General features: G+C 35.0%; 8 protein-coding genes, 2 long non-coding RNA genes and 1 other non-coding gene across 21 annotated transcripts; 2 read left to right on the top strand and 9 right to left on the bottom strand.

The window, feature by feature from the left end:
* The first annotated feature begins 19484 nt into the window (after positions 1-19484).
* LOC109150493 lies at positions 19485-27431 on the top strand. Its single transcript, XR_002049152.1, has 2 exons — positions 19485-19528; positions 27281-27431. It is a non-coding gene; the product is annotated as an uncharacterized LOC109150493 (long non-coding RNA).
* Positions 24520-45693, bottom strand: LOC109150486 (heavy metal-associated isoprenylated plant protein 39-like). 4 transcript variants are annotated; one of them, XM_019298410.1, is made up of 5 exons: positions 45563-45693; positions 45378-45456; positions 44960-45260; positions 30977-30983; positions 24520-24530 (listed from the first exon to the last, which is right to left on the bottom strand). In XM_019298410.1, exons 1-3 carry the CDS (start codon positions 45569-45571, stop codon positions 44968-44970), a joined length of 381 nt encoding a protein of 126 aa, XP_019153955.1. In that variant the 5' UTR covers positions 45572-45693; the 3' UTR covers positions 24520-24530; positions 30977-30983; positions 44960-44967. The 4 variants fall into 4 exon arrangements, with proteins under 4 accessions (XP_019153955.1, XP_019153954.1, XP_019153953.1 ...); XM_019298409.1 differs by lacking the exons at positions 24520-24530; positions 30977-30983 and adding an exon at positions 44541-44655; XM_019298408.1 differs by lacking the exons at positions 24520-24530; positions 30977-30983 and adding an exon at positions 44679-44901 and having other exon boundaries at positions 44951-45260.
* Positions 25298-31841, bottom strand: LOC109150482 (vacuolar cation/proton exchanger 3-like). Of its 3 annotated transcripts, none has more exons than XM_019298396.1 (12): positions 31613-31841; positions 30420-30680; positions 30256-30323; positions 29919-29947; positions 29123-29319; positions 28796-29008; positions 26850-26984; positions 26547-26663; positions 26420-26473; positions 26183-26299; positions 25905-26001; positions 25298-25672 (listed from the first exon to the last, which is right to left on the bottom strand). In XM_019298396.1, the coding sequence occupies exons 2-12, from the start codon at positions 30678-30680 to the stop codon at positions 25650-25652; spliced, it is 1311 nt and encodes a 436-aa protein (XP_019153941.1). In that variant the 5' UTR covers positions 31613-31841; the 3' UTR covers positions 25298-25649. The 3 variants fall into 3 exon arrangements, with proteins under 3 accessions (XP_019153941.1, XP_019153942.1, XP_019153940.1); XM_019298397.1 differs by lacking the exon at positions 31613-31841 and adding an exon at positions 31534-31548; XM_019298395.1 differs by lacking the exon at positions 31613-31841 and adding an exon at positions 31401-31451.
* On the bottom strand, positions 32678-37626 carry LOC109150483 (ras-related protein RABB1c). 2 transcript variants are annotated; one of them, XM_019298399.1, is made up of 7 exons: positions 37458-37626; positions 37252-37327; positions 35201-35340; positions 34935-35017; positions 33885-34089; positions 33684-33752; positions 32678-33026 (listed from the first exon to the last, which is right to left on the bottom strand). In XM_019298399.1, the coding sequence occupies exons 2-7, from the start codon at positions 37295-37297 to the stop codon at positions 32934-32936; spliced, it is 636 nt and encodes a 211-aa protein (XP_019153944.1). In that variant the 5' UTR covers positions 37298-37327; positions 37458-37626; the 3' UTR covers positions 32678-32933. The 2 variants fall into 2 exon arrangements, with proteins under 2 accessions (XP_019153944.1, XP_019153943.1); XM_019298398.1 differs by lacking the exon at positions 37458-37626 and having other exon boundaries at positions 37252-37388.
* Positions 37707-40802, bottom strand: LOC109150484 (heavy metal-associated isoprenylated plant protein 39-like). Of its 2 annotated transcripts, XM_019298402.1 has the most exons (4): positions 40609-40799; positions 40359-40437; positions 38751-39021; positions 37707-37904 (listed from the first exon to the last, which is right to left on the bottom strand). In XM_019298402.1, exons 1-4 carry the CDS (start codon positions 40615-40617, stop codon positions 37838-37840), a joined length of 426 nt encoding a protein of 141 aa, XP_019153947.1. In that variant the 5' UTR covers positions 40618-40799; the 3' UTR covers positions 37707-37837. The 2 variants fall into 2 exon arrangements, with proteins under 2 accessions (XP_019153947.1, XP_019153945.1); XM_019298400.1 differs by lacking the exon at positions 37707-37904 and having other exon boundaries at positions 38489-39021; positions 40609-40802.
* TRNAS-GCU lies at positions 38575-38655 on the top strand. The gene has a single exon. It is a non-coding gene; the product is annotated as a tRNA-Ser (tRNA).
* LOC109150488 lies at positions 44052-44530 on the bottom strand. Its single transcript, XM_019298411.1, has 2 exons — positions 44321-44530; positions 44052-44237 (listed from the first exon to the last, which is right to left on the bottom strand). Exons 1-2 carry the CDS (start codon positions 44522-44524, stop codon positions 44067-44069), a joined length of 375 nt encoding a protein of 124 aa, XP_019153956.1. The 5' UTR covers positions 44525-44530; the 3' UTR covers positions 44052-44066.
* A 6574-nt stretch (positions 45694-52267) lies between the features above and the next one.
* LOC109150485 (heavy metal-associated isoprenylated plant protein 16-like) lies at positions 52268-79543 on the bottom strand. 4 transcript variants are annotated; one of them, XM_019298405.1, is made up of 4 exons: positions 61576-61705; positions 61392-61470; positions 60982-61273; positions 52268-52279 (listed from the first exon to the last, which is right to left on the bottom strand). In XM_019298405.1, exons 1-3 carry the CDS (start codon positions 61582-61584, stop codon positions 60990-60992), a joined length of 372 nt encoding a protein of 123 aa, XP_019153950.1. In that variant the 5' UTR covers positions 61585-61705; the 3' UTR covers positions 52268-52279; positions 60982-60989. The 4 variants fall into 4 exon arrangements, with proteins under 4 accessions (XP_019153950.1, XP_019153951.1, XP_019153949.1 ...); XM_019298406.1 differs by lacking the exons at positions 52268-52279; positions 61576-61705 and adding an exon at positions 79307-79543 and having other exon boundaries at positions 60819-61273; XM_019298404.1 differs by lacking the exon at positions 52268-52279 and having other exon boundaries at positions 60819-61273.
* Positions 79544-82958: 3415 nt separating this feature from the next.
* LOC109150491 lies at positions 82959-83584 on the bottom strand. Its single transcript, XR_002049150.1, has 2 exons — positions 83526-83584; positions 82959-83418 (listed from the first exon to the last, which is right to left on the bottom strand). It is a non-coding gene; the product is annotated as an uncharacterized LOC109150491 (long non-coding RNA).
* A 21124-nt stretch (positions 83585-104708) lies between these two features.
* Positions 104709-105377, bottom strand: LOC109150441. The gene is made up of 2 exons (XM_019298351.1): positions 105068-105377; positions 104709-104956 (listed from the first exon to the last, which is right to left on the bottom strand). Exons 1-2 carry the CDS (start codon positions 105375-105377, stop codon positions 104709-104711), a joined length of 558 nt encoding a protein of 185 aa, XP_019153896.1.
* A 2444-nt stretch (positions 105378-107821) lies between these two features.
* On the bottom strand, positions 107822-108547 carry LOC109150615 (heavy metal-associated isoprenylated plant protein 39-like). The gene is made up of 3 exons (XM_019298573.1): positions 108449-108547; positions 108248-108326; positions 107822-108132 (listed from the first exon to the last, which is right to left on the bottom strand). Exons 1-3 carry the CDS (start codon positions 108455-108457, stop codon positions 107849-107851), a joined length of 372 nt encoding a protein of 123 aa, XP_019154118.1. The 5' UTR covers positions 108458-108547; the 3' UTR covers positions 107822-107848.
* Between the last annotated feature and the right edge of the window lie 3189 nt (positions 108548-111736).

The raw sequence follows: 111736 nt of genomic DNA on the forward strand, positions 1-111736 counted from the left end.
TTACATTTGTCAATTGTCATTGCAATCAGATTCACATTTCCCTAATATATATATTTTTAAATACTCATGATCCAATAGTAATCGAGATGCAATCACACTTCATGATTGACGTAATTTCCTAATATTTAATTTGCAACAAAAGTAAAATAAATAATATATAGAGAAAATTATATTTTTAATCCTTCAATTCATTATATACAATTAGTATATGCTAGAAAAATAAATTCCATGGAAATGGAATTCCTAATATTTGAGAAAAAGGGTTTTATTTTTTGTTTGGATGATGGAAAAAAAAGTTTTTTAAATGAATTTGAATTCTTGAAATAGGGGGGAAATAATTCATTGTAGGCCATAGCATTTGGGGACAAAAGTTCAACCCTTTGACAAAAAAGCACCGATTAGCACCAATCGTTACGGTGTGGAATCGTATCCATCTTGTAAGGTGGACACGGTTTTATGTTTATAATTACTAAATTATATGTTTATAATTATAAAGCTATATATTCATAATTTTTGAACTTCATATTATAATTATTGAACTCTATAGTCACAATTACAAAACTCTATGTTCATAATTACTGAACTATATGTTCATAATTATAAAGTTATATATTCATAATTTTTAAACTTTATATTCACAATTATTAAATCTCTGTATTCATAATTACAGAACTATATGTTCATAATTATATTCACAACTCTATGTTCATAATTATAGAATTATATGTTTATAATTTTTGAACTATATATTCATAATTATGAATAGTTTTAAAATTATATCTACCATGTAAGGTGGACACTATTCCACAACATAATTTGCCAATTGGCTGGAGCCAGATCATTTAATTTCGACAGTCACCTTATGGTCCTATCCTCTATCTATCTAACCTAACGTCAAATCTTAGGTTGAAATTTTCGCTCGGGCTGCTTTCACCATTGGGACAGGAGTCAGAATTAAATGGTACAGGGCCAATTATGGTTGAAGTATGAAATTAAATACATTAATATTTATTTAATGTATTTCAAAATAATTATTCAAACATAAATTTACTAAAATTTTGAATATTTCACGATAATCGGTTATAAGTGAATAGATACTAAATTACTTGTCAAGCATCTTGTGCTTAGATTGTATGTAAATTTTCCATGTGGAAGGTCATGATTTATTATCTCTAATAGGGTCAGTAGGCATTCAAAAAAAAAAAAAAACTAAATTACTTATTACTTTGAACAATTAAAACCATCAAGCATATTCAAAAGGTTATTCATTGATTGCCAAAACTACATTCCTTGCAAGTTTTTTTTTTTTTTTTTTTTTTTTTTTTTTTTTTTTTTTTTTGAGTCTATTGACTCTATTACATTCCTTACAATGCAAGTTACAACAAAACATAATTACAATTGTTAACCTTTACACTATTTTATTAAATTAAATGCAAAATTCATCACATATCTACAAGCCTACAACATAAATTCACAAAATTAACCAAACTGTTAAAGTAAGAAAAGACAAGTAAGAATCGGAGAAGAAGGAAGACCAGAGAATGGAGAGTGAATGCAGATTTCTTATTCATACTCAGCCATTCTTATGACAATATATATATATATATATATATATATATATATACACACACACACACAAGGTAAGCATAAATATGTACTAAATAGGAATAAGTACATCAGTTACAATATGGCTGTTACAACATGGATAATAATGTCCACAATATGTATATTATTTATAACACTCCCCCTTGGACATTATTTGACCACGATCTTGTCTCGTAAAAAACTTGCTAGGAAAATTCCGTGGGAAAAACCTAAACAAGAAAAGAGTACAAGGTATATGGATAGCATACATTCATGCCTCATTAAAAACTTCACTAGGAAAACCACGTGGGAAAAAACCTAGTTAAAGAAAAGAGTACATGATATATGTAAAAACATATATTGTATTGGTCGCCTCATTAAAAACCTTAACTTAAGAAAACCCCGTGGGAAAAACTTAGTTAAGGGAAAAAGAGTACAACCATAAGCCTTCAGGGCGCAAACTGCATAATCTTCAGGATTTTGGGGTTTGTCCATTTAAGCAATTATTTTGCAACTTTTCCCCATTGTCATTACTATATCATACTCATGCCTCGTTAAAAACCACACTAGAAAACCCAATGGGAGAAAACTAGTGAGGAAAAGAGTACATGATATTTATGTATTTATGTGTTGCAAATAGTGCGCAACTGTTAGTCTTTTATGACTTAATCTTCAGATTTTACGTTCAATCTTCCGGATTGATTCAAGTAAATGTACTTCCCGTTGTATTGCAAATAGTGCGCAACTGTGAGTCTTTTATGACTTAATCTTCAGGATTTTACGTTCAATCTTCCGGATTGATTCGAGTAAATGTACTTCCCGTCCACCCCCCCCCCCCCCCTGAAGATAACAATCTTCAAGTTTTTACATATATTTCAAAATTTGAAGAGATGGATTGGACAAATCTTCTGGATTGTCACTAGAGTAGTGTACAATAATCTTATGGCTCTTCTAGAGCTCATATAACATTTGTGCAACACAAGTGTTATTGTCCTCATTTTGAACATTTAGGGAAATTCATTGTATAACCAGTTTGGACTTGGCATTGCGGGGATCAAACAAAACAGCCAGTACCCAAGTAGCCTATTAAAACCCTATCATGGTTTCTTACATAAATGTCATGTCTTTGTATCTCGAAGATACCGGAGGATATGTTAATCATTATTCAAGTACTTCATATGTAGGAGGAGCACTAAATTTTGCTAGCAATTTCATTGCAAATATGTTGCGATTATAGAACTTCTGGTTCTATAATGGTGCTCCAGCGATAATGAAGTAAGGGACTTCGAGTCCAAAAAGGTTCCTTATCTGCTTCAAGAGATTATTAGGCAACCATTAGTTTGATAAAAACATGACACTTATATGCATATAGACATGTGAAAAAGCATTTTTAGATGTAGGCTGACTGGTGTATATAAAAAAAATCTTCAAAGAAAAACTCGATCTTCAAGTCGAGATAATACTTATAGCTTTCATAAGCTTTTTATTTCAAAAGTCTCAGTCTTTAAACATGAACTGACATTATCAAACTCTTTATATATTTCATTGATGTTTATACCATCAATCTTGACTGAGATAATAAATAATAAATAATAAATAAGTTCATTATCAACCCTTTATCGAGCACACAATGGTACATATTATTCCTTCAATGAGGATATTAACTCCATTTGCAACCCTTTAAAGAGTAAATAATGACACATAATAATATTTAAATAAATCTTCATTTCGAGAATTATGAATCCATCCAGGATTTCTCAAAATAAATTTAACTGCATATCTAAATTTATTATTCTGCCAATTGTATTATGTAACGGAACTTAATACCATTTACTGTGGGAGAGTATATTTGATTAAAATCAATTAAGGATCTCTGCATGGACCCATAGGCTACAAACTCGCTTCATATCACCTTGTTATTTTTACTTCCCTTTCATGTACACACTCATTTGTAACCTTCAGGGTTAACGCTTAACGGTGTATTGTTATAAAGAGAATTTATTCATTTTAGCGAGTCGAGCTATGCCTTAATTGCTCCTTTATACGTTAAATAGTTATAACACTTCCGGTGCCTAATTCTGGATCCATATTATTATATAACAAGCAATTTGTAATGGCAATTGTGTTGTCGACAACTATAACATTTTTATAAATGTCTCCATATTTGTAAAAGTTAATGGCAATTTTTTAAAAATAACCAGATTCTAGACATTTCCCAAAGATATTTTGATATGGTCGTTCCGCATCCCTAGTATTACGTTTGTTTGGTGCACCTATAAATTTTACTAGGGTTTTTCGTCATCTGGACGAACATCTGCATGACATAATTGTTCAATGCTATTTCAAGAGTGAGAATATTTCTTTACTAGATCTAGTATTTGATCCATATCTCTTTCACCGATAGATCTCCTACACTTCTAGTGTCAAGGAGTATCGATAGATATGTTTGGTCCAAGGATATAGGACCTAGTCACTTCTTTTATGATCATTATGATCAATAGATGTATTTGGCATATTATTTGCTAAAATCGCAAATAGATTATCTTTTGAACTTCCAGTTCAATCTAACTAGTACATGGAATTAAATAATGAAGTTGTTTTTATTCTTATGAAATTTCTTGGCATTCCAAAAAGCTACGGAGTAGTATATTATCTCCCCCTAATGCCGAGAAACAATCTTCATTAGGAATGCAGTCAACGTACCCAATTATATGCATTGATCCCCTATCATGGGCTTTCGGTATTTAATCAATAGACGGAGGTTTCTTTGATAGCCCTTTTAGAGGTACGTTGTGGTGATGATGATATAAAATAGACTGCGCAAATAAAATAACGCAGATAGGAAAATAATGTTACTTCTGAAACCACGTACTAGGTGAAAAAGGGGGTATAACAATCCTTGAGGGATTGATTTGTGATATGCATTGAGTTAGACTTGGGTAAAAAGAACTTGACTCGTAGTAACGTCATAGCAATCCTTCAGGGATTGATGGGATAGGTGGACCATTTTTGGTCAAGAATTTATCGTCAAGGTTCATCCTAAAGGGTGACTCATAGAATTAAAGTCCTTAATATACCTTATGGGCAAATAAATATAGAAAAATGAGGGCTATAAACTTAAATATCATATGCCCAAATCTCATGTCAAAGAGTTTCTATAGCAGAGACTAGCACTGTAAACATGTCATAGCCTTTCATTGTTATCACATGCATGCTAAGGTTTAGCAACGACCGGTGCAACCTAACCATATTGAGAATTCATGCTATTTTCCCACTTATAAGTTGGCTGATGAATCTCAATAACTATGGCCTATAGCAAATCATAAATTGCCAACAAGAGAAATAACAAAATCTCTTATATGAACATAATCAAGAGATTATATGCTAAATGATGTCAATTAAAGAGAAGCACATGCAATATGTGATATATTTGTCCCTTATGTCTTGGACACCAAAAATCAATTTAGTCATGCACATCCATTAAATAAAGAGTATCATATTTGATACACACAAGGCATGACATGACAAGAGATATTCTTATTAATTCATAAATTAGAAAAATGAGAGAAGTACCGTTCGCTGAAGAATAATGAGCACATGTTTGCTGCCGGGCCCATTCATTCCTATTTTGGGGAGTCAAAAACAGTATTTTTCCAAGAAAGCTCTCATTTTATCTCATAGTTTCATACAAGCATAAAAACATCACAAAATAGCAAGATATACAAGCTGAAAACGGCAAAAATTTTCAGAATTGTGACCTGGATTTCAGAATTTTCTTGGGGAAAAATGGTAACACATTTTGGCACAAAATTTTATATATATGTAGTTCATCAAGTATAGAACGTACACGAAAATTTTCATGTCAATCCAAGGTCTAAAAGTATTTTTCCCAAAATTTTTTCCAATATTGCTCCAGGCAGAAAAATAATTGACAGCACACTGCCAAAACTTTAATTTTTCTGGAATCACCAAAGCATATTTTTAACAAAATCTTTTTACAGACATCAAATACCACAAGTCTAGGTTCTCTAAAAAAAATTCCATGCCAAAAGGAGTTCAAGAAGTATTTTTCACGAATTTAATTTTCAAACTGCGCCGGTCAGAATTTTCAGGCAGTGATTTACTATGTGAAAAAAAATTATTCATAATTTGTTTGCTTCAGGCAAACGAGCATGATGTGATTCAATTTTGACTTTTGGAGAGTAGCATAGCATTAGAAATAGAAAATGCAAACTTCATTCATGAGCCATTAGGCACCTTAAAGATCAATCACATTTGAGGTCTTCCAGATCAGACCTTATTAAAAAAAATAGCCCAATGACCAAACACTTAGCATAATTTTGTCATGTACTACTACTGGAGTACAATACGACCATTGACAATGAGACATGCATACACCAAATATCCTTGAGGGATTCACTTAAGGTCTATAGATCCTTTTAGATCAAATATCTATAATCGAGGGCTTGAGGCAAGATAACGGGTGACTGAAAAATTAGTGCTCTTGATTTGCCTTCGGGGTAAAACTCTATTAAAAAAATTAAACACTATCATTTTGTTTAAATACTCTGATTTAAGATTTATTCTAATGCCCAAGATTCATGTGATATAATTTCTATAGCAAATTAGCACCATCAATTAACTTTTAAAACAATACAAAGCCAATTTTACATTGGGGAAATTGCCCTAGTGCTGTTATTTTTAATTTGTGCTATGACTTGTTGCCTTCTGGGCAATGCTATGTTTAGAATTTTGGCTATAATCACTTGTTGATCAAGACAATCCTTCAAGGACAGTCATATAATAAGTGCTTCATTTCTAGGCAAAAATTACATTAAGATTTAAGAAAAATCTTATAAACATTAAGAGCATTAACACTAGGGCCAACACCTAGCAACACAACATGCCAACCACTAACAGGTTCATTGAAAGAACATACACTGCCACGAATTGGAACATGGGGCAAGACCAAAGTATTTAAATTATTAAAAGTATTAATTGTGGCATAAGAGTCACGAGGCGCTATGGCCGAACTGACAGCTTGACATGTACCATTATTAGTCACGCAAGTAGGTGTGACCCTAGTCCCCATTACCAACACTAAGTGATTCATTAGCAGTGGTATTCACATTAACCAGGAACAATAGCACTGTCACTAAACAAAGCAAGTACTGGCAGTGTGGTCACACCATATGCTATTACAAGGTGACTCAAATCCACCGTCAATAACAAAAGCACATGCACAGAGCACAGGTCCTATTATATAGTTCTTCAAAAAAACCTTTGGCATCAAACCCATCATATTAACTAAATAAACAAAGGTAGGGTTAGAAGCCTTATAGACCGAAGGCTAAAATCATAGTGAGTAATGGACTCAGTGTGAGCAGCCCATTTGGATAGAACCACAAAATTTTATCCACCCAATTATATTCTTTCTTCATTCTTTATATACTCCATATGTGATCTGCCCATTTTCTTGTTATTATCATTAAAACACATGGTGGATAGCTAACCAATAATAAATGATAATACTCAGAGATACTTATATGATCTGAGCCTCATATAAAATGAAAACAGACACTCTCTGCTGAACATAAAATCATACTAGAAAAAAAAAAACAGAGAAAACGCTCGTCTACTCCTGTAGTTCCATACCTTGCAATTTTTTTTTTTTTTTTATTATTTTTTTTTTAAAAAAAAACCCGTAGATCGCACTCATAATTGGACGCTGAACTCAAAAGTTGATTATGAGTGAACAATTATCAAAGAGACACACATGCATGCATATGGATATCTTAATTAATTCCTATTATATTCTTGCTATGCAGGGAATATATACTCCGTAATTCCTATTCCCGAGAGAACATCCTAGTGCTATAGGCTTAGTTATTCTCATGCATTCTTATTGTCTGGTTCACCATATAAACAAAATCATCCTTATTTAATCAAAACATCGGAGAAGGATCGCAGCAACGAGATAACTCCATCCCTACCATCCGATCTTTGATCAACTGGGGGATCCCCGGGAACTGCTCCGTCGATGAAGACCGCAATGATTTGTGAAGTGTCTCCACCGCGTCAAGCCTCTGTGTTTCTTGACGGCGATCGATCTGGGGTGCAAAGAGAATCAGAGGCGCAGAGAGGAGACAGATCTGTTCACCGGACTGTGAAGTCCGATCGCCGATAGATCCCAGGGCAGAGAGGTCGAGGCGGTTCGGTGAGAAAATCCTAGACGCCGCCTCTCGCCGGAGCGGGCTGGAGTGGTGAAGCAGACCATGTCGCCGGAGGTGAAGCTCGTTACTCACTCCTCGCCTCAACCGTTCGCCGCGATGGAGGTAGCGACGAGCACTCAGGCCGATCGCGATAATCCGGCTGCGAGTGCGGAGCCGACAGGGAAGGCGGGCGATCATCCTTTGAGCGTCGAACAAACACACTGGGATAGTGCATCACCATATCGCGCCAAAGGTGCAATCGGGGCTGGTCGGGAGGTGGTGGTAGAGCAAAGTACTGATAACGTATTGTAAGAATATCAAAATAGACAAAGAGGCGAGAGGGAATATCAAAATAGACAAAGAGGCCAGAGGGAAGATCAGGATCCTTTTCATTCATTTGTCTTGTACAATAGTACAATATATATATATATATATATATATATATATATATATATATGGTACATGATATATATAATCCATACAATAAATTCCAGAAACAGTTTCAGCTGTTACAAGAATAAATACTAATAATGTCCATTAATAATATATATTTGTAACAAATTTGAAAATATCAAAAGTTTTAGTTGACCCTATATATTCATAAACCCGACAACATATATGAGATTTTAGGATTAGGGTCAATAATTTTGAATCTAACTAAAAAAATCGATAAGCCCGAACAAATAAGTTCAATAGTTGGCAATAGGACTAGTTCGAAATTGAACGAATTGACTCGATTGACACACCTACTAGGTAGTTTGAAAAGGTTTAAAAGACTAATTTGAAACTCATAAGAGCAACCCCAACATGACTTTTGGAATAGTAAAATCTCCTTTGCTAAGCTTTTGACAAATGGAAATGGTGAATTTGTGGGTTTTTTTTCTCCTGCAAGAAAGAAAAATTTGGTCAGCTCTATGTCCTTTGTGTGAGTCCTACAAGAAAATAAGAAAGGAGCAAGCTGTGCATGGTAGCACATGTGCTTAGGAAAGCAGCAAGTGTTAGTCCCACGTTGAATTTTGCTGACATTTTTTTTTTTTTAACATCTTTTTCCTATTTTCTCTTTTCTAATCACACCTAATAAAAACTCCTCAAAAATCATATTAAAATCCACACTATTGAGGATACCCTAAGAGAGGACAAGAGAAGTTGAGAAATGAAAAAGCCTTTTAGTTTCATCATGTACAAATGCTAGGTGAGTAGGGGTAGCTAGCTCTATGCATCGGGCAGTTTGACAAATCGGACTTACAACTAACCCACATTTTTAGGTCCATCTATTTTTGTTAGGGGTGGAAATGGGCCGAGCCGAGCCGAGCTTTGAAAATTAGGCCTGGGCCCGTTACGAAAATCTAAGGCCTAGGCCCAGGCCTGAGCCTGTATGTAGGCTTCTTGTTAGGCTCAAGCCTGAGCCTGCAATTAGCCTGGCCTAGCCTGAAGCCTCCTTAAAAGCCTGTTTAATATTTAGGTCATTAAAAATGTTTCAAAGCAAGTCCTACCTTGAGTCTATTAAAGCCTACATGTTAAAACTTTAGTATATTTAAATAATATAAGAAATGTACCTAATACAAAATAATACATAATTAAGTTGTATATCATCACCACAATGCAAACATAATAGCAAATAAATATAAAATAAAACAAAACAAGTCACGACTTCAGCATGCTCGTTAACTTGTTTAGAAATAAATTCAATTGTATTATTGTTTGCTATCCTATATAATATTGTAAATAATTAACAATCTACTCACATAATTAAGTTGTGACATTTCATTAAATATTATGATTGTAAGAACAATTAATAAAAAAAAAATTACACAATAAGAACACTCATAGCAGGATTAACAGCAATGTTTATAGTTGAGTCATAATTTATAATGAAATTTTGGAGGTGCAGGGTTAGGGTTTGGTAATTATATATACTTGGGGTTATATTCTAAATAATATATATTTATATATAGGCCAGGCCTGTAGGCCTGAAGCCCGAGCCTGGTATATATAGGCCTAGCCTGTTTAGTTTAATAGGCTTTGAAATTGGCTCAAGCCTGGCCTTTTTACTAAACGAGCTAGGCCTAACTAGGCTTTAATTAGGCCTGGACATAGGCCCCTACAAGGGGCCTGGCCTATTCCCACCCCTAATTTTTGTGAAGTGCTCAATTTTCACTATGAATTAAATTAAAGTCTAATCAGCCGCACTTATCAATTAAAAGATGGAAGGCCTACCTTTGCTAAGCATCCCCACACTTTGAAGTATTTTAGGTTTGGAGCATAATATTTTCATAGTTCATACGGAGTTTTCTCATACCCTTTATGAGGCATCCTGTTGAGAATGTGGTTAGCTATATGGGCAGCTTCTCCCCACAATGAGGTTGAAGCACCCAAGCTAATCAGAAATGTATTAATCATCTCTTTGAGAGTTCTAACCGTTAACAATATAATAACCAATAATTTATTATACGGAGTAATAGTTAAGCAAACACTAGAAATATTTATTTGTACGTACACTGACAGGGAAATAAGCACAATGTGAAGTGAGAGGGTACGAACATATACACAATTAAGCTTAACTTGCACTACACCAAACATCACATAGAGTACAGATTTTACTTTAATTTATTAATATGGCGTATGGGGAGTTGGGGACTCACTCTTGTACACCATAATAATAAATTATATATAAACCACATAGACGCGCGCATACACACATACATGCATATATATTTAAAAGCCGCCGCGGCCGCCGCTAAATGCGTTCATAACACTTGCTGAATGGGCCGAGTTTGAGACGATACCTCCTATTGTGGATGCACTGCTTGAATCATGTCCTGCTGTGGTGTTCTGGGACCTCTGGGTCTTTCCATCATCGACGTTGTTAGAGTCTCCACAAGCAAAGATGATCATAGGAATTATGATTATGGCAGACATAACAACCGCGCAAAACATCATCATTAAGCCAAAACTACTGCCTGCCGCCGCTGCGGCGGCGGCGGCATGGCTACCATCAGCCCCCACAACATAGTATCTTGCCATCAATCCCTACCTAATCTGTAAGTATGTTCTGATTTTCAGTGTAAGTTAGACACTGAAAATATACTAACCTATATATTATTATATTCTCATTATTGGATCGATGGAGTAGTACGTGCTTCTATTATTTCTTCTCTACTAGTCTACTCAATATCTTCTCCGAAATTACATTTGTCATTGTCATTATGGCTGTCTTTTTCTTTGTTTTGCTCTCAAATCTTATCCTTTTTTGGAAATCAAATCTTATCCTATCGAGGCTTTTCCAAGTTTCTTAAGTGGTCGTCGTCCAAACATTCACATCATCATCATTCATTCACTATCCTTCACTCAATCTCAAAAATCATACTTCCCATTAATTTTAACTTGTTAATTGTTTTTTTTTTTTTTTTTTTTTTTTGAGTTCAATTGCTTATTTGCTCCTTTTTCCAAGTTCATTGACTTATTTGTGGGTTATTTGAGTTAAATGGTTTAATTGTTGTTTTCCAAATAGTTCAGTGGCTTATTTGTATTTTAACATAAGTTTTCTTTCTATTTGTTCAAAAACAACACAGACAGTTTTTTTCAATCACAAATCAAGAAAAAAATACACTATTATGGTTGTCCTAAGTCAAAATAAAATCGGTGAGAGAGACATTGCAATCAAATCTACATTTCCCTATTATATATATTTTTAAATACTCATGATTCAATAGTAGTAACCAATATGCCATTATACTTCATGGTGATTGGCACAATTCCCTATTTAATTTACAACAAAAGTAAAATAAATTATATATAGAAAAAAATTATATTTTTATCCTTTATTATATCCAAGTACATGCTAGAAAATAAGTTCCATGAAAATGGAATTCCTAATATTTGAGAAAAAGTGTTTTATGCTTTGTTTGGATGACGGAAAAAAGTTTTTCAAATGAATTTAAAATCCTCAAATATGAGGAAAATAATTTATTGTAGGCCATAGCATTTGGGGACAAAAGTTCAACCCTTTAAACAAAAAAGCACGGATTAATTAGCACCCTTATATTGACTTTATTAATTACACTATATATACATAGCAATAACCTTAACAATAGGGCTTGACGTACGTGGGAATCTCCACAGGAAAATTAAAGATAATCAATGGATTATGACAGACATAACAACCGCGCAAAACATAACTATAAAACCAAAACTACTGCCTGCGGCGCCACAACATGGATTAGTATCTTGCCATGCATCTCTAATCTAATTAGAATATAATAATGTTCTGATTTTCAGTGTAATTAATTGAGAAAAATAGCTAGGCTCAACTTTAAATTTCATGTTTAATTTATATACTCCGTATATTATTGTAACTGAGTTTGGTCATATTTAATTTCTTCCATGCTCTGCAGCTTCTCCTATCCAGTTCGATCGACACTGTATAGGTAATTACTTGTAATTTGTCCGCATGGACAACTTAACTGGTTATAGAGGTAAAAATTGAAAAGAATGATCAAGGATCGAGTCTCACCAACAGCAGCAGTGTGGGAGCAGCCTCTCAAAGTGAGGATTCCTTCTACACAGTAAGTAAAAGTTCATGTTCAGCTCTATGGGGTGTGTGAGCACTTAGAATTTGGAAATAATTACTTGTAATCTTTATTTGTCTTTGACGTGGTCTGAGCTTGCCTGGAGCCAGATCATTTCGACAGTCACCCCTAGCCTCTATCCATCTAACGTCAAATCTTACGTTTGAAATTCTCATCAGGCTGCTTTCATCATCTATGACGTAGTCAGAATTAAATGGTACAGCTGTGTGAAGGCAACTAGGCAACTATGATTGAAGTATGAAATTAAATATATTAATATTTATTTAATATATTTTAAAATAATTATTACATTATAAATTTATTAAAATTTAAAATGTTTCACGACAATTATTTATAAGTAAATGAGTTAATACCCAAAATCGTCCTCGACTATAGTGGTTTTTCTCAATTTCATTCTAAACGACTTTGGTGACCTAATATCGTCCCAGACTTTTGTGTTTCGCTCAATTTAGTCCCAAATTTTTGTGTTTTTGCTCAATTTAGTCCCTCATTTGTTATTCTGTCCATTTGGTGTTAAATAAATAGACAATTCAGTAATTTTAATATTGGTATCTCTTTACTCATAGACATGTGAACTGCGAAATCCCTTTTTTTTTTTTTTTACGAATTACTCCAGAATTACTCCTAAAACTGCGAATATAAAATTTGATTTGCAGGTCCGGGAGTAAATCTGGGTGTAATTCGTACAAGAAAGAGGAATTTCGCACTTCACAAGTTGAAAGTAAAGAGAGATCAATATTGACATTACTGAACTGTCCCTTAATTTAACACTAATTTGACGGAATAACAAATGGAGGACTAAATTGAGCGAAACACAAAAGTCTGGGACGATATTAGGTCACCAAAGTCGTTTAGGACGAAATTGAGAAAAACCACTATAGTCGAGGACAATTTTGGGTATTAACTCATAAGTAAATAGATACTAAATTATTTTTGTAATTTGTTTTTCTATGTACATTAATAAACAATTAACGTTCGATATCAGTAAGAATGAGAACTGAACAGCGGAGCAGGCATCAAGAACTTGGATTTACTTCTTTATTATTATTATTATTATTATTATTATTATTATTATTATTAAAAAATTATATAGCATTCGGTTCGGTTCAATTCAATTTTTGCCAAACCATTCGGTTTCGGTTCGATTCGGTACTAAACCGTTCTGATTACGAAATCTCGAACCGTTCGATTTTCTATTACTAGTTCGGTTCGGATCGATTCGGATAAACCAAACCGAAGTGCCCCTAATTAAAACCTTCAAGCATATTTAAAAGGTTATTAATTGATTCCCAAAACTACATTCCTTACAACAAAACATAATTACAATTGTTAACCTTTACATTATTTTATTAAATTATTAAATGTAAAATTCACCACATAGCTACAGCCTACAATATAAATTCACAAAATTAACCAAACAAATGCATATATCTTGATATCAATTTAGAATCAAATAGAAGTATTAAAAATAAACAATAGAATAATATAACATATATATGTATGGTTATAGAGAGAAGAACTAGTAGGTAAAGATGTCAATCTTAGTTAGAAATCAATGGGATGATACAATAAGATCGAAAACTTTTAGAATTACGGCCAAAATAATTTAGTTCGATAAAAAAAAAAATCAGTCCAATAAGCTTGGTGGCCCAAATAAGCTAGTCTGATAGCCTGAGTCACTTAAGGCGGCAATTTATATCATACACCACGGCGCGCGTTGCATTGTGCGCCCAGATGCAAAACGACGTTGTTTTAATTTTTATTTTTTCTTTTTGAAATTTCGCTACCCAGCGTGTTTGGCAGTTAATTTTTCTTTAAAAAAAAAAAAATCTCATGTTCAAAAATGTACATAATGTTATACTAGAATACACATAATTGTATACATGAATGTACATAATTATATAACAAAATATACATACTCTTTTTTAAAAGATAATACACATAATCTAACATAATACATAATAAACATAAACTTTAATTTTAACATAATAATTAATACACATCAACTCTTAACATAATACACAAAAATTTCCTGTTTCGGATGTACATAATTGTATCAAAAAGTACATAATTGTATAAAAATATACATAATTGTATAAACAAATATACATAATCATGTCAACTTCCTACCGCGCCTCCAAAAACGACGTTGTTTTGGGAGGCACGGGGCGCACAGTGCACTGTGCACCGTGGTGCAGGGTATAACGATTGACTTAAGGTTATTCTTTGTTACAAAAGTGGTATGGAACAAAATATGACAAATTATTGTATAGACCATGGTCCACAGTCCACACAGTGTTGTATGGATCATAAAAAATGTACATTATTAATATTAATATATTAAAAGTACATTATTTGTGTACCGGATGTACATTATACAAAATCTTGTACTCTCAGTACTCAAATAGTGTACTTTTCTTGAATGCAATGTACATTTTTAATATACTAAAACTATATTATTTATGTAATGAATATACATCAGTTGACAATATACAAAATAATGTACTTTTTATTTATGATCTATACAATAATGACTCACAAAATATACATTGAGTTTATATGTAAGGTTATCTTAGTATTTTAAATTAAAATTTTAATAAATATATTAATTATTTTAAGTTGGAATTTGTAAATAGAAGTTTAAATTAATTAAATAATGTATAAGTTTATATTTAATTATTTATTAGTAAAAAAATACTAGTTTATTAAAATTAAAAGTTTAAAATGTTAATTTGAAAATATCAAAAGCTTTAGTTGAGCCTATCTGGTAAACCCGACAACATGAGGTTTTAGGGTTAGGGTAAAAATTTTGGCAAATTATTGTGTGGACCATGGTCCACACAATGTTGTATGAACCATAACAAAAAGTACATTTTTAATATACTAAATGTACATTATTTTTGTACTTAATGTACATTATTTTACAGTATACAAAATATGGTCCACACAAGTTGTGTGGACCATATTTTGTATATTGTAAAATAATGTACATTCAGTATAAAAATAATGTATATTCAGTACAAAAATAATGTACATTATATTCAGGAGATGTACATTATTTTTGTACTGAGTGTACATTATATTATATATTGTACATACAGTACAAAAATAATGTACATTTAATATATTAAAAATATACTTTTTGTTATGGTCCACGTAACACTGTGTGGACCAATTTGCCCACTTCCCCTATAACATATTAACAAAACCTCATAGCCTCAAAATAATGACAATATTAGCCCCAAAAATTAATATCAGATAATGAAAAGAGTTAATTCCAGCAATGGTCCTCTGACTATATTGATTTTTCAAAATTAGTCCTTGACTTTTAATTTGGACACTTTAGGTCCCTTAACTTTTAATTTCTTTCAATTGAGGTCCTTTCGTTAGAATACAGTTAATTGAATTTTAAATGAAGGGGTAAACTCATCATTTCACCTGCCTATGTATTATTCTTAGTATTTCTCCATTGTATACGCGATATATATGAAGATAATCTTAGTCGAAACCTTAAAATGTTCCTCGTCGTTCCCCATTTGCTGACTACTCGTGTGTGCGTTCCTCTATTATTGAGATGTTTACAAGGTATAACAACGAAATATGAAGGGAGAAATACGAAGAATAATACATAGGTAGGTGAAAGGACGAGTTTACCCCTTCATTTAAAGTAATGAACCGTATTCTAACGAAAGGACCTCAATTAGAAGAAATTGAAAGTCAAGGGACCTAAAGTGTCCAAATTAAAAGTCGAAGGACTAATTTTGAAAAATCACTATAGTCGGAGGATCATTGCTGGAACTCTAATGAAAATAAATGAATTACTGAATTGAAATTTGAAAGAAATATATTTATAGGCATTAGAGCAAAGGAATAACCAGGTCCACCACTCTCACCCCAATGATCAACTATGCAAATCAAAACAAAAAGGAATAAGGATCAAATAGGCCACTGAACTGCACATCAAATTACAATTAGGCCATCAAACTAAAAAAAGATGCAATTAGGTCCCTGAACTACATAAATTTATACAATTAGGTCTAAAATAACCTATTTACCTGCTATGTAGGTTGGGAATTTTAAAAATAATTTTAAACAAAAAATTAAATAATAATAATAATAATAATAATAATAATAATAATAATAATAATAATAAAAAACAGAACGGCCGGAGAAAAAACCTTCGTCTCCCGTCTCCGGCCGTTCTTTTTTTTTTTTTTTTTTTTTTTTAAATTTTTAATTAATTTTTTGTTTAAAATTATTTTAAAAATAATTTTTAAAATCCGCAACCTCCACGTCAGCAGAGTATTGGGTAAACAGGTCATTTTAGACCTAATTGCATGAATTTGTGTAGTTCAGGGACTCAATTGTTGTTTTTTTGAGTTCGATGGCCTAATTGTAACTTGGTGTACAGTTCAGTGGCCTATTTGACCCTTATTCCAAACAAAAAATAAGTTAAGAAATTAAAATTGAATGAATGAAAAGATACAGTAAGAAGGTTATATAAATTATCTTTTTCAAAATTTTCAACTTCATCTGGATTTTTCTCAATTGAAATTGGTTGATTTGCCAACATAATCAAATCTTGTGTACACACAAAAGTTTCAACAATTTTAGGAGCTTCAACATGCACCAATAGGTGTGTGTATTTGTTTTTTTTTTTTGTTTTTGTTTTTTGTTTTTTTTTTTTTTTGTAAGGTCCAAAAAAAATTCATTTATTGCTGCACTTATTTTTTCTTTTCTTTCTTTTCCTTTCTCTTCCCTTTGATCCACACTCTCTCCTCTCCATATAACCAAAAAAATCCATAAAAAAACACTACCACTGATGCTGTCAAAATAGTGCAAGAAAACAACCATTTATCAAATATCATTTTAGCTATGGGTTAAAATTGCTAACTTTTGATTAAAACGCTATTTATAAAAGAAGTTGAATTGTATAAAGCACATTTGTATAAGTAATTGTGAAATCGCCTATGCAAGTGTTTATAACATGAAGTAGATGAATTGAGACTAAATTCATCTGATCAGAGCCATTCTCTAAATATATTCATACATTTTGTATCTTTACAGTATTAGCATATATATGTGTGTGTATATATATATGCTCAACTCAGAAACCAACCCACTAGTTTACTTCAACCTGCAATTTTTTTTTTTTTTTTTTTTTGGAGACAAGCATCCTCCACTATGTTCCGCTGCCTGCATTTTACCAACTATGGCTTCTCATCCTTGTCCTCTGCAAAGTAGATTTCCGGCTTTTCATGTTAAAGTATTAGGTAACATGGTACACCATACATTCTTAGGGTGTGTTTGGTTGGTGGGTTTTGCCCATAGGAATGAGTATGAAAGTGATTGTTATTGTTTGGTTGATAGGTTTTTAGAACACTACTATGAGTTTCAAATACCCAATCAATTGCAAAATTCATACCCAAATAAAATAAGGATTTCATTCTCAAGCATTACTATTAATAACCATTCTCATTCCACCCTACTACCAAACATGTTAAATACTTTTACCAACACTTATTACTATTACTAAGTATTTGATACCCATTCTGATTCCAATTCCCATATGCGAACCAAACACACCTTTAATACATATCGACTGGCAAGCCGCAAGAGTTTAACTCAGTTTTTTTTTTTTTTTTTTTTTTTTTTTTTTTTTTGCGATGGATATAGTATATTGGTAACAACACTGTATAGTCATAATCCGGTTATTAACAAGAATTGATGAGGAAACTCACCTATAGTTTTGGGATCTATATGTACAAAGAAACTAGCAGCGGCTAGGGGTGTTCATTCGGTTAACCGTTCGGTTAACCGAACCGTTTTAACCGAACCGAATTAACCGAACTTTTTTTTGCTTTAACCGTTAACCGAACCGAAATTTACTCTACCGAATTGACCGAACCGAACTTTTTTTCGGTTAATCGGTCGGTTAACCGATTAACCGAAATTTTTAACCCTAAAATTTAAAATCCATAAAATAATTCCTAAAATAATAATTCCAATTAAAATAAAATACATATCATAATAAATTCATATTATTATGTATTCTATTTGACATTTTGACTATTTTTTATTTTAGTAATTATATATTTAATATTTAATATATTATATATTATATATATATATATTCTAAAATTCGGTTAACCGTTCGGTTAATTCGGTTAACCGACACTTTCGAACCGAATTAACCGTTAACCGAATTTTAGGAAAACCTTTAACCATTAACCGAACCGAAATATTTCGGTTCGAAAACGGTTAACCGAATTTCGTCGGTTCGGTCGGTTAACCGAAATTTCTCCAAAATTTGCACACCCCTAGCAGCGGCTATCAGGTAGCAGAGAAGGAGCATGAGCCCCTTGAAGTAATTTGAAGTTCATTCCTGCAGGGGCGATTGGAGATTGTTTCAACCCATATAAAGAGCGCTTAAGACGGAAAACAAGATTAGCTCCTGTCTTAGTCACAAATTCAGGTAGTTGTTCCATATACACTTCCTCATTCAAATCCCCATGTAAGAAGGCATTCTTTATATCCAACTGATACAGTAGCCAGTGATGGTTGGCTGCCATGGAGAGTAAGAGGCGGATAGAAGTGATCTGGCCACCGGTGAGAAGGTATCCGTGTAGTCAATGTCAAAAACCTGTGTGTATCCTTTAGCCACAAGTCGAGTTTTGAGTCTATCAACTTGTCCATCTGGACCAACCTTCACATTATACACCCATCTACAACCAACCACAGGTTTACCATGAGGTAAAGGTACTAACTCCAAGCAGTTCATCAACCTTCACATAATGTAGTGCTTTCATTTCATCAACCATTGCTTGAGTCCACCCTGGATGAGTTAATGCCTCCTTGACATTGTTTGGAACAAAAGCAGTTGACAAACTAGCAATGAAGGCACAGTATGATGGAGACAGACGTTTTTGTGAAAGGAAATTATAGATAGGGTAAGGATTTCGAGTGGATCTTTTACCTACTCGACTGGCAATGGGAGAGTCTGACGTGGTGTTTTGGGCAGCATCATTAGGTAACAATGATGTAGAACATGACTCAACTGGATGTCTATCCTCTTGGGAATCTTGACGATTGCGTCATTGGTAGGTATACAACAACGGTGGAATATGCCCTTCCTCTTGAATGGTTGGAGTTGGTATAGTTCTTTCAGGAATATGTATGGTTCTTTCAGGAACAGTGGGAGATACATGTTCTGAGAAAGTAGGAATATGGAGAATTTCTGTGATTTCAATGGGTTCCCCTAGGAAATTAGACTCAACGAAGGTGGAAGAGAAAAAAGGTGTTGTTTCAAAAAATGTAACATCGTAAGAGGTATAAAATCGGTGTGTTCTAAGACAGTAACACTTAAAGCCTTTTTGGAGGCGAGAATACCCAAGGAAAACACATTTTATTGCCTTAGCATCAAGTTTATCACGCCCTGGAGAAGTATTATGAACAAAGCAAGTACACCCAAAGATTCGCAATGGAAGCTTATGGAGAGGTTCCTGTGGACGTAAGATATGAAGAGGAATTTTTCCTTGCAAAACAGAGGAAGACACCCGATTTATGAAATAGCAAGAGTGAAGTATAGCATGCCCCCAAAAATTCTTAGGTACCTTGTTATGAATAAGCAAAGTACGAGCAGTTTCAACAAGATGACGAATTTTTCGTTCAGCAACTCCATTCTGTTGAGGAGTTCTAGCACATGATGATTCATGAAGTATTCCATTTGAGGAAAAGAAAGAAGTGAAAGACTCAGAAAAATATTCTCTTGCATTATCACTGCGTAAGATTTTGAGAGATGCCTCAAATTGATTCACAATTTCATTGTAGAATTTTTGAAACACATCAAATAATTCAAAACGATTCTTCATTAGAAAGACCCAAGTGCATCGAGAGAAATCATCAATGAAGACAACAAAATATGAGAAACCCAAAGTGGATGAAACTCGACACGGTCCCTCAGAGTGAACTAAAGAAAATGGGGTATTGATCCTCTTATTCACTCTACTAGGATATGAAGCTCTTGAGTGCTTCCCAAGCTGACATGATTCACACTCTATGATTTTTAAATTCGACAATCCAGGAGCCAGTTGTTTTAATTTATTGAGGTCAGGATGTCCTAAACGACAATGGTTAATTAAGGTGGAAAGAATGAAAAAAAAAAAAACTACATAAGCAACATATTAGCCCAACTCTATTAGTTTAGACAACAGATTGAAACATCATCATAGCCAACTTAAATTATTAAGTTAGAGCATCCACATTAGTTGGGGAGAATTGGGGGATAATGTAAGAGTGATTAGGAAAGAGAAGATGGGAGGGGAGAGAAAAAAAGGAAAAAAAAAAAAGAAAATTAAATTTAAAATAAATAATAATAATAAAAATATGACTGTCAGGCGCGCCTGACGGGCGCGTGCATTGCACGCGCGCATTAATTGACTTTTTGTGGTGGGTCCCACCATTTCTGAATTCTCCCCTTCACTTGGAGAATTATTTCTCAAATAACTCTTCCTCACATTAGCTATTATCTTGGGTGGGGAGAATTAATGCTGAAATAACTCCAAATAATCCACAAATGTGGATGCTCTTAGTAAAGATTTAATAATTTAAGAAATACAAATTAAAAACAAACTGAATCACTTAAACATAAATTGAAAGTAAGGGACAGTGATACACAAGATTACTAGATTAGCATTCAAAGCATCAAGGGTTAAGGGCCAAAGACATATACTAATTACTAATACATGTGCAATATATAAGTTTTGAGTTTTTAACTCAAAGGTAGCAACAATTTTTTGTTTACACAAGGTTGCAACAATTAAAAAAGTTGCAACAACATTTAAAAACTTACCAAACCAGTGAGCCACTTTCCTATAACATATTAACAAAGCCTCGTAGCCTCAAAACAATGACAATATTTGTATCAAAAATCAAAATTAGATAATGAAAATAAATGAATTGAATTTTGAAAGAAATAAAGTTATAGGTATTGGAGGAAGGGAATTGAATAACCAGAGCAACTATGCAAATCATAAAATAAGTTAGAAACTATAATTGAATGAATGAAAAGATAAAGTAAGAAGGTTCGTTATAATTTTATTTTATTTTTTCAAATCTTTCAACTTTATCTAGATTTTTCTCCATTGAAATGAGTTGGATTGGCCAACGGTATCCAATCTTGTGCACACACAAGAGCTTCAACATTTTTTGGAGTTAAAAAACTCCTAAAAGCATATGACAATTGACAATGACAAATGTAATTTCCAGGACGCTATTCAGTACAGACGAGTGCTTAAGCGTTTTTAAATTAAAGCATTGCTGATTTGATGGTTTTGAATTGCTTCTTTTAATTCGTTGCTGGTTTTCATTCATTTGAATGACCACATGATGTGCTAATGCTAAATGATTTGGCACTATTAGGCGTTTACATGTGCTGAGATTATTAAATGTTACTGTAAATGGTACGTACATACTACACTTTAATTTTCACATGCAGCACAGTCAGCAAATTTTGTTTTAAGCTGCTTTACAAAGGCACGCTTGCTTCCTCTATCTCCTTAAATTCTTAGCTTCTCCTTACAAAGGCAAAATATTTCTTTCCTACTTACCAATTTCGTATACATATATACATACAGAAGATTAGATAGGGATGACAAGATACTATGTTGTGGGGGATGACGGTAGCCATGCCGCCGCCGCGGCAGGCAGTAGTTTTGGTTTAATGATGATGTTTTGCGCGGTTGTTATGTCTGCCATAATCATAATTCCTATGCTCATCTTTGCTTGTGGAGACGGAGACACTAACGACGTCGTGGACGATGATGGAAAGACCCAGACCCAGAAGTCTCGGAAAAGACCCAGAAGTCCCTGAACACCACAGCAGGACATGATTCAATAGGAGGTATCGTCTCAAACACGGCCTCAACAGCAACTGCTATGAGCACATTTAGCGGCGGCTTTTAAATATATATGTATGTAGGTCTATGTGGTTTACTTGGTGTAGTGCAAGTTAAGCTTAACTGTGTATATGTTTGTACCCTCTCACTTCACATTGTGCTTATTTCCCTGTCAGTGTACGTACAAATGAATATTTCTAGTGTTTGTTTAATTATTATGATAAAGTATTGGTTAATTATTACGGAGTATATTGTTAATTGTTAGTGTATTATTATTGTATCAATTTATGAGGTTTATACAAGATCAGAGCTTCATCAACCTCTCTCTCCTTTAAAATATTTCTCGACCATTCTTCCTTTAATACTTTCCCTTTACCTTCATAAACTCCTTGATATGTTACATCTTACTGCGGTAGACAACTGCAGCAGCCCTAGATGGGTGTCCTATAGATAAGGAAAGAGGGAGGATGGGTGGCAAATGGAAGAAGAAAGAAAGGCAGAAGAGACAGTTGACAGTTGAAAGAAGAAAAAGTCGAGGGACTAGAACGACGCCATTTGATGGGGGCAATTAAGTCGTTGAATAAAAGGGATCCCACGACGTCGTTTGGAAGCAACCGTTGAAGCCGTTGTCCTAGCTATCCGACGACGTCGTTTTAGACGTTTTGGCCAGCGCATCTTTCTGTTATGATCCGATATTGTAGGAGTTGTTTTCCTTTGTTGCTTTCCATTAAATCTGTAGAGTGATAGTGGATGGAGGTTTATGCTAAACAATATACTGAACTTTTCTCTATTCTTCTCCTCTTCTCTTCCCTAAACCCTAATTTCTTCCCCAATTCTATTTTCCAAAACTGTGGAGCACTGCATTTGGTATCAGAGCTCATGGATGAGCGTGTCCGTAGATTGGAAGCGTATGAAAATGAGCTGAATCAGAAGCTCGAGGAGCGATTACATGCCACTTAGACCACTGTGGATGGCCTTTCGACAAAAGTAGATGGACTATCGACTCAGGTGGCCAACCAGATTGGGAGTCTGAGAGAGGAGATCCTGCAGCTTTTCAGACTTAATCGACCAGCTCCTCCTATTGTTGGTCTTTCTCCAGGACAGGCTTCAGTCCAGGGTCAGTATCCCGGATAGTCCAGCTCTGGGGTGGGTGGCAGGCCTGACAAGGCTCCAGTTCCAGAAGACAATGAGGAAGGAATTGGCCAGAGAGTTGACACCCCTATAGTTGTGGAGCCACCTGAAGGGATTGAGTTGGATTGGGGTCCAAGGAGAAGGGCAACCCTGGACAGAAGAACAGGGCAAAACCAAGAGTTTGTGCAAAGGTATAAGAGTGAGTTTCCAACATTTGATTATACACACCCCAGGCAGTGGGCTCTAAGATGTGAAGAATTCTTTATTATCTCCCATGTCCCTAGAAATGAGATCTCTAATTTGCTGTATGTCCATTTAACTGGGAAATCAAGAACGTTCGAACTAGAAGACTCAACACGAGACAAAGGAAAACGGACAGATTTCCCTAGTTGACATGCGCTGCACAAACTAAAATGACAACGAATAGTACTACTAGACCCACTAACCGAACAAAATTGAAGAACACGACTAAGAACACGTTGATGTGGATGACCCAAGCGGTTATGCCAAACTGAGGCAAAGGCACGAGCGGAAAGAAACGCGGAAGGAGACGAACTTGTGACTGGTAATATAGCCCCCCAGAGCTACTGGCCCGTAGAAGAATTTCTTTGGTATTGATATCCTTCCCAACGAAAAAAAGATGGGTGAAACTCAAAAAACCCTTTATTATCTGAAGCAAATTTTTGAACAGACAACAAAGAAGTGGACAATGTAAGAATATGGAGAATATCTGACAATTATTGAAACGGACTAGGATGGGTATTAAAAGAAGCATGACCAACACGACTAATAGATAAACCCGTACCATCACCGACACGCAAAGTGCCACTACCATTGTACTCCTCCGAGGTGGAAAGGGCTGCTATATCAGGAGTAGCATGATTTGTTGCACCTGTGTCTGAAAACCATGTGTGAGTACCCGGAGTAGAGTCCGAGGAAGAGTTCTGATATACCATATGAGCTTGAGGATCTTTAGTATATCGAATATGACACGTAACTGCAGTGTGACCGAGTACCCCACAGAACTGGAATTTAGGCTGCCAGTTACCATCCCTACCGCCACCACGATTCCGGCCACCGCCGCGAGACTGACCGGTCTGACTGTTGTTCTGGTTGGAGTTGTGACCACCTCCTCCACGTGATTGGCCACCCCGACCACGCTGTTGTCCGCCCCGCTGCGCCGTAAAAGCAGCCGACGAACCACCTTCTGCTCTGCCGCCCGAAAGGAACTCCTCCGCGTCTAGGAGGTCAGCAAGCTCCTGGAGCGTCACTAGTTGTCCACGTACATTGAGGGAAGACGCCAGAGAATGAAATTTCGATCGTAAACCCTTAAAAACGTAGAGGTTCCGCTCCTTAAGGGTAATCGGTCGGCCGACGAGGGTGAGGTCTTCCACCAAGACTCGAGCCTTGCTGATGTATGCCGCGATTGAACTGTCTCCTTGGTGAAGAGACAAAAAGTACAATTTTTTCCTTTTTTTTTTTTTCTTTCTCTTCCCTTTTCTCCACACTCTCTCCTCTCCATATAACCAAAAAAAATCCAAAAATAAATAAATAAATAAATAAATAAATGTTTTCAAAAAAAAATAAATAAATAACAATACTGGGGATGCTCTCAAAATAATGCAAGAAAACAACCATTTATCAAATATCATTTTAGCTATGGGTTAAAATCGCTAACTTTTGATTAAAACGCTATTTATAAAAGTTGAATTGTATAAAGCACATTTGTATGAGCAATTGTGCAATCGTCTATTCAAACCAACTGATAAGATAAACTAAACATCAAATGATCAAAAATGCTGATCTGATGCGGCATCGGCTGCCATCTAACAAAATATAATGAAAAATCAGTACATGCAAGTGTTAATAACATGAAGTAGATGAATTGAGACTAAGTTCATCTGATCAGAGGGCCATTCTCTAAATATATTCACCTTTCAAAACACATATATATTCATACATTTTGTATCTTTACAGTATTAGCATATATAGTTTACTTCAACCTGCATTTTTTTTGGAGACTAACATTCTCCACTATGGTGAACTCAGGGACCAAAATGATCTTCGTCAAGAACAAAACAGAGAGAAAGCGAACATCAAATCTTACACGGGGAATTCACCAACATTTCTTCAACACTTTCATCATGTACACAAGATAGGGGTAGCACTCTATAAGAGTCTTCAAATTTTGCAGGTGTGTGCAGTGTGCCATGAATCTGCTGCCTGCATTTTACCAACTATGGCTTCTCATTCTTGTCCTCTGCAAAGTAAATTTTCGACTTTTCATGTTAAAGTATTAGGTAATATGGTACACTGTATACATTCTTAATACATATCGTTAACTGGCAAGAGTTTAACTCAGTTTTTTTTTTTTGTGGTGGATATAGTATATTGGTAACAACACTGTATAGTCATAATCTGGTTATTAACAAGAAAGCTGAAATGGTGAATACTATACATAAATTATGGAAGGGAAGTGCGAGGAAACTCACCTATAGTTTTGGGATCTATATGTACAAAGAAACTAGCAGCGACTATCAGGTAGCAGAGAAGGAGCATGAGCCCCTTGAAGTAATTTGAAGTTCCATCCTGCAGGGGCGATTTGGATTTTGACAACAAAACTAAATTAGAAAAGGGAATGTGTAGAATAATGCTCCCACTAAAACGGGGTGTGAAGGAGCAAAAACGGGAAGAAAGAAAGAAAAAAAATAGTTGGAAAAATGAACGATTTAAAAATTAGAAATCATAGCATTTATAAGAATTGTCATACTTGTAGCATGAATGCTACCACAAGAACACTCATGAAGAGGGTGGCCGTTTCAAAAAGTTGGAAGTCCAAGTTCATTGGTTTCCCCGTTATCCAGCCAACAACCACACAGAACGGAATCTGAAAAGCAAGCCATGGTGACAAAATTGGATCATGGAATAGAACAAAGAGAACAAAGTATGGAGCAAGAAAAATCATCTACAGCAAGGGTTTACATCTAAAACAGGCACTACTACCTACCCCAAACATGGCTATTTGTGTCGAGGATCCTATTGCCACTCCCAAGGAGATGTCCTGCACCAATGTTAAATAGACGAGACAGTTATGCCGCATTTACTTTTGTTATGAAGTGAGCGGGGATACTCACAAGCTTGTCTTTCACTGCAAACATGACAGCACCAGCATGTTCTGCTGCATTTCCGACAATAGGAAGCATGATGACACTTATAAATGCGACGGGAATGCTCATTGCAACAGATGCCCCCTGAAAACTCATTCATGATTATCATAAAGCTGATGCCAAGGTTTATTCCTTTATTTCACATGTATATATGATGTCTACAGCAGTAAGATGTAACATATCAAGGAGTTTATGAAGGTAAAGGGACAGCATTGAAGGAAGAATGCTCGAGAAATATTTTAAAGGAGAGAGAGCTTTGTGTCAAGTTACCTCTATGGCATTAACAAGGTACTCAGATAGCACAGTTATCAATACAGTCAAAACAAAAAGCCATGTGATTGATTCCCACTTGGATATCTCCGGACCTTCTTCGTCATCTGAGTCATCATCAATTTGACTATCTTCCTGAAAGTATGTCAGTATTTCAGATGCTGATAGAAACGTTAGAGTCCAACAAGGTAAACCAAGCATATTTTTAGCATCAAGAGTATCATTTGCCTCCCAAATGATCAAAATGTTCAAGGTGGAGGAAAGGTGTAAAAAGATGGAATCAGATTTGAAGCTCCAAATATTAATTGAAAGTTTGGAAAGGAAAAGAAAGAGTTGCAGAGGTATGCACTAAACAATATCATATTGAAAACAAATGCAGTCGAGAAGAGTTTAAGCTGAATGGCAAATAACTTCAACTGAAAGGTTACTAGGTTAGTGATTGTTATGGAATACATATTTAATATATGGAATCTCTATAGATTAAGGCAGTCTTAGGGATTTAACGTGTTTCTTATTCGAAGTCTTCTAGCATGTATTTATAGGCTTGGTATTCTCTTTTCTATACGACAGCACATTTAGAAACTCTCTCTTTACTTTCGTAACATGGTATCTAAGCCTTTAAAATAAAAAAAAAATTTCGCTCCGTTGTCATCACGTTCTGACTAGCGTGTGAGGCTCCTCCAACGATTGGAAAACGTTTTGGTCAACCTGTTCTTGGGTTGCCTAAGTCTGTTTGTCTTGGTTCTGGACTTAGTTTGGACCATTCTTTTATGCTCTACGGTCAGTTTGTCTCGTACACCTTCAGGCTCCCTTCTTTGTGTGTTTTGTGATCTGTTTGTGATCAATTTTTAGTGGGTATGACTGGGTATAAATGTGCTGCTGTTGCCTCCGGATCTTATGATGAAGAGGGTTATTGGTGAGGGGCTTGCGTCTTGGGGTCTCTATGTTCTTGACCTCTAGAAGGATGGAGTCCATTGCGTGTTTTGGTGCTGTCTCTCCTTTTTTATGCTCGTCCTTTAGAGCGTGCTTCCCTTTTGTTAGTAAAGATGCTTCCCTTTTGTTAGTAAAGATTCTTCCCTTTTGCTAGTAAAGAAATTGTGTCCTCTAGTTTGGAATTTGTCTTCTTTACCTTGTGTGTCCAAGCTTGTTCGGTCCACTATGTGTTCACCCGGAGTTGCAGTATTGGTGGCATCCAAGCTTCCGGTTTAGGGGAGGGTCCAATCCCAAGCTTGTTCGGTCCACTTCGAGTTACCCGGTATTTGTCCGTGGTATTGGTGGCATCCAAGCTTCTGTTGCAGGGGGAGTGTCCAATCTCGAGCTTGTACGGTAGTTCACCCAAATGTCCGTGGTATTGGTGGCACCCAAGCTTTCATTTTAAGGGAATGTCCCAAATGGATTTGAGTTAGCTCGTTAGTTAGTTATTTTGGGTTTGTTATATTTGGGTTATCAGTTATTTGTGTAACAAGTTGGGCATGATTAATATCTATGCTCCAACTGGAGGGGGAATGTTATGGAATACATATTTAGATAGGTAGACATATGGAAACTTGTTTCCTATTCGAAGTCTTCTAGCATGTATTTATAGGGCTTTGTATTCTCTTTTCTATACGACAACACATTTAGAAACCCTCTCTTTACTTTCGTAAAGTGATAATAACAATGATGTGGCCAAGGAAATGTTATATGATAGTTCCATATCTAGGTCAAAAGTAGAGCCAGGGTCAAGGACTTGAGTAAATCATGACCCTCGCCTAGATGCCCTCAATAAAGGAGTCTCCTTCACTAGGTTTGTCATTTCCCATCTATAAGAGCAGAAAGAAGCACCACATATGTTATGGGAACATTTCTGACTTTAACTGGCAATTTCATACATAGGATCAGAGACGAGCAACATTTGATGTAGCGAGAGATACTAAATAATTATATACGGAGTGGCAACCACTGACCTCTGCAATTGGCACGTAGAGACTCCTTTCACTAGTCAACTGAAAAAAGAGATATGCACCATATGCTACAAGCATTATGCAGCTACTAAACCTTGAGAGCGCCAACTCAGATTTCCCAAAATGAACCTCAGTATGCGTAAAATGGAGGACAGCTGGGAACAACAGCCCCATCACAGCCATCAAAAGCAACCCCGAATTCATTATTGCAGTTCCCTAACAGCAGAATATGAAAACATTCAATTATCGTACTATTAATACTTAACCGAAGGAAAGTAAACTAATTTTTCAAAAGCAAACGCAACCAAAATCTACATGATGCTGGAATACCTTGTTGAAAACTTGCTCTTTATGAGAATGAGCAATTCCGCCAGCCAAAAAAGCGCTTCCAAGCACCAGTAACATGTTCGAGAGAATTGAGCCCAATAGTGACTGCTGAATAACACGTATCATGCCTCTGTTAAGTGCATACATTGATATTATTAACTCTGTTGCATTTCCAAAAGTGGCATTTAAAAGGCCTCCAACTGCAAAATTTCAATTCATTATAGAAAAAGAGATATGGTAAGTAATTTGCATGGAGAGTATAAAAATGAACAATGACTAAGCTAACCAGTGCAAAAACCTTTGCTTCAACACAACAATATGGTATCTCCTTCCAAAAGATATTCATATCAAAATTTTCTAAAATCATTAGGGAATAAGTCATTTCTCTATAGTAAATTTAGCACTTATCAGTTCAGATTTCATTTCATATAAAAAGGCACCCTTAGGGCCAGTGACACGATTATAAACAGAAGAGAAAGACAAGTGAGTCCAAAAGCAATGTGCATATACTGTACAAACAGGGACTCACATGTACATATAAAGTAAATACAAAGAGGGGGTAACCCCAAACAAGTTGGCTAAGGATACAAACTTGTAACCACAAGGTCACGAGTTTGAATCGCAACCTTCTTGATTTGAGCCAGTCAGCTATGGGCAACCTAGGCTGGTTTAACTCCTTGTGGTCCTTCGCCGGCTAGGGTCGCAAGGCGGGGTTTACCCAGTGCACACCCTCAGGTAATAATTGCGGGTTTCCCTCGTCACCCCAAAAAAAGTAAATACAAAGAAAATAGGATATAACCTGTAGGACCAGTATAGAAAGCTAGCTGCCTGCATAGAAGTATAAACATATCAGTGAGTTGACAAACAACAATATATGATGCTTAAAAAATGTAAATTGTATAGGTTTCTACAGGGATGGATGACTACGCTCTCTTTCTACATTTCCCAGAGTGGAAATGGAGTTATAAAAGTTTTCAAACGTAATCATAATATCTTTCTTTAACTTGATAAAAACTTGCATCTGAGGCCCCATGATGTGGAGAAATCCTAACTTCTTAATAATGATTATTCAAATCCATGTATTCCTGTCCATATCTTGGTTAAAAGTATAGCAAACAATAGGTATGATGAATTACTCTGTGACCCAACCTAAACGCTCGGCCAGAGGTATGATGCCTAATAAGCTTAGAAAGAAGATCCATTCCTGAAAAAAATAAATAAATAAATAAATAACAAAGCATACAAAATTAAAGGAAAAATATGCATGAATAGTAGGAGAATAAAGAAATCCACAACTCACATGATGATCGGTGAACAGATCAACAATTACAGCTAGAGGTCCGCAAGGTATAAGAAGGTTCAACTTTTTTGATAAAAACACAAGTTTAATGCTGCTTACTGCCCCCTTTAATATACATTTATAACTGAGATCATCCAACCTAGTATAAAAAGAAGATATGCGAGGAGAAGAATCATCTAGAGATAACATCTTCTGGTTAACAGCACTAACAGTGCTCTCATTCTCAAGCTCAAGCACTGCTCTTCCAGCTAATGATACCATCTGTTGGAATGAACGTTCTGTCATTAGAATATATTGTGGTAGGTGCAAAAATTCTCAGGCAACATCCGATATACATGAATTTCGCAATAATGGTTGTTCTTATGTTCACCAACTGGTTCTTTATCCATACTAGCTTTTAATGGTATAAGCTATTCAAGCCAATGCAAATATCTATATATATTGGTCCCATTTAGTAAAGCTTATGATTACAGATTATGATTACGATAAGAGTGCATGATTTATAATCAATTTCAATGATTGTGCATAATCTCTAAGTAATTCCAACTTAATCACAGATTATTGGCCTAAAAGGGATCATATGTGTTGTACAATCAATAAATCAAATCTATGACCAAATAATCAGACTAAATAAGCTTTGCCAAACACCATTAGTGTGTACCTTGAAAATTTTCAATAATTTTTTTAAATTTCATTCATTTCAGTCTTCAGAACAATCAACAATGTGTAAAAGATAGCAGGATCACAAGGAGAAAAACATTGCATTAAGCATAATAATAGAATTGCAGCAATATACACAAAGAAATCATGCTTTCAATGATAAGAGAAGATTCAATTCAAGAAATGAGTTTGGCATTGACAATTGTGAATATTTCTTGTGATTTGCCATCCAATAGTACTAATTGTTTTTCTCTGCTGAAAAAAAAAAAAAAAAGAAAAAAAAAAAGAGGGCAATTCTCAATCTCCAACCGCAGGGATAACCTTATAGCCAAATCCACCACCGAAGTCCCAAAACATCGTAAAATCATACTAAGAAAATCAATGGGAATTTCAAGAGCAAATTAGAAATAGAAAATGGCATTGGAAATTCCAAATCTTGACAAGAAATATTAACTATTAAGGGGATAGAATTACGCCCTTTTCAAGATTGAAACTCAAAGAGTGTGGGGTTTCTAGAAACAATACGTGCGCACCTGTAGGAGAGTCAGAAACTGCTGCTAGAAATCCTTAGCGGATACATTATTCTCAAATTATACTAAAGAAAATTTGCAGAAAAAAAAAGAAAAAAAGATTGTGAGTGTGGGATTTTTGTGTTTGAATTTTTTTATTTTTTATTTTTACATAATTTGTTGTTGGGGCGTAGTTTGCGCTCTAAGATTAGATTGTGAGAGATGTGGGGCAGTTGCCGGTTGGTGAACGCTGAAAGAGTTAGTTATAGTTGAAGGATTATAAAAACACAGCAACTTAAAAAAAAAAAAAAAACTATTGAAATGATATATTAAATATACAAATAAAATTTAAAATTATAAAAATATATTATAGAAAATAAGTGAAAAAATAAATAAATAATATGATAATTAATTACGATTATAAAATATATTACACAAAATAAGTGAAAAAATAATCTGATAAAAATATGATGCATAAAATAATATAAAAAGAATATACTTTATTTCTTTTTGTTATAACACCACAATGTGGTTCCGGGTAGGCACAAAAGCTGACCCAAGAGATTTGTCACACTTGTAAGAATCCAACCCAGGTTATCCTGAAATTCCCGAAAAAGAAAAACAGTAACTACCTCCCTTAAATATAAGGATTGTTGTTTGATTTCCAATGTTTTCTTATACATTGGTTGTATCTAGCTATATTTTTAAAAAAAAAAAAAAAATCACAACTTTACAATTGATTTACATAGTAATAATCGACTGTCCGCCGTGCAATATAACTTAAATAAAGTGTTGTAACATCATAATCATAAGATCACAATAGCAAGATTATTGTGTGATTGTGAAGTCGTAATTGTGCGCTCTTCTATAATTGACTATTAATAGATCCCAGACATAATTTAAGTTGCGAGTTACGACTATGAATGTTAAAGATGGATCTCAGTGTGTAAATGGTCACTATTTTAACTGTTTATGAATTTTGCAAACTGTGACTATAAATGTTAAAGACCGATCTCAGTATGTAAATTGTCATCATTTTAACTGTTAATGAATTTTAAACCACTCACACTGATATATACTTTCAATTAATATGGTTAACCATAATCACCATTTCAAAACAGTCTATGCACATTGATAGTTTTAAGTAATACAGCACTTGTGACAGTAGTGTGGGGAGGAAGAACGAGTTCGTATGTACTGATGCAGTTCATATATCCAGACATCGTAATATAATTTGACACAAACAAACAAACAAACAAATCAGACGTAAGCTCTGAACAATCGAACCAAACAAGTATGACACCACGAATAAACAGTGACCAACCAAACCGACTCCTCCTGGTTTTCAACTGCAGCAACCGCCACCTTGAGCACCACCTCCATCTCTTCCACCTGATGGCCCCGGGATGCCCCCATACCCCACTTTGATTCCATACGACTGCAAAATCGAACCAAACATACAAGGCTTAGATGCTGTAGTTGTATTTTTATTTTCAGAAAGAAATTAATAAATTCAGGACATTGTGTGTGATGCTACATTGCTACTGTTTGGTTATCATCCAGAATCTACAAATTGGTTGAAAATAACGCTCCACTGCACAAGGATTTCTTATGACTTCCAAGAGTTCCTAATGTAGTTTTATCGTTGATTATCATACAAAACGAAGCCCCCTCCCCTTCCTCATAAGTGATAATCTTGTAAGTCATTAAGGTAAGTAGATCATAGATAACTCCAGAAATCTCCCTTTCCTTATTCCTCCCATCACATAATTGCACAAACTATGTTCCGATAACATATTAGGCTTATACTATCATTTAAGAGAAATTCATCAAGAGTTTTTCACCTATTTTTTATTCTCCTCGTTATATATTTTATGATGCAAACGTGTATTACCTCATTTTTGGACAAAGTTCAAATTCATTTGCTAACTCAAATTTAAGAGAAGACATAAACAGTGTTGCAAAAATCGCGCCTAGGCGCTAGGCGGTCCCCAGGCGCCTAGCGATTTTTTCAACATTGGACATAAACCTAATGACTAAAAAAAACAATACAATATATTGAGGTATACATATGTGAATTGCTGGACATGGTTACCTCATTTGAAATGTCAAATACTCCATCCAGTATTTTCTTATATATTGTTGAAGATGTTCTGATAAATGCCTGCAAGAAGACAATAAAAACAAAAGCAATGCATCCAAAATTCAGTTTGGCATGAACATAAACAGTAGCATAAATGAATCATAGTGATAAGTTCAAAAAACTATCGGTGGCTGTGTAAAAGACTTCATTCACCTCCTCCACATTCTGTGCTGTTTTGGCAGAAGCCTCCATAAATATCAAACCATGTTCCTTGGCGAACTGTTCACCTTCCTCTGTGCTTACAGCTCTTCTATGAGCAAGGTCACACTTGTTCCCAATCAGCATTATGGTCATGTTTGCATTTGCATGCTGTCTTGCATCTTCTAACCAACTAGCTAGGTGATTAAAAGTTTCCCTCCTAATAAATTAAAATTTAATAATAAATCGTCAAAGAGTTAAAGATGGGAGAGTGAAATAAACTACAAAAAAGAAGAAAAATAAGTTGAAACTAGAGAGAAATACTATATATATTTATAAAATACAAAAATTGTTATCTATTTATCAAAAATTTGGTTGGCAATGGCATTGGGATACAATTGAAACCAATGTCATACATTCAAGATCAAATTGAAAATACTAAAACAGTTGGGATTAGTTGAAACCAAGCTGTATACATCTGGGGCCAGCAGTGAAATTTACACATCAAAAGCTTATTACTGATGAAAGGTCAGATCAATAGACCATTCTGCAAATTTTAGCATTTACTTTAAAGATACATTAGCTGCGTGGTTAACTGACAACTCAGTACATAGATCCACTGAACCATGCTCAAAAAATTACAGCACTTAATTATCCAAGCAAAAATGAATTTAAAGTATAGAAGCTATTTGAAAAACTCTAAAAGAAACAGCTCAGATCTATACCACAAAAAAAAAAAAAAAAAAAAAAAACTGGAGCAATTAGATCACAACTTAAAAAATCCATCGACAATTATACTCTTTGTCCCATTTTCTAGGTCTTGTTCAAATAATTAGAATTGACTCAAATTATTAAAAAATTAAACTTTAGGTCATATTTAATTTAGTAAATAAAATTCACATATTTAAGAAGTATACTAGAAGTTCTAATGTTCTATTAAACACCAAAAGCAAAATTTGAAAATTGGAAGAAATTGTTAGAAAAAATAAGCGCAAAAAAAGTTGGTTTCATGACTTTCATCTATGAATAGTAAATAGGGTATATAAAATGTGATGGAGAAAGTACCTTGTAATATCATAAACAAGTAGTGCACCAGCAGCACCACGATAATAAGACCTTGTAATAGATCTAAAAGATTCTTGACCAGCCTGAGATGGCAGACAATAAGTGTAATCAAAACTTCATACATTGGCAACAACAAAAAAATGGAGGAAACTACAAAAGAACATTCAATCCAATGGAAGAAATCAAAATTTTGGCTGCAAAGAACATATTATATTCCTAAACACCAAAATGTGAAAAAGTAAAAAAGACAGGAGATAGAAGCTAACCGTGTCCCAAATCTGCAGTTTTATTGGCTTGTTGTCTATTGTAATCATTCTAGCACCAAATTCGACACCAATTGTCAAATCATGTACAGGTTGAAACCGTTTGTCAGTAAATTGCAAAAGAAGACATGATTTTCCAACTCCTGTACAACAAAATATATTCACATTATTGTACTTTATATAAGGCTTGTCCAGTCTACCTACATGCATATCTGGGCATACGTGCCTCAGTGCCTGTATATTTGTTGAACAGAAGGCATGTGTTATCAAGAAAATGAAACCTAAAACATATATGCAAATATATATTCCGTCAAGAAAGACTAAAGAAGCATGGAGTATATTTTAAAAATTAGTCAAAGTTGAGTTGACCCTTGAGAAGTGAAACACAACTGGGAGTACAATATATACACTACACTTTTAAGAGGCACAATCACAACCAAGCAGATGGAAGTCTTGCAATCAAACCCCATTTGCAGGTTCCTATTGATCTTTCTCCAAAAATCCCATTTGCTATTGCACAGGATACCTTTTTTTAGCTTTTAGGATCTAGTTCCTAGTTCAAAATCCCCCTTACTAACTGGAATCAAAGATTCATAGGTCAATAAAATGGGCTAGGGTTATGAACTCATAATCTGATGATTGTGTTGACTCCATGATTATATGTTCATTCCATACCGGACCGGGTCGGAATAGGGTTATTCTCATTATGAGAAAGGGCCATGTGAGCATATCTAAATAGATACTATGTTTCTGTATGGATTCCTATGTTGTTACATCCCATTTAGGATCAGGAATAAACGTAACTAGACCTATTGTTTACATATCTCTCTTAGAACCCTATTCACCTCTTTGAGTGAATGGATAAATAGTTTGATTGTCCTTTTTTCTTTTTTATATATACAGATAAGGCATTCTAAGGATAAGCAATTGGATGCCCAACTCAGGCCTATATGATGCGACTGATCTATAGAAAGACTCCACCTTTGTCATATATTCCATAAATTACACTAGATGATATCGCAGTCATGGAATATGATTCACTTTCAATATGCCTGGGTGGTGAAATGGTTGGCACACAAGACTCAAAATCTCGTGCTATAAAATTTGGAGGTTCGAGTCCTCTTCAAGGCATAATTTGAGAATGCTCATTAAATGAGCAACGCAATGAGAGCTCAGATCGAATTGGTATATCAATACTTATCCGACCAATCTGAGCTCATGGAAGAAATTTGGCAGCAGATCACGAAATTTTGGTAATCTCATCTATTTAATGATTTTGTTTATCTCTATTTAATGAATGGGGAGTCTACTTTCAAATTTAAAATCATGTGTGTATAACATAAATAAATTGAAGTTACACATATGTTACCTATAAAATCAAAATCAAATTTTATCAAAGGGTTTGAACTCTATTCAATGAAAAAACTTTTGTCAATTACGTTACAGAGTCAAAATGAACCAGCTTCATGAACCTTGAGAAAAGACAAAGGAGTATATACCACTACTTTCATAAAAGGAAAAATCAACTTTCCTTGGCTGCAGGAAATTCAAATTTAAAAAAAAAAAAAGAAAAAAAAAAAAGAAAAAAAAAAACCCTTAAATCCCACTTTCATTTTTCACATTAACTAGAAACTTCGGGGAAGGATAGAAATCTTTTAATTTCCCTTTGATACCACGATTATGTGGATCCAAGTTACTTAGGTGATAAGGCAGGGGGTTTGAAAGAGTCTCTTTGACTCAAACTGCATATGCTATTATATCCATGAACTAAAACTACTCTACATTGAAAATCTAGGAAAATTCTAATACGATATCTTACACACTAAGAAACCAAACTGAAAAAGGAACTAGGTCCGAACTCAAATTCCAGCATTAAAAGTTCATCCAGTCATGTTTATGTCAACAGAATTGATAAATTATACATTAAAAAAAAAAAAAAAATAGCATGATTGAGAAACAGCCGCAGACAGTTAATTCAGGGTTAACTTACAGAAGAAAACTGTGAAGCCAGAAATAAGATTATAAATCAGATAAAGCGGAGATATAAAGATTACCAGTGTCCCCGATGATGATGTACTTGAAAAGGTATGCGTACGACATCGTTTGGGTTTACCGGAGAGACGGAAGGATCTGGACGAAAGGAAACCGATCACTATCTGTTCTGGAGGGGTATAAAAATATACAGATATATATGTATATATATACACACACCAGAGAGAGAAAGAGAGAAAGAGAGAGAGAGAGAGAGAGAGATGCTTACGAATGTGGAAAGAGTGTACAACACGAAGTCAGCCTGAAGCAGTGTAGAAATCTCGAAGAAATACAGTCACGGGCCACGGAATGATAGGGAAAGGGTTAAGGCCCAGCCGCCCAGGCCCATACAAGTTCGTTTTTTGTATGGATTAGTCGACAATTCATGTTATTTCTATTAAATCCTCAATTTTAAAAATTTTAAACAATTTGATCATTTATTTGTTTAACCGTAAGATATCTGTTTACTCGGAACCAATGACCAAATTGATAAAACTATCAATATAAATCTTACAATGATGACCATTACAACCGTTACAATACTTAATTACAATTTAAGAATTCTCATAACTTGCACCATTATTTCATTTTCTAAATGAAAAATGTTAGTCATTTCATTGTTCCCAAGTTTGGCATTGTAAGTTCTTCAAATGCTCCAACATACATCTGGTTTACCATTCATAAAAATTTAATTAAAATATAATTAATAATTAAATTAATTATATAATAATTTTAATAAAATAATAATTAAATAACAAAAAAAGATATAATAGATATAGGTATATGAGAATAATGATGAAGTCATCAATGTTAGAATCAAATTATAACGGTGTAAATATAATTTTGTTTAACAAAAATATATATAGTAGGAACAATTTTGACCAATAAAATTGAAGTGTATAACATTTAAAATAAAAATGCATACCTTTATTAGCATACGAAAATCAAACATATATAAATTAAGGATATAACTTGAATTAATACTTATTATGTTTTTAGATATATTATATTAAAAATTGCCATCTCAATTATGCTTTTAATAGTAATATAATGTTGAGACTGATTATCCAACCATTGCTTAGCCGCCACTACATTGTTGTAACTTGTAATATAAAACAGGTGAATTCTAAACACAATTCTAAATAAACAATATGCGTAAAATTGATTAAGTTAAGTTTTACATTTTTAAAAAAGTCTAATAATCAAACTAAGAAAATCACAAACTCAAATTATTTACAAGTTATGTTTCCACAGATTACATAGCTACAGTCATCTTATTTTTAAAATATTTGCTTTTTCATAGGCTTGTCGTTCCAAAAATTAAAACAAGACTTACTATTATCAATGTCGCTTTGGCCGAGTGGTTAAGGCGTGTGCCTGCTAAGTACATGAGTTTCTCCGCGAGAGTTCAAATTTCTCAGGCGATGACAAAATAATAATAAAAAAAAAAATCTGACTTTTAATCAACACCCAAAGAGAAGAAAGTCCCAATTGTAGACCAAACATGCATGGACATATATACCGAATGCTTATTGATTGGATTTTATGTACTAAGCTAGTGGGTGGGTGAGAATCTTGAAATGGGGGGGGGTAAGGAAGTGCAAATGAAGTAGTTGTGACGGTTTGTGGTGTTGGCGTCTCCGCCTTCTTATCAGCCGCGGGGCCGACGCTTAAAATCTGCGCCTGCGCAAACATCTTCCTCAGCAGGCATATCAGAACCACCGGGTCGAAGTAGCCGAAGACCTCTAACTGCGCCTTCTCCGCCGCCGCTTCAATAGATACGGAAGAAACTCCTGGAACACAACCAAAACTTCCAATTACATCCATAATTCAGATTGTATAAAGTCAACATTTATTACCCAAACATTGAGTACATCACTACAACCATAAATTCATTGAATAAAACATATATATCGAAATTCGAAAATGACACTCTTTTTCACTTAATTACAACGACTTTCTCATTGAATTATTTATGTATTTACATTATCCCTTCAATTATTTTAAAAGTGACAAAATTCCTCTCTTTTTACTTAAATAAACATTTTTACCCTTAAAATTAAATATATATTCAATTTTCTTCTCTAACAAATTATATTGTTTATATATAACCGAACAAAAACAATAGAAACGGTCCTTATTACTGTTCAGAACCAGAATCGCCAGTGTCCGTTCCAAATTAATAAAAAAGAATAATAATCGTTGAATTTGAAGTATTTTAAGCTAGTATCATTAATATTATAATTATAATTAATTAGTATTAATTGATTTTTTTTTTTTTTGTGTTTAAGTCTTAATTATGTTAAGAACATTAACTTAAAAGTATAATTATAATATTTACAAATAGTGTATATTATATGTGTTTAAATTTTAATTATGTTACTGACACTAACTTAAAATTATAATTATAATATTTGAAAATGATGTGTGTGTGTGTTTTTTTTTATGACTTTAATATATAGGTAATAATAATTTGTTAGGGAAGAAAAATAAATAAATAACTTATTTTTAAGAGTAAAAATGTTCATTTAATATAAAGAGGAAAAATTCACTTTTAAAATAATTAAGAAGGTTAAAGGTAGATACATGAATAATTTAGGGAAAAAACACTATATACATATAATTTAAAGAGGAAAAATTGTCCTTTCCCCCAATTCATATTTCAATAATCAGTAAGAATATTCAATTAAGCCTAACACAATAATGCGTAAAATTACACATTCTCCTAATTAAATTCTTCTCCTTCCAAATACTATCCATGAGCTAAATTTATGCAGGCATATTCTTCAAAATTCTATTTTATTTTTTATTCTTTTCTTATTAGGTGGCTTATTGTAAGTGCAAGCTCAATAATGATATTTTTTTCAAAGTTTTTTTTAGACCAAGTAGGAGAGTGAAAACCAAATAAACAGAGGGCTTTCGTCCTCACAAGACTACTCATCTTGGCGGTCAAAAGCACGCCCGAAGATTCAGTCCCAAAAATTCTCCGATTTCTAGAGAGAGGAGAGACCTCTCTAGAGTACCAAGAGATCGAAGAATAAATTTTGAGAATAGATTGAATGTAATTAATTTCCCGAAATATATATATATGTGTGTGTTACTGGCCGGGAAATTGTAAGATAGTGGATACCTGAGAGGCTAACTGCAATCTTGAAGGCCTTGGTACGAGCCTTCTGGTCCTTCATAGAGATGCCAATCACTAGCTTTTGCTGCAAATTAAATGAACAAAATAGAAAAAGGTCATCAAACCGTTAATTCAAGCACCAAAATTTCATGTAAAAATAATAATAAAATAAACTGTTACAAGTAGCAAGAAGTAGTAACTAGTAATAATATAATAGTGTATTTCTAGTTAACATGAAAGATGAGATCATATATACCTTCACCATTGCAGGGTAGTAGAGGGGTAAAGTGGCGAAGAATATGGAATTTAGAGGGAGAGAGAGAGAGAGAGAGAGAGAAAGTGCTTGGGACTTTGGGTGTTAGTTTAAGGATATCTATGGGGAAAACTTACTGGAGAGGGACGCGCAAACATAGGAAGTTGCCTAGAAAACTCGAAGAAGCGGGTATGTAAGTATTGTAACGTAATCCTTTAAAAAAGAAAGGGAAAAGGGGCAAACAGGCCCTCAAACTATTGCTCAAAAGTTAATTAGGTCCTCTAATTTTTTTAAGAAGCAATTACACCCATGAAGAATGTATTTTGATGCAATGAAGCCCAAATACAAGTAAATGACCTGCTATCTTAGGTTATTGTAAATTCGGCAACATTTCGATATATTTTCAGGCAAAAAAGTGACCGGCGAGGTCGCCGGTCACGGAGATCCCTCCCGGAGAAGGGCACCACAATGGTGGCCTTCTCGCTGGAGAAGGCAACCCAGAATGGTGGTTGCCTTCTCCGGGAGGGGTCTCCGTGACCGGTGACCGTTCGCCGGTCACTTTTTTGCCTGGAAATCTACCGAAATGTTGCCGGATTTGCAATGACTTAGGATAGCAGGTCATTTACCTGTATTTGAGCTTCATTGCATCAAAATACATTGTTCATGGGTGTAATTGCTTCTTTAAAAAGTTGGAGGGCCTAATTGACTTTTGAGCAATAGTTTGAGGGCCTATTTGACCCTTTTCCTAAAAAGAAATGTAAAATAAAATGCCAATTGTTTTTTTTTTTTTTTTTTTTTTTGAAAGCGAATACCAATTGTTGTAATTTTTGTGTACAGCTAATTCTCAAAATGATTTTCCGATTATTAAAATTTAAGTAAAAATGGTCATTCGTTAGTTTTGGCATGAAATAAGTGTCAAAATGAAAGGTAAAATTGGTAATTCAGATTTTGCACTCCAATTTAATGAATTTGCGATTCTCTTTTAGCAGCCTGCGCACGTTTTTCTTCAAATTATGTTTTTGCTCTCCTCAATCTGCGATCAAAATGTGGGATAATCAACTAGAAGGCCAAAAAAGTTCATCTTCAGATCAGCTACATCTACAAACTTCCCAAGGCAAAGATTTCACTATGAAGATGTTCATGTTCATTTTTGTCAGTGTGGCACGCAATGAAGCATCCAAACATCATGGATTAATGAAAATCACGGTCGGAGATTCTGAGCTTGTGGAGGAAGTAATGTTAGTCAAAATTGTTATCTTTTTATTTTTTATTTTTATTATTAATTTTACAGCATGTAATGTTATTATTAATTTTGATCGCAGATTGAGAAGAACAAAAATCTAATTTGAAGAAAAACATGCGCAAGTTAGGGAGTTGTTCTGTGACTATGATTTTTGCTTGTATATGTTCAGTGGATTTCTTTATCATACAGGAAGGTCAAACTCTAGGTCCTATCATTTCCTCATAAGGGTTTGAGACAAGGGGACCCCTGTCTCCTTATCTTTTCATATTAATCAGAGGGGTTGAGTGCTCTAATCAAGGAGTCCTTGGGGGTTTACATGGAGTTTCGGTGGTTAGAGCATCTCCAACCCTTCTATCTCTAAAACATCAAATTTTTTCAGGACATCAGAAGAAATATTCCCAGCATGCATATTCTCACACCAAATTTTATTCATCTCCAACCCATTTACACCAAAACACCAAATTTTTACACTAAAATAATTTAATTTCTCAATTATTAGTTCGAATATAATTAGTTTAATATAATTTAGTTCGAACTTAATTAGTTTAATATAAATTATAATTTATGATGTAAATAATAATTTTTATTAATAGTCATTGAAATAATTTACATTTCTTTCTAGTTTAATAGTCATTGAAATATGTCAAAAGCCTCACGTTCAATCCGAACTTCCTCATACTCAAATGAAGAAGATAAACTCCTTTGTACTATATTTATGGATATTGCCCAAGATCCTAAAAAGGGCAATGATTGCTCTGGAACAGATTTATGGGAACACATTACACAAGAATATGCTTGTATGCTACCAGCACACATTTGTACTGACCGAACTTCAAGATCGCTGCATAGTCGTTGGGCAATGATATCAACATCGGTCAGCAAACTAAGAGGATGCATTCAACAAATAGAGAACATGAACCCAAGTGGTGCATCTGAACAAGATATTGTGAGTATCTTGTAAATTTGTGTTATTTAGTTTTTTCTTATTTTTTGTTTTAATTGCGTTGTTTAATTTGAATTATATTTTATTTATAACAGCTTGATAGAGCAAAGGAGTTAGTAAAGCAAGATCCCAAATTCAAAGGTGGATTTAAGTTTGATCATGTATGGCCTATTGTCAAAGACATGCAGAAATTTTGCAGAACTGGAAGCTTGCTAAATGTTGGAGGTCGAAAAAGAACTTCTGAAGGATCACAATCACAATCTTTCGGAATCGAGAAGTCAATAGGCTCTTCCTCATTTCCTGTTGATTTGAATGATGATTTTGAATCTGATGAACATTGTAATGAAATGAACAATGTAGGTGAACGTCCTACGGGAAGGAAGAAGGAAAAGATGAAGCAAAAACTCTCGGATGAGCGCAATCAATTTATTGCCGCAATGGAACAACAAACTGCACAATTCAAAGGAATGTTTGAACACAATCATGAGCTACTCCAAAAACAATATGAGCTTGATTTGTTTAAAGCTCAAAATGCAGCGAACAAAATAACATTGGCAAAACAAAAAGAAGATAACAAAATCTTAAGAGTGAATTTAAATTTGATAGAAGATCCAGCTGTGCGTGAGTCGATTAGACGCCAACAACTACAAATTGTTGCAAAGAGAAATCAAGAGCATGGAGAAGGAGTTGAATCAAATCGTGAATTTGATCAATACTTTAACAATTTGGGAGGAAGTGGAGTTGACTAGGAAATTATTAATTTTATTATATATTTTTTTAAATTGTGTTTGCATTTTCTAATATTAATATTATGTCGTATGTATTTTAATTTGTATTATGTTCTAGTCATGTTTGATGTATCTCGTATGTATTTTAACTTTTATTATGTTCTAGTTATGTTTGATGTATTTGAAATTTTAATTAATATATATTCAATATTAGTCTTGTTTCGATCGTATTAATGAGATCTTTAAAATGGTATAATTTTTATTTAATAATACAAACTTTAAATATAAGTATTTAACAAAATAAAAAATTACATATAAAACAAATAAAGGATACATTTGGAATTATAAAAAGAAGCAAGGGCAAAAGAGTAATTTTCTTTCCTATATTTAATTTGCCGCAGATGAAGTGCAGCGCCAAATATGGCGCTACACGGTTCATTATCGCCATTTTTTTTTGCGTAATGGCGCGATGCAGGGATACCTTGGAGAGAGAAATTTGGTGGGATGGTGTTTTGACGTGAAAATATGAGGCACGTTGGAGATGCTCTTAGAGGAGCTCTAGAGATAACTCATCTACTGTTTGCAGATGGTTGTTTTCTTTTTTTGAAAAGTAAACTCCTTGGAAGTGAGAATTATGAAGGAAATCCTTGCTGAATTTTTCGCAGCCTCTGGACAATCTATTAATTTCACCAAATCCTCTATCTTCTTCAGCAGAAATCTGGACATTGGACCCAAGTTCCTATTCAGTTAAGAGCAGCTACAGAATATTGAGAGGAGAGTTTGATGCTAACAGCAGCTTACACTGGACCCAAGTTTAGAGAATGGCCATGTCCTTCTGCATATTGACTTTGACTGCCCTTCTGCATATTCACTTTGACTTTGACTTCTAAGCTTCAACATCCAAAGAGGAGAAAGAAAGAAAGCTAACATAATCATATTGCAAGGCCAAAACTTGTTCCAAACACCTTTTATACGCACACCTAAGCCAAATAGCCAATCCTCCATCTTTCTAATCACTCAATTGTCAACCAACCCTCAACATAATCATATTGCAAAGCCGCCAAAACTTGTTCCAAACACCTTATATATATGCACACCGATTTTGATGACTGATGGATTTCATAGATCTAACTTGATTAAAACATATGGCACATACATGTTTGCCCAGATTTCTTGAGTTATCATTAGATACAGGCATCAAAAAAGTTGTGAAACATGATCCTAAAACACTAGTAGTACGTCTATTTATTTTTTGAACTTGACTTTCTGGTAGAAGAACCATAACATCAACTGCCCTTCTGTACATTGTCTTTGACTTCCAAAGAGGAGATCAGAAAGAAAGAAAAACCAGAGAACACCTACAAGCCAAGCCTAATAGCCAATCCCAACTTCCTAAATTAAATCCTAATCACTCAATTGAAAACCAAATTAAACCTCAACATTGATGTTTACATAATAGAGCACTCTGGTTGTTGATCTTGAACTGGGTAAGCATGGTATTGGTAAGGAGCTGCATAATGATACGAAGCTGAAGGGTCATAAGTGATTGTCACTGTTTGTGGTTTTGGGGTTTCGTCTTTTTTCACTTCCTTTTTATCCTCTTTTTTCTCAGCGGAGGCGACGCTTAGAAGCTCCGCCTGCCCCAACCTCTTCCTCAGCTGGCTGGCCAGAGCCACCGCGTCCACGTCGCCCACCACCTCTAACTGCCCCTTCTCTGCCTGAATAGAGGCGGAATCGACTCCTGCAACATAACCAAAACTTCCCATTATTAATTAGGTCGAAAATTAAATTCAGATTGAATTTAATCAATATAATATTGGCCAGGAAATTGAATAATGATATATGGGTGGATGGGTACCTGAGAGGCTGACAGCAATCTTGAAGGCCTTGGTACGAGCTTTCTGGTCCTTCATAGAGATGCCAATCACTATCTTTTGCTGCAAATTAACAAACCACAAAACGTTATCAAACCATTAACTCAAGCACCTAAATTTCATGTCAAAAATAATAAAATATATTCAAGATGAGATCATATATATATACCTTCCCCATTGTTTTTGCAGGGTAGAAAGATAAAGTGGAGAAGATGGGATAAGGAATTAGAGAGAGAAAGATCTGGAAGTGTTGGTTTAAGGATGTTTATGGGTTAGTAGGTTGAGTCTCACTTTAAATTGGCAGCTGTATTTATAGGGAGAAGAAGAAGGGAAATGGTACTAGTGAATAGTGATGGACGCGCAAATACAGAGGAATGTTCTTATCCGTACAAAAGTCCAACTTTCCAGTCTCCAAGAAGAATAGTAAGCCAGTCAACTGGCTACTAGTCTTCTTTTTTTTTTTTTTTTTTTGAACACTTTCTGGCTATTAATCTTTTTTTTTTATAACACTTTCTGGTCCCTCGACTATAACTAAATTTACAAATTGGTCATTGACTTTTAATTTCAACCAATAGATTGCGGTCAACAAACGGTCAAATAGATGGAGGACCAAATCGTGTCAAAATTGTAAAGTTAAGGACTTAATTGGTTGAAATTGAAAGTCGAGGATCAATTTGTGAATTTAACTATAGTCAATGGACCGTTTTGGGTATTTACTCTCTTAACAACCTAAAAATTACTCCGTATTAATTACTTGGATTATCTGTTCACATTTCACGGGTATTAGTATTAAATTAAGAAAAAGTTTTACAATAATTAAACCTAAAATTTATTAAGTACATGGCATTGCATTAAGTATTATTTTAGCCCGCGTGTGCTTAACTCACTGCTTCAGTATGTAGTATATATTTGGGAGAAGAAACTAAGGTCCGAACCTCGACAACGGCAGTGTGAGATTATGTCTAAAGTGGACAGATTTTTTGTGTGTACCGACATTTAGCCCTGTCTCTTGAGTCATTGAGTCACCGTGATTTATATCTTGGGCTACAGTGTGGGGACCCTTGGGGTTGGCGATTCAACCTTTTGGGAGAAGTATTGCATTATTTTATTTTGGTATCCCATACTAAAAAGTTAGTAGTTAGAAGTTGAAAGTTAATAGTTATAGATCACTCGTTTTGTCGTCAGAATCATAGTAACTGACTATTGTAGGTGAATAATTAATTTTGGTGGGTCTATGCATGAAAATAAACATATTAATGTTTTTAATTATAACTTTTAAAAGTTTATGACTTAATTGACTTTTTATATAAAATTCATGGACTTATTTATACTTTTTTTTCCCTTAGTAATAAATTTGTTTTTCAATCTTATCATACCCGCTGGTCGATTTCATGTTACTATTTACATCACTAGCTAACAACTTGTTCCAACACTATATGGGGAGCATTGGAGCTAAAAGAACTCATTTTAATAAAAAAAGTGAAAATGATTTTAAATTTTATTTAAACGATTAAGTGAGTAATATGTTGGTTATATAAGTTGAACTCATATAACTTTCATATTAACTTTATTTCTCACTTCGCTTTTCCAAGAAAGATTGGTCCTTGCTGGTACAACAATTATTTGCTTGACTAGACCAAGTCAAACCATTCTGTTGATTCAAATCCCTACTACGTTGTTTGTTGTGCAATAAAAATTAAAATGTTGTATTTGGAAACTGTGGTCTGCACTAAAATATTACTGTTGTTTAATTTTTAATAAACCATGTTGACGATATAAATTTTCATAGATGTTATAATTTCATTATGACAGTTAAGATTTACTTATTCGTTTTTGGTTCAATCAAATTAACTTCATGGGTATACTCATCATTTCGTAATCGTTTTTTTTTTTTTTAGTTAGCCTCCTAGGCGTTGCTTAAGTTGTCTAAGCGCTAGGCGCTAATCTACCGCCCTACTAGCGTCTAGCGACTAGCGGCTACTGCAATCATGCTTGTAAACACAAAAAAGTAAACTTTGTATATATTCACAAAATTCCTTGTACAGTGTGTGTATAATTCAATGCAGGTACAAAATCTCTGTCTAGTCCTCTGATTCTTCACTGACGTTATCTATGGAAGTGCCTCCGGGATTCAATTGGCGCGTGCCTCCCGGATTCAAGTGGCGTAGCTTCTGAGATTCAAGTGGTGTAACTTCCAACAACGAGCGTCAAGAATTTAGAAGTAATCAACCCTGCAAAGTTTCAAAACACATGCAATGGATTCAAGCTGCTTTAAGATCCTCAAATGCCTTCAAAAGACTTCAAGATCTTCGAGACAATCGATTCTGCAAAGCTCCAAAGTACCTGCAATGGACTCAAATTGCCTGCAAAATCAACAAAAATGCATTCAAATCCTTCAAGCTCTTCAAATGCTCTCAACTCCTCAAGTCTTCAAGTTGCTCAATGCCTTCAAGCTCTCAAGCCTTCAAGTTGTTCAAGCTTTCAAGTTCTTCAAGCTTTTCAAGTGTCTTTAAGCTTTCAAGTGTGTTTTGGAATGAAAATGGAGGCTCTATTTATACTAGAAGCCTAATCAACATTCCTCAACAAACTCCCCCTTTAATTAATTAATTAATTAATTAATTAATTATTCTAGAAAATGAACATTGCCCAGAATCAAGTCTAGGTTCATTATTATATAATCTAATTCAAATTCAAATTAAATTATAATTATCTAATTCAAATATAATAAAATTAATATTATATTTAAATTATAATTATAATTTATAATTCAAATTCAAATATGAAATGGGCTTGGGCCAATTAATTAATTAATTCAATAGCCCAAATCAAATTTTAATTGGACTAATCAAATTAAATTAATCTATATGATCCAATTAATTAAATTGGCCCAATAATCAATCTCGGTGTCGGTCCAATAACCATTTATCAGTCCATTTGTTGGGTTCAAATTTTCTGTGTCTACAAATTGCCCCCTCGAGACTTGCCGGGACATGTCGCTTAATGTGCTTGGAGTGAGAAAGTCTTGAAACTTAACAAAACGGTCCCTTAAATTCATCGTGGTGCATCTATCTCCACGGGTCCAAATGTATGTGCGGATATTTCGCGAACACAAATCAAAAAATTAAATTGCCACAAAACGAGCCCGATTATAAACTTGAATATTCCATGAGCCAAAATAGTACATTACGTGGGCCCAAACATATTCATTGAGCCCAAAATTATTTTAGGATGAAGTTGGTGTAGCAACACTCCATGATCCCAAAGGTAAGAAGCTATACAACGTCCATTGACCAATTTAAAATTCTAAGCCCATCAACAAACTTAAGTCAAGTTCAAAGTCACGGTGCTGCACGTGAATTCTAACTCAAGCCAAGCTAACACCATGATTTCAGCGGTATAACTGAGTAATTGACTCCTATTGTTGGGAAATTTTATCTGATTGTAGAATCCAACTCCAATCACAACTCCCTTACGATGAACTATAAATAAGAGCCTCATCACACTTTTAAACTCACACCAATATCGCAAACAGAGAAGCGAGGAGGAGCAATCCAAGGTCCGACTATCTAATCGTGCAAAACTTTATATTTCATCTTCCCTATATGCATTTTTATTTACAGGAACAAGAAGAGGGGAATGCCAGAAACAACCGTGCACCATGAAAGGATAGTTGCCCATCTCGTAGGACAGCCGCCGTTGAACCGCCTCAAGGAAACTTGTCAATCTCATGGAACAACAAGCATCGTGAAATCTCTTCGTAGATTTTTTTTTTTTTTTTTTTTTTTTTTTTTTTTTTTTTTTTGCAGAAGTCACCGGAGATCACCAGGTCGTTGAGACTGCCAGAGGTAGATGGGAGCCGGAATCCATTCTTCGTCATTAAAGCCACCGAAACCGCCCAGCCTTTCGCCGGAGAACGACGTTGTTGGAGGATTCATCGCTGAGCTCTGTTTCTGGGTCTGTCTGTTGCATGTCGTCGGAGATCGCCGCTGCTAGAGGGTTATCGCGGAGCTTTGTTTCTGTCTTTTGCAGGTCACCGGAGATAGCCGCTGCTGGAGGGTTATTGCAGAGCTCTGTTTCTGTCTTTTGCAGGTCGCCGGAGATCGCCGCTGCTGGAGGGTCGCCGGAATTGCCCGCCGGAGATTTTTTTGTTTTTGTAGAAGTCGCCGCTCACCCACCAACGCTGCTGCCGGAGGATCGCAAAAGTCACCACTCACCAGAAACTACCGGAGCTGATACGTCTACTAGAAGTTAACCGGAGCCGGCTGATGGGTGTAGCTGGAGATTAGCGCTGCCGGAAGTGGATCGTCGCACCACCGCCGTTGCCGCTTACCGGAGTTCGCTACCGGAGATAGATTGGAGCTTGTCACTGGAGCCTTGTTTTCTAGTTTTTTTTTATGCCACAGGAAACTGATGCTGCGAGACCAGGAACCTGGATGTTGATCTTCGCTACTGCCGGATGCCGATCGTCGCCGTTGCCGGAGTTGCCGAAGTTCGCTACCCCGCTCTGTTCTTCGCAGAAGTCGCCGGAGGATTTTTTTGTTTTTGTTTTTTTAAGAGGTTACTGGACTGCTGCCCGCCGGAGTTCTTCACAGAATTCGCCGGTCGTAAATCGCAGCTGTTGGAGATTTCTACCGTGTCGCAAACCGTCGAAGCCCGTTGCCAACGCTGCTTCCAGAGGTTCTTCGCAAAAGTCAGTCACCACTCATCAGAGACTACCGGAGCTGCTGCGTCTACTGGAAGTTAACTGGATCCGGCTGATGGGTGTAGCTGGAGATTGGCGCTGCTGGAAGTGGATCGTCGCACCACCGTCATTGTCGCGTACCGCATCGCAAACCGTCGAAGCTAGTCGGCTTTGGATCGCCGCCGCATAGCTCTGTTTCTCTATTGTTGTTGGTGCAGGATCGCTGCCTGGAGTTAATCTTCCCACCGTCGAAAGCATTGCCAAGCTCGGTTCTCTTCCGTCGTCGTAGCTGGAAACGGACTGAAGTCCCCTGTTGGAGCTTCACTTCTCGACCGTCGACACTGCTGCATAGCCTAAGCGAAGATGGAGGTGCAAACGAGAATTGGTGTTGGTGAAGACTTGCAAAGTGGAGAGTGGGATGGATTGAATTAAATGGTGATGGATCGGATGGTGACAACACAGCTGCAACCCCCTCCACCTGTCACCTTTCCGTCTTTTCCTTCTGTCGTTCTTTCCCTTCTTCTTTTATATTTTCTTCCTTCTTTGCTTTCTGTTTCGTATTCCACTTTTTTTATTTGCTTTTTGCGTTTTTTTTTGTTTCTTTTTTTGATATTTTAATAGTAATACTAATATAATAATAATAATATAATAATAATGATAATAATAATAACATTAATTATTACCACACTCCTCACCGCGGCTTTTTCCGAATTTGGTATAATATGAACACAAACGGTTTAACGGGACTAAAGAGCCTGGTGATATACGAAAATCATAGCAATTAATCCACCGTCCCTAACAACTGGACCCCTGAGTACGAAAGAGAAGTTCGAAGAAATTCATGACCAACAATTAAAGCTCTTTTTACCCATGCTCAACAATAACTCGATGCCACACAAGTTGTCGTTCTTCCATTGTAATTTTGAATTTGTATTATCGCTTTGCTTCAGTTCTTTCCTTTATTGGAATGTTAAAGCATACTTCTCTTGCATTTAAATATTCCTGAACATTAAAAGGAACCATGAAGACTACCCATAAACCTTCTCCTTCAAAGATTTAAATGAGATATGAACGTAGAAAATTCTGGACAGATTCGTGCCTTCATTTCCCCTAGAATTTTGACCCTGCAAAAGTCATATTCAAGCTTACGTGTCTTCATGAAAGTCGTAGCTCTGTAAGTTAGCTTTCCAACGATATCCAGATCACCTCAATCGGACTATTATAGACCGAGATATGACCAAAATATCAAACAATGACCAATTGTTGCGGGGAATGCATGCTTTGACAATTATTTTCCATTCCAAGACTTGCAATGCCTCTTAGACTTGTGCTCCTCCTATCCATGCCAATAATTAACTTGTGCTTGAATAGAATCACTATCTTGGACGAAAATATGAAAATTTTGTTATGACTGAACTTAGATAACAAAATTTCTAAGCTGCCTACGTACTCCTGCAAAGGAGATCAAGTCAAACGTAGTTCAAATGATATATTTTTTTTTAAAGTAGAGCCGTTCACAGTTTAGACTCATGCGGGCCAGGAGTGTCTATGATTTGGGCTCACCCATAGACAAAACGAGATGCATTAGCAGTTTAACCACGTATTGCATTTTTGGTGGATCATCAAGTAGTCTCGTTTACTTAATAGGGCCAACTTGCGCATCATTTTCATCAACCAAGTTGTACATGCCCCCTGCAACCGGGATCTTGTCATGTCAATTAATGTGGAATGAAGACGCCACCTCATCTTGGGTTGGTGTCACTCCATAACCTGAATCAAGGTTTTCTTCTTTTCCTTCACGGGTGTATATAATGGTCTTTGGCTGGACCTTCAAGACTTCGCTGCATGAAACATGGACATCAACTTCTCGTCTCATGCGAGAGGGAACTATACTTCTAAGCCTTTTTGAAAACTCTATTTCAATAGAAGTGCTGGTGTGTTCTTTTAAAACTCGAGAAGCTCCGAGCCTGTCATGTACGGACTTCCTCTTAGCAGGTTTGGGATTTGACCCAAACCTATGAAAGGCTGACCGTCGTGGTTTTACCTCTCCAATCCTATCAAAGACTGATTGCCTCTTGTGGTGTTCCTCCTCATCGGTAGACGTGATGCAATTACTTGCGGCTCTATTTATGAAGATTCGCACTGGTTTATGGAGCCCATAGCCTAATCCTTTACGTTCATGTGGTCCCTGCTGATTTGACTTGCCTTTACCGCCGGCTTCTGGGATGAGCTTCCCCAACTTTTGTGGCTCTTTGGGATTATATCCTGCTTTAAATAGAAGTTTATAGGCATTGGGGTCGAAGCCGCCAGTGCGCTTAGCGGGCAACGTTTGACTTGTCCCAACTTCATCTTCAAGCGGTTTAACTGGAACTGCTTTTAATATTTCAATTCTTGCGAGTGGAAAAACAAGTTCCTTGTCGCAATGAGCTTGGTCTACGACTTGTTTGCCTTTCCACTTTGGATTATGAGGTGTGTCAACATCGGCGTGGTCAGCCTCTTCTACAACAGCTTGTTTCTTCAAGTAAAACTTCGCATCTGCAAAGTACGACTCTGCTTCGGTAAATGGAGTCTCATCGGCGACAACCTTTTCTATCACACCGCCTTTCTCAAACATGAGGCATTGGTGCCAGGATGAGGGGACTACTCCGTTCTCATGTATCCAAGGTCGGCCTAACAACAAGTTGTAAGACGTCCTTGCATCTATCACATAACATAGGGTACTTGAGTTCAACGTTCCAACCCTGAGGTCGAGTCTGATGGTACCTAGTGCCCTTTGACCACCCTGATTAAATCCTTGAATCATTAAGCGGCTTTGAGAGAGCTCGTCGATAGAGATGCCAAGTTCTTTCATAGTTCGGAGTGACAGAATGTTCACAGCCGATCCTTGATCAATCAAAATCCCCTTGATTCTTTGCTCGCAGGCATAACCTTCAACAAATAACGGACGATTATGTGGTGTACTACCAAGCAATAGATCTTCATCTTTTAAAGTTATCTCGGCGGTATAAGACGCGGCTTTGCGAGTTCGGACCTCGTTGCTTCCTTCAATCAAGGGGAATGAAGATTCTCCCACTTCAACATGTTCTTCATTGGTATTCAAACAAGTTCCAAGAATGTCTGTTCTACTCAGGAGAAACCTCTTTGGCATGTATCGAGCTAGGGTAACTGGTGCTCGTGGCTTGTTGGGAGGTCCTTTCTTCTTCGAGTCATGGATAGGGTCCCTTGCCGACTTCTTCTCAACCCATTGCTTTGTCATTTTCTTTAATGGTTTAATATGACTAGCAGGATCAACTTGTAATGGTTTTAAATACTGGACGCCAGCATGCTTTACTCTAAATGGAAATGTGCATTTATGTTGCTTGCCCCCATTATTATCCTCATCTTCTATAAGTAATGGAGCAAACCTCCCACATGAAATTCGGTTTGTGCTTGCGCTAGCATCCTCAAGCTCTATCTTTCCATCACGAGCAAGCCCCATCACTTTATCCTTAAAGACGAAGCATTTTTCAATCGGGTGTCCGAGGAGACGATGATACTTGCAATAGTTGAGGTCATCCACCCTAGAAGCTTCTTCGGGGCGCTTCATCTCAGGCAACTCAATTAATTTGAGTTTCAGCAACTCGTCAAACATAGGAGAAACGTCAGAATCCAAGAATGGATATTGTTTCTCCTGCCACTCTTCAACAATTGTTTTTCTAGCTCCCCTTGATGGGCCAGGGAATGATCTTTGCTTGGGCTTCTCAGCCACTTTGGTGAAAACCCGCATTGGTCCTGTCATCACGTTCATCGTCTCTTTCTTCTCTTGCTTTGGAAAGAACTTACTCCATTTGTTGACATCTTGGTTTGCAGGTGCCTTTGATGAGTTGGGCATACTTGACATGCTTAGTCCCCCATTGGCTTCAATACTCAATTCCATGTCATGAGCACGACTGGATAGTTCTTCAAATGTCATGGGCTTGATTCCCTGCAAGATGTAAGAGAGCTCAAAGTGCATACCTTGGATGCACATTTCAATTGCAGAGCTTTGTGATATCCTCTCTTTACAGTTGAGACACAACTCCTTCCATCTCTCGATGAAGGCGTCTGCACGTTCACCTTTCCATTGGTAGGTAGTGGTGAGCTCCAAGAAGCTGACAGTCCTTCCTGTGCTGTAGAAGCGGGTCAAGAACTCGCGCTCCATATCATTCCAGCTATCAATGCAACCATGCTCCAGGTCGGTGTACCAATCAAAGGCAGTGCCCTTCAGAGAGCGGACGAACTGCTTGACGAGGAGATCTCCGTATGTTCCAGCATCATTACAGGTTTCAATGAAGTGGGCGATGTGCTGCCTTGGGTTGCCTTTTCCATCAAACTGCTGGAACTTGGGAGGTTGATAGCCCAACGGCATCTTCATTTCTTCAATCCTCTGAGTATAGGGCTTAGTGTAAGTGTATGAAGATTGTCTTCCTTCAAGCTTCCCTTTGATCGCTCCCATGATGTAGCCATTCAACTGGTCTACAGGTATCATGCCCTCAGAAATTGGAATACTCTTCTCAGCGGGTGGTGGACGAGAGATTGTCTCTTCCATTCCTGGCCTATTTTCATGACGCGGTGACTCGACATCAATCTCATTCTCTTGGGTTTGAGGCTGCTTCTCGGAAGCTCGACTTGTTTCGCCGTTTCTTCCGCTTTCAACCTTTTCACTGAGCTCATTGATTCTCCTTTCTTGGTTATGCATGAACGTAGTTATCCCCTCAAGAGCTTTGGTGATGTTTGCTAGTTGTTCCTCCACCGAAGCTGCGTTCGTCGTCATAACGGGCATGACTGTGTAGCTGTGAGTCAATTCCGATGATGTTTTCGGCAGAGGTGATGATTGAGATGTAGGAGACGAGCTACCGCTACTAGGGGTTCCTTTTGGGGGAGTCATACTCTTGTTGCCAATAGTTTCCCTCGTCGAAGATTAACCCTTGTCAGATGCAGCTTTCCATGACTTGGTGGAGTTGCTTTCAATCCTTCGGACGATGTTACGAACCATGTTCTGGGTCTCGTTCAGTTGCACCCCTAGGTTCCTCACTCGGCTCCGAGTCATTGCTCCTTCCACATTTTGGCTATCACCGGAACTGGCCACGGATGATGCCTTGGAGCAGGTAGCTTGAGCATAGGTTATCTTGGAGGAGGGATTTCTTGATGCCATTTGTATTCCTTCCTTGTAGAGCTCGTGAATCAATAGTGAAGAGATGAGAGGCAGAGTAGTCCCACTGGGCGTGCCAAAATATGTAAACACAAAAAAGTAAACTTTGTATATATTCACAAAATTCCTTGTACAGTGTGTGTATAATTCAATGCAGGTACAAAATCTCTGTCTAGTCCTCTGATTCTTCACTGACGTTATCTATGGAAGTGCCTCTGGGATTCAATTGGCGCGTGCCTCCGGGATTCAAGTGGCGTAGCTTCCGGGATTCAAGTGGTGTAACTTCCAACAACGAGCGTCAAGAATTTAGAAGTAATCAACCCTGCAAAGTTTCAAAACACATGCAATGGATTCAAGCTGCTTTAAGATCCTCAAATGCCTTCAAAAGACTTCAAGATCTTCGAGACAATCGATTCTGCAAAGCTCCAAAGTACCTGCAATGGACTCAAATTGCCTGCAAAATCAACAAAAATGCATTCAAATCCTTCAAGCGTTCTTCAATGCCTTCAAGCTCTTCAAATGCTCTCAACTCCTCAAGTCTTCAAGTTGCTCAATGCCTTCAAGCTCTCAAGCCTTCAAGTTGTTCAAGCTTTCAAGTTCTTCAAGCTTTTCAAGTGTCTTTAAGCTTTCAAGTGTGTTTTGGAATGAAAATGGAGGCTCTATTTATACTAGAAGCCTAATCAACATTCCTCAACAAACTCCCCCTTTAATTAATTAATTAATTAATTAATTAATTATTCTAGAAAATGAACATTGCCCAGAATCAAGTCTAGGTTCATTATTATATAATCTAATTCAAATTCAAATTAAATTATAATTATCTAATTCAAATATAATAAAATTAATATTATATTTAAATTATAATTATAATTTATAATTCAAATTCAAATATGAAATGGGCTTGGGCCAATTAATTAATTAATTCAATAGCCCAAATCAAATTTTAATTGGACTAATCAAATTAAATTAATCTATATGATCCAATTAATTAAATTGGCCCAATAATCAATCTCGGTGTCGGTCCAATAACCATTTATCAGTCCATTTGTTGGGTTCAAATTTTCTGTGTCTACAAATTGCCCCCTCGAGACTTGCCGGGACATGTCGCTTAATGTGCTTGGAGTGAGAAAGTCTTGAAACTTAACAAAACGGTCCCTTAAATTCATCGTGGTGCATCTATCTCCACGGGTCCAAATGTATGTGCGGATATTTCGCGAACACAAATCAAAAGATTAAATTGCCACAAAACGAGCCCGATTATAAACTTGAATATTCCATGAGCCAAAATAGTACATTACGTGGGCCCAAACATATTCATTGAGCCCAAAATTATTTTAGGATGAAGTTGGTGTAGCAACACTCCATGATCCCAAAGGTAAGAAGCTATACAACGTCCATTGACCAATTTAAAATTCTAAGCCCATCAACAAACTTAAGTCAAGTTCAAAGTCACGGTGCTGCACGTGAATTCTAACTCAAGCCAAGCTAACACCATGATTTCAGCGGTATAACTGAGTAATTGACTCCTATTGTTGGGAAATTTTATCTGATTGTAGAATCCAACTCCAATCACAACTCCCTTACGATGAACTATAAATAAGAGCCTCATCACACTTTTAAACTCACACCAATATCGCAAACAGAGAAGCGAGGAGGAGCAATCCAAGGTCCGACTATCTAATCGTGCAAAACTTTATATTTCATCTTCCCTATATGCATTTTTATTTACAGGAACAAGAAGAGGGGAATGCCAGAAACAACCGTGCACCATGAAAGGATAGTTGCCCATCTCGTAGGACAGCCGCCGTTGAACCGCCTCAAGGAAACTTGTCAATCTCATGGAACAACAAGCATCGTGAAATCTCTTCGTAGATTTTTTTTTTTTTTTTTTTTTTTTTTTTTTTTTTTTTTGCAGAAGTCACCGGAGATCACCAGGTCGTTGAGACTGCCAGAGGTAGATGGGAGCCGGAATCCATTCTTCGTCATTAAAGCCACCGAAACCGCCCAGCCTTTCGCCGGAGAACGACGTTGTTGGAGGATTCATCGCTGAGCTCTGTTTCTGGGTCTGTCTGTTGCATGTCGTCGGAGATCGCCGCTGCTAGAGGGTTATCGCGGAGCTTTGTTTCTGTCTTTTGCAGGTCACCGGAGATAGCCGCTGCTGGAGGGTTATTGCAGAGCTCTGTTTCTGTCTTTTGCAGGTCGCCGGAGATCGCCGCTGCTGGAGGGTCGCCGGAATTGCCCGCCGGAGATTTTTTTGTTTTTGTAGAAGTCGCCGCTCACCCACCAACGCTGCTGCCGGAGGATCGCAAAAGTCACCACTCACCAGAAACTACCGGAGCTGATACGTCTACTAGAAGTTAACCGGAGCCGGCTGATGGGTGTAGCTGGAGATTAGCGCTGCCGGAAGTGGATCGTCGCACCACCGCCGTTGCCGCTTACCGGAGTTCGCTACCGGAGATAGATTGGAGCTTGTCACTGGAGCCTTGTTTTCTAGTTTTTTTTTATGCCACAGGAAACTGATGCTGCGAGACCAGGAACCTGGATGTTGATCTTCGCTACTGCCGGATGCCGATCGTCGCCGTTGCCGGAGTTGCCGAAGTTCGCTACCCCGCTCTGTTCTTCGCAGAAGTCGCCGGAGGATTTTTTTGTTTTTGTTTTTTTAGGAGGTTACTGGACTGCTGCCCGCCGGAGTTCTTCACAGAATTCGCCGGTCGTAAATCGCAGCTGTTGGAGATTTCTACCGTGTCGCAAACCGTCGAAGCCCGTTGCCAACGCTGCTTCCAGAGGTTCTTCGCAAAAGTCAGTCACCACTCATCAGAGACTACCGGAGCTGCTGCGTCTACTGGAAGTTAACTGGATCCGGCTGATGGGTGTAGCTGGAGATTGGCGCTGCTGGAAGTGGATCGTCGCACCACCGTCATTGTCGCGTACCGCATCGCAAACCGTCGAAGCTAGTTTGTACAAATAATAACCAAGTTAGTACAATACTCTTTAGAGTGCGTGAATGGATTATCATAACACACTCATTAAGTTAATATAGGAATAAGGGTCAAATTTGGGGTAAGGAATAAGGGTCAAATAGACCATTCAATTGCACACTAAATTGTAAACTAGACACCGAACTAAAAAAAATGCAATTAGATTTCTGGACAATGCAAACTCATGCAAATCAACCTAAAATAATTTATTTATCAGAAAATACGATGATGTGGCGGTTACCGAATTTAAAAATAATTTTTAAATAAAATAATTATTAAAAAAAACTTCAATTCATTCGTTTCTCGAGAAACGAAGGTCTCTTTGTCACTATAGCCGGAGACGAAAAGGTCGTCTCCGACCATGAAGATAAAGACTTCTACATCTATGGTTGAGACAAAGGGACTATTTCAATAAACACAATACTTTTTTTATCATTATAAAATATGTTACAGTTGTTGTAATTAGCCTATTTGCTCAAACATATGGATTAGTAGTGATGGTTTTATCGGGACCGGGTTCACCATAAACCGGGTATAGGAAATATAGAACGGAATAAAAGAGCTATTATTGCTAGTGGGACGCGAGGCCCACGTAAACGCGCACAAACCCAATGTCGCAGGCCCAGAAATAACAGTACATGAAAGTTATACGGTGAAAAGGGAAATAAACGAATAGACAGAAACCCGAATTACATGCATAATACCAGAATCTATTCTTTGACCAATTAGGAAAGAGAGAAGACTCAGACCGCCAGGCTCCCAGGTCTTTTGTGTTTCTTGCCCTGTCCTAAACTGACCGCAGCCCCCCCTCCCTTTATACCCTCTCAGGACTTCCGCATACCACCCACGTGTACGACATCTACAGGCCTCCAGCTCCCACCATACACGTGTCATCCCCTCTCCGCACGTACCCCAACTGCTCGAATGGGACCGATTTTGTCGCACACTCTCCCGGGATCTGCTCCTATACGCACCGCCCTCCGTCAACTGCCCTTCCGTGTGTAGCATGCATCGACTAGCCGCCATTCCACCACATGCATGCATGTACGTAGCCGCCACCCCGCGCACGCATGCATGCAATAACCGCCATTCCACCCGCATGCCTGCATGTACGTAGTCTCCAACAGCGTGCGTGCAACCGTCACCCGTGCGCGCAGCCGCCACCTTATACGCATGCAACCGCCACCTTGTACGCATGCAACCGTCATCCGTACGAGCAGCCACCACCTTGTACGCATGCAACCGTCATCCGTACGCGCAGCCACCACCTTGTACGCATGCAACCGCCACCCGTGCGTGCAACCGCCACCTTGTACACATGCAACCGCCACCCGTACGTGCAACCACCACCTTGTACGCATGCAACCGCCACCCGTGCGCGCAGCCGCTACCTTGTACGCATGCAACCACCTCGCATATACGTGTGCATGCATGTTTGTTAGGTCCGAGCGTACGTATAGTCATGCATGCGAGTCCATGCGTGTGAGCCCCCCTCCTCATTCCTTTGGGCTCACACTCTCTAATCTACATGGGCCAGGCCCATTACATTATTCTCCATCAAGTAGAAATGTAGATAAGATAGTCGAGAAAGGACGAAGAACACAATATGCCCATGAAAAGCCCATTTTTCTTATTTCAATATAGGAATATATATACATGTACAATCATTAAGTATTGAATAAATGACATAACTGTTACGGACGTTATAAAACTAATAATAATGTCCATAATAAATGAAATATTTATAACACCCTCCTTGGACATTATTTGGCCACGACCTTAATTGCCTCTTTAAAAACTTGATAGGAAAATTCGGTGGAAAAAACCTAGACAAGAAAATAGTACAAGGTATATAGGTATTATATTTAAATATATTCATGCCTCGTTAAAACCTCATTAGGAAAACCACGTAGGAAAAAACCTAGCTGAGAAAAAAAGTACCTCATATTTGTGAAATATGTGTTGCATTGGTTGCCTCATTAAAAGCCTTACTAAGAAAACCCTGTGGTGAAAACTTAGTTAGGAAAAAGAGTACAACCGTGAACCTTTAGGGTTCAATCTTTCAGGATTTGCAAGAGTAGGATTTATAACATTTCTCATGATCAGCTGGACGGATAAATCATTTGTACGTCATGTTTTGTGTTCCCCCTGAAAACAACAATCATGTGTTTCATTGGTTGTCTCATTAAAAACCTTACTTAGAAAATCATGTGGAAAAATTTAGTTAAGGAAAAAAGAGTACAATTGTGAACCTTCAGGGTTCAATCTTTCAGGATTTACAAGAATAGGATTTATAACATTTCTCATGACCATTTGACCAATAAATCATTTGTACTTTAGATTTTGTTGTTTCCCCCTGAAAACAACAATTTCCCTAACTTGCTCATATCAATCTTATGGATACATTTTCTGTAGGTAGGGACTTTAGTTAATACATTTGTTAAATTGTTACTGGAGCAAATCTTATAAAAATATACTTAACCACTCTTCTAAAGTTTATGTGTATAAAGAAATTTATACCAAGTATAATTATATACGTTTTGATTTGTACCAAGTATGATGAGTCATGTCTAGCATACAACAGTGTGTCTATTTATTTTTGAACTTGAATTTCTGGTAGAACCATAACATCAACTGCCTTTCTGTACATTGTCTTTGACTTCCAAAGAGGAGAAAGAATGAAAAACCAGAGAACACCTACAAGCCAAGCCTAATAGCCAATCCTAATCACTCAATTGAAAACCAAATTAAACCTCAACATTGATGTTTACATAATAGAGCAGCCTGGTTGTTGATCTTGAACTGGGTAAGCATGGTATTGGTAAGGAGCTGCATAATGATACGAAGCTGAAGGATCATAAGTAGTGATTGTCACACTTTGTGGTTTTGGGGTCTCATCTTTTTTCTCTTCCTTTTTCTCGGCGGAGCCGACGCTTAGAAGCTCCGCCTGCCCCAACCTCTTCCTCAGCTGGCTGGCCAGAGCCACCGCGTCCACCTCGCCCACCACCTCTAACTGCCCCTTCTCTGCCTGAATACATGCGGAATCAACTCCTGCAACACAACCAAAACTTCCCATTAATTAATTAGGTCGAAAATTAAATTCGGATTATATTGAATTTAATCAATATAGTATTGGCCAGGAAATTGAATAATGATGCAGGGTGGGTACCTGAGAGGCTGACGGCAATCTTGAAGGCCTTGCTACGAGCTTTCTGGTCCTTCATAGAGATGCCAATCACTATCTTTTGCTGCAAATTAACAAACCAGAAAAACGTCATCAAACCATTAACTCGACCACCAAAATTTCATGTCAAAAATAATAAAATAAATTCAAGATGAGATCATATATATACCTTCCCCATTCTCTTTGCAGGGTAGAATGATAAAGTGGAGAAGATCGAATAAGGAATTAGAGAGAGAAAGATCTGGAAGTGTTCGTTTAAGGATGTTTATGGGTAAGTAGGTTGAGTCTCACTTTAAATTGGCAGTTGTATTTATAGGGAAATGCTACCAGTGATGGACGCGCAAATATACAGGAATTTTCTAACTCCATGTCGAAGAAGAATAGTAAGCCAGTCAACGGGCTATTAATCTTAATTCTTAACAACCCAAAAATTATTAATTAAGAAAAAGTTTTACAATAATTAAACCTAAAAATTATTAAGTACATGGATTCTATTCACATTTCATTGCATTAAGTATTGCATTATTTTATTTTTATATTCCTTAATAAAATGTTAGTAGTTAGAAGTTGCAGATCGCCCGTTAACTCACCAGAACCATTGTAACCAAATATTGCAGGTGAATAATTGATTTTCGGACGTTTATGCATGAAAATAACATATTAATGTGTTTAATTATAACTTTTAAAAGTTCATGACTTAAATCGACTTTTTATATAAAACTCAAAGACTAATTTGCTCATTTTTTTTTTCCTTAGAAACAAATTTGTTTTTCGATCTTATCATACCCACCGACGGATTACGATTTCATGTTATTATTAACATCCCTAGCTAACAACTTGTTCCAACATGTGGAGCATTGGAGCTAAAAAAATTCATTTCAATAAAAAAGTGAAAGTAATTTTAAATTTTATTTTAAATGAATAAGTGAGTAATATACTAGTTACTAGTTGTGGGTATGCGCTTTGCGCGAAACGTCATGCCCAACAATCAATTAGTATGTTTGAATTTTTTATTTTTTATTTTTAAAATGAGTATGTTCTAATTTTTAAATAATAATATATATAATTTTTAATAATTGTTATATGACAAAATAAATAAGAATACATAAATAACTTATTTAGATACCAACATGATATACAAGAAATCAAGAATTGAATTAGGAACATGCAGGAGGACATTAGATTTGGTTTTGAGGGAGAGAATGAAGATGTTAGCTAGAATAATGTAGTGGTTTTCTAGAAAAAAATGTTAAAAAAAAAAAAAGAATGGAGTGTTGGAATGATGGAGGAAAAAGAAGACAAAGATTACATCCATTAGAAGGCAAAGAGGAAGAAGACAAAAAAGTAATGGTAAAGTTGTTATATCTTTAAAAATTGAGGGCAATTAAAATGAAAAAATAAATCAAAAATTAGATCAAAAAATTTCATCCATTAGATTTGAAATCAATGGTAAGCAAGGGTGCCATTTTTGAGGGGCAAATGGCAACTCCCAAATATAAGTATAGGGGAGATATAAGTTGAACTCATATGACCTGCCTATTAAACAATCATTATTGTGTGGACCATATTTTGTCTACTGGATGAGAGAGAAGATTAATTCAATTCAAACTGAATACGGATTACAGAGAGTATATACAATTGAACCTCTAAACACTCCTAAGAGATAGGCTAGTACATAAAGAAATGCAGTGTGCCCGAGTGCCCTGCAAATTTGACACCTCGGGGCTCCTCTACTGCCACGGCCACCCCTACGACCGCCCTCTCCCTGCGCCGATCCACTGCCATGCAAGTTATTGCCTCCCTACGGATTGTTGCTGCCGTGCGAGTTGCGGCCACGTCCAGCATACATGGCAATACGCGGACCACTGCCGGCATCAACATGCGGATAATCCTCCGAGAGGATGAAATCCGCTGCTTGTAGATAGTCCGCAAGCTGCGCCAGTGTGAGCGGGGTCTGAGCCGTCAACGAAGCAGCGTACGATCGGTATTCCGGGCGAAGGCCTCGCAGCACATACAAATTCTGCTCCCGGAGCGACAAGGGCTGCCCCGCCTGCGCCAAGGCCTCGACAAGCAATTCCGCTCGCCCGAGATAATCTGCCGGAGTTGCACCGCCTTGCCGCAATCCCTGGACTTGACCGAGGAGATTGAGACATCGCGCCTGGGTATTGGACCCCAATGCGGTGCAGATGGATTGCCACACCTCCGCGGCAGTGTTACGGCCTACTGCGAGATGCAGTACTTCATCGGCCATTGATGATATGAGGAGAGATAGGATCGACTGATCCTGCTGCACCCATTCCTTGTATGCGGGGTTGGGAGCGGACTCCGTAGTGGTGGCGCCGGAGCCGGATTCGGCAGCAGGAACGGGCAATGTGGGTGCCGGACATACGGTACTACCATCTACGTACCCGATTAAATCTTGGCCACGCAAAAAGGGAATGAGCTGAGTCCTCCAAAAAAGAAAATTTTGGGAGGTCAGCTTCATTGATATAAAATGGTGGGCGCCAGATAGAGGGTTCATGGTGGCCAGAGTTGAGCCACCAGCGGCTGACACAATTCTTTTCGACGAGTTGGATGACATAACTCGGATGTGTTCGTACGGGAAGGGGGGGGGGGGGGTGGAATTTCGTGGTGGGGGTTGTTTAGGAGAGAGAGATGGTAGGATCGATCTTCGTCTGATACCAGATGAGAGAGAAGATTAATTCAATTCAAACTGAATACGGATTACAAAGAGTATATCCAACTGAACCTCTAAACACTCCTAAGAGATAGGCTAATACATAAAGACTAAGTCTAACACCACACACTACTACTATAGACTATACAATATTAATTACATAATAATAGTAACACTCACATACTGTAAAATAATGTACATTCAGTACAAAAATAATGTACATTGTATTCAAGGGATGTACATTATTTTTGTTCTGAGTGTACATTATATTGTATAATGTACATTCAGTACAAAAATAATATACATTGTATTTAGGGGATGTACATTATTTTTGTTCTGAGTATACATTATATTGTATAATGTATATTCAGTACAAAAATAATGTATATTTAGTATATTAAAAATGTATTTTTTTATGGTCCACATAACATTGTGTGGACCATGGTTCACACAATAATTTGCCACTATTAAAGGGGTCGGATTAAAAAGTTTCAAATCCAACCCACCTAAAATATGTGTTAATTAGGTAAGTCGAGTCCGTTTTAATAAATCTAACAATCCCGTCTAAATAAACACACTATTATTTTCCTTATTGTAAAAAAATTTCAATATGTTATACGAGCTTTCCTCAACATTGTAAATTAATCAAACGCGCATTGTGAATGCCATTGTACCTTATTTTATATTATTATTATAATAATAACAAAAGGCAAAGAAAAGATTATGTACCTAACTTTATTTCTCACTTAGCTTTTTCTAGAAAGATTGGTCCTTCGACTCCTTCCTGGTACAACAATTATTGGGTTGACTAGACCAGGTCAAACCATTCTGTTGATTCAAATCCTTACTACGTTGTTTGTTATGTAATTTTGTATTAGAACATGTACAATCTCAATAGTAAAAAAATTTTGATGGTTTTTTGCCAGGACAATAAGGAAAGAGAAAGAAGAACTAAGAGAAAGAAAAAAAAACTGTTGAATGAAAATGTTGATTTTTTGAAGAAAAATATTTTCAAAGAAATAGTTTTTTTCCCTCTATTGTTTTTTATTTATGTCATGTCATACTTTTGTTGTTCATAATCTAGTTCGGTACTTTGTGTAAATGTTGTAATAGATCAAGTCTGTACTAGATCTGTGTCTTAGTTCAGAAAGGTGATTAAAGTCAAAGCCTGAAATTGAGAAGAACCAGAATGATTTTCTAGTTCAACGTTAAGTTCAGAACAGTTAAGCAGTTAGAGTGGATCTCGGACGGACTGCTATAAATGCACGTCTCATACTACTTGAAGTTTGATGATGATTCTCTAAGAAACCATTCAGCATATACATAATACTCAGACGAGCAGATTTCAACAGAGCTTAAATTGATGTTCAATTCAACTCAAGTTGATTTTGACACATAATGATATTGCGCAGTAAACCACAAGAGCACTCGGGAGAGTTGTAGTTGAGGGGGAACTTCAACTTGTGAGATTGATGTGTTTGTTTATTTTCTTTTTGCCTGTTGTGTGATATAGTTACTGCACTTCATCATGAACTAGCTCACATCAGGGTTCACGTCCTTGGGTTAGTTAGTGTGTCTTTCTGTTATACCTGGAAAAGTTGTCGAATTACAACCCCCGCATAAATTTCAAAAAGCAAAAACAAAATTAAAAAAAAATCAAAAAAGCAAAAACAATTTTTTAAAAAAAAAGAAAAAGCAAAAGATTAACGCACCTAGCCGGGCTCGTGCAGATTGGGCGCGAGATTTGCACCACACGCAAGCCTTCTGCAGTAGTTTTGCCTTCCTTTCTCTCTCCACTGAACCCATAAAAAACTCACATTTGCATGAGAAAAAACACTCAATAAACCACCACTTCAAAAAACCACCAAAAAGTTTGCTATTGGGGGTTGCTCTTAGGAAACTGTTGTCTGCAATAAAATATTCCTGTTGTTTAATTTTTAATAAATCCTTGTTGATGATATAAATTTCCGTAGGTGTTATAATTTCTTTATGCCATTTTAAGATTTTGGGTGAATGACGTTTTTGTGCAAAAATCAAGGGAGAGCGACAAAAATATGTAGAAATAAAAAAGGTGGACATCTTTATGTAAATAAAGTACCAAGGGGATTACCATTTTCTTGGTAGTCAATCCTCTTACCATTTTATGGGGAAAAAAAGTACAAAGTTGAAAAAAACAAAGGCAATGGTGTTGTCTTCTTCTAATTTGAATTTCTAAAGTTGAGAATTGACAATATTCACCGGCCTAGAATTGTTTTATTACTTCGATTTTTTGACTAAATATTAATTAATAACAAAAAATTTATTTTAATTGGTTATTAGTAGTGAGGTGAAATGCATAGTAGCGTATTTTTTAAAGATTTATTATTTATTTATTTCGTTATTTGTAGTGCGGTGAATTAGATAATTGTGAATGTGTAATTAGTACAATTATATTGTAAATTAAAATTGTCAAATCAAATTGGTTGTAGTAAAAATGAATGATGGTGAGTGTACGGGTATAATGTCATCGTCAGGAAATTGGGATTTATGGCACGTAATACAAAATCACAAGCAACTAGGTACTAGCATAAGGAAATCAACAAGAAGCTAAGGAAATAACAAGTTTCAAGGTTACGGTAACTAAACAAAGTAACACAAACACATATTAACAAGAGATGAACACGAAATAAAGAAATAGGACTCAAGCTAGGAAGTATTATCATCTAGATGCTTTAACAACATAAGGGATTAAGGAAAACAAGTAACCAATGAGTCATGCGGGAATGCATATAGGTATCCTAGTCTAAAGCCACTTCCGTGAGCAAATAAACAAGGATTAGAACAAGGAATTGACCTACTCTCATGGTGTATCAATTCCAAGTCCTTCAAGCACACAAATCATCTAAAACCCCCAAATTTCTCTCATTTTCATAGAAAAAATCGGGTTTATGCAAGGGGTGGCTAAAATCCTTAACCCAATTCTCATTGTAGCTAAGAATTCTCCAAAAACATATGCCAATGAATGTGTACATCAAACATTAACAACATACAAACACAAATCATTCATAAACTCAAGAACTCTAGGTTAGTATTCTTCCCCTTTTTACAATAATCACAAACTAAGCATCAAGATATGCAATACAACCCTAACTCAAGTCCAAAAACTAACTACACATGATTAAATAGCATAAAGAACACAAAAACATAAATGTAAAGCATAAACATTGCAAAAGAAAAGACAAAGGGAAATAAAACTTCTCTAATGAAATGGATGGAAAATCTTGGAATCGAAGTGTTAAATTCTTGATTACAAGCTTGAAATATGTTGTGGAACCTAAATATAAGCCTAATCTAACACTAAAATATGAAAGGAAATGAATGAGAATATCTAGGATTCGAACATTGTCCAAAACCTTGTAGAAATACCAAAAATCGTGTTTAAATAGTGTACAGAGCAGAATGACACTGCCAGGGACATGGCCATGTCACTGGCCGTGTCCAAAATGGCAGTGGCTACTGGAGTTGTACAGAAATTACACGGTCACAGACATGACTGTGCACTTGTCCGTGTCTTTTGGCCTTCAAAACATTAGAATTTGGAACTATGATCTCATTAAAGTTGTAGCTCTTCGAGTCTTTTTTCCAATGGCGCAAAAATCACTTAATTTGGACATTTTTAGGCCAAGATATGGTCAAATACCGAACAGTGATCGAAATGAACGAAAATTGCAATGTCTTGATCTTTTCATTCTTTTGCTCCTCTTTTGTTTTGGCTTGCCCAAATGACTAAGACCATTGAATACACCACTCTTAGGCTCCCATTGGAAGTGTTTTGTCGATCCTCTCAGCTTCTCATTGGCTCCCATGGACTTCTATTGCATCCAAAACGCTTCATTTGACTCCAATGTCCACCAAAATGTCTGAAAATACTCATCTTTGTTTCTAAACAAAACTCCTTGCAAAATAACACAATTTAATCACAATCTCATGAAATTTGGAATGATCTGTAAGCAAAATGACTTAGGGGGGTGTAGAGTTTTTTGCACTTTTAGTCCCATGACTATAGTGACACTGACAGAATTGATCCACGACTTTTGAACCTTGCAATTTTAGTCCACGACTATTGATTTTTTTGCAAAAATGGTCCTTCCGGCCACTTTTCCGTCAAAATTTCACCGGAAAAATCAAAATTCTCCATTTTTAGCCAGGTTAAAATTGACACTTTACTTATCTCAAAAAATTAAAAGAAAAAAAATTGATATTTGACTACATACAATATTACTGGGCTACATACTACTGCCCCAGGCGGCGGAGTTCCTGGAGCAGGCAGGGCTGTCAGTAAGCGGCGGAGCGACTGTGGCGTTCCCCGGGCTAGTTGGGTTATCCGGCAGCAGCATTGGAGTGGTACATGTACTCCGCCGCCTGGGGGCAGTAGTATGTAGCCCAGTAATATTGTATGTAGTCAAATATCAATTTTTTTCTTTTAATTTTTTGAGATAAGTAAAATGTCAATTTTAACCCGGCTAAAAATAGAGAATTTTTTTTTTCCGGTGAAATTCTGACGGAAAAGTGGCCGGAAGGACCATTTTTGCAAAAAAATAAATAATCGTGGACTAAAATTGCAAGGTTCAAAAGTCGTGGATCAATTCTGCCAGTGCCACTATAGTCGTGGGACTAAAAGTGCAAAAAACTGGGGGGTGTATTCAATCATGACTTTTGTAGAGTTTTAAAGACTTTTAAAATGATAGATTTTAATAAACATTGATTGACTTTCATAGAGTCGTTCAAAACTTTTTAAAACTTTATAAGACTCTATAAAAGTCTATATAAAAAACATTCATAGACTTTTATCAACTTTTTATTTTAAAAAGTTTACAAAAGTCATTGAAATTCTAAATTGAATACATCCTTACAAACTTTCATTGATTTTGATTCTTATCATTTATAATTTTCTTACAAAACATTTATAATATATCATAAAATGTTCTTATTATGTAGTTCTTCACCCACATCAACATTCTCAACATTATTATTTTATCCATAGTATGTTGAGACTTATATGCTAATTACTTATATATATTATTAATAAACATAAAAGGAAAATTATTTCCTTAGAAATTCATAACAATATTGAATAAGAAAATTTATAATAAAAGAATTTATCAAATAAAATATTTAAAAATATAATTACAAATTGCATAAAATAAAAACAATAAAAATCTAATATATATATATATATATATATATATATATATATATATATATATATATATATTACTTGATATATTGCTAGGCATCACGCAAAGAACTATTATTTACAATAGCAATTTGAGACTGCGAACAACAACAGAGTGTTACTGTTTGCAACCCCAAATTGTTGTTGCGAACAGTAGTTCGCTATTCGTAGTAACTTGTTGTTAAAAAAAAATGTAAAATATATATTACAAATATAAACATAAAAAGAATAAAAATTAAAATATATAAGTATTTATATGAATATTATGAAACATATACTAAAATTTGATGATGAAAAAATTGCTTTGTTCATGTATTTAGGGAGAACTAGAGAAAGTTAGGGATAAAAAATTCATAGAAAAAATAAAAATCAATATAAACAAGCAATAATGAAGTAAAAATAATATTATTTTGAATTTTTAGAGGAGGATTGTAAAGTTTATGAAAGAGAAAAAAATTGGTAGAGTTTAGGTATGAGGAAAATATAGGATAATGAAGAAAAAAATAATTTTATTAAATTTAGATAGGTTTATAAAGTTTAAATTGGAAGAAAAAATAGAGTTTAAATAGAGAGAGAAAACATCCAAAGTTGTTAGAAAGAAAATTTTGAAATCTGGGGGTTGATGGTTGGATTTCAACTATTTATATTTGAGAAGAAAAAGTCTACAAAAGTATACAAAAGTCTTAAAATTAAAAAGTCTACAAAAATTTATAACTTTTTGAATACTACGTGACTTTTAAAGACTCTAAAGTCTTAATCGAATACCACACGACTTTTAAAGACTCTTTAAAAATCTTGATTGAATACCTCCTGACTTTTAAAGATTCTCTAAAAGTTTAAATTGAATACCCCCAAACTTTTAAAGTTTATAAAAGTCTTTAAAACTCTATGAAAGTCATGATTGAATACACCCCCTTAGTGAAAGGGAGGAAAAATATAGACAAATAAGCACTTATCACAAATTCATATTACCAATTACAAATATTTTTTCTATTATTAATTAATATATAATAAAAAATTAAATAATAAAATAATTTGAGGCCGGTGGCCAAGATTTCATCTGGATTATTTTAAAATTATAATTATAATATTTGTAAATGATGTTTAATTTTTTTACTTTATTTTTATTCACATATAAACAATAATTTGTTGAATAAGAAAAATAAATAAAATATTTATTTTGCTCTTATTTTTAATGAAAAAATGTCCATTTTTACATTAACTATGGACAATTTTGAAAAAATAAAATTAGGCTTGTCCTCTAGAATTTCATTTTAATAGATTTGAAAGGACGATATAATTAATCAAACTTCTTTTTTAATAGCCAAAAAACTATGACCCCTATTCATCTTCATAGGCACAATCCATAAAGAATTGAAGAAACTATTTTTTTTTTTTAATGCGCTCTATTACAATGTAGTACCTGTTCATATTTTTTCTCAACCTACTGAAACACAAAAAATCAATAACACCTTCATTGAGGCTCAAATTCACAATCTTCTAAATGAAAGTCCAACCAAGGTACCATTAAACTACATAGTCTTGATAAATTGAAGAAACTATAAATATATTAAGCTTTGTAAAATCTCTAAAGTGATTAAGAAAATAAAGAAATAAATAAATAACACCTCAACTTCAGCAAGTTGATATAAATACTATGAAGTTGGAAAGATCCCTTTACAAAGCTATAATTAAATCTTTCTTGTGTATCTTTTTATCATATGATATTGGTATTCTATAAATGTACTTTTTATCATATTCAGAAACATTATTGATATGTTTAAAAGGTTTGCACTAAAGTTACATAATTTAATAACGGGAGGTGTACAATATATTAACAAATGTCGTTTTAGATTACGGCTCACTAGGTATAACAATTGATGTTTGAAGACAAATTTTTATGTGGACTATAAAAAAAAAAAAGTTAAAGTATATTTTTAATATAATAAAATTATATTATTTGTGTACTAAATGTACATTATATAAAATAATGTATGTTCGGTACTCAAATAATATACTTTCACTAAATACAATGTACATTTTAATATACTAAAAGTGCATTATATGTGTACTGAATGTACATTATTTGATAGTATATAAAAAAAACCTACTTTCAATATTCAAATAATGTATTTTCAAATAATGTACTTTTTATTTATGATTTACACAGCAATGTGGACCATAGTCCATAGAATAATGATTGATGTTTGACATCATGTTGAGCAAAGGTCTAGCCTCTGTGGTTCAGTTGAGTTACCATTATTTACATCCTCCCAGATGCTCTGTCAAGCCGGGGTGTGGGGAACCTTAGAGTTGGGGACAAGGCCGGATTTTAGGCTGTTCAAACTGGGCTACCGCACAGGGCCCCCAAATTTTAGAGGGTCCAATATTTAATTTTTACCTAGTTAGTTTCGAAATAAAAACAAAAAATTTTCGATTGAACTTAAAAGGCTCCATGGAGGAATGGTAGGAACATGTGTTTATTGTATTTCAATTTCAACTTGAAGGTCAAAGGTTTGAAACTTGAGTGTTGCTCTAACTTTGAACATCTCCTTTTTTTTAAAATCCTTTTGCATTGCGAGTTGCACACATTATTATTATTATTATTATTATTATTGTTATTGTTATTGTTATTGTTATTGTTATTATTATTATCATTATTATTATCATTATTATTATTATTATCATTATTATTATCATTATTATAATTATTATCATTATTATTATCATTATTATCATCATTATTATCATCATTATTATTATCATTATCATTATCATTATCATTATTATTATTATTATTATTATCATTCTTATTATCATTCTTATTATTATTGTTATTATTATTATTATTATTATTATTATTATTATTATTATTATTATTATTATTATTATTATTATTATTATTATTGTTTTTTTTTTTGAAACAAAACAGGATTATATTAAAGCAAATTCGCAATACAATCTGGTGGGTGAGTAATCCACACCCCGAGGACAGAAGAAGAAACAACAGTCTGTGCAAGCACATGTGCCACATGGTTCGCTGGCCTCTTGACATGGTGAACCAACACGTTCCCAATGTCTCTTGCAATGACACGACATTGCTCAATGACAATTCCTACATACGACAAATCTTGACACTTAGAATTGAAATTGCAAAAATTTAAGCAATCTGATTCTAAAATTACTCTCGAAACTTGTCGAGTCTTGAGCCACGAAAGAGCTTCTCTCGCCGCTAAAGTCTCCGCCTCGTACGGGTCTTGATTACACCAAAGGATGGCGCTACGGGCTGCCACGAATCTCCCTGAGTGATCCCGAATGACCGTTCCAAAGCAAATGCCATGTTCGGAAATCGCAGCGTCCACGTTACATTTGAGGGCATCAAGCGAATGGGGTGTTCATGGACTGGCTTCCACTCGTACTTGGCTGTGAACCACCGGTATTGGTGATAAAAAAATCCTTCCATGTAGAGACGAGAGTATGCGTTTGCCGACGAAGATCATCGATAGCCCAGTCTTTGTCGTTCCAGACCACAGAGTTGCGTGTCTTCCAGATCACCCAGATTCTTGCCGCCAAGAATAATAAAGCCGTGGCTGACATGGTTTGGAAGCTGGAATCCATGAAGCCAGCAAAGGTACGCCCTTGAAGAATGTCAGTGTCGCCCCATAGTTGACGGGACACTGGACAATTTGCGAAGAGATGTACGATCGTCTCCGTCTCCGACACGCACAATGAGCAACCTCCACCAATCCAGATGCCTTTCGACCTTAGGACCTCACATACCGGCAGGACGCCTTTCACACAACGCCACAACAGGTTCTTAACCTTCGGAGGAATTCGAAGTCGCCAAAGCTGACGCCACTGTGTGAAATCCGCACCCGAATGTTGATTGATGGTTTCTGCCGTCTGGAGATGGTAGTCGTGTTTTACAGAGTAAATGCCCTTGATGTCTTGACTCCAATACCAGGTATCTCGAAAGTCTGGCGAGATAGGGGTCTTCAAAATCCTGTCAACGTCTTGCTCCAGGAATATATCTTGAAGGACTTCTAAATCCCACGTCCTAGTTTCTGTCATAAGGCCATTAATAGTAGTTTCGGTCAGTTCTTCTACCCATGGTGTGATTAACGGTCCGCACGCTGCATCTGCCACCCAGGGATGGCGCCATATGAGAGTGTTCTTGCCATCACCCACACGCCGCATAGCTCCTACCCGAAGGATATTCTGACCCGCATGGATACTCCGCCATAGATAGCTAGGATTATGCCCGATCTGGGCATCCAGGAAGCAGCTGTTTGGAAAGTACTTTGCCTTCAGAATAAGACTCACCAGAGATGACGACTTAGAGAGAACCCGCCACCCTTGTTTAGCCACAAGAGCTACGTTGAATTCGTGTAGTCGTCTGAAGCCCATTCCCCCAAACTGCTTCGGTGTTGCCAATCGATACCAGGAAGTCCAATGTATGCCTCTGCCATTATTGTTACCGTTCTCCCACCAGAAGCGATTCATGATCTTCTCAATCGTGTCACATGTGCTCTTAGGAAGTAGAAAAACTGACATGGCAAAAATTGGCATAGCCTGTGCTACGCTTTTCAACATTATCTCTTTCCCAGCTCTTGACAAAAGTTTCGTATGCCACGTACTAATGCGTTCTCTTACCCGCTGCTCAATATATCTGAAAACCGAAGTTTTGTTCTTGCCCAGGAAGGATGGCAGACCCAAGTACCTCCCGAAATCGGGCACTTGTTGCACTCCGAAAAGAGCTGTCACATGTTCCTTAGTGTCAGATGAAGTATTGGGGCTAAATAAAATACTTGATTTGTCATAGTTGACTGCCTGACCTGACCATCGGCTATACAAGTCTAAACACCTGCGGACAGCTTGGGCCTCCCTGACATTTGCCTTGAAAAAAAGCATGCTATCATCGGCGAAGAAGAGATGTGATACCGGGGGGGGCTTTTCTGGCCACTCGAACGCCATGAATGTTGCCTCGTCGTTCCTCCTGCTGCAAATGCAAGGATAAACCTTATGCACAAACTATGAACAAATATGGGGACAACGGGTCCCCTTGACGAATCCCCCGTGTCGATACAACAGTTCCCGCTGTAGTTCTGTTCACAATAATGTTGTATTTCACGGACGTCACGCATAATAGCACGAGGTCAACCTACCCTCGGGCGAACCCCAACGCTATCAGCATTCCCCTGAGAAAGGTCTATTCCATCAGATCGTATGCTTTCGCCATGTCGATCTTCAGTGCAGCCCAACCCATGTTGCCAGCGCGCTTGCCCCTTAAATAGTGCCCCACCTCTCCGGCAACTATTATGTTATCAGTTATGAGGCGGTCTGGGATGAAAGCGCTTTGAGAGGGTGATATCACAGCTTCTAGAACTTCTTTCATTCTGTTGGCCACAACCTTTGCAAGAACTTTATAAGCCACATTGCACAGAGCAATGGGCCGTAAATCCGAGACGCGTTCCGGGCACTTCTTTTTTGGAATTAACACTACATTTGCGTCGTTCAGACCCGGCGGCATGCTGCAGTTCTGGATACATGTCTTGACAAATTCGCACAGATCACCTCCCACAATCGACCAACAATTCTGGTAAAAGGAAGGCGACATCCCGTCTGGACCCGGTGCTTTGTCTGGCGCCATTGAGAACAGAGCTGCTTTGATCTCCTCATTAGACACGGGCTTTGTCAACTGCTCGTTCATCTCCTGCGTAACTCGGCACGGCACCCTGTTCGACAGATCTTCTCCATTGGTAGTGGACGAAAAGATGTCCGTATAGTAACGCAAAATTTCAGTGTGCAATTCCTCATTCTCGACCCAGTCGCCCGTTGGATTCCGGAGACGATTCAACGTATTCTGGGAGCGCCGACTTGACGCCATCTTATGAAAAAATTTTGTATTATGATCCCCTTCACAAAGCCATAACTGTTTGGATCTCTGACGCCAATACACTTCCTCCTGTGTTAAGAGTCCACGCAGCTCATTCTCCACCACCCTGTACTCTGCTATATCTTCGACATCCCTACTGCCTCGTAGCGTCTCAAGACGATTTTTCAAACTCTGTATCCTCCTTCCAAATTTTCTGTACAACTCCCCTCCCCAACGCCACAGATCCTTTCCACAGCGCTCAATCCGTTGCTGGAAACCAAGGCCTCGAGAAAAACCCCATGAATGTTCCACCACTTTCTTGCAGTCCTCGTCCAAAAGCCAGGCGGCCTCGAACTTGAAGTGTCTGGCTGTTCGGCCAACTGGCCGTCCCTCCAGAGTAAGAAGAAGAGCACTGTGATCGGAATTCAGAGTCCACACGTTTTGCACCGACGCCTCCGTGTATAATTCGCACCACACTGACGATGCTACCGCTCGGTCGAGGCGTTCTTCAACCCAGTGTTCCGTGCCTCGACCCTTGCTCCATGTAAATTCGTAACCTGTCATGCCAAGATCAGACAACCCGCAATCGAGTAAAGCCTCGTTGAAGCCTCTCACGAGACTGTCCGGATGAGGAATTGGACCCTTTTTCTCGGCATGGCTAGCTAAATCGTTGAAGTCTCCGATCACTACCCAAGGGAGATCATATCGGTTCCTCAACTCCCGTAATAGATCCCATGACTCAGCCCTCTTCGACCGATCAGGATGACCGTAGAAGCCTGTGAGACGCCACGGATCTGTTCCTGGTAATGAAACCTCGATATCAATATGCCTCCGCGAGTAACTGAAGAGTGTTGCCATCTCGTTCACCCGCCAAAACATAGCCAAGCCACCACTCAATCCCACTCTATCAACACAAAGTAAACCTTCAAGACCCAATTTCACTCTGACATGTTCTAACCGCTCTGCACAAAGTTTAGTTTCCATTAAGAACACTAGACTGGGTTGCTTCTTGGACACAAGGTCCATTAATTCGCAAACTGTCCGGGAGCCACCCAAACCCCGACAGTTCCAGCTCAGTAGACTCATTGTGCAGGGCGAGTCTGACCTGTCAGACCCGTTGAAGTTGAGTTTTTTGGGTGCTCGCACATCACCACGTCCCTGTCTTCCAAACTGCCTTCCCTTCGCCTTTTCAGATCCCCCTGTAAACCGCTACTCTTCTCGGCCGCACTCACATCGTAAACCTTCTCCCCCGCCACAATAGTCGATGTAACCGGCTTCTCATGTGGTAAGTCGGCCAATATCCACCTCGCCCCGACTGGCCGAGCCTGACGACGAGCCCCGGCTCGCATCCACCCGCCATAAGGGAAAGCCTCAATAGTGACTCCCTCTTCATAGGTGAGCTTACAGAATTTCTCAGAATGGCCTAGTATCCCACAACAGAAACAGAAGGTGCCTAATCGTTCGTATTTAAAACTCACCCAGTGTGTAGAGCCATCCTTCCGGGATAGTTTCATTCGTCGTTTCAGGGGGGTGGCCACATCTAATTGTACTCTGGTCCGGTAGAAGCTACGCCATACACCACCAAAGTTATTAGGATCGGCATACAGGAACGTACCGACATAATCGCCAATGCGAGCAATGAAATCTGACGACGCGTAGATCGTGGGGAGATCATGGATCTGAATCCAGATCTCGACTGTGTTGAGCGGCACATCCTCTGGTTGAACGCCATTCGGAACCTTACCGCAGATAAGCATGTGATTCTCAAACGACCATGGTCCGTCGTCCAAGACACGTTGCCTATCCTTCGGATGCGGGAATTGGAATAAGAACAGGTTGTCAGCGATCGGAAGAGCGCGCATGCCCATGACCGGACGCCAAACTGAGGCTAGCACCTGCTGCATGTGATCAAATTTGATCAACCGATCCGTCAAAAAACGTCCCACTAATTCGTGGTGTGATGGCGTCAGGACCGTCGGGTTGATATCCGGCGCTTCCATGCCACCGATCTCTTCTTCCGCCAAGGACAAAACGGCACATCTTTTCTCGATCTCACTGGAATCCATGATCGGAAACCGAGGGGATAAACATTGGATGATCGGTAAATCGTAAGCGTAGTATGTGTATGGATGGAGGTGAAAGGTACAAGGAACGCATGCAACTAGATATATGAAAACAACGTGGGCAATCATGGGGTGACATGATGGATAAAAAACTGCCATAGTGGGATAAGGAACCCTAGAAATCTAGGGAGAAAACTCTCTAAGCACTACCTAGAGAGAGAACCACGATGGGGAGTAGGAGTTCAACTTCGCCATATTATTATTATTGTTGTTGTTGTTGTAATTTATTCCATAATATGTTTTTTCTTTTTTTTTTTTCTTTGCGCACAACAACATTTTAACACCTTATTATTAAAAAAATATACGGTATTAATTTTTAAAAATTATGATTTTGATAGGACCTCATTTATTTATCAGAACAGGACTACAAAAATCTAAAAATCGGACTTTGTTGGGGATTCAACCTTTTGAGAAGAACGATTGATGTTTGACATCATGTTACCTTCCCAAATTGGGCCTTTGTTTTTATTGTTTGGGCATGGGAAACGAACCCAAAAATTAGCTAATTAAGATTTAATAAATTTCTTAAAGAAATATTAAAATAAATAAAAATATGAGTTAAAGTAAATTGAGATGTCAACTACTCATTTTCAAAACAAAGAAGTATAATGTCCATATGTATACCTTATCACACATATCTTGTTTACCAAAGATTTATTGAGTTCCACTTAGATACGCCACACAAGTTACGAAACAAAATCCAAAAACAGACTAAACTCCAAATACACTCACCCAAACTTATCAAACTTGCCTCATAATATTAATTCAAGGTTATTAAGTGAATAAATAAGTAAATAGCTTAAACAACTTAGTGGACGTTCATAGAAGAAACTTAGTAGCAACTAGCAAGAGTGTTAAATTATGAAGTAAAAATATATTTTACTCGTATTTTTTAAAATATATATTCTGGTGATTGGGAATTCAATCTTTTAAAAACAACAATAATAATGCCAGGAAGTAAAATTTATATGACAACAAAAAAGATAGTTACATATATTGTTGTCCAAAATCTCCAAATCCCAAAAATGATAAACAAATTCATAATTGACTTGACTTTTAATTTACATCCAAAGCGGAGAGAGAAAGAAGGCAATCCCACTTTTTTTTTTTTTTTTTTTTTTCCTTTTTTGAATATGCAATCCCAACTTTTTTTTTTGATAATACAATCCCAACTTTCTAATCACTCCATTGAAGACCAAACCTCGACACATATAATCATACTATGATACTAAACCCCAAAACTTGTTCCAAACAACCTAATTCTTTTATACACACTTTGTTTTAGACCGACCAGTAAAATCGCAATCACAAACTATTTGGGAGTGTGCACGGGATATACACGCTTGTTTTGATGCGATTAATGATGGATTTCATCATCTGATCTGATTATTCTGATCCTACTTGAAATGGATGGTGGGAGTTTACATAATAGAGCAGACGGAGGGTTGGTAATCATGAACTGGGCAAGCGTAGTAAGGGGGGTAAGGAAAGTGAGAAGGATCCTGGAAGACTGTAACGACTTTTGGTGGTTGGGCCTCGTCTTTCTTCTTATCCTCCTTCTTCTCCTCCTTTTTCTCTTCCTTTTTCTCGGCCGAACCCACGCTCACTAGCTCCGCTTGCCCCACCCTCTTCCTCAGCAGGTTCGCCAGAACCACCGAGTCGAACTCGCCCACCACCTCTAACTGCCCCTTCTCCGCTTGCATAGCCGCCGATTCAACCCCTGCAGGAAACCACAAAACTTGCCGGTAAAGACCAGTACTTGGTGAAAAATGTGATGACGGTCTATAAAGAAATAAAGTTATGCGTACCAGGCAGGCTGACGGCAATCTTGAAGGCCTTGGTACGAGCCTTCTGGTCCTTGATTGAGATACCGATCACTACCTTTTGCTGCAAATTAAACAAACCAAAAAAAGGTCAACAAATTTAAACCAATCGACCACACAGATGGAGAGCAGAGTTCTACTGATCTATATATTAACAAGAAATAAGAGAATATGAAATGGATCATACCTTCCCCATTCTTTCTGCAGGCAGGGTAGAGAGATAAAGCGGCGAAGAATAGAGAATTTAGAGAGAGAAAGAAGTATGGATGGAGCTACTACTCTGTTTGAGTCTCAGTTTAATTGGCAAGTGTATATATAGTGAAATGTTTCTGGGCAGGGACGTGTAAATACAGAGGAATTTTCTTAGAAGTCAGCCAGTCCACAGGCTGCTAACCCACCACGGATATTTATATTACTTCCACAAACAAAAGACATTTTTTTTTTCTGGAATGATCCAATTTTCTACCTTGTTAACCCATCTGCGAATTCACGAGGAGATAAATCGAGTCAATCCACTTTAAATAATACATTCTTTGTACGCCCTTTCGGTCGAATTCAATTCTTTGCACATGATTACGAATATAATTCTTATTATCAACATCCTCTTGAACAAATACCTCATATATGATATGCAGTTTATCTTCTCTATATGGTTTGCGAATTATTACAAGAACAAAAGTTTACTTTGTACACACTCTTAAATAGTTATTGTGGAATTTTCTTATTAAAAAAAAAAATTAAAAAAATGACATATGATGCATGGGGTGTTTATCATTAATTCATTATATTGGCTCTATAGATTATTACCGAAAATAACAATAAACAATAAACAATAATCTATGTTATTCATTATATCATGCAAAATTTCATTAATACCCTCCCATTTAACAGACTTTAACTCCTAATCTAACAGATGACTAAAATGGTTAAAATTTTCAAAGTCAAAAACTTAATTGGGCAACAAAAATTGTCAAAGACTAAATTGATAATTTCACAATAGTCGATGAACCATTTCGGTAATAAACTCTTAATTTAACCATCCAACAATCTTAAAATTATTATATTTGTTGTAAATTCGGCCTATTAGTTCAATCTGTTGAGACTGTTCTAGTGTTATAATATCATATATGTGTGTAAAAAAAATATTAAATATAATTTTGAGAATTCATTCTTCCAAAGGCTGAATCCAACCCTAATAATTTTGAGAATTCATTATCATATTATTAAAGGAGCCAAGTTAATATAGAAGGCGAAAGGTCAAATAATAATTTTGAGAATTCATTCTCATATTATTAAAGGAGTCAAGTTAATATAGAAGGCGAAAGGTCAAATAATATTTATCAATCATCATGCTTTGTTATTGTTTTGAATACTATTGCACTACAAGATCCTTGACCTTTAAAAATAATGTTGTTTATCTCTAAAATAGTAAATGCCTTGAGAATAATGTAATAGTGAAACTTTATGTAGTATATTTGTTATTGCCCCATTTTAACTCAAACATATAACCTCCTATTTAGAAGAGTCACTTATATGCCACTTGACCCTTTCTTTCTTCCTAAACTTTACAGATTTCACTTCTACTTCCTTGCAACACACAAATAGAGGAAGCTATTTCCTTCAAGCTGGCCACTAAAAACGCATTTTAGTTTTTTTTTTTTTTTTTTTTTTTTTTTTATCTGTATTAATATTTTTCTTGTAATAATATATTTTTTAGTGAATAGTAAGATTGCCTTTAAATTTATAATACACTATTTTTGTGCCAACAAAATTTGATTTTTTATTTCCACTGCGATACATAAATTTATATAAAATATAATATAAAAATATATAATATATATCATAAATTTTTTTTATAGAAAGTTATAATATGAATCATGAATATTAATAAAAGACAATGAAATTTATAAGTGTATTTTCAATTTATAGTTTTAATGATTATTATACACTTTTTAAAATAAAAAATAATCTATTAAAGTCATTAAAGTTAAAGTGTATAAATAGTTTCTTGTGATATAAAACTTTTATAGATTTCTATAGAATCTATAAAAGTTTGAAGAGATTTTATAAGTTTTTTAAAATTTATAAATGTTGATCCTGAACAAGTAAAAGTTCAAAAGAAGAGAGTCGATTGAGTAGAGTTTTAAAAACATTTTTTAATAAGTACAATTATTAAAGTGTTTGACTAAAGTCTTAAACTTGTCAAATGTTTTGTTGTGACTAAGGATTTTATGTACTAATACGATATTGATACAAGTGAAATGCATGCTTCTACACTAGTTGCAGACCTAGCCAACTATCTAGGTAACTTGCTATCTCCTTGTAAATTTCGAGCGCCAAAAATTTAATTTCACTTTAAAGCTATATGTTGGCGCTCTCAGAGATGATAGGTGCCCGAAAAGCTATTATCTCCCCTTTTTACATTGCACACCATTAACCTTTTGGTATTAGCAAATACATTTTTAGTGAATTAAAAATTATTATTTTACCCCTAAAAGTAACTTTGTAGTTATTTTGAACCTATTTTGAAGTCAAGAATCTTGAGAAATGTACTCAATAGTTCTTTTTCTCAAAGACATTCTTTATTCCTCGTACTAAACTTATAACATTTCATTCACTCTAATTTACAAAGTCTATTTCCCTAAATTTTGCATCTTTCATCCACATGGTGAGGATTATTCAAACTTACCGACATAAATGCTTCAAACAATCATTACCACTTAGTTTTTTTTTTTTTTTTTTTTTTTTTTTTTTTTTTTTACAATGGAATAAGCTATAAAAATATTATACTTAACACTATCTCTTTATTAAAAAATTCCTCCATATATATGATTATTAAGAAGAAAAAGATATGCATATTTTTTTTTTGAAAGCAAAAGATATGCATATTTATTTTCTTTATTATTCATTTAATCATAATATAATTTTCATGATAAATTAATTTAATTATAATAAGTTAGTTATAAATATATTGGAGTACCACCCGAGATTACACTAGTTCATTATATATAATGGAGTATATTCATTAGAAATGATATATAAATTCTTGTTTTAAGTAATAATTAGAATTACTTTCCTAAAAAAAAAAAAAAGTAATTAGAATTACTAATTAATCATTAGTGCATCAATAAATTATTATAATTATAGTTTGGATAAAAGTTTTACATACCAAGAAAAATCAAATTTATTATGAATGAAAAATTCATAATTAAATTAATGAAACGTAAAAGTATTTAATTTATTGACAAATTTAAACTAATAAATCAAAGAAATCTGTAAAATATTTTAGTGTTTTTATTTCGTATAGTGTTAGTCTGTTAGACATAAATTGACTCGGAACACTGAAGGCTCTGAAAATAGCACCTTGAGTCCTTGACCTCTTATTGTCTTATAAATTATATATTATAATCTTGTAATAAATTTCATTTTCGATTAATTAATTTCAGTTTACATCATCATAGACCAAGAATTGAAAGAAATATATCAATGTCATAGTAATTAATATACTATTCCCACTGGCATCAAAGTGAAATGCTTATTAATCAGGCCAGTCACATGTGATACATATTACTTGCACTATTAAAAATTATTCTTAAATAGTGTTTGTGGCTTTTTTGTTATTTAAAAAAAAAAAAAAAAAAAAAAAAAAAAAAAGAAGAAAACACCCTTACACTTGTTGATCGCTCATCTCAAATAAAATAAGAGATTCAAATTTTGAGTAATTTAACATCAAAATTTTACCTTTGTTTAACCTAGAAAGTTGTAGCTTCTTGAATTACCTTTGTAACGACGTATATTTTGAATAACCTCAATCAGAGTATTGTACATGTTATGCATGCCCAAAGCCTCATGATGTGATCAAAACTACATGAATAAATATTATAGCAAACTCAAAAACTTGTATGAGACGGTCTAATGTGAGACTGATCCGATCTCAAATATGTTAATACTTTTTAGTAACAATATAATAATCTTATATTGAGACAGATGCTAGTGAGATAGCCAGTTATATAAATAATAATACACCCTCAATGTCTGTGGTTCACAACATCCTCCAGGCATGCAAGAAAGAACTCCGTACTTTCGAAGTATGGCAAGTAGTTGTAGCCACCCTAGAACAAAACTGTGTTGCAGACTTCCTTGCAAAACTGGCTAGACACCTCCCTAAGGGCATGAACATTTTTACGAGACCACCAGACGAATTAGTGGGCGTTCCCGAAGATGACCATCATGGTTTACCTCATTTACGTAGTGTGTATAATGTACTGTAGCTACTTTTGTCATTCCCTGGGTTTACCCCTTCCAAAGTAAATAAAAAAAATATAATAATCTTATGAGTCAACAATTATTACATTTTAACTGAAAATTAAATATGAAATCTGTGACATGTGAGATAATGGACTTACAATAGGATCAAATCTATGACCTCCTATTTAGAGAGCCACGTCATTGGCAAGGCCTTCCGATATACTACTATATCTTTTTGATGGTGTAAAATCACAAATTTATAGTGAAATTAAAGATGGAAAGTCTTTGACATGTAGGTGTGTTGAAAAGTATGCATGGGAGGCGACTTTGAGTCAAGTCCGATCCGTGTGAAACGGTCGAAGAGTATAACGTCGTTAACGTGGGGCACAAGACCAAGAAAGGTACGTACGTGGTCTCCAAGTTTGCACGTTTGATTAATCAACCTTCATATTTGATTATTTGCTAACCCCATTAGGAGACTTTGAATTTTTTTTTATTTTTCAAAGTCTACTCTTGATAACTATACCATTAAATGTCGAAAGTAACCCCCCCCCCCCCCCCCCCCCCCCCCGGCTCTATAATAATAATAATATCTCAAGTTTTTATTTTCTAAATTTGTGATGAAGCTAAGTAAATAAGTAATTCATAAAGAATCAACAAATATACATTAATTATGGGCCTTATGGCATAGATTAATTATATCTTAATCATTAAATAAAATATTTGGCACGTATAGTATCCGAGATTTGGTTGAAGCTTAAAAAGAAAAAAACACTTTTTTTATTTATTTTCTAAAAAATGAATATAATATGATTCTTATAGAATTTTAATTATTTTAATAATGATAATAATATAAATTATATTAAAATAAAGTTATAAATTAATTTTTATATAATTATAAAGATTAACAATAACTATAATAAGCAAATGTAAGCATTTTTATTTTATTTTTATTATAAGGAAGGGGATACCCTACATATACACACTATTACCTCAATTGAGATTCAAACCTTACACCTCCCACTTAGGGGAGCAACCCGATACCAATAGACTACAAACCACTTGATAAATGTAAGCATTTTGTTTTTACTTGTAACGTAACTTATTATATTAAAAATAAATACAAGTGATAAATATGATAATGCAGAATTAAAGAAACTGAAGAAAAACTCTTAATTGAAAAAAAAAAAAAAAGGAATAAATTTTCGAGTTATGGGTTAGGTGGTGCCAAGATTTATATACATATGCATGCACTATCAAACGTTTTATAATGTACTGTCGTAATTATAAAAAAATCACTAAAGCCTTTTTCTTAATTTTCATCCCTTAATCAATCCAGTTAAATGGATAAAATTAATCTATAATTTTTATATGAGGTATGTGTTCTTACTTGAACTTGTTAATGTGTGTATATGTATGTATATCTATATATAGTGGGATAAATCTAAAGTCATATTCACCTAGAAAGCTATTAAGCCAAGGATACAACAGTATTCACACAAGTCGCAATTAGAGTGTTTGTGGGAGCAGACAGCAGACAAATAAAATTTGTAAATTTGTTTGCCGTGATTCAAATGGCCTAGACAAAAAAGTCAATAGTGTAAAGTGTTGAAGGGGTTGGCCAATCAAAATTCACTTCACTATTAACATCCATTTCAAATTTTATAGATTACATGAGTCGTCATGTTAGATCTAAATATATATAATCTAACATACAACGAGAAACCTAACTTTAATTTGTAGTAGTGGAAGCGAAAGTCATGTTGATATCCAACCATAGTTGATATCTTGTTGTGTTGCCTTTTGAGCGGTAGACCTATTGAATTGAATAACGTTAGTGGTTGACGGGTTGATATTTTCTGAATAGTATGAGTACTATAATTTTAGGGGTGCTATATATTGTATATCATGTATCCTATCAAATACAGACTTTATATATGCATAATGGTGAAATACAGACTTACCCTAGAAGGCCAGTCCAACCAAACTACTTAATGAGCCTCGTCCACTTGCACCACATAAGTAAGACCCATAATATATACTATATATTATACGGAAAAATTTTACAGTCTCCCACTTGATGCAAGTACTAGCACAACTCTCATCAAAGAACAAAACAATGAATCATAGTGATATGTCTTCTATTTGAAAGAGTAATATCCTCTCACATGCATTTTTATTCTCCAACCTAAGTCTTTTATGAACAAACTCAACATTTATTCTTGGTACCTTAAGGGATATGTTGGTCCCGAATAGGTGGTGAAAAACCTAGAACATACAACTAACACTTTATCAAAATTAACTCCAAATGAATTATTAGACTAATAAAAATCTAACTTAGAGTTCAAATCATAATAAATGTACGTAAAGTGCTATATTAAAAAATAAGTGTTAGTGAAGTAGTTACTGATTTACTGCATGCATGCAATATGATAGAAATGTATCTAAGCTGATTGTGAAAGCAGAGATTGTGTATGTAAAGCAAAATGTACGTGAGAACAATATGTAAATGAAAGAGAGAGAATTTTTATAGTAGTTAGAAGGTGGTGTAATCTTTTACTCCACTTGAGTTTAGATCTTCACTTGATCTTTGCTTGTGTTGCCAAGCTAAAATATTGCTTCCATGTTTTGCCTTTGTTGCTAGGTTGATTTTGCCATGCTAAAATATTGTTTCCATGCTTTGCCTTTGTTGCTGTTGCTATTTCACACTTGTAGTGATGAGTGCTAATTTAGCTGTTGCTATTTCATAGATTTATTTTTTTTTTAATGGATGTGATGGGCTCTCGTGGATTTACGGAGGTTCGGTTCTCATATGATCTCTATAATATGTGTATATATATATATATATATATATATATATATATATATATATATATATAATATTAATTTTATCTTCTAATACATGTAAGGCTGTAATAAAAGTTATTTAAATTGATTAATTGATACAAGTAAATCGGGTAATATAATATAGAAGTTTCAATTCTGTGTTATTGTATTTAAATTAATTTAAAAATAAAAATTAATTAAGAATATCATATATATTAATAGATATGAAATGCAATTTATTCCAAGTTTCCAACCATTTCATATTAAATTTTATTATAAATATTGTTTATCATATTTTAAAGTTATTTAATTTTTTGTCTCAAGTAAATGAAATTTCAGTCTTCCTCCATGGCTTTGGAATATAAGTTTTAATTTGTGAGGTATCCTGGATTGATACATTGACTTGCCAATGCAAATTCTTCGTCAAAATGTATATTAAATGTTAGGATAAAGTTACGACCAAAATTCTTCGTCAAAATTTTTTACGACAATAAAACTTTTTTTATTTATTGGTTATCATGAATTAGTCAATCATACATTGAGTTAAAAAAAAATGATTATAATGATATTGCCTCGAGGTGAAAGATTTTGATAAAAATAAAAAATAAAAACAAAATTTATCCATGTGTCATGGTCTTAAATGTTATTCACTCCAATCGTTATATGCCTAATTTATACAACTAAATGAGTATTTGGTTGAAGTATTAGATTCCGAATCAGAACCAAAACTCGGTAATTAGAATCAATTAAATAAATAGAAAGAACATAAACACATTTTTTTGAGGGGTTATGCCTTTGAAGAGATTTAGGGTGTGTTGGTTCGCAAATTAGAAATGAAATCGGAATGGAAATCAAATACTTGGTAATGGTAACGAGTTTTGGTGAAAATAGTTTGCATTTTTGGTAATAGGGTGAAATTGGAATAATTATCAATATTGTTGTTTGGTTATGTATGATCCTATAATGGGAATAAATGTTTTAAAAATACAAAAACAAAAATCAAGATAATTTATTCTAATATAAAGACATCTAAAGCACGAATATGAACAAAAAAAATAAAAACAAAAATCTAAAAAATCACTAATCCAAACATAAAATTCAAATTGCCAATTAGGAGGGAAAATAATGGAATGAAACCCTTATTTTATTAGAGAATGAGATTTTTTTAATTAAATGGGTAATCAAATCTTATAGTAGTGTTCTAGAAACCTATCAATCAAACAATAAGAATAACTTTGATTCTCATTCCTGATAGTTAAACTCATGAACCAAACCCACCCTTAATTTTAATATTTTCTCTCCACTTTAAATAAAGGTACTCCGTATTATTCTTTAAATCAATAAAAAAATCAAGAATGTTGTTATGTTTTACCGGCAATCAATAAATCAATTCGAATCTTAACTATAATATAGTCATATAGTTTGGTGAGCAATTATTATATTATAGTTAAAATTTATTTATTTATTTAAGATTTATTTATTTATTTATTTATTACATGGTGCATAAAAATTCAAATTAACCTTAATTCATTTTCATCTCTCTTGCCTCATCCAATCCATCCAAAAACTCACAAATAAACTTCAATTGAGATTATTCTAATGAGGTCAATCTTAAAAATTTAGTACATAGTGTTTAATATTACAAATTTTCAAGAACGTAGTAAACTACAATAGTAATTGAATTACAATTTTCAGAGTCACCACAGATCAAAATTTTTAGACCTTTGAGATTTCTAACAATTTTCAGAGTCACCACGGATCTAATTTTTTAGACCTTTTAATATTTCAAATTTTCAAGAACTTAGTAAACTACAATAGTAATTGAATTACAATTTTCAGAGTCACCATAGATCAAAATTTTTAGACCTTTGAGATTTCTAACAATTTTCAAAGTCACCACGGATAAAAAATTTTAGACCTAAAAATTTCTAGAATTCTCAAAAGTCTAAAAATTTTGATCCGCGGTGACTCTGAAAATTGTAATTCAATTACTTTTGTAGTTTACTATAAGTTCAATTCTTAAAAATTTGTAATATTAAATACTATGTACTAAATTTTTCATATAATTTAATATTTGTAGTAATCACCCACCTTAAATACCAATTCTTATTTTAATTGTAAATATATTTATGTTCATAATTTTATCATAGCAATTCACACATAATTATTAAATAACAAAATTTTTATATATGAATAAACCTTATATATGGTATATTTTTATAACATACTTTCCGTGCATCGCACGGGACAAATACTAGTGTATAATATAATATATTAATTAAACCATTTCAAGTGGCATTAAAAAAAAAGTGATGTTATCCAAGTGAAGACTCGAAAGAATTTCATACATCATTATTAATAAAGTATGCTATTAATAAAGTGAAGGCTCTTAATTGTTTCCTGTGTTTAAGAAAAGGCGATGATGATCTTTATTCTTTAGTGTAGAACAGTTAGTTGTCGCTCACGGTTTAATTTATTTAGGGGTTTAATTTGCCATTAGATCAAACTGCTAACTTTCTTGTGGATCGAATCCGTACCATCAACTTTTGTGGTCAAACAAGTGTGATTGAGATGATATGATATACTGGACTGGCCGGGAATTTTGGCTGTCCTTTAAACTAGTGTGGAAATATATTGCGATGATTTTATTTATGAAGAAATATTAACAGCTTAGTTATTTTTGTCTTGCTTGTATGTATATAGAGCCCCAAAATATTAAACCTCCTTCAAGTCAGTACTAGTACTGACGTGGACTCTACCAAAGCATTGTTAATGATTTCCTTATTGTACTGTTGATATAAATGCATTAATCTCATATCTGTAGTACTAATCTTAAAGAAATACTACAATATAATTTGTCATTCTAAAAAAAAATAAAAAAGTAAACGTCAAGAATTTGAGAGTTAGGAAATCATTATACTGTGAGTAGTTAGTAGTATTTTGTTTTTTTGTTTATATTTTTTTTAAATTTACTTTTTTTGTATGGATGACTTCATTGAAAGTTTTAATTTTTGCTACCATATTCAATTATTTAGTTGCTGAGTAGGAGTAATTTATTACTCTTTATATTAAAATATCATAGCTACTAAACATTGCTGCTACCAGTGTTTTTAACTTAGTAAGTTAAAGTAGAGTGATTGGAGGATTAACGACCGTCACTGTTGAAAATTTCGCTATTTCCGTCTAACAGAAATTGGACGGAAAAGGGGGATTATTGGTCGGAAAACGGGTTTCCGTCCAACATTTTGACCAAAACGAGACCACGAAAAATTGAACATCGATAATTGCATCTAACATCAAATGTTGGACGGAAATTCCGCCCAACGAGTCAAAGTTGGATGAAAATTCCGAATTTTAACCCACCATTTTTAGAATGGCAATTTCCGTCCAACTTTGACATGCTGGATGGAATTAAACTCCAACCAACCGTTGGACGGAAAACTTATACGCTTTAATATATGAAATTTCTTCTAATAGTTGGTCGGAAATTGTGACCAACAGTTGGTAGGAAAATCTATATTTATATAAATTATTTTTATATTTTTATTATTTTGATTATTTTGATTTTTGCTATGATTTTTGCTTCCATTACGTAATGTTTTTAATTTATTACTGACGAATCCTTTTTCTCATCAGTACTTCTCTTCTTCCCCAGCTCCCCTCGGCAAGGTCATGGCACTCGTCTTCAATGATCGCATTCCCCTCCCTTCGCCGGATTTAGGGCTCGGATTCGGGCAAGAATATATAGTGTTATTAAAGCAATTATTATTATGTTTTTGTTGTTGATTAATATATCTCTCTTTTTTGTTTTGTTTCCAAAATTTAGATGCTTTGTTGCTTTACTTGGAGGACTGATGAGCGGATACTCCCACCAGATTTTAGGTATTTTGTTTTAAATCATTTTTTAAAATTTTAAATGTATTTTGTGCCGATCATTGTTTTTTTATCAATCCTTATGCTGTGGAATAGTGTGCACCTTATTAGGAATAAATTTAGAGCCTTTTAGGTCTGAATTGATTACTTATTAGGCATGATTTAGAGACTTTTAAGTGAATTTAGTCCCTTTTAAGCTTAGATTAAGCATATTCTTACTCTTATTACTCCGCTCGTGCTTTTATAAAGATCTTAAAGCATATAATAAATTACATAAATGTTTATAGTTTATCCTAATTCAAAGCCTTACCACCCATAGAATAATATTTAAAATAATGAAATATCTGACAAACTGACAAAGTCATGCAAGATAGAGCGACTATCATCATTCTCTCAAAACGCGGGATGAGATAAAAAGTACAAATAATAATAGTAACAAGTACAACTATGCCCCTTACTGGAAAAGAAAGAAATGGAGAATTGCAGGGAGCCTACCCCTATAGATTCAAAGGAAAAAGGGACAAGACTAGTGGCCCTAACCCTAGAAACTGGGGAAACATAGAAGAACCAATCCTATGTAAGAAGACAGACTGATGTGAGTGCATCACCACCATGAAAGGTCGATACGGCTCACTAGTGTGTCTAGTATTAACTCTATAAAGGAAAATTGATGCCCAAAAAAATGCCACCAATGACTACTAAAACGAAAAAGGCTGAACGCCAATAGAGTGGAAAAAACTTATAGATTAAAAAATTGACAAGAAACACACAAAATCCCCCAAATACAAAAGAAAGATCAAATGTCTTATCTAAAACATCTCCATTATGGTCAGGAGACATCCGAATGAGTATTATAGGGATATCTTGCAAATGATTAGTATAATTAGTTTAAATTCAATTAACATTAAAAGTGACACAAAAGTGTCAAGTTTTTATTATAAAATATGTGCAACGTCTTACCGCCCGAGGCATACCAACGCCCATCCCTATCAGAAAAAAACGCAGTGCACTTTTGATGGGATGTGGAGCCTCCAGGGCAAACATTAGAACACCACCTTATAACAGCAGGGATCCAAGAATAAAAGTGAACTTGGGTCATCTTGTGAGCCACCTTGCCCAGTGCACCACCAAGCCCAGACATGCCACAAAAAGAGTCCCCAATATCAATGAAATGGGGAAATATATCATTCCCCCACGTAGGACATCACAAAAATTGATTGTGTATGTCATTTTTGTGTTATGGTACTATGTACTCGAAAGCTCGGCTTGGAAGACGGGCATCATGAATATACCATCTACAGTAATTAGAAATTGAATTATATTTCTCACTAACACTCATGTTTAAAAGGAGATTTTTGAAGTGTGTCTCAGTCTCAAACAATGTCCTTACACCTTAATGGCATATGCCCTTGTCTCGAAAAAAGGGCATATGACTTGTGCATGCAAGGCACATGTAAGGCATGTACCTTAGGACACTTTGTGAGAAAATTTTAATGTTTTGCGCTACCTAACTAGCAGATGCTAATGTGTGGGATGAGTGTAACGTTTTCCAATTATATCATTATTAAATATTAGCATATCCTAACTTTGTGAGTAAAATTATAATATGTAATTTTGATAAATTAAAGATGTCGTGACTACTCTTTAATTGATCAAAAAATATAATCAAGAAAGGGTATTCAAAGCCTAACAAACAAATTAAACCAAAACATGATAGACAATCCTTAGGTATACTCCCATGAAAGTTGGTCGAGGCGAAGCTCTGTTAAAAACCAACTCCTTACACAGAGTAGCGTCGCAAGGAGAATAGTAGCAACATGACTTTTAAGCCAGGGCCAAAGAACTAGTATTCCTCCCCAAGAAACTTTCCTAATTCATGTATTCTCACAATTGAAGTAAAATCGTTTGAGGGATCTAAATAATGTAGATTCACCTATGGGTAAGGCTTTGAATTAGGATAAACTATAAATATTTATGTACTTTATACACTTTAAGATCTTTATAAGAACACGAGCGGAGTAATAAGAGTAAGAATATGCTTAATCTAAGCTTAAAAGGCATTAAATTCACCTAAAATACTCTAAATCATGCATAATAAGCAATCAATTCAGACCTAAAAGGCTGTAAGTTTATTCCTAATAAGGTGCACACTATTCTACAACATAAGAATTGATAAAAAACAATGACCGGCACAAAAATACATTTAAAATTTAAAACAACATACCTAAAATCTGGTGGGAGTATCCGCTCATCAGTCCTCCAAGTAAAGCAACAAAGCATCTAAATTTTGGAAACAAAACAAAAAAGAGAGATATATTAATCAACAACAAAAACATAATAATAATTGCTTTAGTAACACAATGTATATTTTTACCTCAATCTTGCCTGAATCCGAGCCCTAAATCCGGCGAAGGGAAGGGAAATGCGGCCATTGAAGACGAGTGCCATGACCTTGCCGATGGGAGCTGTGGGAGAAGAGAAGTACTAATGAGAAAAAGGATTCGTCAGTAATAAATTAAAAACATTATGGTCATTAATCCTCCGATCACTCTACTTTAAAAACATTATGGTCATTAATCCTCCGATCACTCTACTTTAACTTACTAAGTTAAAAACACTGGTAGCAGTAGTGTTTAGTAGCTATGATATTTTAATATAAAGAATAATAAATTACTCCTACTCAGCAACTAAATAATTGAATATAGTAGCAAAAATTAAAACTTTCAGTGAAGTCATCCACACAAAAAAAGTAAATCTAAAAAAAATATAAACAAAAAACAAAATACTACTAACTACTCACAGTATAATGATTTCCTAACTCTCAAATTCTTGATGTTTACTTTTTTATTTTTTTTAGAAAGACAAATTATGTTATAGTATTTCTTTAAGATTAGTACATATATGAGATTAATGCACATATATATCAACACTACAATAAGGAAATCATTAACAATGCTTTGGTAGAGTCCACATCATTACTAGTACTGACTTGAAGGAGGTTTAATATTTTGGGGCTTTATATACATACAAGCAAGACAGAAATAACTATGCTGTTAATATCTACCTTCCAAATTTACAATGGACAATGGACAATGGACGGAGGGATAACGGAAGTCGGTCGGCTAAATTAAAATAAGAATTAAGAAGCGATGCAGAAAGTCATATATAAGAAAACTTTATAAGAATTAAGAAGCAAGTAACATATACATATATATAAGCAAGTAACGGATAGTTGCTGTACACTGGCAGCATAGTTGCTGCAACTTTATTTTTTATTTATTTATTTTTTTAAACTACAATAATTAACATTAAAATTAGTAATAATTAAAATTAATATTTTAACATTAAAAATAAAATTACAATAAATAATATTAAAATTAAAACTACAAATACAATTAACAATACGAAACTACAAAACAAACAAATATATATATATATATATATATATATATATATATATATATATATATATATATATATATATATGAAAAATAAATTTATGTTAAAAGAAGAATATAGGGAATAAATATTAACTATTTAAATTAAATTTCTTAGTAAATTTCAAAAGCTGTCAAAACACTCCACGTTAAAATTATTACTTAAATAATACATATTTTCCAGTATAACAATTATATATTCATTATTAACTAAAGTTAGTAATGAAATTAGACATTTAACTAATCAAAACCCAACTCAACATTATAAATTTTTTCCAATATTTGGTCATTGTGCGACTCTTTATCGAGTCATGGGGCTTGACTATTTTTTAATTTTTTTTTTTGTTTGTTTTGACAAAATGAAAATTAATATTTTTTTAAAAGGAAAATAACACCTTTTTTTCATGAGTTATATACTTGTAGCATTTTTTTCCATTAATTATTCAAGTAGTTGTTTTCCCCCAAAAATGTTAAATGAATATATTTACCCTTAAAATAAATATTTAAAATCAATATTTCATTTATTTTTCTTCTCCAACAAATTATGACCACAATTTGGTTCAAACCAAACAGCCAAACTGAAATATTCCAATTACAATTTAGAATCAAAACCCCATATTTAGAGTTTATTAAAATCATGAATCGGAACGGCCGATTCATGTTTCGAACTGAAAAAAATAAAAATACATTTATTGTTGAATTTAGACTATTTTAAAATAAAGACGGTTCAAAATCGCGAACCGGATCCAGAACCACAGGTTCATTGTTCAGGATTCAATTTTTTCGATTCATAATTTTAATAAACTGAAATCCAAATATTGAGTTCTGAATCTAAATCCTAACCAAAAACTTTTAATTCGATTGCTATCGTGTCCGGTTCAGTTCGAACCGAACTATGATTATCCCTACGTATATAATTTGTTAGAAACGAAAAATAAATAAAATTTTTACTTAAATATCAATTTAATATATCAAGAGGGGACCACCACTTTTAGAATAATTGAGGAGACTAATATACTTACATAAATAATTCAGGAAAAAAAGTGCTATAAATATAAAACTCAGGCGGAAAAATGTCATTTTCCCTTTAAAAAAAATTAATGTTATGTTATGTACGTATGTAGTGATTTTAGGCTAGGTATATAGAGGTAGATTTTATATATAAAAAAATATTAAAATAAAATCTACTTGTTCATTGAACTATAACAAGTAATGCAGTTTGAAGTCATTATCATTACTTGTTCATTAATATAACTAAGTACAAAAAAGGCTTTTCGAGAACCCTATAAAAGTCTCTCCGTAATTCGGATCTAGGTGACTGTAAAAGTATCTCACTTTTTGCTCGGAAAGTATTTTATTAATTTATTACCGCGGAAACCATTTTTTTTTTAAAAAAAAATTATATATTTATACGCACACATACATATAATTTTTTAAAAAGCAAAATATCACCAAGGAAGCTAAAGTTAATATACAAAAATCATCCTCAGATGGAATTCCTAAACTTTTAGGAAAAGCAAAATATCACAAGGAAAACAAAATTTTTATCTTTATATGCATTTTTTTCTTGACACATAAAATAATTTGAATCACAAATTGACAACAACATTCTCCAAAAAAAAAAAAAAAAAAAAAAAAAAAACAACAACAACAACAAATTCACAAATTAGGGTGGCCACTGTCACTCCACCGGCGAGTCCAAAATTAGCAGTCCACCGCCACTCATTTTCACCTTTCACTCCAAAATCAAAATAATGCAAGCAAAAATGGAGAGCAACCAACCACAATCTCCACCGCCAGCCATTTTCAATCCAAAAATAAGAGCAGGGATGGACAGAAAACTGGGAGAGGGGACGAAAAAACAAAAACAAAAACAAAAACAAAAACCAAGAGAAAACTTACCAGGCAGCAGCGCCAGTGTGGAGGCGAGACCGGGCGACGACGTCAACTTTGGAGAGAACAGACGGCTTTGGAGTTTGGACTTCGAACTTGGGGAGAACAGCTTGTAGAGTCCTTCCTTCGCCAATTTCGATTCCGACCCCATCGCCGTGAAAAGTGAAAAGTGAAAAGAAGAAAAGAGAAAAGAGAAAGGATCGGAAGTGGAAATGAAGTTGCAAAAAAAAAGTGGCACGCCCCCGCAGTGCCGCACTCATATAATGTGGGTTTTGCAGTTGGAAAAAGTAATGTCCTTTTTATGCGCAAATTACGTTGTGGACACGTGCATTGTCGACACGAATTCAAAACGATGTCGTTTTTAGAAAAAATGCGACATTTTAGTCAAAAAAAAAAATAAATTAATTTTGTTTTGCCGTTAAAGGCGTTATTCGTTTGTGGCATTATGAATGTACAATTATGGAATTATGAATGTAAGTTATGAAATTATAAACATAGAGCTCTGACATTATGAACTTACAATTATGAACATATAGTGATAAAATTATTAACATAGAGCTCTAAAATTGTGAACATAGAGCTTCGAAAATTATGAATGTACAGTTATGGAATTATGAATGTACAGTTATGGAATTATGAATGTACAGTTATGAAATTATGAACACAGAGCTCTGACATTATGAACTTACAATATGAACATACAGTGATAAAATTATGAACATAGAGCTCTAAAATTGTGAACATAGAGCTTCGAAAACTATGAATTTACAGTTATTGAATTATGAATGTACAGTTACGGAATTATGAATGTACAGTTATGGAAGTATGAATGTACAGTTATGGAATTATGAACACAGAGCTCTGACATTATGAACTTACAATTATGAACATATAGTGATAAAATTATGAACATATACTCTTATAACGAAGCGGTCTGAAATTTTTTTTTTTTTTTTTAAAAAAAAAAGGTAGAAGATAACGGTGCCACTAACGACACCGTTACCGTGTCCACATTGCATGCTGGACACGGGTCCATAGCATAACGATTGCTTTTCATGACCACCCTTTCTTACAAGCTAACTAGGATAACTGGATAAGGAAGCTCTACCCTACATTATTATTGGATCAATATACAAATATAAATTATAACAACTAATATTATATAGTGTAATTGATAAAATGGGTTGTATCGATTATGTTTTTTTGATTTTATCCTTGCTTGAATTCGAGCAAATAATTGTCCAATTATCCGTGCAATGCACGTGCATCAGGATAAAATTGAAACACAACTTTGGGTCTAGGCCTGACACAAACGCAAGAGAGACATGAATGGCATGGGTTTGAAGAGCCCATCCGTCATGGATTGCCCCCCAGTTAAGGCTCCAGCTAGTGCTTTTGCAGAGCAATATCATTTGATTACCCTACTAAAGCAGTGATGAATACTTGTAAATGATTACTATTTATACCCTTTGGTTAGAACTGAATTACTTTTTTTGTATTGAGAATGTAACAGTGTACTGATGCTTGATTTCAATTTCTCCATATTGTTTAATTGGTTATTACAGATCAAATTTTGATTTTAACTGATCTATGGATTTCTGCATATGTCATTTTTAAGTGACTGTATGAATTATAATATTGCTCATGTCAAACTCATTACATAAACTGACTCAGTATTGTATTTCACTTGCCATATTTTATACTTTTGTTCATGTGGAACTCATTGATTTTTATTACGAATGCAAAGTGGAATCATATCTAATTTCAATTTCTCCATATTAGTTAATTAGTTGTTAGTTTGTAAGATCAAAATTTTATTTGATTTGATAACATGGATTTCTGCATTTTTTATTTGCATATGAGCCTATAAATTATATAATTCTTTCTGTGAAACTATTTGATTTGAACTGTAAGTCCTGATTACTTGGTTTAGAAGAACAAAGTTACAACTTCTTCTAAACCCTTTAATGCTGAATTTCTAACCTAGTCCTATACTTTATAACTTTTTTTTTTTTTTTTACATAAATTATGTAGTTTGAAAGTATAATATGTCCAAATTTTTTTAAAAAATAAATAGCATTTAAGGGTTCCACATAAACCTTTAATACTCAAAGACTAAGTTAGAACAATTTGATTGCATCTCAAATCTGTAACTGATTTGTTAGTAGATAGCAGCAGTTAGAAATTGAAATTTAACTTGTATTCTATTTGATAATTTCATGCCAACTTAACTTATTAATTAGTTGGGGCTTTTAGCAACTGGATCACTCTATGGAAGTTAAAAATCCCACCTAAGTGGAAAACCTTCCTATGGAGAGCTATTAGTGATATCCTTCTCACTATCAATAATTTGCTTATAAAGAGAGTGGAGGTTGATCCGATGTGTGCCATGTGTAGGATCATGAATGAGGACACTATGCATTCATTGGTATTGTGTGGTTATGCAAACTCCATATGGACTCAATCCAATCTACCACTCCCCAATATTATAACAAATATTTTTCATAAATGGTTTAGTGCAATCATAAATGTTCTAGACACTAATGGAATTGTTTACGCAGCTGCAATTTTATATCATATTTGGAGAGCACGGAATGGAGCTGTGTGGGATGGCTATCTACCGCGACCGAAGTCTGTACTTGCGGCGGCCGCTGCCACCATGGCTGCTTGGTGGAGTGCTCACTGCCGAACCACTGCCCGGCAGCTACACGGCTAATCCTCTGCTACACCGCCGCTGTCGGACCACCATGCGACGAACCAATTGCCGCTGCCGGATCATACACTGCCTCGCGCCCCTGCCGACTGGTTGCGTGGTCCAGTGCCGCACCAACCAAATTCCCAAATCACTATAGCAAGGCCAAGAAAATGCTATGTGGACGCCGGATATCACCAAGGAACAAACTCGGCTACGGTCGGGACGATTCTACTCGATGCTAGCGATCGTTTTATATCGGCCTTCAGCGCGCCTATCCTGAGTTGTTTTTCTTCACTTATGGCCGAAGCGTTTGCATGTAAAGAGACTCTCTCTTGGCTAAGGGCCCGAGGTGAACAATCTATACAGCTTTATACGGATTGTCACACGTTACAGTGCTACCTATCTACACCAGACAACCCATCTCGCTCATACATTGGCTATGCCATAGATAGTTGCAGAATATATGTCTGCTTTTACTTCCTGCTATGTCATTTTTATTCCTAGATTACAGAATTTGTTAGCTCATACTTTAGCTACTTCAGCTTTTACGCTTTCTTCTGCGATGTACTGGGACGATGTCCCACCTGACTCTATTTCAGTTTATCTATAAAACAAATATATCATCTTCTGAACTTCCAGTTCAGTCTAACTAGTACATGGATTTAAATAATGAAGATATTTTCATTCTATGAAATTTCTTGGCATTCTATTAAATTTGAACTCTTATCTCCCCCTAATGCCGAGAAACGATCTTCATTAATTAAGTATGCAGTCAGCGTATCTATTGATCCCTTATAATGGGCTCTAGGTATTTAAAAATAGACAGAGATTTATTGCCCACAGAGATACGCTGAGGTGGTGATACAATAAAATGAACTGCATACTAAGAATAGAAACACAGATTGGAAAATGTTTAATTCTACCATGTACTATGTGTATGAGGGAATAGTTATGATATGCAGTGAGTCAGATTTGAATTAATACAAATATCCCCAAAAATAGATAATTTGGTAATTTCATATTCACACATGCTTAGAAATTCCAATATCTGACTCATTATTTTTGCCCTAAGGAACCCAATTGTTCATGCCATAAATTTTTATTATTTTTTTTAAAATGGGTCTTTTAAAATTTTAAAAGAATCGCAACATATAAGTACTCAAAAGTATATGCAATCATATATGTAGTCCAAATAGAGAAAGCATACATATTGATTAAATGAGATTATACGAGTACACAACCATCTTAAATAGGTTAAATGCCATATAGATGTATAGATGGTGAGACCATCCAGGATCTCAAATATTCATTTTCTAGTGCAGAAACATTGTCACTCTTGAAATATTTTGAATAATTTAGTCATGGAGACGCTCGTCCAGATGACGAGAAACCCTAATCAATTCAATGGTGCACCAAACGAACATAATGCTAGGGATGCAGGACAACCAGATGTGATCTGAATAGATCTGGAAAATGTCTAGAATCTGGTCGACTTAAATATTGCCATTATAAATATGGGAGAGATTTATGCAAGTATTATAGTTGTCGACAACACAATTGCAATTACAAATTGCTCTTTATATGATAATCTGGATCCATAGTTAGGCACCGGAAGTGTCATAACTATTTAACATATAAAGGAGCAATTAAGGCATAGCTCGACTCGCTAAAATGAATAAATTCTCTTTATAACAATACACCGTTGAGCGTTAACCCTGAAGGTTACAAATGGGTATGTGCATGCAAGAGAAATAAGAATAACGAGGTGATAAGATATGAAGCGAGTTTGTAGCCTATGGGTTCACGCAGAGACCCTTAATTGATTTTAATCAAATATACTCTCTCATGGTAAATTGCATTAAGTTCCGCTACATAATATTATTGGCAGAATAATTCTAGATATGCAGCTTATTAAAGTCATGACCTAGAAACTATGGGTTATTAGACACTAATATTTATCTGAAAATCCTTGATGGATTTATAATTCTCAAAAATGAAAGAAAGTAAATATCACAACATGTTTGTTGTTGAAGTACAAATGCTTTACTTTACTTAAAATAGTGAAGCAATTGATTGAGTAATTTCATCTTAAAATAAGGAAATTATAGAAATGAATATGTACCATTAGGTACTTATTAAGGGGCTTATTTATAAAATAAAGGAGATGCAAAATCAAGTATTATATCGACCTGTAGATCGAGTATTTCCTTAAAAGGAATTTCGCATACTATTTAGTCTATGTCCAAATAATCTCCCGCAATAGATAAGAACCATTTTAACCTAAAAGGATGATTCAGGACCAGAAGTCCGATACTTCAAACCATCATTTTGAATACCCTTTTCTTTGAGACCGAAAATTTCCAAATTCGCATTTTCTTTTTGTAATTTGTAAAGAGTGATTTGGTGATTCTCCTAGAAAGAAAAGGAAATGATGTTAATTAATATCCTTAAGGTATAAAATACATCTTTCGAGAAGTCATTTGAATATTGGCATTATGTTAAACGTCATGACTTGGATTGATATATTATAAATCAATTTAAGCTTTAAGCATCTTAAAGCCTAAGGGATAATACTTGTTCTTAATTCTTATAGATGTATTTTGTATATTATCATCTCTTTATTACTTTCTCGCTTTGTCATAGCGACTTTTAAGTTACGAGATGAAATAAGGAATAGCAAATCAAGGTAGAAATATTCATATTGATGCTTTTGACATGAAGTCATCATACTTGGGACAAATAAAAACGTATATAATTTTTCATGGTATAAAATACCTTGATCCAAATGAACTCCAGAAGAGTGATAAAATATTTGTCCAGAAGATTTGCTCCAATGACAAGTTAGCAAATGTATACCTACAAAATATCTATGAGATTGATATGCAAGGGTAAAGAAAATTATTTAGGGGGAGTGACAAAATATAAATAATTTTATTGGTCCAAATGATCATGAGAAAATATGATAAATTCTAACGACAATCCTGAAGATTGTACCATATCCTTTGATAAATTCTAACGACAATCCTGAAGATTGTACCATATCCTTTGATAAATTCTAATGACAATCCTGAAGATTGTACCATATCCCTTCTCTACACCCTTTTGAAATGATGATTTTACTTTAAACAATGTAGAATTTGAAGATTGTTATCTTCAAGGGGAGACGAGAAGTACATTCACTCGAGTCAATCCTGTAGATTGGGTCTTCAAAAGACTAATAGTTGCACTTTTTGCAGCGTGTATATTCACTCGAGTCAATCCTGTAGATTGGTCGGTCAATCCTGTAGATTGGGTCTTTAAAAGACTAATAGTTATACTTTCTGCATCATATACATACCATGTACTCTTTTCCTCACTAGGTTTTTCTCAATGGATTTTTCTAGTGTGGTTTTTAACGAGGTATGAGTATGATATATTAATGGGGGGTTGTATATAAATAACTAAATAGACAAACCTCAAAATCCTGAAGATTATGCCTTGAAGGTAAATACTTAAATAAGACAAATCCCAAAATCCTGAAAATTATGCCTTGAAGGCTTATGATTGTACTCTTTTTCTCTTAACTAAATTTTTCCCACGAGGTTTTCTTAAGTTAAGGTTTTTAACGAGGCAATCAGTACAATATGAGTTTACGAATATTATGTACTCTTTTCTTCAACTAGGTTTTCCACTTTTCCCCACGTGATTTTCCTAGTGAAGTTTTTAACGAGGCATGAATGTATTCAAATATACTAGCCATATACCTTGTACTCTTTTTTCGACTAGTTTTTTCCCACAGGGTTTTTTAGCGAGTTTTTAATGAGGCAGGGTGATGGCAAGATAATGTCCAAGGGGGAGTGTTATAAATATATATTATGTGGACATTATGAACATTCAATACAAAACGGATGTAACGGTCCGGGCATTATTATCATCATTATTGTTTGGTGTTACATATTGTATTTATATATATGTTATATCATTGTATTCGGAAGTTGGTTGGAATGAGAATTATACATTACTTTGTGTCCTTACTTTCCTGCTCTTTGTCTCTTGGTCTCAATTCATCGGTTAGGAGCTAAAGGCCATCGGGCACAAACAACATTATAACATAGGCCTAACTTTATTAATGGAATAATGTCTATATGCAAGATTATACAGAAGATATTCATGCATGAGACTTCAAAGTAAGAGGCAGAAAATCAAGAATACCACATTCATCACCAAGTCATATTAGCAAGTGATTCTGGAAAATATATGCTTTTAAAAAACACCAAGGATGACATACCACAGAATCAACAACAAGCATAGCATTCCAGTTTCACCCGGTGGAGATGAATTGCGCACCAACTGTTTAGTAAAAGCCACATGATTAATTTATTAACTTGAGGTGCATAAAGAAACTTGAAATCATCAGTCCCAAATACCTGTTCTGTTTCACTTCGAAGACCAAGCCCGCGGGTCTCGTCAAATCCTTTATGGACAAATCTCACCTATAACACAAATATACAAACATGAATCATACCAACAGGCCAAGGGAGCCAGGAGGGAGCAGTATTACACTGCAATAAATCTAGAGTCACATTGACACAGAATAAAAAACAAATTGCAAATGCCATTCACCTTTGGATACAAAAGAATATCAAGAAATGTTAAATGTGTGCAAACACACTTAATCGCGTTTAATTTGAACACATTTAATGTGCGTTCGGACACACTTAATCTAATATAGTCCATTAAAAAAATATTAGATAGATGCACACGATTTGTTCTCACGTTCTTACCTAAGCAGATGTTATCTTAAATCTCTCTCTCTCTCTCTCTCTCTATATATATATATATATATATATATATATAATTGCACTCAGGTGCGAATGAAGCTCCCAGGAAAGAATATGCGAACCAATCAGCGCGCGACATGTGTCCAGATCTAATGGATTAAAAAAATGCGGCGGCATTTTCGTAAATATTTGAACATCAAATTGCAAGTAAAATGTATTATAGGTGCAAGTAAAATTTACACTGAGTATCAATACGAAGTGCACCTATAGTTATAAGTAGTTGCATCTGTAGGTATAAGTAGTTGCACCTATAGTTATAAATAGGTGCACCCAGGTGAATGAATGGTTGCGAGAAGTGAATGTTAACAAGACAAAATTACATGCACTTATTAGTGAAAGTAGGTGCACCTATAGTTATAAGTAGGTGCACCCAGGTAAATGAATGGGTGGGGGAAGTGAATGCATGTTAACAAGACAAAATTACATGCATTTATAGGTGAAAGTAGGTGCACCTATAGTTATAAGTAATTGCACATATAATTATAAGTAGTTGCACCTATAGTTATAAGTAGGTGCACCTAGGTGAATGAATGGTTGCGGGAAGTGAATGTTAACAAGGCAAAATTACATGCACTTATAGGTGAAAGTAGGTGCACTTGTAAGTGATTTTACTTGCACTTCGTTGTTCAATTATTTACGAAAATGCCACCGCATTTTTTTTAATCTATTAGATCTGGACACGTGTCGCGCGTTGATTCGTTCGCATATTCTTTCCTGGGCACTTATTCGCACATAAGTGCATCCCTATATATATATATATATATATATATATATATATATATATATATATATATATATATATATATATATATATATCAAAACAGTGCTATTCACAAAAGAATTTTATCAAAAGTATCAAACAATTAAAATTTTGAAGTATTCATTTCTTTTCATTTTCCTACTCATTTTCTGGAAAATGAAACAAACACACAAAGACTGTATTATGTTGTGTAGCCAAACTAGGGGTGTAAATGAGCCGAGCCGTTCGCGAGTCACTCGTGAGCGGTTCGGTCAACGCTCGGCTCGAACTCGGTCAAAATCGAGCTCGGCTCAAGCTCGAGCAGCTCGTGGATTAAACGAGCACGAGCCGAGCTTAGGTATTGTAGGCTCGCCGCTCGACGAGCCGCTCGCGAGCATTATAATATATTATATGATATATAATATATAATATAATTATATTATATTTAGTATATAAAAATAATAATTAGGGGAGGAAAATTAAGATACTTTAATAATTATGTATAGATAAAAGTCATAAAACAAAGTAGTTTAAATTTTAAATCAAACAGGTCAAATTCGAGATCAAAATTGAGCTCAAATTTGAGCCTAAACTCGAGCTTGAATTCGAGCCTGAACTCGAGCTCAAGTTCAGGCTCGAATTCGAGCTCGAGCTCGAGCAGCTCGACAAATGCCGAGCTCGAGCTCGAGCATCAGTTCACGAGCTCGAACGAGCTCGAGCTCGAGCTCGAGCAGTGCTATCATTAACGAGCACGAGCATGAGCCTACCCAGGCTCGGGCTCAGCTCGGCTCGTTTACACCCCTAAGCCAAACACCATAAATGAAAATGTTTTCTAGAAATTAAAATGACTCATTTTCCAGAAAACATTTTCCAGAAGTCATTTTCCGGGTTTCCAAACGCACCCTTAAATGAATTTGAAGTTATATAAACCTACCTACCCTTATAAACTTATAAAGATCAAAGTTAAGAAGTAAAAACTTTAATGGAATAGGAATATATAAGAGATTCAATCTGGCTAGTAGGAAATATACTACACTACTATCCTACTAGTCTTTTGTTCATGCAAGGAACACATGAAGTAGTACTGCAGCCAGCAAGAGTATTCCTGTCATCATCAGTAACCAAATCCCCTTCTTGTTTCCACCGCATGATGTCGGGACTATTCCATTCTCAAGATCACCCAACTTGGGAACCAAGGCTTGTTGACTTGTCACAACTGAAGAACCGTTGCTCAGAGTCGAGTTCAGTAAACTGTCATTCACTTTTGGAGCAGAGGGTTGCATCTGTGGACTAACCGGCGGAGGCTCTAGAAACAGAAACCAAACAACTAACCATGCATTCATTTGGTATAGTGGTAGCTAGTGAGAATAGAAATTAAGAATAAGAAACTGAGATTGTTAGTTTTAGATAGTACTACCTTGGCATTGATTCAATGGAGGTATTGAAATGAAACAGTTGGGCATAGGGAGAACCAGAGAGTTGGTAAGGAGAGGAGTTGTGGATCCTATTAGCTTGCAGATGCAGTAATATCCCACCTGAATTGCTTGGTTAAGGCTTTTACAGCATAATTCTGCAGGGGCTGACATTTGGGTGCCTTGGTTCAAGCATTGTTGGAGATCTATGTCCTGGAAACCACATTCCTCCATTTGGCAGTAGTTTCCTTCAAACAAAGTTGAAGCCAGTAGGGTTGTGATGAAGATCCATGGAAGTCTCCAGGAGGAATTCATCTTCAATTGGACCTCTCAAGTCTCAATAACTTTCAATTTGTCTAGCTTAGTGGATCATAATCTGTATGTTATCATGTATTCAAATGTCATGAGATTTTAGGAGTTGTTTTGAAGCTAGCTTTGAGTATTGCATGCTGGATCTACTCACATCATAAATATGTTGTTTAATTTTCACCTTAGAATTATATATGCATGCATGTTGACCACACTTTTTGGATGATCATCCTCAATTATCATGGAATTTTCCCTGCCCTTTTGTTATTTAATTTCTCCATTCACTATTTCTAAAAGAGTTAATACCACCTTTTTTTTTTCCTTCTATCCCATCCAGTGTAATTATATTACTCAATCATTATTAATTTAACCAAATTTAGTCATTGGACTTTTAGAATTTTCATCAAAATGCACTCAAAACTTGCAGGAGGGTAAAAATTAGTGTTGAACAAATGAGAATATTTCAAATATTTTAAACAAAATTTGATCTATATTTTTTAAAAAATAAATTTGATCTATATTTAGTCACAAAATTTACAAATTAAAAACCTTTTAAGTCATCAAGAATCTTGTTAGGATCACAGGCTTACCACTGATTAAATGATTTGCAGACTTGTTGGAGTCAACAGAGAAATTTGACATACTGATTGACATAGTTGAGTTTTACAGTAAATTCACATTTTACATCAAAACACAATACTTATAATCAACAAATGTAGCTAGCAAGATTAAGTATATCGGAACACAAAAATAGATCCCCAATAAAGAAACTCTAACAACGGTCAACACTAGTTCAACTGAAGTGAAAAATCAAAACAAATCTACTAAAAACAATATGGTATCCCAGCAGTAGAGAAGAGAGAAAAACAGGCGTCTTCGTTATTTCACTACGACCTTGATACTGCTTCTTCACCGCTACAGAGCAGGGTTTGTCAACTATTACAGGGGTCGTACCTGATACTCAACAAAAACATGAATTCACCGAGAAACACATGTAACAAAACTAAACCTTGCAATACAGGCGTATAGCATTCGAGTTGACATACCCTAAGGGTGGTTGTTCGACATCATTATATATAGGATTAAATTAATGGTTTGAATTTTCAGATAGAGATACTCCTGTCATTTAATAATGTACTCTGCTAAAAGATTATAAATTTTATTGAATTTAGTGAAAATGTGCTTTTGAATGCTTCTTATGAGAATATATTGAACATTTTATCTCATTTTTATTTGTTTTTATATATTTTCATTATAATTCTACTATGATAATGTGTAGCTGAGGTCTTTTGTATTTTTCTATTTAAAATATTGAATAAACGGATAAGATTAAAACAAATAAATAATATTAATTAATATATTAAAACATTTCATCTTTAATATATTTCATAACATATTTTAAAATACACAAAAATTACATACAAACTATGATAAAATATTTGTTATTTTCATAAGTTTGCACAACTTTTATACTAATAAAATAAATAACGTGATATAAAATTAATTTATAATTTATTACATTATGTGTCTTCGGTTAATATATTAGGCACATGTACTTAATATATTATGTGTGTGCAGACAACAAATTATGTGTCTTCAATTTATTTACAAGCACATCTTCGTAATATTTTAATTGAATGGTATGAATTGATTTTTTTTAATACTTTTTTTGATTGATTGAATGGTAGGTTTTATTTTTTATTTTTTAATTTTTTTTTATAGCTTTACCCATGTTAAATATATTGTTAAAAGAAAAAGACCATTATACCCATGCTATAAGGAAATATTTTTTTGGCACAAAAATTTTACCGAAAGGATCATTTATGCTAAAAAATTGATACTAATGGACCTATTATGTAAATTTTTAAAGTTGTAAATTAATGCTATTAGTAGTATAATATTCATGGAAACCATAACTTATGATATACGTGTGAAAAACTGGTATCGAGTTGCTCCTCTAAGTGAGATGTGTTAGGCCTCAACCTCAGTTGAGGCAAATAGTCCCTATATGTAGGGTGTCCCCCTTCCTAATTAAAAAAAAAAAAAATAGTGTCTATCATTTTGGACCGCGGTCCACAGTATAATTGGTGCATATTGGCTATGGCCATAAACAGCGATTGAAAAATATATAGGATATCAGTCACTATACATACCGTACTAAAAGAGAGTTTAATTATTTTAACATCAACTATACATCTATATGCATTCTATTGATCGACTTTGACTTTAAATAACATCCAAAGATGAGAAAGAAAGGAAGAGAATAAACCTACATACACTACAAACTAATAACTAAGCCAACTTCCAACTTTTTACTCACTAAATTCGATGCAGACGAACACCTTTCTTTTGTTCTCATGCACACATAACAGCTAACACATCGTTTTTTTTTTTTTTCCCTCAAATACTGCCTACTGAACTAGTGAATTATGCTTCTGATCTAATATGATCTATCTGGTTCACTAAACTGAACCAGTTTACATGACAGAGCAGCTGGATTCATCTTGAACTACTGGGTAATTAGCGTAGTAAGGGTGAGGAATTGCATTATTATGATATGAATTAGGATCATAAGTGAACGTCACGGTTTGTGGTGCCGGCGTCTCCGCCTTCTTCTCCTCCTTTTTCTCGGCGGAGGCGACGCTTAGAAGCTCCGCCTGCCCCAACCTCTTCCTCAGCTGGTTGGCCAGAGCCACCGCGTCCACCTCCCCCACCACCTCTAACTGCCCCTTCTCATCTTGTATACTCGCCGAATCAACTCCTGCATGCAACACAACAAAAAAACTTCCCATTAATTACACCCAAAAATTTAAAGAATATTACTAGCCGCCGGCCGCCTTGCCGGAAAAGGTAAGATTTGGTGGGTACGTACGTACCTGAGAGACTGACGGCGATCTTGAAAGCCTTGGCACGAGCCTTCTGGTCCTTCACAGAGATTCCGATCACTACCTTTTGCTGCAAATTAACAAACCCAAATTAAACCAAACCACACTTTTATTTAACAATTCTACTTAACATATATGAAATATAATAAGATCATATACAGAATAAGAGTATATAAATATATATATATATACCTTGGCCATTTTTTTGTTTGGCAGAACAGAGGATTTAGAGAGAGAAATTTGATTGGGTGATTATTGTTTAAGGAAGCTCTACTAGGAGAATTTGAGGATGGAGATATGGAGTAGTATTATGAGTTATATTTATACCCACCAGGAGGGATTTAAAACGCGAGAAGAAATAGTCAGCCAGTCAGTCAACAGGTTACGTAATCCAGCCAACATATTACGTCAACAAACATTAATTCGTTATATTGGCTCTGTTATTGCGAGACAGAGTATTGTTTATTGATTTAACCACTCCAGCAACCTTAAAATTATTAGTTGGATTCTGTAATTCACATTTCATCGTATGTATTAGGGTTGTAATTGCAAATGTGTGAATTCTTAAATAGGTAAATGAATTTGTAACTACGAAAAGATTAAATAATTTCAAAATTGCTAAGTGATTTATGGTTTGATGATATCACTGTTACTTTTCATTCTCTTAAGTTTAAGGGTAAGGATAAACAGAATAACATATTAAACTAATTAATTAGTTGAGTATTCTCTAGTAGTCTAGTGTATGAATTGGATTAACATAACGTCCACATTTAATTAGTATATGTACATATAACTTTAAATCAATTTTATATATACTTATTATTTTTTTAAAAAAGTTGAATATGTTAGTATCAAATAACTTTCAATTTGGCTAGCTTAGTCATAATCTGTATTTTATCATTATTCAAATGTCATGAGATTTGAGGAGTTGTTTTGAGGGTAGCTTTGAGCATTGCATGCTGGATCTACTCACATCACAAATATGTTGTTTAACTTAATTCACCTTAGAATTATATATGCATGCATGTTGGCCACACTTTTTGGATGATCATTCTCAATTATCATGGAATTTTCCCTGCCTTTTTATTATTTAATTTCTCCATTAACTATTTCTAAAACAGTTAATACCACCCTTTTTTTTTCCTTCTATCCGATCCAGTGTAATTATATTACTCAATCATTATTAATTTAACCAAATTTAGTCATTGGACCTTTTGAATTTTCAAAATGCACTCAACACTTGCAGGAAAGTAAAAATGTCGAACAAATGAGAATATTTCAAATATTTTAAACAAAACTTGATCTATATTTAGTCACAAAATTTACAATCATGCATCAATCTCAAGGAAGACCAATTAAGGGAACTTTGGGATCGACAAATTTATCAACATACCACCGAAGTGTTCTTTCTAAGAGTAGGCGTGGAGAGCTTTTTGCGGGGAAACTTTTTATATATTATCTTGTATTCATATACTTAAACTTAAACTTTATTACAATCGGGTGACATTCTAGTTTATTTTAATTAATTACGGTGGTCGTTGTTACTTGTTAGTGGTGGGACAACGACCACCGTAATTAATTAAAATAAACTAGAATGTCACCCGATTGTAATAAAGTTTAAGTTTAAGTATATGAATACAAGATAATATATAAGAGATTGATTATAATTGTTATTAAAATAAATATTTGTAATTTTGTAAAAATGCTAGTCTAAAAATGATAGTATAAATAAATATTACTTTCGGTTTGAATTTCTCTAAGTCTTCGTAATTCTTTTTTGAGTAACATTATCATTATCTTCATCTTTAGTACTTGTCATCTTTTTTTTTTTTTAATTTATTTATTTGTAATGTGTCATGTGCAATTGTGTTACTTGTGGTAGCATAGAGGACAATGCCATGCAATGGGATTATAATGTAAGTTGTGGATTTGCCTTGTTGTGTATATGACTAGAATCGTAGTTGTACTATATATGAACTCTTGATCTTGCAAGCGCATGTTGATATTTGAGTGGTAGTTTTTTGCCCCTACATGTTTCATGTGTTGTAAAATGTGTGTCATAGATTCTCATGTGGACGTATTGAACAAAATATTAATATTTATTATATTTGTAGAAGTTCCATGAGTAGTATGATACCTCTTGATCTAGTTTCATAGCTTGTTTACTTGATAGTAACAACAATGACTCTGATCTGCAAGTAGTCCGAATATTGATGCTGCAATGGGTCCAGTTCATCATCAACAATTTCCACATACATCCATTTTACACATGTTCATTTTGAAGTTCATATTTTTGGAATTAATATGAATGAGTGTAGTACTTGATTTTATGTGTGTGCGTGTGTGTGTTTTGTAAATTTTATTTTTTGTTGAATTGATGCTAACTTTGGAGTACTCACTGCTTCCTTTTTCACCACAATGCAGGCAGTTAAATAGTTTGTCACTTTGTACATAAACCTTTTTTAAACAGTGACTACATCTTATATACTAAGTGTTTTTGTTGTCAAAGGTTGATGTCAATTTGCATTTAATCCAAGCAGGTTGAATATAGAAAAAGAATTGAATTATAAATATATATTAGTTCTAATATATTTAAAAATGCACAATAAATATTTTACATACTTGATAAATGAATGCTGTAACGGTGTTTCATCGAATGCTTTCAAATTTCAATCTACCATTCCTTCTCTTTTATCTGCAATTAAAGTTAATATAAATTGCATGCATTACTTTTTAGCATTTCTTTGGCATTGATTCTCTGTTTTATGTTCAAATTCTAATTTATTAGATGGCGGACGATCCTTAGAATTTATTGACAATTTGAGTAAAAGACAATTTTGGTTTTAGACTTATAGTGACACGAACAATTTTAGTCCTCCATACAAAAATCAGACAATTTATAAACACTCTGACCAGGACAATTTTGGTCTTCCGTCTATATTTTCGTTAGGTGACCGTCTTGAGAGGAAGGCAATTGCGTCAATATCCTATCTTCTTCTCCAACCTTCCAGCCTGAAACATCTTGGGTGTTCATCAGCCAGCCAGGAATGAGCTTCCCCAGCTCCTGCGTCTTCTCCGCGATCTTCCTCCTCCCCCTCTCCCTCAAGTCGACAAGAATCAGTGTTGTTCTTCTAACAACATGAGGGATGTGGACGCTATGCAAGAACATGGGCACCCAAGTTCCTTATCCAGTTGAAGTCCTAACCGTCTCTTTGCTAGAAACACTAGGAGAGCTGATGGTGTAAATTAAATACCGAGAGAGAGTGGATGATGATGAGTACTTTAGTGGGCCAATAATTTCCAGTAAATTGCATGAGCTTCGGGGGATGGAAGTACCAATGAGAGAAGTATACTAAGAGACGGGGCGCTCGTTTTTTCCGACTTATAGCAATGACACTGAAAATTTAATTTCGTTTCCATCCAGATGAAGGACCTAGGAATTTTGGGTGCTCTCCAGAGGAAGATGCGGCCATGGAAAGA

The sequence above is a fragment of the Ipomoea nil genome, unplaced genomic scaffold, assembly GCF_001879475.1.
Source record: "Ipomoea nil cultivar Tokyo-kokei standard unplaced genomic scaffold, Asagao_1.1 scaffold2279, whole genome shotgun sequence".
Lineage (NCBI taxonomy): Eukaryota > Viridiplantae > Streptophyta > Magnoliopsida > Solanales > Convolvulaceae > Ipomoea > Ipomoea nil.

Coding starts and splice junctions, on each gene's coding strand:
- LOC109150484 (XM_019298400.1), bottom strand. Junction 39,022..40,358: donor GATTGCAGTTAGCCTCTCAG/GTATCCACTATC, acceptor GTTGTGTTCCAG/GAGTTTCTTCCGTATCTATT.
- LOC109150483 (XM_019298399.1), bottom strand. CDS start 37,297: ATGTCGTACGCATACCTTTTCAAGTACATCATCATCGGGGACACTG. Junction 35,341..37,251: donor CATCATCATCGGGGACACTG/GTAATCTTTATA, acceptor TTTGTTGTACAG/GAGTTGGAAAATCATGTCTT. Junction 33,753..33,884: donor CAGCACAGAATGTGGAGGAG/GTGAATGAAGTC, acceptor GTCTTCTTGCAG/GCATTTATCAGAACATCTTC.
- LOC109150441 (XM_019298351.1), bottom strand. CDS start 105,377: ATGAATTCCTCCTGGAGACTTCCATGGATCTTCATCACAACCCTACTG. Junction 104,957..105,067: donor TCCATTGAATCAATGCCAAG/GTAGTACTATCT, acceptor TTCTGTTTCTAG/AGCCTCCGCCGGTTAGTCCA.
- LOC109150615 (XM_019298573.1), bottom strand. Junction 108,133..108,247: donor GATCGCCGTCAGTCTCTCAG/GTACGTACGTAC, acceptor TGTTGCATGCAG/GAGTTGATTCGGCGAGTATA.
- LOC109150485 (XM_019298403.1), bottom strand. Junction 79,017..79,104: donor GATTGCCGTCAGCCTGCCTG/GTACGCATAACT, acceptor GGTTTCCTGCAG/GGGTTGAATCGGCGGCTATG.
- LOC109150488 (XM_019298411.1), bottom strand. CDS start 44,524: ATGGAGGATTGGCTATTTGGCTTAGGTGTGCGTATAAAAGGTGTTTGG. Junction 44,238..44,320: donor TCTCTAAACTTGGGTCCAGT/GTAAGCTGCTGT, acceptor TCCAATGTCCAG/ATTTCTGCTGAAGAAGATAG.
- LOC109150482 (XM_019298395.1), bottom strand. CDS start 31,436: ATGTTTTGGGACTTCGGTGGTGGATTTGGCTATAAG. Junction 26,474..26,546: donor TTGCAGTGAAAGACAAGCTT/GTGAGTATCCCC, acceptor ACATTGGTGCAG/GACATCTCCTTGGGAGTGGC. Junction 25,673..25,904: donor TATAGATCCCAAAACTATAG/GTGAGTTTCCTC, acceptor TTTACTTTGCAG/AGGACAAGAATGAGAAGCCA.
- LOC109150486 (XM_019298410.1), bottom strand. Junction 45,261..45,377: donor GATTGCTGTCAGCCTCTCAG/GTACCCATCCAC, acceptor GTTATGTTGCAG/GAGTCGATTCCGCCTCTATT.